Source organism: Dendrobates tinctorius, unplaced genomic scaffold (genome assembly GCF_039654945.1).
Source record: "Dendrobates tinctorius isolate UK_male_01 unplaced genomic scaffold, ASM3965494v1 ptg000015l, whole genome shotgun sequence".
Classification (NCBI taxonomy): domain Eukaryota; kingdom Metazoa; phylum Chordata; class Amphibia; order Anura; family Dendrobatidae; genus Dendrobates; species Dendrobates tinctorius.
In genome coordinates, this window is record NW_027361683.1 from 18750347 (window position 1) to 18894525 (window position 144179).

Below are 144179 nucleotides of genomic sequence, written 5' to 3' on the forward strand. Positions count from 1 at the left end.
TGCTGGGTGCGCTTTTCACCGGTGCAGCGTCTGCGCATTTCACAGGTGCTGGGCGCATATTTCACAGGTGCAGCGCCTGCGCATTTCACAGGTGCTGGGCGCGCTTTTCACCGGTCCAGCGTCTGCGCATTTCACAGGTGCAGCGTCTGCGCATTTCACAGGTGCTGGGCGCATATTTCACCGGTGCAGCGTCTGCACATTTTACAGGTGCAGCATCTGCGCATTTCACAGGTGCTGGGTGCGCTTTTTACCAGTGCAGCATCTGCGCATTTCACAAGTGCTGGGCGCACTTTTCACTGGTGCAGCGTGTGCGCATTTCACAGGTGCAGCGTCTGCGCATTTCACAGGTGCTGGGAGCGCTTTTCACAGGTGCAGCGTCTGCGCATTTCACAGGTGCTGGGTGCGCTTTTCACCGGTGTAGCGTCTGCGCATTTCACAGGTGCTGGGTGCGCTTTTCACCGATGTAGCGTATGCGCATTTCATAGGTGCTGGGCACGCTTTTCACAGATGCAGCGTCTGCGCTTTTCACAGGTGCAGCGTCTGCGCATTTCACAGGTGCTGGGTGCGCTTTTCACCGATGTAGCGTATGCGCATTTCACAGGTGCTGGGCACGCTTTTCACAGGTGCAGCGTCTGCACATTTCACAGGTGCTGGGCGCGCTTTTCACAGGTGCAGCGTCTGCGCATTTCACAGGTGCTGGGTGCGCTTTTCACCGATGTAGCGTCTGCGCATTTCACAGGTGCTGGGCGCGCTTTTCACCGGTGCAGCGTCTGCGCATTTCACAGGTGCTGGGCGCGCTTTTCACCGGTGCAGCGTCTGCGCATTTCACAGGTGCTGGGTGCGCTTTTCACAGGTGCAGCGTCTGCGCATTTCCCAGGTGCTGGGTGCGCTTTTCACCGGTGCAGCGTCTGCGCATTTCACAGGTGCTGGGCGCATATTTCACAGGTGCAGCGTCTGCGCATTTCACAGGTGCTGGGCGCGCTTTTCACAGGTGCAGCGTCTGCGCATTTCACAGGTGCAGCGTCTGCGCATTTCACAGGTGCTGGGCGCATATTTCACAGGTGCAGCGTCTGCGCATTTTACAGGTGCAGCGTCTGCGCATTTCACAGGTGCTGGGTGCGCTTTTTACCAGTGCAGCATCTGCGCATTTCACAAGTGCTGGGTGCACTTTTCACTGGTGCAGCGTGTGCGCATTTCACAGGTGCAGCGTCTGCGCATTTCACAGGTGCTGGGCGCATATTTCACAGGTGCAGCGTCTGCGCATTTCACAGGTGCTGGGCGCGCTTTTCACCGGTGCAGCGTCTGCGCATTTCACAGGTGCAGCTTCTGCGCATTTCACAGGTGCTGGGCGCATATTTCACCGGTGCAGCGTCTGCGCATTTTACAGGTGCAGCGTCTGCGCATTTCACAGGTGCTGGGTGCGCTTTTCACCGATGTAGCGTCTGCGCCTTTCACAGGTGCTGGGCGCGCTTTTCACCGGTGCAGCGTCTGCGCATTTCACAGGTGCTGGGCGCACTTTTCACCGGTGCAGCGTCTGCGCATTTCACAGTTGCTGGGCGCGCTTTTCACAGGTGCAGCGTCTGCGCATTTCCCAGGTGCTGGGTGCGCTTTTCACTGGTGCAGCGTCTGCGCATTTCACAGGTGCTGGGCGCATATTTCACAGGTGCAGCGCCTGCGCATTTCACAGGTGCTGGGCGCGCTTTTCACCGGTGCAGCGTCTGCGCATTTCACAGGTGCAGCGTCTGCGCATTTCACAGGTGCTGGGCGCATATTTCACCGGTGCAGCGTCTGCGCATTTTACAGGTGCAGCGTCTGCGCATTTCACAGGTGCTGGGTGCGCTTTTTACCAGTGCAGCATCTGCGCATTTCACAAGTGCTGGGCGCATTTTTCACTGGTGCAGCGTGTGCGCATTTCACAGGTGCAGCGTCTGCGCATTTCACAGGTGCTGGGCGCACTTTTCACAGGTGCAGCGTCTGCGCATTTCCCAGGTGCTGGGTGCGCTTTTCACCGGTGCAGCGTCTGCGCATTTCACAGGTGCTGGGCGCATATTTCACAGGTGCAGCGTCTGCGCATTTCACAGGTGCTGGGTGCGCTTTTCACCGGTGTAGCGTATGCGCATTTCATAGGTGCTGGGCACGCTTTTCACAGGTGCAGCATCTGCGCATTTCACAGGTGCTGGGTGCGCTTTTCACCGATGTAGCGTATTCGCATTTCACAGGTGCTGGGCACGCTTTTCACAGGTGCAGCGTTTGCACATTTCACAGGTGCTGGGCGCGCTTTTCACCGGTGCAGCGTCTGCGCATTTCACAGGTGCTGGGCGCATATTTCACAGGTGCAGCGCCTGCGCATTTCACAGGTGCTGGGCGCGCTTTTCACCGGTGCAGCGTCTGCGCATTTCACAGGTGCAGCGTCTGCGCATTTCACAGGTGCTGGGCGCATATTTCACCGGTGCAGCGTCTGCGCATTTTACAGGTGCAGCGTCTGCGCATTTCACAGGTGCTGGGTGCGCTTTTTACCAGTGCAGCATCTGCGCATTTCACAAGTGCTGGGCGCACTTTTCACTGGTGCAGCGTGTGCGCATTTCACAGGTGCAGCGTCTGCGCATTTCACAGGTGCTGGGCGCATATTTCACAGGTGCAGCGTCTGCGCATTTCACAGGTGCTGGGCGCGCTTTTCACCGGTGCAGCGTCTGCGCATTTCACAGGTGCAGCTTCTGCGCATTTCACAGGTGCTGGGCGCATATTTCACCGGTGCAGCGTCTGCGCATTTTACAGGTGCAGCGTCTGCGCATTTCACAGGTGCTGGGTGCGCTTTTCACCGATGTAGCGTCTGCGCCTTTCACAGGTGCTGGGCGCGCTTTTCACCGGTGCAGCGTCTGCGCATTTCACAGGTGCTGGGCGCACTTTTCACCGGTGCAGCGTCTGCGCATTTCACAGTTGCTGGGCGCGCTTTTCACAGGTGCAGCGTCTGCGCATTTCCCAGGTGCTGGGTGCGCTTTTCACTGGTGCAGCGTCTGCGCATTTCACAGGTGCTGGGCGCATATTTCACAGGTGCTGGGTGCGCTTTTTACCAGTGCAGCATCTGCGCATTTCACAAGTGCTGGGCGCACTTTTCACTGGTGCAGCGTGTGCGCATTTCACAGGTGCAGCGTCTGCGCATTTCACAGGTGCTGGGCGCGCTTTTCACAGGTGCAGCGTCTGCGCATTTCACAGGTGCTGGGTGCGCTTTTCACCGGTGTAGCGTCTGCGTATTTCACAGGTGCTGGGTGCGCTTTTCACCGATGTAGCGTATGCGCATTTCATAGGTGCTGGGCACGCTTTTCACAGATGCAGCGTCTGCGCTTTTCACAGGTGCAGCGTCTGCGCATTTCACAGGTGCTGGGTGCGCTTTTCACCGATGTAGCGTACGCGCATTTCACAGGTGCTGGGCACGCTTTTCACAGGTGCAGCGTCTGCGCATTTCACAGGTGCTGGGCGCGCTTTTCACAGGTGCAGCGTCTGCGCATTTCACAGGTGCTGGGTGCGCTTTTCACCGATGTAGCGTCTGCGCATTTCACAGGTGCTGGGCGCGCTTTTCACCGGTGCAGTGTCTGCGCATTTCACAGGTGCTGGGCGCACTTTTCACCGGTGCAGCGTCTGCGCATTTCACAGGTGCTGGGCGCGCTTTTCACAGGTGCAGCGTCTGCGCATTTCCCAGGTGCTGGGTGCGCTTTTCACCGGTGCAGCGTCTGCGCATTTCACAGGTGCTGGGCGCATATTTCACAGGTGCAGCGCCTGCGCATTTCACAGGTGCTGGGCGCGCTTTTCACCGGTCCAGCGTCTGCGCATTTCACAGGTGCAGCGTCTGCGCATTTCACAGGTGCTGGGCGCATATTTCACCGGTGCAGCGTCTGCACATTTTACAGGTGCAGCATCTGCGCATTTCACAGGTGCTGGGTGCGCTTTTTACCAGTGCAGCATCTGCGCATTTCACAAGTGCTGGGCGCACTTTTCACTGGTGCAGCGTGTGCGCATTTCACAGGTGCAGCGTCTGCGCATTTCACAGGTGCTGGGCGCGCTTTTCACAGGTGCAGCGTCTGCGCATTTCACAGGTGCTGGGTGCGCTTTTCACCGGTGTAGCGTCTGCGCATTTCACAGGTGCTGGGTGCGCTTTTCACCGATGTAGCGTATGCGCATTTCATAGGTGCTGGGCACGCTTTTCACAGATGCAGCGTCTGCGCTTTTCACAGGTGCAGCGTCTGCGCATTTCACAGGTGCTGGGTGCGCTTTTCACCGATGTAGCGTATGCGCATTTCACAGGTGCTGGGCACGCTTTTCACAGGTGCAGCGTCTGCACATTTCACAGGTGCTGGGCGCGCTTTTCACAGGTGCAGCGTCTGCGCATTTCACAGGTGCTGGGTGCGCTTTTCACCGATGTAGCGTCTGCGCATTTCACAGGTGCTGGGCGCGCTTTTCACCGGTGCAGCGTCTGCGCATTTCACAGGTGCTGGGCGCGCTTTTCACCGGTGCAGCGTCTGCGCATTTCACAGGTGCTGGGTGCGCTTTTCACAGGTGCAGCGTCTGCGCATTTCCCAGGTGCTGGGTGCGCTTTTCACCGGTGCAGCGTCTGCGCATTTCACAGGTGCTGGGCGCATATTTCACAGGTGCAGCGTCTGCGCATTTCACAGGTGCTGGGCGCGCTTTTCACAGGTGCAGCGTCTGCGCATTTCACAGGTGCAGCGTCTGCGCATTTCACAGGTGCTGGGCGCATATTTCACAGGTGCAGCGTCTGCGCATTTTACAGGTGCAGCGTCTGCGCATTTCACAGGTGCTGGGTGCGCTTTTTACCAGTGCAGCATCTGCGCATTTCACAAGTGCTGGGTGCACTTTTCACTGGTGCAGCGTGTGCGCATTTCACAGGTGCAGCGTCTGCGCATTTCACAGGTGCTGGGCGCATATTTCACAGGTGCAGCGTCTGCGCATTTCACAGGTGCTGGGCGCGCTTTTCACCGGTGCAGCGTCTGCGCATTTCACAGGTGCAGCTTCTGCGCATTTCACAGGTGCTGGGCGCATATTTCACCGGTGCAGCGTCTGCGCATTTTACAGGTGCAGCGTCTGCGCATTTCACAGGTGCTGGGTGCGCTTTTCACCGATGTAGCGTCTGCGCCTTTCACAGGTGCTGGGCGCGCTTTTCACCGGTGCAGCGTCTGCGCATTTCACAGGTGCTGGGCGCACTTTTCACCGGTGCAGCGTCTGCGCATTTCACAGTTGCTGGGCGCGCTTTTCACAGGTGCAGCGTCTGCGCATTTCCCAGGTGCTGGGTGCGCTTTTCACTGGTGCAGCGTCTGCGCATTTCACAGGTGCTGGGCGCATATTTCACAGGTGCAGCGCCTGCGCATTTCACAGGTGCTGGGCGCGCTTTTCACCGGTGCAGCGTCTGCGCATTTCACAGGTGCAGCGTCTGCGCATTTCACAGGTGCTGGGCGCATATTTCACCGGTGCAGCGTCTGCGCATTTTACAGGTGCATTGTCTGCGCATTTCACAGGTGCTGGGTGCGCTTTTTACCAGTGCAGCATCTGCGCATTTCACAAGTGCTGGGCGCACTTTTCACTGGTGCAGCGTGTGCGCATTTCACAGGTGCAGCGTCTGCGCATTTCACAGGTGCTGGGCGCACTTTTCACAGGTGCAGCGTCTGCGCATTTCCCAGGTGCTGGGTGCGCTTTTCACCGGTGCAGCGTCTGTGCATTTCACAGGTGCTGGGCGCGCTTTTCACAGGTGCAGCGTCTGTGCATTTCACAGGTGCTGGGCGCGCTTTTCACGGGTGAAGCGTCTGCATTTCACAGGTGCTGGGCGCGCTTTTCACAGGTGCAGTGTCTGCATTTCACAGGTGCTGGGCGCGCTTTTCACAGGTGCAGCGTCTGTGCATTTCACAGGTGCTGGGCGCGCTTTTCACAGGTGCAGCGTCTTCGCATTTCACAGGTGCTGGGCGCGCTTTTCACAGGTGCAGCGTCTGCATTTCACAGGTGCTGGGCGCGCTTTTCACAGGTGCAGCATCTGCGCATTTCACAGGTGCTGGGCGCGCTTTTCACAGGTGCAGCGTCTGCGCATTTCACAGGTGCTGGGCGCGCTTTTCACAGGTGCAGCGTCTGCGCATTTCACAGGTGCTGGGTGCGCTTTTCACAGGTGCAGCGTCTGCGCATTTCACAGGTTCTGGGCGCGCTTTTCACAGGTGCAGCGTCTGCATTTCACAGGTGCTGGGCGCGCTTTTCACAGGTGCAGCGTCTGCATTTCACAGGTGCTGGGCGCGCTTTTCACAGGTGCTGCGTCTGCGCATTTCACAGGTGCTGGGCGCGCTTTTCACAGGTGCAGCATCTGCGCATTTCACAGGTGCTGGGCGTGCTTTTCACAGGTGCAGCGTCTGCATTTCACAGGTTCTGGGCGCGCTTTTCATAGGTGCAGCGTCTGCGCATTTCACAGGTGCTGGGCGCGCTTTTTACAGGTGCAGCGTCTGCGCATTTCACAGGTGCTGGGCGTGCTTTTCACAGGTGCAGCGTCTGCGCATTTCACAGGTGCTGGGCGCGCATTTCACAGGTGCTGGGCGCGCTTTTCACAGGTGCAGCGTCTGCGCATTTCACAGGTGCTGGGCGCGCTTTTCACAGGTGCAGTGTCTGCGCATTTCACAGGTGCTGGGCGCGCTTTTCACAGGTGCTGCGTCTGCGCATTTCACAGGTGCTGGGCGCGCTTTTCACAGGTGCAGCGTCTGCATTTCACAGGTTCTGGGCGCGCTTTTCACAGGTGCAGCGTCTGCGCATTTCACAGGTGCTGGGCGCGCTTTTTACAGGTGCAGCGTCTGCGCATTTCACAGGTGCTGGGCGCGCTTTTCACAGGTGCAGCGTCTGCGCATTTCACAGGTGCTGGGCGCGCATTTCACAGGTGCTGGGCGCGCTTTTCACAGGTGCAGCGTCTGCGCATTTCACAGGTGCTGGGAGCGCTTTTCACAGGTGCAGCGTCTGCGCATTTCACAGGTGCTGGGTGCGCTTTTCACAGGTGCAGCGTCTGCGCATTTCACAGGTTCTGGGCGCGCTTTTCACAGGTGCAGCGTCTGCGCATTTCACAGGTGCTGGGCGCGCTTTTCACAGGTGCAGCGTCTGCGCATTTCACAGGTGCTGGGCGCGCTTTTCACGGGTGCAGCGTCTGCGCATTTCACAGGTGCTGGGAGCGCTTTTCACAGGTGCAGCGTCTGCGCATTTCCCAGGTGCTGGGTGCGCTTTTCACCGGTGCAGCGTCTGCGCATTTCACAGGTGCTGGGCGCATATTTCACAGGTGCAGCGTCTGCGCATTTCACAGGTGCTGGGCGCGCTTTTCACAGGTGCAGCGTTTGCGCATTTCACAGGTTCTGGGCGCGCTTTTCACAGGTGCAGCGTCTGCATTTCACAGGTGCTGGGCGCGCTTTTCACAGGTGCAGCGTCTGCATTTCACAGGTGCTGGGCGCGCTTTTCACAGGTGCTGCGTCTGCGCATTTCACAGGTGCTGGGCGCGCTTTTCACAGGTGCAGCGTCTGCGCACTTCACAGGTGCTGGGCGCGCTTTTCACAGGTGCAGCGTCTGCATTTCACAGGTTCTGGGCGCGCTTTTCACAGGTGCAGCGTCTGCGCATTTCACAGGTGCTGGGTGCGCTTTTTACAGGTGCAGCGTCTGCGCATTTCACAGGTGCTGGGCGCGCTTTTCAAAGGTGCAGCGTCTGCGCATTTCACAGGTGCTGGGCGCGCATTTCACAGGTGCTGGGCGCGCTTTTCACAGGTGCAGCGTCTGCGCATTTCACAGGTGCTGGGCGCGCTTTTCACAGGTGCAGCGTCTGCGCATTTCACAGGTGCTGGGCGTGCTTTTCACAGGTGCAGCGTCTGTGCATTTCACAGGTGCTGGGCGCGCTTTTCACAGGTGCAGCGTCTGCGCATTTCACAGGTGCTGGGCGCGCTTTTCACAGGTGCAGCGTCTGCATTTCACAGGTGCTGGGCGCGCTTTTCACAGGTGCAGCGTCTGCGCATTTCACAGGTGCTGGGCGCGCTTTTCACCGGTGCAGCGTCTGCGCATTTCACAGGTGCTGGGCGCGCTTTTCACAGGTGCAGCGTCTGCATTTCACAGGTGCTGGGCGCGCTTTTCACGGGTGCAGCGTCTGCGCATTTCACAGGTGCTGGGCGCGCTTTTCACGGGTGCAGCGTCTGCGCATTTCACAGGTGCTGGGCGCGCTTTTCACAGGTGCAGCGTCTGCGTATTTCCCAGGTGCTGGGTGCGCTTTTCACCGGTGCAGCGTCTGCGCATTTCACAGGTGCAGCGTCTGCGCATTTCACAGGTGCTGGGCGCATATTTCACAGGTGCAGCGTCTGCGCATTTTACAGGTGCAGCGTCTGCGCATTTCACAGGTGCTGGGTGCGCTTTTTACCAGTGCAGCATCTGCGCATTTCACAAGTGCTGGGCGCACTTTTCACTGGTGCAGCGTGTGCGCATTTCACAGGTGCAGCGTCTACGCATTTCACAGGTGCTGGGCGCATATTTCACAGGTGCAGCGTCTGCGCATTTCACAGGTGCTGGGCGCGCTTTTCACCGGTGCAGCGTCTGCGCATTTCACAGGTGCAGCTTCTGCGCATTTCACAGGTGCTGGGCGCATATTTCACCGGTGCAGCGTCAGCGCATTTTACAGGTGCAGCGTCTGCGCATTTCACAGGTGCTGGGTGCGCTTTTTACCAGTGCAGCATCTGCGCATTTCACAAGTGCTGGGCGCACTTTTCACTGGTGCAGCGTCTGCGCATTTCACAGGTGCAGCGTCTGCGCATTTCACAGGTGCTGGGCGCGCTTTTCACAGGTGCAGCGTCTGCACATTTCACAGGTGCTGGGTGCGCTTTTCACCGGTGTAGCGTCTGCGCATTTCACAGGTGCTGGGTGCGCTTTTCACCGATGTAGCGTATGCGCATTTCATAGGTGCTGGGCACGCTTTTCACAGGTGCAGCGTCTGCGCATTTCACAGGTGCTGGGTGCGCTTTTCACCGATGTAGCGTACGCGCATTTCACAGGTGCTGGGCACGCTTTTCACAGGTGCAGCGTCTGCATTTCACAGGTTCTGGGCGCGCTTTTCACAGGTGCAGCGTCTGCGCATTTCACAGGTTCTGGGCGCGCTTTTCACAGGTGCAGCGTCTGCGCATTTCACAGGTTCTGGGCTCGCTTTTCACAGGTGCAGCGTCTGCATTTCACAGGTGCTGGGCGCACTTTTCACAGGTGCTGCATCTGCGCATTTCACAGGTGCTGGGCGCGCTTTTCACAGGTGCAGCGTCTGCACATTTCACAGGTGCTGGGCGCGCTTTTCACAGGTGCAGCGTCTGCATTTCACAGGTTCTGGGCGCGCTTTTCACAGGTGCAGCGTCTGCGCATTTCACAGGTGCTGGGCGCGCTTTTTACAGGTGCAGCGTCTGCGCATTTCACAGGTGCTGGGCGCACTTTTCACAGGTGCAGCGTCTGCGCATTTCACAGGTGCTGGGCGCGCTTTTCACAGGTGCAGCGTCTGCGCATTTCACAGGTGCTGGGCGCGCTTTTCACAGGTGCAGCGTCTGCGCATTTCACAGGTGCTGGGCGCGCTTTTCACAGGTGCAGCGTCTGCGCATTTCACAGGTTCTGGGCGCGCTTTTCACAGGTGCAGCGTCTGCATTTCACAGGTGCTGGGCGCGCTTTTCACGGGTGCAGCGTCTGCGCATTTCACAGGTGCTGGGCGCGCTTTTCACAGGTGCAGCGTCTGCGCATTTCCCAGGTGCTGGGTGCGCTTTTCACCGGTGCAGCGTCTGCGCATTTCACAGGTGCAGCGTCTGCGCATTTCACAGGTGCTGGGTGCATATTTCACAGGTGCAGCGTCTGCGCATTTTACAGGTGCAGCGTCTGCGCATTTCACAGGTGCTGGGTGCGCTTTTCACAGGTGCAGCGTCTGCGCATTTCACAGGTGCTGGGTGCGCTTTTCACCGGTGTAGCGTCTGCGCATTTCACAGGTGCTGGGTGCGCTTTTCACCGATGTAGCGTATGCGCATTTCATAGGTGCTGGGCACGCTTTTCACAGATGCAGCGTCTGCGCTTTTCACAGGTGCAGCGTCTGCGCATTTCACAGGTGCTGGGTGCGCTTTTCACCGATGTAGCGTACGCGCATTTCACAGGTGCTGGGCACGCTTTTCACAGGTGCAGCGTCTGCGCATTTCACAGGTGCTGGGCGCGCTTTTCACAGGTGCAGCGTCTGCGCATTTCACAGGTGCTGGGTGCGCTTTTCACCGATGTAGCGTCTGCGCATTTCACAGGTGCTGGGCGCGCTTTTCACCGGTGCAGTGTCTGCGCATTTCACAGGTGCTGGGCGCACTTTTCACCGGTGCAGCGTCTGCGCATTTCACAGGTGCTGGGCGCGCTTTTCACAGGTGCAGCGTCTGCGCATTTCCCAGGTGCTGGGTGCGCTTTTCACCGGTGCAGCGTCTGCGCATTTCACAGGTGCTGGGCGCATATTTCACAGGTGCAGCGCCTGCGCATTTCACAGGTGCTGGGCGCGCTTTTCACCGGTCCAGCGTCTGCGCATTTCACAGGTGCAGCGTCTGCGCATTTCACAGGTGCTGGGCGCATATTTCACCGGTGCAGCGTCTGCACATTTTACAGGTGCAGCATCTGCGCATTTCACAGGTGCTGGGTGCGCTTTTTACCAGTGCAGCATCTGCGCATTTCACAAGTGCTGGGCGCACTTTTCACTGGTGCAGCGTGTGCGCATTTCACAGGTGCAGCGTCTGCGCATTTCACAGGTGCTGGGCGCGCTTTTCACAGGTGCAGCGTCTGCGCATTTCACAGGTGCTGGGTGCGCTTTTCACCGGTGTAGCGTCTGCGCATTTCACAGGTGCTGGGTGCGCTTTTCACCGATGTAGCGTATGCGCATTTCATAGGTGCTGGGCACGCTTTTCACAGATGCAGCGTCTGCGCTTTTCACAGGTGCAGCGTCTGCGCATTTCACAGGTGCTGGGTGCGCTTTTCACCGATGTAGCGTATGCGCATTTCACAGGTGCTGGGCACGCTTTTCACAGGTGCAGCGTCTGCACATTTCACAGGTGCTGGGCGCGCTTTTCACAGGTGCAGCGTCTGCGCATTTCACAGGTGCTGGGTGCGCTTTTCACCGATGTAGCGTCTGCGCATTTCACAGGTGCTGGGCGCGCTTTTCACCGGTGCAGCGTCTGCGCATTTCACAGGTGCTGGGCGCGCTTTTCACCGGTGCAGCGTCTGCGCATTTCACAGGTGCTGGGTGCGCTTTTCACAGGTGCAGCGTCTGCGCATTTCCCAGGTGCTGGGTGCGCTTTTCACCGATGCAGCGTCTGCGCATTTCACAGGTGCTGGGCGCATATTTCACAGGTGCAGCGTCTGCGCATTTCACAGGTGCTGGGCGCGCTTTTCACAGGTGCAGCGTCTGCGCATTTCACAGGTGCAGCGTCTGCGCATTTCACAGGTGCTGGGCGCATATTTCACAGGTGCAGCGTCTGCGCATTTTACAGGTGCAGCGTCTGCGCATTTCACAGGTGCTGGGTGCGCTTTTTACCAGTGCAGCATCTGCGCATTTCACAAGTGCTGGGTGCGCTTTTCACCGATGTAGCGTATGCGCATTTCACAGGTGCTGGGCACGCTTTTCACAGGTGCAGCGTCTGCACATTTCACAGGTGCTGGGCGCGCTTTTCACAGGTGCAGCGTCTGCGCATTTCACAGGTGCTGGGTGCGCTTTTCACCGATGTAGCGTCTGCGCATTTCACAGGTGCTGGGCGCGCTTTTCACCGGTGCAGCGTCTGCGCATTTCACAGGTGCTGGGCGCGCTTTTCACCGGTGCAGCGTCTGCGCATTTCACAGGTGCTGGGTGCGCTTTTCACAGGTGCAGCGTCTGCGCATTTCCCAGGTGCTGGGTGCGCTTTTCACCGATGCAGCGTCTGCGCATTTCACAGGTGCTGGGCGCATATTTCACAGGTGCAGCGTCTGCGCATTTCACAGGTGCTGGGCGCGCTTTTCACAGGTGCAGCGTCTGCGCATTTCACAGGTGCAGCGTCTGCGCATTTCACAGGTGCTGGGCGCATATTTCACAGGTGCAGCGTCTGCGCATTTTACAGGTGCAGCGTCTGCGCATTTCACAGGTGCTGGGTGCGCTTTTTACCAGTGCAGCATCTGCGCATTTCACAAGTGCTGGGTGCGCTTTTCACCGATGTAGCGTCTGCGCATTTCACAGGTGCTGGGCGCGCTTTTCACCGGTGCAGCGTCTGCGCATTTCACAGGTGCTGGGCGCGCTTTTCACAGGTGCAGCGTCTGCGCATTTCACAGGTTCTGGGCGCGCTTTTCACAGGTGCAGCGTCTGCATTTCACAGGTGCTGGGCGCGCTTTTCACGGGTGCAGCGTCTGCGCATTTCACAGGTGCTGGGCGCGCTTTTCACAGGTGCAGCGTCTGCGTATTTCCCAGGTGCTGGGTGCGCTTTTCACCGGTGCAGCGTCTGCGCATTTCACAGGTGCAGCGTCTGCGCATTTCACAGGTGCTGGGCGCATATTTCACAGGTGCAGCGTCTGCGCATTTTACAGGTGCAGCGTCTGCGCATTTCACAGGTGCTGGGTGCGCTTTTTACCAGTGCAGCATCTGCGCATTTCACAAGTGCTGGGCGCACTTTTCACTGGTGCAGCGTGTGCGCATTTCACAGGTGCAGCGTCTACGCATTTCACAGGTGCTGGGCGCATATTTCACAGGTGCAGCGTCTGCGCATTTCACAGGTGCTGGGCGCGCTTTTCACCGGTGCAGCGTCTGCGCATTTCACAGGTGCAGCTTCTGCGCATTTCACAGGTGCTGGGCGCATATTTCACCGGTGCAGCGTCAGCGCATTTTACAGGTGCAGCGTCTGCGCATTTCACAGGTGCTGGGTGCGCTTTTTACCAGTGCAGCATCTGCGCATTTCACAAGTGCTGGGCGCACTTTTCACTGGTGCAGCGTGTGCGCATTTCACAGGTGCAGAGTCTGCGCATTTCACAGGTGCTGGGCGCGCTTTTCACAGGTGCAGCGTCTGCACATTTCACAGGTGCTGGGTGCGCTTTTCACCGGTGTAGCGTCTGCGCATTTCACAGGTGCTGGGTGCGCTTTTCACCGATGTAGCGTATGCGCATTTCATAGGTGCTGGGCACGCTTTTCACAGATGCAGCGTCTGCGCTTTTCACAGGTGCAGCGTCTGCGCATTTCACAGGTGCTGGGTGCGCTTTTCACCGATGTAGCGTACGCGCATTTCACAGGTGCTGGGCACGCTTTTCACAGGTGCAGCGTCTGCATTTCACAGGTTCTGGGCGCGCTTTTCACAGGTGCAGCGTCTGCGCATTTCACAGGTTCTGGGCGCGCTTTTCACAGGTGCAGCGTCTGCGCATTTCACAGGTTCTGGGCGCGCTTTTCACAGGTGCAGCGTCTGCATTTCACAGGTGCTGGGCGCGCTTTTCACAGGTGCTGCATCTGCGCATTTCACAGGTGCTGGGCGCGCTTTTCACAGGTGCAGCGTCTGCACATTTCACAGGTGCTGGGCGCGCTTTTCACAGGTGCAGCGTCTGCATTTCACAGGTTCTGGGCGCGCTTTTCACAGGTGCAGCGTCTGCGCATTTCACAGGTGCTGGGCGCGCTTTTTACAGGTGCAGCGTCTGCGCATTTCACAGGTGCTGGGCGCGCTTTTCACAGGTGCAGCGTCTGCACATTTCACAGGTGCTGGGCGCGCTTTTCACAGGTGCAGCGTCTGCGCATTTCACAGGTGCTGGGCGCGCTTTTCACAGGTGCAGCGTCTGCGCATTTCACAGGTGCTGGGCGCGCTTTTCACAGGTGCAGCGTCTGCGCATTTCACAGGTTCTGGGCGCGCTTTTCACAGGTGCAGCGTCTGCATTTCACAGGTGCTGGGCGCGCTTTTCACGGGTGCAGCGTCTGCGCATTTCACAGGTGCTGGGCGCGCTTTTCACAGGTGCAGCGTCTGCGCATTTCCCAGGTGCTGGGTGCGCTTTTCACCGGTGCAGCGTCTGCGCATTTCACAGGTGCAGCGTCTGCGCATTTCACAGGTGCTGGGTGCATATTTCACAGGTGCAGCGTCTGCGCATTTTACAGGTGCAGCGTCTGCGCATTTCACAGGTGCTGGGTGCGCTTTTTACCAGTGCAGCATCTGCGCATTTCACAAGTGCTGGGCGCACTTTTCACTGGTGCAGCGTCTGCGCATTTCACAGGTGCTGGGCGCGCTTTTCACAGGTGCAGCGTCTGCGCATTTCACAGGTGCTGGGTGCGCTTTTCACCGGTGTAGCGTCTGCGCATTTCACAGGTGCTGGGTGCGCTTTTCACCGATGTAGCGTATGCGCATTTCATAGGTGCTGGGCACGCTTTTCACAGATGCAGCGTCTGCGCTTTTCACAGGTGCAGCGTCTGCGCATTTCACAGGTGCTGGGTGCGCTTTTCACCGATGTAGCGTATGCGCATTTCACAGGTGCTGGGCACGCTTTTCACAGGTGCAGCGTCTGCGCATTTCACAGGTGCTGGGCGCGCTTTTCACAGGTGCAGCGTCTGCGCATTTCACAGGTGCTGGGTGCGCTTTTCACCGATGTAGCGTCTGCGCATTTCACAGGTGCTGGGCGCGCTTTTCACCGGTGCAGTGTCTGCGCATTTCACAGGTGCTGGGCGCACTTTTCACCGGTGCAGCGTCTGCGCATTTCACAGGTGCTGGGCGCGCTTTTCACAGGTGCAGCGTCTGCGCATTTCCCAGGTGCTGGGTGCGCTTTTCACCGGTGCAGCGTCTGCGCATTTCACAGGTGCTGGGCGCATATTTCACAGGTGCAGCGCCTGCGCATTTCACAGGTGCTGGGCGCGCTTTTCACCGGTCCAGCGTCTGCGCATTTCACAGGTGCAGCGTCTGCGCATTTCACAGGTGCTGGGCGCATATTTCACCGGTGCAGCGTCTGCACATTTTACAGGTGCAGCATCTGCGCATTTCACAGGTGCTGGGTGCGCTTTTTACCAGTGCAGCATCTGCGCATTTCACAAGTGCTGGGCGCACTTTTCACTGATGCAGCGTGTGCGCATTTCACAGGTGCAGCGTCTGCGCATTTCACAGGTGCTGGGCGCGCTTTTCACAGGTGCAGCGTCTGCGCATTTCACAGGTGCTGGGTGCGCTTTTCACCGGTGTAGCGTCTGCGCATTTCACAGGTGCTGGGTGCGCTTTTCACCGATGTAGCGTATGCGCATTTCATAGGTGCTGGGCACGCTTTTCACAGATGCAGCGTCTGCGCTTTTCACAGGTGCAGCGTCTGCGCATTTCACAGGTGCTGGGTGCGCTTTTCACCGATGTAGCGTATGCGCATTTCACAGGTGCTGGGCACGCTTTTCACAGGTGCAGCGTCTGCACATTTCACAGGTGCTGGGCGCGCTTTTCACAGGTGCAGCGTCTGCGCATTTCACAGGTGCTGGGTGCGCTTTTCACCGATGTAGCGTCTGCGCATTTCACAGGTGCTGGGCGCGCTTTTCACCGGTGCAGCGTCTGCGCATTTCACAGGTGCTGGGCGCGCTTTTCACCGGTGCAGCGTCTGCGCATTTCACAGGTGCTGGGTGCGCTTTTCACAGGTGCAGCGTCTGCGCATTTCCCAGGTGCTGGGTGCGCTTTTCACCGGTGCAGCGTCTGCGCATTTCACAGGTGCTGGGCGCATATTTCACAGGTGCAGCGTCTGCGCATTTCACAGGTGCTGGGCGCGCTTTTCACAGGTGCAGCGTCTGCGCATTTCACAGGTGCAGCGTCTGCGCATTTCACAGGTGCTGGGCGCATATTTCACAGGTGCAGCGTCTGCGCATTTTACAGGTGCAGCGTCTGCGCATTTCACAGGTGCTGGGTGCGCTTTTTACCAGTGCAGCATCTGCGCATTTCACAAGTGCTGGGTGCGCTTTTCACCGATGTAGCGTCTGCGCATTTCACAGGTGCTGGGCGCGCTTTTCACCGGTGCAGTGTCTGCGCATTTCACAGGTGCTGGGCGCACTTTTCACCGGTGCAGCGTCTGTGCATTTCACAGGTGCTGGGCGCGCTTTTCACAGGTGCAGCGTCTGCGCATTTCCCAGGTGCTGGGTGCGCTTTTCACCGGTGCAGCGTCTGCGCATTTCACAGGTGCTGGGCGCATATTTCACAGGTGCAGCGCCTGCGCATTTCACAGGTGCTGGGCGCGCTTTTCACCGGTCCAGCGTCTGCGCATTTCACAGGTGCAGCGTCTGCGCATTTCACAGGTGCTGGGCGCATATTTCACCGGTGCAGCGTCTGCACATTTTACAGGTGCAGCATCTGCGCATTTCACAGGTGCTGGGTGCGCTTTTTACCAGTGCAGCATCTGCGCATTTCACAAGTGCTGGGCGCACTTTTCACTGGTGCAGCGTGTGCGCATTTCACAGGTGCAGCGTCTGCGCATTTCACAGGTGCTGGGCGCGCTTTTCACAGGTGCAGCGTCTGCGCATTTCACAGGTGCTGGGTGCGCTTTTCACCGGTGTAGCGTCTGCGCATTTCACAGGTGCTGGGTGCGCTTTTCACCGATGTAGCGTATGCGCATTTCATAGGTGCTGGGCACGCTTTTCACAGATGCAGCGTCTGCGCTTTTCACAGGTGCAGCGTCTGCGCATTTCACAGGTGCTGGGTGCGCTTTTCACCGATGTAGCGTATGCGCATTTCACAGGTGCTGGGCACGCTTTTCACAGGTGCAGCGTCTGCACATTTCACAGGTGCTGGGCGCGCTTTTCACAGGTGCAGCGTCTGCGCATTTCACAGGTGCTGGGTGCGCTTTTCACCGATGTAGCGTCTGCGCATTTCACAGGTGCTGGGCGCGCTTTTCACCGGTGCAGCGTCTGCGCATTTCACAGGTGCTGGGTGCGCTTTTCACAGGTGCAGCGTCTGCGCATTTCCCAGGTGCTGGGTGCGCTTTTCACCGGTGCAGCGTCTGCGCATTTCACAGGTGCTGGGCGCATATTTCACAGGTGCAGCGTCTGCGCATTTCACAGGTGCTGGGCGCGCTTTTCACAGGTGCAGCGTCTGCGCATTTCACAGGTGCAGCGTCTGCGCATTTCACAGGTGCTGGGCGCATATTTCACAGGTGCAGCGTCTGCGCATTTTACAGGTGCAGCGTCTGCGCATTTCACAGGTGCTGGGTGCGCTTTTTACCAGTGCAGCATCTGCGCATTTCACAAGTGCTGGGCGCACTTTTCACTGGTGCAGCGTGTGCGCATTTCACAGGTGCAGCGTCTACGCATTTCACAGGTGCTGGGCGCATATTTCACAGGTGCAGCGTCTGCGCATTTCACAGGTGCTGGGCGCGCTTTTCACCGGTGCAGCGTCTGCGCATTTCACAGGTGCAGCTTCTGCGCATTTCACAGGTGCTGGGCGCATATTTCACCGGTGCAGCGTCAGCGCATTTTACAGGTGCAGCGTCTGCGCATTTCACAGGTGCTGGGTGCGCTTTTTACCAGTGCAGCATCTGCGCATTTCACAAGTGCTGGGCGCACTTTTCACTGGTGCAGCGTGTGCGCTTTTCACAGGTGCAGCGTCTGCGCATTTCACAGGTGCTGGGCGCGCTTTTCACAGGTGCAGCGTCTGCGCATTTCACAGGTGCTGGGTGCGCTTTTCACCGGTGTAGCGTCTGCGCATTTCACAGGTGCTGGGTGCGCTTTTCACCGATGTAGCGTATGCGCATTTCATAGGTGCTGGGCACGCTTTTCACAGATGCAGCGTCTGCGCTTTTCACAGGTGCAGCGTCTGCGCATTTCACAGGTGCTGGGTGCGCTTTTCACCGATGTAGCGTATGCGCATTTCACAGGTGCTGGGCACGCTTTTCACAGGTGCAGCGTCTGCGCATTTCACAGGTGCTGGGCGCGCTTTTCACAGGTGCAGCGTCTGCGCATTTCACAGGTGCTGGGTGCGCTTTTCACCGATGTAGCGTCTGCGCATTTCACAGGTGCTGGGCGCGCTTTTCACCGGTGCAGCGTCTGCGCATTTCACAGGTGCTGGGCGCGCTTTTCACCGGTGCAGCGTCTGCGCATTTCACAGGTGCTGGGTGCGCTTTTCACAGGTGCAGCGTCTGCGCATTTCCCAGGTGCTGGGTGCGCTTTTCACCGGTGCAGCGTCTGCGCATTTCACAGGTGCTGGGCGCATATTTCACAGGTGCAGCGTCTGCGCATTTCACAGGTGCTGGGCGCGCTTTTCACAGGTGCAGCGTCTGCGCATTTCACAGGTGCAGCGTCTGCGCATTTCACAGGTGCTGGGCGCATATTTCACAGGTGCAGCGTCTGCGCATTTTACAGGTGCAGCGTCTGCGCATTTCACAGGTGCTGGGTGCGCTTTTTACCAGTGCAGCATCTGCGCATTTCACAAGTGCTGGGTGCGCTTTTCACCGATGTAGCGTCTGCGCATTTCACAGGTGCTGGGCGCGCTTTTCACCGGTGCAGTGTCTGCGCATTTCACAGGTGCTGGGCGCACTTTTCACCGGTGCAGCGTCTGTGCATTTCACAGGTGCTGGGCGCGCTTTTCACAGGTGCAGCGTCTGCGCATTTCCCAGGTGCTGGGTGCGCTTTTCACCGGTGCAGCGTCTGCGCATTTCACAGGTGCTGGGCGCATATTTCACAGGTGCAGCGCCTGCGCATTTCACAGGTGCTGGGCGCGCTTTTCACCGGTCCAGCGTCTGCGCATTTCACAGGTGCAGCGTCTGCGCATTTCACAGGTGCTGGGCGCATATTTCACCGGTGCAGCGTCTGCACATTTTACAGGTGCAGCATCTGCGCATTTCACAGGTGCTGGGTGCGCTTTTTACCAGTGCAGCATCTGCGCATTTCACAAGTGCTGGGCGCACTTTTCACTGGTGCAGCGTGTGCGCATTTCACAGGTGCAGCGTCTGCGCATTTCACAGGTGCTGGGCGCGCTTTTCACAGGTGCAGCGTCTGCGCATTTCACAGGTGCTGGGTGCGCTTTTCACCGGTGTAGCGTCTGCGCATTTCACAGGTGCTGGGTGCGCTTTTCACCGATGTAGCGTATGCGCATTTCATAGGTGCTGGGCACGCTTTTCACAGATGCAGCGTCTGCGCTTTTCACAGGTGCAGCGTCTGCGCATTTCACAGGTGCTGGGTGCGCTTTTCACCGATGTAGCGTATGCGCATTTCACAGGTGCTGGGCACGCTTTTCACAGGTGCAGCGTCTGCACATTTCACAGGTGCTGGGCGCGCTTTTCACAGGTGCAGCGTCTGCGCATTTCACAGGTGCTGGGTGCGCTTTTCACCGATGTAGCGTCTGCGCATTTCACAGGTGCTGGGCGCGCTTTTCACCGGTGCAGCGTCTGCGCATTTCACAGGTGCTGGGCGCGCTTTTCACCGGTGCAGCGTCTGCGCATTTCACAGGTGCTGGGTGCGCTTTTCACAGGTGCAGCGTCTGCGCATTTCCCAGGTGCTGGGTGCGCTTTTCACCGGTGCAGCGTCTGCGCATTTCACAGGTGCTGGGCGCATATTTCACAGGTGCAGCGTCTGCGCATTTCACAGGTGCTGGGCGCGCTTTTCACAGGTGCAGCGTCTGCGCATTTCACAGGTGCAGCGTCTGCGCATTTCACAGGTGCTGGGCGCATATTTCACAGGTGCAGCGTCTGCGCATTTTACAGGTGCAGCGTCTGCGCATTTCACAGGTGCTGGGTGCGCTTTTTACCAGTGCAGCATCTGCGCATTTCACAAGTGCTGGGTGCACTTTTCACTGGTGCAGCGTGTGCGCATTTCACAGGTGCAGCGTCTGCGCATTTCACAGGTGCTGGGCGCATATTTCACAGGTGCAGCGTCTGCGCATTTCACAGGTGCTGGGCGCGCTTTTCACCGGTGCAGCGTCTGCGCATTTCACAGGTGCAGCTTCTGCGCATTTCACAGGTGCTGGGCGCATATTTCACCGGTGCAGCGTCTGCGCATTTTACAGGTGCAGCGTCTGCGCATTTCACAGGTGCTGGGTGCGCTTTTCACCGATGTAGCGTCTGCGCCTTTCACAGGTGCTGGGCGCGCTTTTCACCGGTGCAGCGTCTGCGCATTTCACAGGTGCTGGGCGCACTTTTCACCGGTGCAGCGTCTGCGCATTTCACAGTTGCTGGGCGCGCTTTTCACAGGTGCAGCGTCTGCGCATTTCCCAGGTGCTGGGTGCGCTTTTCACTGGTGCAGCGTCTGCGCATTTCACAGGTGCTGGGCGCATATTTCACAGGTGCAGCGCCTGCGCATTTCACAGGTGCTGGGCGCGCTTTTCACCGGTGCAGCGTCTGCGCATTTCACAGGTGCAGCGTCTGCGCATTTCACAGGTGCTGGGCGCATATTTCACCGGTGCAGCGTCTGCGCATTTTACAGGTGCAGCGTCTGCGCATTTCACAGGTGCTGGGTGCGCTTTTTTACCAGTGCAGCATCTGCGCATTTCACAAGTGCTGGGCGCACTTTTCACTGGTGCAGCGTGTGCGCATTTCACAGGTGCAGCGTCTGCGCATTTCACAGGTGCTGGGCGCACTTTTCACAGGTGCAGCGTCTGCGCATTTCCCAGGTGCTGGGTGCGCTTTTCACCGGTGCAGCGTCTGCGCATTTCACAGGTGCTGGGCGCATATTTCACAGGTGCAGCGTCTGCGCATTTCACAGGTGCTGGGTGCGCTTTTCACCGGTGTAGCGTATGCGCATTTCATAGGTGCTGGGCACGCTTTTCACAGGTGCAGCATCTGCGCATTTCACAGGTGCTGGGTGCGCTTTTCACCGATGTAGCGTATTCGCATTTCACAGGTGCTGGGCACGCTTTTCACAGGTGCAGCGTTTGCACATTTCACAGGTGCTGGGCGCGCTTTTCACCGGTGCAGCGTCTGCGCATTTCACAGGTGCTGGGCGCATATTTCACAGGTGCAGCGCCTGCGCATTTCACAGGTGCTGGGCGCGCTTTTCACCGGTGCAGCGTCTGCGCATTTCACAGGTGCAGCGTCTGCGCATTTCACAGGTGCTGGGCGCATATTTCACCGGTGCAGCGTCTGCGCATTTTACAGGTGCAGCGTCTGCGCATTTCACAGGTGCTGGGTGCGCTTTTTACCAGTGCAGCATCTGCGCATTTCACAAGTGCTGGGCGCACTTTTCACTGGTGCAGCGTGTGCGCATTTCACAGGTGCAGCGTCTGCGCATTTCACAGGTGCTGGGTGCACTTTTCACATGTGCAGCGTCTGCGCATTTCACAGGTGCTGGGTGCGCTTTTCACAGGTGCTGGGCGCGCTTTTCACCGGTGCAGCGTCTGCGCATTTCACAGGTGCAGCGTCTGCGCATTTCACAGGTGCTGGGCGCATATTTCACCGGTGCAGCGTCTGCGCATTTTACAGGTGCAGCGTCTGCGCATTTCACAGGTGCTGGGTGCGCTTTTTACCAGTGCAGCATCTGCGCATTTCACAAGTGCTGGGTGCACTTTTCACTGGTGCAGCGTGTGCGCATTTCACAGGTGCAGCGTCTGCGCATTTCACAGGTGCTGGGCGCATATTTCACAGGTGCAGCGTCTGCGCATTTCACAGGTGCTGGGCGCGCTTTTCACCGGTGCAGCGTCTGCGCATTTCACAGGTGCAGCTTCTGCGCATTTCACAGGTGCTGGGCGCATATTTCACCGGTGCAGCGTCTGCGCATTTTACAGGTGCAGCGTCTGCGCATTTCACAGGTGCTGGGTGCGCTTTTCACCGATGTAGCGTCTGCGCCTTTCACAGGTGCTGGGCGCGCTTTTCACCGGTGCAGCGTCTGCGCATTTCACAGGTGCTGGGCGCACTTTTCACCGGTGCAGCGTCTGCGCATTTCACAGTTGCTGGGCGCGCTTTTCACAGGTGCAGCGTCTGCGCATTTCCCAGGTGCTGGGTGCGCTTTTCACTGGTGCAGCGTCTGCGCATTTCACAGGTGCTGGGCGCATATTTCACAGGTGCAGCGCCTGCGCATTTCACAGGTGCTGGGCGCGCTTTTCACCGGTGCAGCGTCTGCGCATTTCACAGGTGCAGCGTCTGCGCATTTCACAGGTGCTGGGCGCATATTTCACCGGTGCAGCGTCTGCGCATTTTACAGGTGCAGCGTCTGCGCATTTCACAGGTGCTGGGTGCGCTTTTTTACCAGTGCAGCATCTGCGCATTTCACAAGTGCTGGGCGCACTTTTCACTGGTGCAGCGTGTGCGCATTTCACAGGTGCAGCGTCTGCGCATTTCACAGGTGCTGGGCGCACTTTTCACAGGTGCAGCGTCTGCGCATTTCCCAGGTGCTGGGTGCGCTTTTCACCGGTGCAGCGTCTGCGCATTTCACAGGTGCTGGGCGCATATTTCACAGGTGCAGCGTCTGCGCATTTCACAGGTGCTGGGTGCGCTTTTCACCGGTGTAGCGTATGCGCATTTCATAGGTGCTGGGCACGCTTTTCACAGGTGCAGCATCTGCGCATTTCACAGGTGCTGGGTGCGCTTTTCACCGATGTAGCGTATTCGCATTTCACAGGTGCTGGGCACGCTTTTCACAGGTGCAGCGTTTGCACATTTCACAGGTGCTGGGCGCGCTTTTCACCGGTGCAGCGTCTGCGCATTTCACAGGTGCTGGGCGCATATTTCACAGGTGCAGCGCCTGCGCATTTCACAGGTGCTGGGCGCGCTTTTCACCGGTGCAGCGTCTGCGCATTTCACAGGTGCAGCGTCTGCGCATTTCACAGGTGCTGGGCGCATATTTCACCGGTGCAGCGTCTGCGCATTTTACAGGTGCAGCGTCTGCGCATTTCACAGGTGCTGGGTGCGCTTTTTACCAGTGCAGCATCTGCGCATTTCACAAGTGCTGGGCGCACTTTTCACTGGTGCAGCGTGTGCGCATTTCACAGGTGCAGCGTCTGCGCATTTCACAGGTGCTGGGTGCACTTTTCACATGTGCAGCGTCTGCGCATTTCACAGGTGCTGGGTGCGCTTTTCACAGGTGCTGGGTGCGCTTTTCACCGATGTAGCGTATTCGCATTTCACAGGTGCTGGGCACGCTTTTCACAGGTGCAGCGTCTGCGCATTTCACAGGTGCTGGGCGCGCTTTTCACAGGTGCAGCGTCTGCACATTTCACAGGTGCAGCGCCTGCGCATTTCACAGGTGCTGGGCGCGCATTTCACCGGTGCAGCGTCTGCGCATTTCACAGGTGCAGCGTCTGCGCATTTCACAGGTGCTGGGCGCATATTTCACAGGTGCAGCGTCTGCGCATTTCATAGGTGCTGGGCGCGCATTTCACAGGTGCAGCATCTGCGCATTTCACAGGTGCAGCGTCTGCGCATTTCACAGGTGCTGGGCGTGCTTTTCACTGGTGCAGCGTCTGCGCATTTCACAGGTGCAGCGTCTGCGCATTTCACAGGTGCTGGGTGCGCTTTTCACCGGTGTAGCATCTGCGCATTTCACAGGTGCTTGGCGCGCTTTTAACAGGTGCAGCGTCTGCGGTTTTCACAGGTGCTGGGTGCGCTTTTCACCGGTGTAGCGTCTGCGCATTTCACAGGTGCTGGGCGCGCTTTTCACAGGTGCAGCGTCTGCGCATTTCACAGGTTCTGGGTGCGCTTTTCACAGGTGCAGCGTCAGCGCATTTCACAGGTGATGGGTGCGCATTTCACAGGTGCTGGGCACGCTTTTCACAGGTGCAGCATCTGCGCATTTCACAGGTGCTGGGCGCGCTTTTCACAGGTGCAGCGTCTGCGCATTTCACAGGTGCAGCGTCTGCGCATTTCACAGGTGCTGGGTGCGCTTTTCACCGGTGTAGCGTCTGCGCATTTCACAGGTGCAGCGTCTGCGCATTTCACAGGTGCTGGGCGCATATTTCACAGGTGCAGCGTCTGCGCATTTCACAGGTGCTGGGCGCGCTTTTCACCGGTGCAGCGTCTGCGCATTTCACAGGTGCGTCTGCGCATTTCACAGGTGCTGGGTGCGCTTTTTACCAGTGCAGCATCTGCGCATTTCACAAGTGCTGGGCGCACTTTTCACTGGTGCAGCGTGTGCGCATTTCACAGGTGCAGCGTCTGCGCATTTCACAGGTGCTGGGTGCGCTTTTCACCGATGTAGCGTATGCGCATTTCACAGGTGCTGGGCACGCTTTTCACCGGTGCAGCGTCTGCGCATTTCACAGGTGCAGCGTCTGCGCATTTCACAGGTGCTGGGCGCGCTTTTCACCGGTGCAGCGTCTGCGCATTTCACAGGTGCGTCTGCGCATTTCACAGGACCTGGGTGCGCTTTTTACCAGTGCAGCATCTGCGCATTTCACAAGTGCTGGGCGCACTTTTCACTGGTGCAGCGTGTGCGCATTTCACAGGTGCAGCGTCTGCGCATTTCACAGGTGCTGGGCGCGCTTTTCACAGGTTCAGCGTCTGCGCATTTCACAGGTGCTGGGTGCGCTTTTCACCGGTGTAGCGTCTGCGCATTTCACAGGTGCTGGGTGCGCTTTTCACCGATGTAGCGTATGCGCATTTCACAGTTGCTGGGCACGCTTTTCACAGGTGCAGCGTCTGCGCATTTCACAGGTGCAGCGTCTGCGCATTTCACAGGTGCTGGGTGCGCTTTTCACCGGTGTAGCGTCTGCGCATTTCATAGGTGCTGGGCGCGCTTTTCACAGGTGCAGCGTCTGCGCATTTCACAGGTTCTGGGCGCGGTTTTCACAGGTGCAGCGTGTGCGCATTTCACAGGTGCTGGGCGCGCTTTTCACAGGTGCAGCGTCTGCGTATTTCTCAGGTGCTGGGCACGCTTTTCACAGGTGCAGCATCGGCGCATTTCACAGGTGCTGGGCGCGCTGTTCACAGGTGCAGCGTCTGTGCATTTCACTGGTGCTGGGCGCGCTTTTCACCGGTGCAGCGTCTGCGCATTTCACAGGTGCTGGGCGCGCTTTTCACAGGTGCAGCGTCTGTGCATTTCACAGGTGCTGGGCGCGCTTTTCACAGGTGCAGCGTCTGCGCATTTCCCAGGTGCTGGGTGCGCTTTTCACCGGTGCAGCGTCTGCGCATTTCACAGGTGCTGGGCGCATATTTCACAGGTGCAGCGTCTGCGCATTTCACAGGTGCTGGGCGTGCTTTTCACCGGTGCAGCGTCTGCGCATTTCACAGGTGCAGCGTCTGCGCATTTCACAGGTGCTGGGCGCATATTTCACAGGTGCAGCGTCTGCTCATTTCACAGGTGCTGGGCGCGCTTTTCACCGGTGCAGCGTCTGCGCATTTCACAGGTGCTGGGTGCGCTTTTTACCAGTGCAGCATCTGCGCATTTCACAAGTGCTGGGCGCACTTTTCACTGGTGCAGCGTGTGTGCATTTCACAGGTGCAGCGTCTGCGCATTTCACAGGTGCTGGGCGCGCTTTTCACAGGTGCAGCGTCTGCGCATTTCACAGGTGCTGGGTGCGCTTTTCACCGGTGTAGCGTCTGCGCATTTCACAGGTGCTGGGTGCGCTTTTCACCGATGTAGCGTATGCGCATTTCACAGGTGCTGGGCACGCTTTTCACAGGTGCAGCGTCTGCGCATTTCACAGGTGCTGGGCGCGCTTTTCACAGGTGCAGCGTCTGCGCATTTCACAGGTGCTGGGTGCGCTTTTCACCGGTGTAGCGTCTGCGCATTTCATAGGTGCTGGGCGCGCTTTTCACAGGTGCAGCGTCTGCGCATTTCACAGGTTCTGGGCGCGGTTTTCACAGGTGCAGCGTGTGCGCATTTCACAGGTGCTGGGCGCGCTTTTCACAGGTGCAGCGTCTGCGTATTTCTCAGGTGCTGGGCACGCTTTTCACAGGTGCAGCGTCTGCGCATTTCACAGGTGCTGGGCGCGCTTTTCACAGGTGCAGCGTCTGCGCATTTCACAGGTGCTGGGCGCGCTTTTCACCGGTGCAGCGTCTGCGCATTTCACAGGTGCTGGGCGCGCTTTTCACCGGTGCAGCGTCTGCGCATTTCACTGGTGCTGGGCGCGCTTTTCACCGGTGCAGCGTCTGCGCATTTCACTGGTGCTGGGCGCGCTGTTCACAGGTGCAGCGTCTGTGCATTTCACTGGTGCTGGGCGCGCTTTTCACAGGTGCAGCGTCTGCGCATTTCACAGGTGCTGGGCGCGCTTTTCACAGGTGCAGCGTCTGCGCATTTCACAGGTGAAGCGTCATCTCTACGTTAGGCCTCCCCCGCCCCCAGCGGTCAGAATATCGGCCCTGATCTTTGGCCCCCCAGTTACAGTCTGTCTTCGTCATCACTGTTTAGTCACCACACTCCTTTCTCTCACTGACCGGCTCTCCCGGTTGGTGCGGTCATAAGTCTTAATCGAGCCTACTGTCTGGCCTGAGTCTGACCCATTCGGCGTCTCACAGGAACTAAGGTCTCTGTGTCGTACGGCCCATCGAACTGCCACTTGCTGATATTCTTCGGCCACCTACCATGTCACTACTTGGAGAAACCCTTCGGGTCCTTGCATCTTGGGTTGAAGGCGGCCGCCACCTGGTGTTCCGTACCTCTTTGTTGATCTGCCGACGGTCCAGCCTCAACTGCTTAATCTCTTGCAGGTACCCCTCTCGATACTCCAAGAGCATCCGAAAGTTTCTCAGGCTTTCCACGGAGCCAACCACCAATTGTAAGGTAGCGCTGTCATTCAAGGTTGGGGACACTCGCTTGGCAGCCAAATAATCACGTCCGGCACGGATTTTCCATAAAGCCATAACAGTCCATGCGGTTTATTCAGGCATCATAAACCCACAGCAGCAACATAAAGTTCATATCCATAGCATAACGTTCATGACAGAGCTTCCCTCCGTTTATCCCTGTGGTCACACAGGTTACGCAATGTCCAGTACTCAGGCTCTTCAGCCTCACAGGTATCTCACCCCGTCAGGGTTACCTCATGGTTGCTTCAGACTCCAGACGTTCATTCCCTCCCCTGGGAACTCTCAGGTACTGGCAGCCATTACACACAGCCACTTCACGTGCTGTCAGGCAGGAAGCCCCATCTCCCAGCGGGACCTTCCACAACGGACCAACCGGGTCCAATCATTCACTCATGTGACCTACCCTGGCCACCTTATATGGTCCGTAGCCACGCCCACCGGGTCACATGGCTATGACCTCATCACAGGTCCTTCACACTCACATAGTCTTTTACTACCAGCATTTTTAGACACACCCCTGGGTGGATTTGTAGGTAGCTAGTCCACCCGTCTCTCCAGCTACCTGAAGACTTTGCAAAGACATTGACACGGAACCTCAGCAGTATCACTGCTGATCAACACATACACAAGTCTTCATCTCAAGGCCACCCACCTTGAGATACATTACGATCATTCAGCATCCTACTCCTATCAGGACACTGGAAATGCTTATATGCCTGTCCTGGACCACCCACACAGCGCCCCCTAGCAGACAAAGTGGTCACTACACCATGGACCCCTACAGCTCGTAATGCTGTGGTCCATCCCACCTGATGTGCTATGACATTATTAGACCAGAATACCTCTGAGGTATTACTACTAATTGCATAAAATTCCCTTAGGGCCACAATACAGCAATGGGAGTTTCAGACGTTGCTTCCTGGGGTTGTTTGTGTAAATGTAACCTCACATTTTCCATTATATGTGTAGGAGAAAGCTGTAAAAATGAATTACAGAAGGAAGATGTAAGACAGTCATACAATGAGAATACCATACCATTACATACATGCCTTCTGTAAAACACCGTGCTCCCTCAAGGTAGAATATTCAGAGACCACCACTAAATACGCTATCATTTCTCGTGGATTTTAATATTTTTTAAAACCCATACAGTGTATCTTAAGGAACAAACCATTTGGGTATTTATTGTGTATCAATTCAGTAAAACATCAAATTCATGTACACATACGTTTTTGATGTCAGATGCAATCCGCAAATGGCGGAAAACGGATCCGTCACTGTTCACACATCAACGTGTGCCACCGGATTGTTGTTTTGACGGTTCCGGCGAAGGATGAAATTTAAAGGGAGAGAGAGAGCGAGAGAGATTTTAGCGGCTCTCGGAAAGGCATTTATGGGTTAAAATTCTTCCCGGAGTAAAGATTTCGGGCATGCACGGTTCAAAAGAGCTGACCGTCAAAGACAAAAAACGTTGCAGGACCCGTCTCATCCGCCCGGGAGCCACTAAAATCTTGGCGGATCCGTAAAAAAACGGGTGGGACGGACGACCGTCAGTCAAGATCCGCCAATAATGTAAGTCTATGGGGAAAAAAAATGGATCCGCCCCTTTTTTGGTGGATCCGTTTTTTTAAAAAATGGCGGATTTTGACTGAAGGGAAAAAACGGGAGTGTGAAACAGGCCTATGCTAGTTTATCTGGACAACACCCATTAAAACACATACCAATGACATAAATGAGGGTCTTGGATCATCACAAACTTCCTGTAAAGATGACCTTTCACAGGATTTTTCAATTTAAACTGAGTACCTCATCTAATTGGAGCTGTGCCACTGATTCTGGAACAGTTTTGTATTATTTTCTGTGCCTCTTGTTTCCAAAGTTATGCCACATGGAAATAAAGAGACTCCAATATGCACATTTTCTTTTTAAATAACTACCTCCTAATTTCTCTGTGGGAGTTTGCTTTTTTTTTCCCGCCTCTATGACCCTGGCCAATTTAAAGACATCTATATGGCCATGTAATAGAGGGGAAAAAGTAATCGCCCACAGAAAAGGTCACAATTGCAGCCTGGATCAACGTTTTCATCCAAGACCAGATTTGTCTCCCGTGACCACTCGGAGATCTTCACAGCTCCCACATCCCTCCCTGCTATTGGAACACAGAAGAGCTACAGTTTTTCCCCCTCTATGACGTGGCCACGTTTTGACTGGCTAGTGTCATAGAGGATAAAAAGAAAACGTGGACAAAGAAGTTCTGTGGTTAACACCCAAAAGGTTGAAAAGAAAGTTTTCTTAATTTGGAGGTCTTACTACCGGGTGACGCAGAATTTTGGAACAAAGAGGCACAGAATAAAAATAAAAACTGTTCCATAATCAGTGGAGCAGCACCAATTGGAGGAGGTACCCTGTTTATATTAAAAAAAAATCCAGTGAAATGTAATCTTTAAAGGAACTTTGTGATGGTCCTCTTTCAATAACAAGATACTATCGATTGTGATCATCCTTTGATTTGGGATTCCCATTGCTCACAATAAACACAATTGGGCCATGTCTATATATACAGAAAACAGATCCTTTAGTCACCCATACTTATACAGTATTTATTAATCTATTTCATAAAACATTCAGTCAAAGGCTGCCATCAGACTGTACATTAACAATAGAAATATATCTGCAAATTCTATCAGTCTCACTCACCCGGGGGTTGGTCTGGTCCGGCGCCTCCCATGTTCTTGCAATGCCGCCCTCCTTCTTGCTTCATGGCTCCCCGACATTGTGCTCCTGCGCAGGTGTACTGATCTGCCCTGTTGAGGATAGAGTAATGTACTGCAGTGCATAGGTGCTGGGCCTCTCTGATCTTTCCCAGCGCCTGCGCACTGCAGTACTGTGCTCTGCCCTCAACAGGGCAGATAAGTACGTCTGCGCAGGAGCACAATGTCGGGGAGCCACAAAGCAAGCAGGAGAGCGGCGATCATAAGAAGATGGGAGGCGCCGGACCTGTGACACCCATCGGACTCGACCACCCTCCCGGATAAGTATAATAAAAGTTATTTCTCTTATCTTGCAGGTCGGATCAGGGGCTTAGCTACAGCATTATAGAATGCTGTAGATAAGCCCTGAAAGGCAGTGGCCACATCTTGTAGCGGCAAAAACGGCTGACAGGTTCGCTTTACAAGGTCAACACCCTCACTAGGACTTATGACTGTAATAGCCAGGGGTTCCCATAATCAGTAACGCCCCAATTTGAGAGTGCAGGAAGCCGCTTTTTCACTGGCCTCCAAATGACTGCAAGGAACGCTAGGGTATGTTCCTATTTTGTTTAATTCTTCACTAAGTGCTACCCAATGGTTTTAACAGCTGATCAGTGGGAAGGAAAAACGAACAACCCTCATGATCAGCCAGACACGAAGGGCCTGCTTAATGAACAACCATGTTCCAAAGAACATTGAAGGCCAAAACTGGATGAAAGCTACTTTTTTCTAACTTACAGTGACTTTCCCATCATATAAGTTCCTTAAATGTAGACCAAAAGAAATATCGAGATCATAGTGTTACTTTTCTTTGGTTGATGAAAACTCCTCCCGGCTTTTGTAGTCCTAACAGCACACATACAACAAATATTACTCCACATTATATACTTTAACCTCCTTATTCCTATTTTACTGAAAACCAGTAACACTGCAAAATCATAACGAAAATCCAATATAAAGCGTGGAGGGTATAGTCTGGCATGTATGCAGGTTTCAATATTTCTTCCTTGGAAATATTGAACATATTACACATAAGACTAGCCTAAAAGAAGTCAATTCTATCCTCTCTATACATATGACTCAAGAACACGTAAAGACGTCTGTGCAGGTCTCGCAATGGTAAATCGTAAGAAAGGACAAGCATCCTGCATCTAGACAGACTATATTCAGACATTCATATATACACATCAATATTACAAAAATGGACTACAAGTGACCTGCCACTTGTCCAAGCTGCTCGCCTGGTTCAGTACAAGTTACATGTGTCAGCAGGTACACAGAGGCAAACCACCATCTCAGCCCGACTGCAGATCTAGACGAAAGAGATGACACGTATTGTCACAGTCCATCCATTAGCGCTAGAAGATCCTCTCCTTTGCTAGTATTGCTAGTACTCTGCACATGGGTCTCTTCTGATTGAAACTCGCCCATTATTCGAGAAAGCTCCTTATTTCTATCCCGGTCCTGAAAAATAGATTAGAAATGAAAAAAGAAAACTTTTTAGTTTATCACTGCAGTTGTACAGTAGCTACATCAATCACTGTCCGAAAACCGGGATGCAGCTTTTACCTACATACAATAGAATTTATACATGAATTATAAGCCATTTTTTTAAACATTAATAAATCTTTAGACCTGATCAGAATGGTATACTTACTTTGAAACTCCAATCTCCACCCATGACGCCTCAATGACATCTCATCAGTGTCCCTCTAAATTCCACCTTGCTCACTACAAGCTGCAGTTGTCATTCAGGCTGGGTGGGAAGAGATGGAATACACTCGGACTCATGAGCTTTCACACTGTTTAGCTGGGCTTTTGTATTTTAATATCAGGTTATAGAGCCATTTTTACATAGAGTTTCATAGCAAGTACACCAACCTCATCAAGTACTTGAAATAAAGTTATGAATGTATGCCAAGATCAGTATAAAAAATGTTGCAGTTTTGACACTCACTACTAAACTTAGTAATCAACTGTTCTGTAGCGATCACTACTCAGCAATTCTCTCATTATCATCTGTAAGGTAGCGCTGTCATTCAAGGTTGGGGACACTCGCTTGGCAGCCAAATAATCAGATCCGGCATCAGTTTTCCATAAAACAAGAACAGTCCATGCGGTTTAGTCATGCATCAAAACCATCAAAGCAATAGAAAACAGCATAGCGTCCATGACAGAGCTTCCCTCTGTTAAGCCTCTGGTCACACAGGTTATGCAATGTTCAATACGCAGGCTCTTCAGCCTCCCAGTTATATCCCCTCTCTAGGTTTACCTCATGGCTGCTTCACCATGCTGCAGATGTCCATTCCCTCCAGGGAACTATCAGGCACGTTCAGCCATTAAACACAGCGTTCACTTGCTGTCAGGAAGACAGCCCCATCTCTCTCAGACGGGACCTTCCAAAACGGACCAACCGGGTCCCTGCATTCACTCCATGTGACCTACCCTGGCCACCTTATATGGTCTGTAGCCACACCCACCGGGTCACATGGCTATGACCTCATCACAGGTCCTTCAACCACTCATACACACTTTACAATACAAACCCTGGGTTTGTAGGTAACTGGTTCCGCCCGTCTCACCAGCTACCTGAAGACTTCTCCCTGACACATTGGAACGAAAGATCAGTTCTGCTGATCAGCACATAAGCAAGCCTCCATCCCAAGGCCACCCACCTTGAGATACATAACGATCCTTTAGCACCCTGCTTCTGTTACCACTCTGGACAAGGCTATCTGTTCGTCCTGGGACACCCACACAGCGCCCCCTAGCGGATACAGTGGTCACTACACCACATAACTCCCCCCTCTGTTCAAACTTGTGGGGTTGAACACACAACATTACACCAGGATCTCGAGACCGGGCACTCATTACACCTTGCCCCACAGGTCGAGAGAACCGTCTCCATCTGTCATATGGCCTCATCCCTACGTTAAGCCTCCCCCGCCCCCAGCGGTCAGAATATGGGTCGTTGTCTTTGACCCTCCAGTCACAGTCTGTCTGCGTCGTCAGACACTGTTTAGTCACCATCCTTTCTCCATCTAAGCGTCTTGTAACAAATGGTACCCCACCACATCTAAATTTGCTTTTTAGTGCATTAACCTAACGGTTCATTGCATTGGCTGTCTCTGTAACATCCTCTAGTTCACACTGTAATCTACGGTGCAACATATTGGCACGTTGAGCCTCTTTCTCTGCTTCCACCTGGCGTTTCAGCTGTTTCAGACGCACATTATTTCCCTCCGCCAGGTCTTTGTACTGCTCAGAACTACGCCTTTCATCATCTATTTGCCTTAGTACAACCTTCAGATTTTTCTCCGTATGACGTACTTGTTTGCTTGCAGATTGTAGCACCTTCATTTCCGCATCAAGCTGTTCCTCCAGTAGTGCAACCTTTGCTTCTAACTCCTTATTCTGGCGAACTAATTGCTGAAGGGCACTCTCATTCTTCTGAGCATTACAACGTTCTGTCTTCAGATCAGCATTCATCTGGTCAACCTGAAGTGTGGCCTTTCTCAGCCTGTCATTGGCTAATTCAAAGTTGCCTTGTTCTTCCTCCACTTCTTCTACCAGCTGAACAATGCGAGACTCTAACTGCCTCTTTTCTTCCAAAGCCAGAGCATCTTTACCACTGTTGTTGGCAATCACAGCCAGTTCATCTCTTTCCTGCTGTGCTTGCCTTTTAGCATGCTCTGCAGCAGCAAGCTTCTCTTGCATATGGATCATCTCTGCTTCCATACTCTCCAGTTTCTTCTTGTCTTCACTCAGGCCTGGCCGCTGTAAGTCTTCGTCCCATTTCTTCTCCCGCAGAAGACATCTTAAAGTTTCTGTGAGTACTCCTACCTCTTCTCTGAGGGACTTATTCAGACCTTGCCACGATGCCAGGTGACCTTTGGGCTCGAAGACTTCTTTCTCTAGCTCATCTAGTCTGTGCTCCCTCTCTCTTTCAGAGCCACAGTCACCCCTAGAGTCTGAGTCACGCCGATCATCCAAGACAACCCTCCAGTTACCCTCTGACCGTGTGTCTACTCTAGTCGTCTCATCTCCCAGCCCACCATCCGTCATGTCATGAGACGTCAGGTCCGTAAGTTGGGCAGACGTACCCCTTCTTCCGGTCACTTCTACAACTGACCTGTCCGGGTTAGCAGGCGTCACCGTCACCATGTCTGCTAACCCAACAGTAGGAACGTCTCCATCCTCCTGCCATATATCATCAAACAAGACAAAGTCCCGACCCTTCTCAAAGGGATGCATTACGTTTGGTGGCATACTACCACCTTGACAGGTAACTCCCTGTGACGAGCGTCAGCTTACGCTGAGTCGTTTTCCTTTCGAATGAGTGGACCCTCTGGGCCGTGGCACCCACCCACCTAGGGCGAGCTGACCTAGTGAGAATCCACCCCCTATACAGGGAGTGTCAGGGGCAAGACCAAGGGGGTAAGCCACCACAGCAGCTGGACCAGACGGCCGGCTCAGGGAAACAAGACAAGGCGAGACAAGACGTTAGTTCAAGGAAACTTCATTAAGGAACACTTTTGGGTACAACAGGCAGGGCCGGATTATAGGCAGGGCAGGCGGGGCTTCAGCCCCGGGGCCCCCACCACAAGAGCTTCTAAGGGGGCCCCCACCACATTCCTGCTGGCTGCTGCAATGGCACTCCATCTTCTCCCCACCTAAAAGTGAGTGACCGTGGGGGCGGCATTATGTGCTCTGCTACCAGCAGCATCTACAAGTAGCGTGAACGCTGATGCTGCTGGTAGCGTGCAAAGGCTTGTGATGGGATCACAGGAGGTAAGGTATCAGGGCCCCCGATCATGTGACCCCTGTCTCCTCCCCTCCTGTGACCTCATCACAGGTCCTGTGCGCACAGCACAGAGCACTGAGAGCAGCCATGTATGTGGAGTGCGGCTCTGCGGGTGGAGGTCGGTGCTGGAGGCTCCATTATTCTCTATGTGGAGTGTGGCTCTGCGGGTGGAGGTCGGTGCTGGAGGCCCCATTATTCTCTATGTGGAGTGCGGCTCTGTGGGTGGAGGTCGGTACCGGAGGCTCCATTATTCTCTATGTGGAGTGTGGCTCTGCGGGTGGAGGTCGGTACCGGAGGCTCCATTATTCTCTATGTGGAGTGCGGCTCTGCGGGTGGAGGTCGGTGCTGGAGGCTCCATTATTCTCTATGTGGAGTGGGGCTCTGCGGGTGGAGGTCGGTGCTGGAGGCTCCATTATTCTCTATGTGGAGTGGAGGTCGGTGCTGGAGGCTCCATTATTCTCTATGTGGAGTGGGGCTCTGCGGGTGGAGGTCGGTGCTGGAGGCTCCATTATTCTCTATGTGGAGTGCGGCTTTGCGGGTGGAGGTCGGTGCTGGAGGCCCCATTATTCTCTATGTGGAGTGCGGCTCTGCGGGTGGAGGTCGGTACCGGAGGCTCCATTATTCTCTATGTGGAGTGCGGCTCTGCGGGTGGAGGTCGGTGCTGGAGGCTCCATTATTCTCTATGTGGAGTGCGGCTCTGCGGGTGGAGGTCGGTACCGGAGGCTCCATTATTCTCTATGTGGAGTGTGGCTCTGCGGGTGGAGGTCGGTGCTGGAGGCCCCATTATTCTCTATGTGGAGTGTGGCTCTGCGGGTGGAGGTCGGTACCGGAGGCTCCATTATTCTCTATGTGGAGTGCGGCTCTGCGGGTGGAGGTCGGTACCGGAGGCTCCATTATTCTCTATGTGGAGTGCGGCTCTGCGGGTGGAGGTCGGTACCGGAGGCTCCATTATTCTCTATGTGGAGTGCGGCTCTGCGGGTGGAGGTCGGTGCTGGAGGCTCCATTATTCTCTATGTGGAGTGTGGCTCTGCGGGTGGAGGTCGGTGCTGGAGGCCCCATTATTCTCTATGTGGAGTGCGGCTCTGCGGGTGGAGGGGCGGTGCCGGAGGCTCCATTATTCTCGATGTGGAGTGTGGCTCTGCGGGTGGAGGTCGGTGCTGGAGGCTCCATTATTCTCTATGTGGAGTGCGGCTCTGCGGGTGGAGGTTGGTGCTGGTGGCTCCATTATTCTCTATGTGGAGTGCGGCTCTGCATGTGGAGGTAGGTGCTGGAGATTACTGGGCAGAGGGGGCAGTAACCTTTTCAGAGCTGAGACTATCTTGGTGCTTTTTTGTTGTCACTTTCTAAGAATCATAGCATTTTGTTCCTTGTACATGTGACCCAAGTATGGAAAACAGGAAGTAACAAAACACATATTGCAATGTCCCTTTCCTGTCCCCACATACAGTATAATTTTCCCACAGTATCACGTCCCCACATACAGTTTAATGTTCCCACAGTATCACCATCCCCCCACATACAGTATAATGTTCCCCACTACCGTCACCCCCACACAGTATAATATTCACACAGTATAATATTCCCACAGTACTGCCATCCCCCACACAGTATAATGTTCCCCCAGTACCGCCATCCCCCCATACACAGTATAATGTTCCCCCAGTACCCAGTATCAGCCCTTGGTTTATGCAGGACTCTGCTGTCTGTGCTGGTTCTCATCGTCCTGGATGAGGTGAAGTTTGTGTGGGGTCAGGGAGGGTTTACAGGGTGGATATAGCAGAGATGTGTGTGTACAAGGTGTACGGAGCGGAGCCGTGTGTGTGTATGAGGTGTACGGAGCAGAGCCGCGAGTGTGTGAGGTGTACTGAGCGGAGCCGCACGTGTACGGAGCTGAGCCCCACGTGTGTGTATGGAGCGGAGCTGCGTGTGTGCAAGGTGTGTGGAGCGGAACCGCATGTGTACCAGGTTTGCGGATTGGAGCCATGTGTGTACTGAGTTGAGCAGTGTGTGTGTGCAAGGTGTACAGAACGGAGCCGTGTGTATGAGGCATAAAAAGCGGAACCGTGTGTGTATGATGTATGCGGTGCCATACGTGTACAAGGTGTATGGTGGGGAGCATTCATACCTCCCAGCGAGACAGTCCCGATTTTGAGAGATACTGCCCCGGCTGGGAGCTTACTTTTCGTGCGGACACAGGAGTACACGGCGGAGCCCCGAGGAGCACTTTAAAATTCGCATGTGACGTTCCACCGGAAGTGACGTGCTAGAAGCTGACCGGAAATTAGGTAATTTCGGGAGGAGATTGTGACGGAACCATGGAGGCACTTTAGGGAATGCTTAAGATCCATCACCATGTCCTCCTCCAACAGCGCGGACAGCAGGATCGCCTTGAACTTGGGGATGTCGGCCGTGTGAGCGGATCGTTATATTTCCTGCATCGGGAGGCTCAGGTGGGCACTACAGTGGGAGCCGGGCTGCTATAGTATCTTTATAGAATCTTTCTATCTCTGTTTCTTTATCTCTCTAATCTTTTTTTTTTTCTCTCTCTCTCTCTCTGTTCTTTCTTCTTTCTTTTCTTTCTTTCTCTGTTCTTTCTTTCCATTCTTTCTCTCTCTCTGTTCTTTCTTTCTCTGTTTTCTTTTTTCTCTGTTCTTTCTTTCTGTCACGCCTCCTCTCCTGTCACGCCTCCTGTCCTGTGGATCTCCTCTGCCTGCTCGCCGCGTTCACGAGCATCGTGCGCCCGCCGCCTGCTGTGTACCCGCCAATCAACTCTGCAGCGCCACGGTGATTAACCCCCTTGCCTCCAGGCTCCAGCTAGCTATATATTGATCGGGGGAGCTGTATGCGCGAGAGGGGAGCTATACATTTGGGCCTGTATACCTGGAGGAGGGAACTGTATAAAGACGAAACATTGGAGAACTGTATAACCTTGGGGGGGGGGGGGGGGACAGCTGCCTGTATACCCTTGTAGGGGGCAAGAGCTGTATACCCGTTGGGGGAGTTGTATTCCCAGGGGGGGGAAAGCTGCCTGTATACCCTTGTAGGGGGCAAGAGCTGTATACCCTTGCGTGGGGGGGGGGAAGCTGTACTCCGGAGATAATACAATAGAGAACATATTGTTATACAGTAGTTAGCAACAATTGCTGCCGGTGAAAACTTTCCCTTTCTGCATTTTTATTATTCCTTGGCTGTCTTAACATTGGGTTCAATAAAAAAAATGTGAGTAACTCTTTCTGTCTATAATTGGACTGCTTTGAGTTATCCTGGACTGTATCTCTATTGTAGTACTGTAAATCTGAATGTGGTAGAACAAGAGGATAAGATTAGATTGTACATCTGAGTGCTACAGTTCGCGCTCTACTGTTATGGCTAAAATGTTAATGATATGGGGGCCCCCACCAGATTTTCTGCCCAGGGGCCCCCACCAACCTTAATCCGGCCCTGACAACAGGTGCAAAACGTGAACACACAAAGTACATAAAGCAAGATGCGTGCAAGGGCATGCCGAGGTCTAAGGCATGAGGAACACTTCAGGGTATAACAGGTGCAAAACGTGAACACACAGAGTACATAGAGCAAGGTGCGTGCAAGAGCACGCCGAGGTCCAAAGCATGGTACGTGCAGATGGTAGACAGGCACGAGGACATCGGACTCTGGACAGCAGGCAACGATCAACCGGGACATCAGGTTCTGTAGCTCTGAAGGTGATCGGCAGGTTCCGGACATCCGGTAAGCAAACCCGGGTTCCATGCAAGGAGACAAGACAAAGTTAGAAACGATGCGTGTCAACGAACACGCCCGGGTCAGGTTCACAGGACGGAGGCCTGCGCATGCCAAGGGGCATGCCAGGTACAGGGACGGTGGCCTGCGCATGCGAAGAGACACGCCAGGGAGAGATACAGGACGGAGGCCTGCGCGTGCAGAGGACACGCCAGGGACCAAGATAGGGTACGGTGGCATCGGAATCCGGGGTGCTGGCATCGACCGACAGGGTCCAGGAATCAGACTGCGGAAATCAGCTCCGGACATCAGGCTGCAGTCATCTAGGTCCGGACCTCTGGCAGCAATTGGCAGGTTATGGAATTCGGCAGGCAAGACAGGGTTCAGAGCAGAGCAAAGTAAGCAAAAGACTTTGTGCAAGAGTAGCATGAAAAGGCACAGTGCGAAAACCAGCGTGCGTGCAAGGGAGCACGGAAACCACAGCTGGGGCACCGGCAGGCGGTACCGATGGAGGCATAAGCAGGCGGGCACGACTTAGAGGCGGCACAGCTGCGGCTCACACAGCCGGTAACCACTATAGCACTGGATGGCGGGCACGGCTGAGGCACACAGGCGAGCACGACTAGAGGCGGCACGGCTGAGGCACAACAGGCAGGCACAGGGCGACCAGGCGCGTGCACGAGGGCACGGAGCCACAAGGCAGAGCTAGGCAAAGGTACAGGGCAGAGACGCGTGCGAAACAGCACGGCAAAGCCTAGTACGAAAAGTGCAAGGGTGCACGAAATATCAGAGACAAGGCATAGGGTAAGAGACAGAGTCCTGCGCATGCAGAGGGCATGCCAGGGGCAAAGTACAAGACGAGGCCTGCGCGTGTGGAGAGACACGCCAGGGACAAAGTCTAGCAGCGGAGCGTAGGCCGAAGCCCAGAGCCGGGACAAAGGAGAGCCTTGGGACTAGACAGAGTACAGAGCGGAGGCCTGTACGTGTAGAGGCACGCCAGGGACGGTACAGAGCGGAGACCTGCACGTGTAGAGAGACACATCAGGGACAGGGTACAGAACGGAGGCCTGCACTTGTAGAGAGACACGTCAGGGACAGGGTACAGAACATAGCATAACAAGGAAGGACTCCACCCCCTTTCGAGATTTCACCATGTCCGTTTTACTGGTCTCCTTAGACCGCAGTTCACACAACACAGTTTAAGTCTTTTACGATACCACACAAGTCCTTGCTGGCACCACCACAGCTCCTGCTGTCACTGATCTCCGACACCATCGGCTGCCGTTCACACACAGCTGCTGGTGTCACCTTCGTAACCCCTCCGAGTTACAGGAAGCCGCTTGTCCCCTTCGTAACCCCGCCGAGTTACAGCAAGCCGCTTGTCCCCTTCGTAACCATGCCGAGTTACAGCAAGCCGCTTGTCACCTTCTTAACTCCCACTGAGCCACCACAGGCTGAGTTGAAAAAAGAAAAAAAAAAAAAACACCACACAAAACTCACGTGTCCTGTCTGTGTGCTATTCAGGACGTTCCGTCTCCGCCTGAGACCGTACAACACACAGGGGGCACTGGGTGCTATTCAGGGAGCCGACCCTCCCAGGGTTTCCCAACACACCAGCCTCACCAGGTCCAGGGGCTCAGCGGGTGCTCTTCAGGACATCCATCTCCTCCTGAGACTGCCCAACACTCACACCTCACCAGGTCCAAGGTCATACCACGTGCTCCAGGGATCCGATTCTTCTCCCAGAACCTCCCAACACTGACCCTCCAGGACCTTGCTCACTGAACCCTCCAGGTACACAGTCTTTCTCACTGACCCAGGTCAGTACAACACAAACACCTGTCCGTTACCTGTGTCGGCCACACAGGTCCTCGGGTACCTCATATCCACAAAGGCACCCTATAGCAATCCACAGTCTCTTTCTCTGACCCCGATCAGTACAACACGGCTTTCACGACCGTCACCTGCTGGCCGCGCAGGTTCTCGGACCCCTCTTCTGCAGAGGTGTCCTATAAGTCTCTTTCACTGACCTGCTGTAAGTATATCACACGGGTTTCACAACCGTCAGCACTCCTGGCTCAGCGTTGCCAGCACTGCACCATGTGCGCTGGAAACCGTTGCCCCTAGCAACCGAATTTTGCAGTCCTCTTCCGTTGCTCCTAGCAACAAGGCTACAACATTGCCCATAGCATTCTCCACCAATTCTAAGGTAGCGCTGTAATTCAAGGTTGGGGACACTCGCTCGGCAGCCAAATAATCAGATCCGGCACGGGTTTTCCATAAAACAAGAACAGTCCATGCGGTTTATTCATGCATCAAAACCATCAAAGCAATAGAAAACAGCATAGCGTCCATGACAGAGCTTCCCTCTGTTAAGCCTGTGGTCACACAGGTTATGCAATGTTCCATACGCAGCCTTCCAGTTATATTCCCTCTCTGGGTTTACCTCATGGCTGCTTCACCACGCTGCAGACGTCCATTCCCCCAGGGAACTATCAGGCACGTTCAGCCATTAAACACAGCATTCACTTGCTGTCAGGAAGACAGCCCCATCTCTCTCAGACGGGACCTACCAAAACGGACCAACCGGGTCCCTGCATTCACTCCATGTGACCTACCCTGGCCACCTTATATGGTCTGCCGCCACGCCCACTGGGTCACATGACTAAGACCTCATCACAGGTCCTTCAACCACTCATACACACTTTACAATATCATTCTTAAACACACCCCCTGGGTGGGTTTGTAGGTAACTGGTTCAGCCCGTCTAACGAGCTACCTGGAGTCTTCTCCCTGACACACTGGAACGAAAGATCAGCTCTGCTGATCAGCACATAAGCAAGCCTCCATCCCAAGGCCACCCACCTTGAGATACATAACGATCCTTTAGCACCCTGCTCCTGTTACTACTCTGGACAAGGCTATCTGTTCGTCCTGGGACACCCACACAGCGCCCCCTAGCGGACAAAGTGGTCACTACACAACACATCCTAGACAGCACTAACACTTATACAGTCATGGCAAAAAGTGTTGGCACCCTTGAAATTGATCCAGAAAATGAAGTATTTCTCCCAGACAAATAATTGCAATTACACGTGTTTTGATATTCATGTTTACTTATGTACTGGAGCAACACAAAAAAAATGCAATTTGAACATAATTTCACACAACACCCCCAAAATGGGCAGGACACATATGGTGGCACCCTCAATTTAATATTTGTTTGCACACCCTTTGGAATAAATAACTTCAATCAATCACTTCCTATAACCATCAACAAGCTCCTTACACTTCTCAACTGGAATTTTGGACGACTCTTCTTTTGCAAATTGCTCCAGGTCTCTCATATTTGAAGGGTGCCTTCTCCCAACAGCAATTTTAAGATCTCTCCATAGGTGTTCAATGGGATTTTGATCCGGACTTATTGCTGGCCACTTCAGAACTCTCTAGTGCTTTGTTTCCATACATTTCTGGGTGTTTCTTGAAGTATGTTTGGGTTCATTGTCCTACTGCAATACCCATGACCTAGGACACAAGCCCAGCTCTCTGAGGCTGATCACTACATTGCGACCCAAAATCCTTTGGCAATCTTCAGATTTCATGATTCCTTGCACACAGTCAAGGCACCCAGTGCGCAAAAGGCAGCAAAGCATCTTTGAACCCCCACCATATTTGAGCGTAGGTAATGTGTTCTTTTCTTTGTAGCCCTCATTCCGTTTTCAGTAAACAGTAGAATGATGTGCTTTACCAAAAAGCTCTATCTTGGTCTCCTCTGTCCTCAAGATGCTTTACCAGAAGAATTAAGGCATACTCACGTGCATTTTGACAAACTGAACTGTAGCTTTTTATGTCTCTGTGTCAGTAGTGTGGTCCTCCTGGGTCTCCTCCCATAGCATTTCATTTTATTCAAATGTTGATGGATAGTTTGCGCTAGAACTGATGCACCCTGAGCCTGCTGGTCAGCTTGAATTTCTTTGGAACTTGATTGGGACTGCTTATCTACTATCTGGAGTATCCTGCGTTTTATCAATTTTTCTCTGCTGTCCACGTCCAGGAAGACTAGCTACATACAGTGTCATGGGTTGTAAACTTCTTGATTATGTTGCACACAATGAACAAAGGAACATCAAGCTCTCCGGAGATGGACTTGTAACCTTGAGGTTGTTGCTATTGTTCAACAGTTTGGTTCTCAAATCCTCAGATAGTTCTCTTCTCCTCTTTGTGTTTTTCATGCATAGTGTGGCACACACAGACAGACATTGCAGAGATTGAGTCAACTTCTCCCCTTTTATCTGGTTTCAGGTGTGATTTTCATATTATTATTATGGTGCGATTTATTCCATGATGCTTTATATGTGAAAAGGGGTAAACATAATAAAAAAACAAGTAAAATGATCATGAACAGTACAAGTCACCGATTGGTACAGGAGGAGAGAGGACCCTGCAGGTAAGGGCTCACAGTCTACATCGGTTGGGTGAGGATATAATAGATGACCGGAGAGCTGGTTGTGCAGTGGTTTAGTGAAGCAAGGGTTACTGCAAGTTGTAAGCTTGTCGGAAGAGGTGGGTCTTCACGTTCGTTTTGAAGGTTTCCACGGTAGGTGAGAGTCTGATATGTTGAGGTAGAGAGTTCCAGAGTAGGGAAGAGGCACCAGAGAAATCTTGTATGCGATTGTGGGAAGAGGAGTAGAGAAGGAGATCTTGTAAGAATTAGAGGTTGCGTGCAGGTAAGTATTGGGAGACTAGGTCACAAATATATGGAGGAGACAGGTTGTTGATTGCTTTGTATGCTATGGTTAGGGATTTGAACTAGAGTCTCTGGGCAATGGGGAGCCAGTGAAGGGATTGACAGAGAGGAGAGGTCAGGGAATAGCGGGGGGATAGGTGGATTAGTTGGGCAGCAGAGTTTAGGATAGATTGGAAGGGTGCGATATAGTTAGAAGGGATGGCACAGAGCCTGAGGTTGCAGTAGTCAAGGCGGGAAATGATGAGGGGATGTACTAAGGTTTTTCCACATTCTTGGTAAAGGAATGTACAGGTCTGGTAAATATTTCTGAGGTTTGAAGGGGAGATCAAAGTCAAGGGTTACCCTCAGGTAGCGAGCTGACTGGGGAGAGTGAGCAACCATTGAATTTGATGGATAGCTCTGCTGGAGTGGTTGAGTGAGATGAAGGAAAGGTAACAAGTTCTGTTTTGTCCATGTTAAGTTTTAGAAATCGAGCACAGAAGAAGGATGAAATAGTCACTAGAGATGGTAGGTGTCACGGGGTGACTATGACGGTGTGACACGACCCAACGGGTGGTCGGTCATTGGATGGCACAACTCACAAACAACGGGGATGGAATAAAGGGGGAGGAAGGCCCTACCAATAGGGAAAGAGGGATGGTCACCACCTGAGCAAAAATCTGAGCCTGTCCCTGCACTTCACTTACGCCCTATGCGGGTCTTTCCCCCCCGCCGCCGTCAGGATACCTCATCCCTAGTTGTCACCTATAACTGCCCTGGCTAGGGCACTGGCCGGCAAGGAGAACTAGCCTCACCTCTGTAGGTAATAAACACAGGGGGAAGTGACAGACACCAAAGGGACAAGGTAACAAAAATACAACACAGCACCGCACAGCAGGATAAAAGTACCAGATAAGAAAATCCAGCAGAAGCACCACTGCACCCAGAGAGCTCCTTACTCCAGCTTGGTCACTGCTGATTGCTCTAACACCGACAGTCAGCTGACGCATCAGGTGACCTTTTAAAGGATGGTGGGAGTGGTCACAGCCCACATCAGCTGACCCAGCAGCAATGCAATTAGACCAGCTTGCAGCGGGGAAAAACTGACATTTAACCCGCTGGCCTGAAAGGAAAAATGTTTTAACTTAGTGGAGCCAGATCTGCCACAAATCCAAAAATCGATCGTGACAGTGGGATTCTGGGTAGTGAAGAGGTCATACTGCCCACACCTGTTACTTGCCACAGGCGAGTTTGAACGAGCATCACATGCTTGAAACAGTTGTTTACCCACAATTTTGTAAAAGGGCCAACAATTTTGTCAGGCCCATTTTTGGGGTTGTGTGTGAAATGATGTCCAATAGCAAAACATGTGTAACTGCAATAATTTTCTGATAGAAATACTTCAGTTTACAGGATCAATTTGAAAGGTGCCAACAGTTTTGGCCATGACTGCATAGATAACATAGGATTCATCATCCCAAATAGTTGACGTACACAACCCTCCTTCCCCCTCTATGCACAATGACCTTGCACAGGTTACATAGCATGCCTAATAAACATCTACAGCAGTGAATAAACATTTCAAGATTACTGTCTTTTAGGCCCATGTGACTGCAGCAAAGTAGATAACTAAAAGCAGCTCAGGCAAGATGGCTGCCAATATTCACATACAGAAAATAGAATAAAAAAAACTGCAAGAAAATATAGAACATACAAATAGCTTAAAGTAAAAGGAATACCGTATATATCAGTATCTGGTTGTACTGACTGAAAAATAAAAGTAAGTGACATATTCCCTTTAAGATGAGCTACTTGCTTGGCTGCAAACTGTAATGCAAGTCTGAGCTTGCCAAAGGCTGACATTTCTTCTTTGTCCCTCCGCATTCTTACATTACAATATCGCCTTAGAGAAGTCATTTACACTAGTGGTGACTGTCCTGAGTGACCATCCTTTTCCGATCATTGCCTGACATTTCTGTTATCCCCTTGTGCAAACAGGGACGTGCTAATAAAACAGTATTGGGATGAATATAGTTCGTCCGCACATCCCACTGATGATGGGAAGCAAACTAGCCCCATATGATATACTATGTGCTCAAGCAGATTATTGGCCACCACACATTTAATGCCACCCAAGCCCAGTTTATAACCCTTTAACTTTGGTGGTCTTGCAGGAAAGTAAACGATCTAGGTTTATATGGCAACACTATCTGTCCCACTGATTTCTCGCAGCATCCTTAGCCCTGCATGCTATGTGCTATCCCTGCTACCAACCTTCCTTTAGAGGTTTTCATATTCTCTGATTACTACATTGATGTCTATCAGATTTTCACTTTATGGCCTTTCTGATATTTGAATGTTGTAATAATAAGAATATTGTCTGTAAACATTTGGGATATACAAAATGCGGCTTCTGCGGGCGATGCCGCTCGCTGTGTAGGAAAAAGCAGATGCCATGTGGGGGTCCGCCATCAGGGCAATACACCTGGTTCTCCAGAGCCTAACACATTACATTGCAGGATGGGAAATTAACACTTTACTTACTTCACTGGCTTTAATGTTGATAACTTTATAAGAAAGCTCTTCTGGCCTTGTAAGCGCCGCTTGTCTTATGAAAGGAAAAAAAAATGCATTATGTATTGGCAATGATAAAATCTAAACATAACATTTAATAACAGTGTACAAATTGAATATGTCCTAGCTTGGTGTGCTGATATTCTATTCTTACAGGGAACAGGGATTTTGCTACCCCATCTGAGAGGAGCATGATGTAGAGAAAGAGACCCAGGCTTCAGCAACGTGTCACTTACAGGGCGGCGGCTTTGATAAAATCCCTGTTTCTTTCAGCTGCAGATCTAGCGGTTCTCTGAATGCTGAGCTCTGTATAACCCCACCCACACCACTGATTGTTAGCTTTCTGCCTATGCACAGTGCAGCCAGAAAGCTGCCAATCAGTGGTGTGGGCGGGGTTATACAGCGCTCATGAATATGGAGGACTAAAAGGGAGCAGGATTACAAGTCCTCTAATGCTAATCTCCTGCTGATAAAACACTGATATTATCACAACTATTCCGGGCATCAAGCATCACCAGAATGGGGGTCTCTGTCTCTACTTTATGTCGCTTTCAGGTTAAATGGTAAAAACCTGATGACAGATTTTCTTGAAAGGTTATTCCAGTTATCTTACATTAAAATTGAAAAAAGTGCTTCCAAAAACAAGCAACATGGCAATCAATAACATTTGGCCATGTTCTTCAGATATCTTTTCTTTTTTCGTTTGTTTACTGCTGGTTGTCAATGGGGACTGGCCTCCACTGCTGTCCAGTAGCAGTAGCCAAACCCGCACAGTGCTTACAAGCTCTTTGGTGCCGAGCTCGTAAGCAGTATTCTGAGGCTGGCCGAGATTGCTGGAGCATGCTTGTGATCCGACCCAGCTTCTGATGCTGCATAACATCACAGACATATAGCACATACAGTTGAGGTCAGCAGTGCGACAATGCTGCTGGCCTGAGATATCAATCAAGCAGGCATGTCCACACTTCAACGATCAGAAAGTTGAAAGGCTGGGAAACAGTGTGCTGCTGAAGAATGAAACAACCCATTTAACCCCTTAAGGACCTCCCATACGCCTTTTAACGGCAGCAGTTAAGGGTACTTATGTCTCACGGCGCTGAGAAATAAGTGTATAGTGCCCCCCGGTGTCGGAACTTCTCTGGGGTCTCGGCTACCAGGGGTAGCTGAGACCCTAGAGAACATGATTCGGGTTGGTTTTTACCAACCCCAGCGTTGCGATCGCCGTCATTAACGGAAAATGGCGGGCGCATGCGCAGTGTGCCCACCGAGATCTGCCAGCCGGCACCCGGCAACAATAGGAAATTTCTCCTGTTGGTTCATTTTGATCACAGTGATAGACCCTAAAACAGTGATCGAAATAAAAAAAATAGTAAATCAAACTCCCCTTTATCACACTCTTAGTTAGGTAAAAATAATAAAATAAAAAAGTATCTATTTCCATTTTTCCATTAGGGTTAGGGTTGGGCTAAAGTTAGGGTTGGGCTAAAGTTAGGTGTTATGATTAGGTAACCGAGGAGGAGTTGAATAGGCTAGGTAACCAGATAACCAGAGAGGTTGGTAGCTTAGCGGATTACAGACCCCTAAACTGACGACACAACTAGAATTAGCCGTGGGACGTAACTGCGATGCCATAGATGCCTCGGCACAGCCAAAGAATTAACTAAGCCTAAAGAGAGAAATGGGAAAGCTAAACTGCCCCGGAGTAGAACCTCAAAGGAATAGATAGCTCCCAAACATATATTGCCGGTGAGACAAGATGAGGCACAAAACACAGGCAGAAAATAGAGTAAGCAAATGATGGGGCCCAAACTGTCTAGATAGAACAGGACAGAAAAGGATACTGTCTGCAATCACGCAAAAACCCTAAGAAAAATCCAACACGTCTGATATGCAAAAATACTGAGGCCACACGACCTCTCCCCCACTAAATCAGAACTCTGGTGTGAACTGGATGCAAAACAAAGATACTGATATAACAGGGGATTAGAGATACAGAAAAGATGGACACAAGCTGTGGCATATGAAACAGAGTCTAGCACAGGTCCCAACAGGGAACCCGGCTGAACTCACACCAGCAGAGCAAAAATCAGAAAACAGCAACAATGAATCAAAATGCAAAAAAGATTCAAGCAGACAAATAACTTATCTGAAAATGCAGGAGGCAAGCAGACTTCCAAAATGCTCAGGAAGTAAACCAAATCACCGGCAACAACTGAGGGAAGGTTGCTCACTTAAATCTCTCCAGTCTGTGACACCTGACCTCCAATCATCATCCTCAGGTGATTGACTTCTGTCAGCCAGACCAGCTCCATTACCAGCAGCAACCACCAGAGGAGCCCACACTCAGAAGCCAGGTCAAAGGTATTCACAACAGTTAGGGTTGTGGTTGGGATTACGGTTAGGGTTGGGATTAGGGTTGTGTTGGGGTTAGGGTTGGTATTAGGGTTAGGGATGTGTTGGGGTTAGGATTGGAGTTAGAATTGGGAGGGTTCAACTACTTAGGTACACATCAGGGGGTCTCCAAATGCGACATGTCGTCACCATTGATTCCAGCCAATTTTGCGCTCAAAAAGTAAAACGGTGCTCCCTCCCTTCTGAGCCCTGCCATGTGTCCAAACAGTGGATTTCCCACACATATGGGGTATTGGCATACTTAGGAGAAATTGCACATCAAATTTTGTGGTCCATTTTCTCCTTATACCCTTGTGAAAATAAAAAATTTGGTTTCAAATAAATTTTTTGTGAAAAAAGTAAAATGTTCATTTTTTCCTTCCACATTGCTTTAGTTCTCGTGAAGCACCTGAAGGGTTAATAAACTTCTTGAATGTGGTTTTTGAGCACCTTGAGGCGTGCAGTTTTTAGAATGGTGTCACTTTTGGGTATTTTCTGTTAAATTGACCCCCCCAAACTCATTTAAAATGTGAGGTGGTCCCTAAGAAATAGGGATTTTTGTGTACTCACCGTAAAATCATTTTCTCCGAGCCAATCATTGGGGGACACAGAGACAGTGGGTGTTATGCTGCTGGCCACTAGGAGGACACTAAGTAAACCAGAAGAAAAGTTAGCTCCTCCCCTGCAGTATACACCCTCTCGCTGGCTGAGATTTCTCCAGTTCGGTGAAAAAAGCAGTAGGAGCATAAACAGTCAACAATAACCATAACTATGTCAAAAAAAGAATGCTACAGTGAGCCAATAGGCTAAACAGGGTGGATGCTGTGTCCCCCAATGATTGGCTCGGAGAAAGGGATTTTACGGTGAGTACACAAAAATCCCTATTTCTCCTACGCCTCATTGGGGGACACAGAGACAGTGGGACGTCCTAAAGCAGTCCCTGGGTGGGGAGCATACATCTGCTAATACCCCATGTACCACTAAGTCAACACTGAGGTACTGCCGATTGCAGGCTGCGTCTGCTGAGAGCTGCATCCGTAGAGGCCTGAGAATGAATTAGGCAATGTTTGTAAAGGTATGCAGGCTGGACCAAGTCACAGCCTTGCGGACAGGCCTGAGAAAGAATTTGGTAATGTTTTGTTGTAAAAGTATGCAGACTGTACCAAGTCGCAGCCTTGCAGACCTGTTCTGCCGAGGCCTGGTGCCGAATGGCCCAAGAGGCGCCCACTGACCGGGTAGAGTGCACCTTAATCCCCGCTGGGACAGGCGCATTCCTGACACAGTAGGATTCCTGAATCGCCAAGCGAATCCACCTGGCTAGCATTGCTTTTGATGCGGCTAGACCCTTCCTATGCCCCTCTGGAAGCATGAACAGGGCATCTGCCGTCCGCGAGATGTACCGTCTCAGCGCCCTAACCATATCCAGGATGTGGATGGCCTTCTCAATGCGATGGACTGGCACCGGACAAAAGGAAGGCAAAACAATTTCCTCGTTGAGATGGAAAGAGGAGACGACCTTGGGCAGGAAGGACGGGGACATTCTGAGAACTAGCTTGTCCTGATGAAAATTCAGGAACGGAGAACAGCAGGACAGGTCTGCCAATTCCGAAACTCGTCTGATTGACGTAATTGCCACTAGAAAGACCACCTTCCAAGAGAGGATGGTCAGTGACACGTCCTGCAGCGGTTCGAAAGGAGCCTCCTGTAAGACCCCGAGAACCAGGTTAAGGGCCCATGATTCCAATGGCCTTCTATAAGGAGGCGCCACATGGGAAACTCCCTGAATGAACGTCTTGACCTGAAGTTTGGTGGCAATTTTGCGTTGGAAAAGCACTGACGAGGCCGAAATTTGGCCCTTGAGCGAGCTAAGCGCGAGGCCTGATTTTAATCCGGATTGAAGGAATTCCAAAATGGCCAGAATGGAAAACACCAGAGGTGATCGACCATGATCCTTGCATCACGAAAAGAAGGTTTTCCAGGTGCGGTGATAGATGCGCATGGACACAGGCTTCCTAGCACTAATCATGGTGGAAATCACGTCGTGAGAGAACCCAGCCTGTGCTAAAATCCAGGATTCAACGGCCGTGCCGTCAAAGACAGGGCCCCGGAGTTATGGTGGTAAATCGGGCCCTGCGAGAGTAGCTCCATGCGATCTGGAAGTCGCCAGGGGACGTCGGTGACTAGTTGTATTAGTTCTGCATACCATGCTCGGCGCGGCCAATCTGGCGCGACTAGGATCACTGGTACTCCCTCCGCTCTGATCTTCTTGATGACCCTCGGAAGCAACAGAAGAGGGAGGAAGATGTACGGGAGCCGGAACCGGTGCCATGGCAGAACTAGGGCGTCCGCTCCGATGGACAACCTTGTTGTTTAGTCTTGAGGCCATGAGATCCACATGCGGAGTCCCCCAACGATGACAAATCTGCTGAGACTTCCAGATGAAGAGACCACTCTCCCGTGGCAATGCCTTGGTGACTGAGGAAATCTGCCGCCCAATTTTCTACGCCCGGGATGTGGATTGCTGAGATGGGCGAATGTTTGGTCTCGGCCCAATGGAGGATGTGACTCACTTCGTGAATGGCCATCCTGCTCCGGGTACCTCCCTGGCGGTTGATATACGCTACAGCCGTGGCGTTGTCGGATTGGATCCTGATGGGGTGACCTGCAAGGAGATGGTGGAAACTCCGTAGAGCTAATCTGATCGCTCGTATCTCCAAAATGTTGATGGGGAGACGCAAATCTCGGGTTGACCAACGACCCTGTGCCGTGTGGTGATGAAAGACCGCACCCCAGCCGAGAAGACTTGCGTCGGTGGTTACTACCAACCATCTTACTGGGAGAAAAGACCTCCCTTGATTCAGGAAGGACCTCAATGTCCACCACCTGAAGGCTTGCCTGACCCGCAGGGACAGAAGGATCCGTCGGTCCAGGGAGAACGGGTTCTTGTCCCAAGCTAACAGCAACGCATGTTGTAAGGGACGGAGGTGGAACTGTGCAAATGGAACTGCTTCCATCACTGCCACCATCTTTCCAAGAAATTTCATGCTGAAACGAATGGAGTGAGAAAGCGGTCGGGAAAGAGTCCGCACTGCCTGTTGTAAGGCTTGGGTCTTTTCTGGAGGGAGAATGACCAACCCGCAGGAAGTGTCCAAGATCATTCCTAAAAAGGAAATCTGCTGAGCTGGTTTTGGGAAAGACTTTTCGAAGTTTATCTTCCACCCCAGGCGAGAAAGTGTATTTACTGTTATATCCATGGATTCCTCGCAGGCTGGAAGGGACGGTCCCTTGATGAGCAGGTCGTCCAGATACGGTAACACCACCACACCCCGAGAAGAGAATGGCCATGACAGCCGCCATGACCTTGGTAAAGACCCTGGGGGTGGTAGCGAGTCCGAAGGGCAAGGCAACAAACTGGAAGTGTTCCTCGTGAATTGCAAAACGCAGGAACTGCTGGTGGAAGCGACAACTGATCGGAGAGATTCTATTTGGAATCGCCGTACCTTGACAAACTGATTTAACAGTCTGAGATCCAGAATAGGTCGCATCGTCCCGTCCTTGGAACCACAAAAAGGTTTGAATAAAATCCCCTGAACCTCTTGTGATGAGGGACCGGAATGATAACCCTGTCCCTTAGCAGAGCCTGAACAGCCCGAAGGAAGGCTCTTGTCTTTTTCTTGGGGTGGAGAGGAAAGGAAAAAACCGAGTTGGAGGGGGAGAAGAAAATTCTATCTTGTATCCAGAGGACACCAGCTCCCTGACCCACTTGTCGTGGATGACCGCGAGCCAGGTGTGGCTGAAAGAAAGTAGGTGACCGCCAACTTTGTCGGTGTCCGCCGGATACCGCAACAAGTCATTGGGTAGATCTATGAGATCTGGCTCCCCTAGATCCAGAAGCCCTAGGCCTGGGTTTCCAAGAGAGGTTAGGTCTGTATGAGACCTGGGAGTCTTCGTCTCCACGCAGGGATCGACCTGATCCGGAAGAGAAGGACCAACCGGAATTGTTGCGAAAAGATCGAAAACGTGTCTGCTGTTGGTTGCGAAACGGCAGAACAGTCTTTTGTTGAGGAAGGAGTTTACTTTTTCCCCTGGTAGTATCAGAAAAGAACTGGTCCAGTTTCTTTGAAAAAAGACGACCCGTTTGAAAGGGGAGAGAAGTGAACGATCTTTTAGATGTGGCATCCGCCCGCCAGCCGCGGAGCCATAGGGCTCTTCTAATGGAGATTGCATTAGCGGCAGTTTGAGTTGCGCAATTGGCGGCATCAAAAGAAGCGTCTACTACAAAGTCCGCTGCGTGAATTATCTGCCTGGCAACAGTGGTTGCACCCGGAGGAAGATTGGTGCCCTGGAAGGAAGTAATCAAGACTTCTGCCCAAGCGGCCATTGCCTTAGTGACCCAAATTGCCGCGAAAGATGGAAAAAGCGCTGCCCCTGAAGCTTCAAAAAACTGAACGGAGGGGTTTCTGACTGAGGAACCCTCAGAAACAGATAGGAGCGTTTTAGAAGCAAGACGCGATACAGGAGGGTCCCAATTTCCTTAAACACCGGATGGCTGGTAAATAACCTGCCCACACACTTGATTTTCTTAAATGAGATATCGATGCTGGAGCGGGAATATTTTCCTCATCCACTTCAGAAGCCTGTTGACTGATTCTGTAAGAGAATCAAGTGACTCTTGATCAGTTGGGGGATTCTGAGGGGCTGACGTGTCACATTCGAATTCAGAGTCGTGCTCACTGTGAACCTCAGGAGAGGGAGAGCGAGAGACAGGAGTCGCCGATGCTGAGGAGCGAACGTGACTAGGGGACGCGTCATGGGTCTGCTTTCTAGAGACCTGACCATCCCTTGAACTAGTATGGCCCCTGCAGGTAGACGGTTCCCGGCGGACGCCAGAGCCCTCCTCGGGAGGTAAGGACGCTTTCTGACTTAAAGAGTCCTCCCAGAGGGAGAATATAGCCTGGGTCAGAGACTTCACTGACCGTGACAGGGACGCAGCCCACTCAGGGGCACTAAACACAGGAGGCCCGTCAGCAGCGGCGGCGAGGGGCGTAGGAGCGCAGGCCGGGGCGCAGTCCGTGCATAACGGATCAGTCTGTGCACTGGGTAAGACAGACTTGCAAGTGGTACACACGGTAAAAAACGCAGTGTGCTTTTTAGCAGCCCGTTTAGCCTCCTTAGATTGAGACATAGCGCTCCTGAAAGGTTTAACGGCAGAGTCTGTCTGCAGCTGCAGGGAATGTGCCGGGAAGAGGTTAAGCTTTAATCCGAGGGCAGATGCAGCTTACCCACGGTGCTGTGCTGTGTCCCCCGGGAGGAAAGCGGTGGCCCTGTGGTGTCACCCGGTATCCAGCTGTCCAGAGCAGGCATAGCACTCCTGAAAGGCTTAACGGCAGCTGAGGTAAAAGACATGGCCCCCGAGATTAGAATTGCGCGTCTCGTAAGGAATGAGAGGCGCCAAGAGGAGGGGGCTGCGACGTTAGCGGCCTAGCAGGCCGGAAAAGCCGGGGACTAAATTTTTGGCCTACCTGAGCGCTGAGAGCGGGCGGGGGCCACGAAGGGGCGCCGGTGCACCGCCGCTGACGCTGAGTCAGCTCTTCTCCCGGAGGCCAGGACCCAACCCCATACCTCCACTCCAGTGCTCAGTAGGCCGCGCTGTCCGGGGCCATCCATGCAGGTCTTCTCATCCTGGATGATCAACTGGAGAAATCTCGCCAGCGAGAGGGTGTATACTGCAGGGGAGGAGCTAACTTTTTTCTGGTTTACTTAGTGTCCTCCTAGTGGCCAGAAGCATAACACCCACTGTCTCTGTGTCCCCCAATGAGGCGTAGGAGAAAAATGGTTTTGTAAATTTTGTTGGAAAAATAAGAAATCGCTGGTCAACTTTTAACCCTTATAACGTCTTACCAAAAAAAATTATGTTTCCAAAATTGTGCTAATCTAAAGTAGACATGTGGGAAATGTTATTTATTAACCATTTGGTGTGACACCACTCTCTGATTTAAGGGCACAAAAATGAAAAGTTTGAAAACTGCAAAATTTTCTAAATTTTTGCCAAATTTCCATTTTTTTCATAAATAAACAAGTCATGTCGAAGAAATTTTACCACTAGCATGAATTACAATATGTCATGAAAAAAAACAATCTCAGACTCAGTGGGATCTGTTGAAGCGTTCCAGAGCTATAACTTCATAAAGTAACAGTGGTCAGAATTGTAAAAATTGGCCTGGTCATTAAGTACCAAATTGGCTCCGTCAGTAAGGGGTTAACATTCTGTCATGGGTTGAAGTTTTTTGCTGCATACAAATGTCAACTTACAAAAAAAAAAATCAAATATACCCAGAAACCTTAAAAATCCAGTAACTAACAAAAAGTCAAGATGATGTTGTGAACGTGTAGGAGCAACAATGATAGCTCTTGCATACTGATCCTTGCCAGGATGGCAGGTACGGCAAACCTGTCAGGGGGTTTGACTATTGAAAGACTGTATACATTATCTGTGTAGTTAAATATGTAGACCGGCTCTCGTCAAACTCCAACTTCCGCCTCAACATCTGACCTACTTGTATAATTCATCGCTATGGAGTACAAATATGGACTGCCGCTTTCCCCACATTACTGCTGTACAATATAGTAAAAAGTTGGCAATGCCACTTACTCTTCTTCCTCGTCATTCATGAATAGGTTAAGTCGGAAGCTGTGGTCGGAATTAGGGGGCTTCTTTAGCTCCAAACCACCTAGGAGCTGGGCAAGGAGATTGAGTTCTTCTTTAGCCAGAGGATTTGGTGCTACATTCTCCTAATGGAGACCAAATTAAGATATTACATGCAAATAGAGATCTGACATTGCTGCCCTTTTGTAGCTTCTGAGATGATTTTGTTTTCCTCTTATAAAGATTAAAATGACTATTTAGTTTTGCATGATTTAGGGCACGGGTGCACAACCAGCAGCCCGCGGTACCCTTCTGTGTGGCCCTAAGCCAACTGCATAGTGTCAGGTGGCATGTATAATCCAGGTCATGGAGAAGACCAGTCACACAGAAAGAATGGATAATTATGAATAGTGCTGTGTGGTCATTTCTGGGCCAGTCATACGTTGGCAGGATGGTGTATATGAGGTGAAAAGTGGTCACGCATGAGTGCTGCTATATTCTTTGTGAACATACTACCCAAAAATCATCTCTCAAGACTAGAGAGAGAGCAACACTCCACAGTAGTGAAAATCATAATGATCCTATGGCAATTTAGGCATATAGGGATCAAGAAGCGTTCAAACAACATTATTGATAAAACCAATACTTTATTGACTTTACATATTAGAAACCATACATGAATATTCTATCAAGGTGCTTCAAACCAAAACAAAAGGGGTATACAGCTCAATAATGGATATCACAGTACATATAGTAAAACAATGCTATAATAGGCAATAAATCAATTTGTAAATGCTGTTATTCATTAATATACTGTAAATATACAGTTACAGCATATGGGTGCCTCTATCTATGTATAAAAGTAGTGTAGCTACCAGGGAGCAGAGGGTGCGGTCGCCCCGGGCCCACCACTCACAAGGGCCCACCCGGAGCTACACTACCCTTAATTATATCAGCATGCACAGCCCGCCGATATAGTTAAGCTCCGTGGTAGAGCAGGGAGACATAATATCCCTGAAGGCCTGAACTACCACTGGCATATAGCCCCCTCCCCGGGACGCTTTGTGCCGGCACTGTAGCTGTATGGTGCCTCCAGTGTACAGCAGACATGCCCACATTGCACGCTGAGTGAGCGTGTCTGCTGCAGAGCGCACAGTGCTGCTTCTTCCTTCCAGAGATGAGCAAGACAGGACACAGTGGTGCTGTGCTGCAAGTAACAGCTCAGACTTCTGCCGTACCAGCCGGAGGTGTCTGCACTGTGCAGTGAGGAGGTGGCAGGATTCAGCTCCCCTCCTGATAAGCAGGGCTGTGGAGTCGGTAAGCCAAACCTCCGACTCCAACTCCTCAATTTCCATGACTCCGACTCCCTCATACCAGGGCTGTGGAGTCGGTAAGCCAAACCTCCGACTCCAACTCCTCAATTTCCATGACTCCGACTCCCTCATACCAGGGCTGTGGAGTCGGTAAGCCAAACCTCCGACTGACTCCAACTCCTCAATTTCCATGACTCCAACTCCACGATTCCCTCATACCAGGGCTGTGGAGTCGGTAAGCCAAACCACTGACTCTGACTGCAACTCCTCAATTTCCATGATTCCAACTCCACGACTCCCTCATACCAGGGCTGTAGAGTCGGTAAGCCAAACCTCCGACTCTGACTCCAACTCCTCAATTTCCAGGACACCGACTTCGACTCCAACTCTGACTCCACGACTCCGACTCCACAGCCCAGCTGAAAAGACCCCGCTGGATTCTTGTGCTGTGTCTGCAGTCTCTAGCTGAGGCACGGTAGAGTTATGGCGACTGCTTGAACTTTTAAACAGATCAGTGTCACTGCGAGTCACCCGAGCATCACCTGCCCAAGCATCACCCGATATGTAAAAGACTTCACAGCAGCTGCCATAAATGTCATTGTGCCTCAGATAGAGACTGACGACTGGTCAGTAATGTGCAATGGTAGACGTGACCCTGGCTGCAGGACCCCACATAATGTGAGATATATATATAGTGATGCAGTGCTATAGCCGGGTCAGGGTCCTATCGGTTCAATGTCTGTATGATCTCTTATCAGTAAATCCAAGGTGGTAAACACAAAAAAACCACCATTATAAAATCTTTTATTAAAAAAAAAAAAAGTTGAGGATGAATATATTAGATAAATAGCCAGACAGAAGAAAATAGAAACAGCAAATCAGTTTGTATAGAAAATCACATATAGGTGCAGGCCCCTGAACATTTATTCAGTCTAGACAACAACACCTCAAAGAGGGAGAAGGAAAAAGAGAGAAACTTGTTGGCTGGGTGAACTGGGGCATGTCTTTGTGTGGTGCATTTATATAGTGCTTGAGAGCCCGCCTGCTAATACTATGGGCCTCATCATTAAGCTGTTAGCCAGACACTTTGCATCACACGTACCTGTGTGACTGGTGTGCTACTCAAGCCCTATTTGTGTGCAATTTTTCTACTGGGCAGCCAACCCCTCCATAATTTTCTAGGTGTGTGGGTGGCTGTTTCTATCAGAAGATTGCACCTGTGCTGCCCCTGCCTTTACCAGTGGGGGCCTGCTGCATCCTGCTAGTGCATCTGTTATCGGACAGGTTTTGAGAAAGCTGTATCCTTATGGTATGTGTAATGTTCTACCTTCCTTTCTTTCTTCTGGATCCCTCATTTACGTTTCCCTCTTTGGCATCTTGTCCAGACAAGAGTATTCCTTTTAGGGTCTCCTGGGTACATTCAGGGAGCTATACCCATATGCTGGCCTCTATATGCACCCACTGGCTGTTTCTATTTTCTTTAATTTAGCTCTTTGTCATGTATATCAGAGCAGTGCAAGTAGCAGCCCACAGAAAGGGACGGACAGAAACCAGAACCCAAGACGTGGGAGCTATTACGGGGTCTCTTATACAATGTGGGAGCTAATGCGGGGGCCATCATACAATGTAGGGCCTATATACAGTGTGGGAGCTACTGTGAAGGCCTGTAAAGAGTTTGGGGCTACTGTGAGGGCACAAAGGAGACAATTTACTGTGTAAGGGCACAGTGGTGGCATAACTATGTGAAGAAGTATGAGGAGCGCTGCTTTTGTACCACACAGCAGGTGCAGTAATAGGGACATATATGGCAGCAGCGGCTCAGCATTGGGGTATCAGCAGGATAAGGAGTTCGTGCAGGTTGTGAATAGATGTGAACAGTGCTGGAAATGTGAGAAGTCATATATGTGTTTGATGTAATCTCTGCAGACGAGTCCTGGCTGGAGAAGGAGACATGTCGGTCTGGGCCAGATGGAAAAGACGGGAAAAGTGAACGATTCCATCAGAAAGAACGCCAGCGGGAAGTCATTATCTGTAACTGTGCTGTGATCACTTGGATGCTTTGTAGGATTGGTATCTACCACTATATGGCTGTATGGTCACAATATGGTGGTAATATAAGTGCTGTTCTTTGTGGAGATGTGTGCCACCGTAGTCATAATCAGGGGTTGGGGGCCCACTCAGATGTCTCGCCCCACCTGAGCTGAACCTCTAGCTACGCTATATATATATATATATATATATATATATATATATATATAAATCCAACAATGTAGACCAGCTCACTCCTGTGAACCACCTGGATCCTCAGCTGACCTGGTTAACTCCGTTGTGCCCGGATCTGGATGTAGGAGTGCATCCATACAAATGTGAACAACGACAAAGCAAAGTCCAGCAATAACGTGAGCAATCCAGGATGCTGTTAAAAAATGTTTTCTTTTTATTCATAAATCCATTAAAATGCAATGGTCCAAGCAGTTCAAAACAGCAATAACGCAGGAAAGTCGTGCAGATAGGACTACGTGTTTCAGCGGTAGAACCCGCCTTCTTCACGGTCCAGAATCTTTGTCGTTGTTCATAAATATATAAATATATATATATACATACACATGTACCATATATACTCGTGTATAAGCCGAGATTTTCAGCCCATTTTTTGGGCTAAAAGTCTGCCTCTCAGCTTATACACGAGTCATATACCTGGGGGTCAGCGGGGGAGGGGGGGCGGGGGTGTCACAGATCATACTCACCCGTCCTGGCACTCTCTGCAGCCCCCTCGCTTCTCCAGTGTCTCCCTTCCTGCCTTCAGCGGTCACGTGGTACCGCTCATTAAACTCATGAATATGCGCATATTCATGAGTGGTAATGAGCGGTATCACGTGACCCCTGAAGGCAGGAAGGGAGACAGTGGAGAAGCGAGGGGGCTGCAGAGAGTGCCAGGACGGGTGAGTATAGCAATATTCACCTGTCCTCGTTCCCACGCTGCTCACCGCCGTCTGCTGCTTCTTGTGTCTGTGATGTGAAGCCAGCAGGGGGCGCGGTGACGTGGTTAGTGCGCGCCATGCCCTCTGATGGCTGAACAGTCACTGACAGAGGACGCGCAGACAGTGGTGAGCAGCGATGGACCCCGGACAGGTGAATATCACAGTTGCCGGGTCCTGAGCAGGAGAGGTGAGTATGGCATTTTTTTTTTTTTTTTGCAGCAGCAGCATATGGAGCATATTCTATGGAGCAGCATATGGGGGCATATTCTATGGAGCAGCATATGGGGGCATAATCTATGGAGCAGCATATGGGGGCATATTCCATGGAGCAGCATATGGGGGCATATTCTATGGAGCAGCATATGGGGGCATATTCTATGGGGCAGCATATGGGGTATATTCTATGGGGCAGCATATGGGGGCATATTCTATGGGGCAGCATATGGGGGCATAATCTATGGGGCAGCACATGGGGGCATAATCTATGGAGCATTTTATGGGGGCATATTCTATGGGGCATTTTATGGGGGCATAATCTATGGAGCATCTTATGGGGACATAATCTATGGAGCATCTTATGGGGCCATAACCTTTATGGAGCATTATATGGGGCATATTATTCTATGGAGCATCTTATGGGGCCATTATTAACCTTTGTATAGCATTACATGGGGTGTATTTTGTATGGAGCATTATATGGGGCTCCTGATGGATATTCAAAAACATTTAACCTACTGAAGTCTCAATTAATTTTACTTTTAAAGGTATCTATTTTTATTTTTGAAATTTACCAGTAGCTGCTGCATTTTCCACCCTAGGCTTACATACGAGTCAATAAGTTTTCCCATTTTTTTTTGGCAAAATTAGGGGGATCGGCTTATACACGAGTATATACGATATATATATATATATATATATATATATATATATATATGTATATATATATATATATCACTCATAATATTAGTGTGCGCTTGGAACACTCAGAAAGAAGTGGGAGATCTAAATTTGGTGGTTATAGAAAAAAAAAAACTCTTATAAGTGCTCTTTATGTAGCTGGATAATAGCGAGAAAATAGCAATTAGAAATAGACAATTGTAAAACCTCACAATAAGTGCTTAAGGGAAAAAAAATATATATATATAGATGCTGGTGGCAATCTTAGTTCAAACCTGAACAATCATTAAAAACTAAAAAGGCATGAGTGAGGGTAAAAACCTGAAATCACTGAACAGGTCAGCACATGACCATGTTGGGATCCCTGAGGAAGAAGACAGTTAGTCTTTGAAACAAGTTGGAAAGTCCATTGGTCCCCGCCGCAACCACCAGCAAGTGAAACCGACGTGGTCATCTGCTGACTCACATCATGAAGGTCCTGTATACCTGGAGCAGCTCACAGATGCCGGGAGCACGAGAGGCCACTCACGTCTGCTCCACAGCTGGAGGTACACTGACAGGAGGCTGCCACCGGCCGGGGCAGCCCCTGTAACTCATCTATACCCCTGTGTACAAAACCCCCCTCTTTTTCCAAGCGCTGGAGCAAAAAGCGCTATTTTAACCTGCACCGCTTACTGGAGTGAGGACTTCGCATCGCATTATCTTTACAGGTACCACTCTCTGACTTGTGCATTTACTATTGCGGCTACTCTGCACAGCCGTTCACAGGCTGCAATTTGACTTTGACTTTTTTTTAAGCTGCTATCAGGGAGAAGTACCCTGCAGTATATAACCTGTTCAGTGATTTCAGGTTTTTACCCTCACTCATGCCTTTTTAGTTTTTAATGATTGTTCAGGTTGGAACTAAGATTGCCACCAGCATCTATATATATATATATATATTTTTTTTTTTTTCCCTTAAGCACGTCTTCTGAGGTCTTACAATTGTCTATTTCTAATTGCTATTTTCTCGCTATTATCCAGCTACATAAAGAGCACTTATAAGAGGTGTTTTTTTTTTTCTATAACCACCTAATTTAGATTTCCCTCTTCTTTATGAGTGTTCCAAGCGCACACTAATATTATGAGTTATTTTACCTTATTTCTTTGACACCCTTGTGACAGGTGTCTTAGTGTTTGCTGCTGGAATTACACTCATACACAAGCGCCACTGAATCTCTCTCTCTCTCTCTCTCTCTATATATATATATATATATATATATATATATATATATATATAATTTATAACGCTACACATGAGACCAGGGCCGGTTTTAGGCAAAGTGGGGCCCTAGGCAAAGATTAAAGTGGGGCCACAAATGCTAACATATTGCACATCACACAGAGGCATTTCAGTTGTAGTTACATGCGCTGAGTTCAGGCCGCTAAATGAGTGTGATCGACAATATTGAAGTCGTTCAACACTTGTTTCCCGGCCTCTTTCCACCGTCTGAAAAAGAATGATGGGGACAGAACAATCACTAATGGATCACTAACAGATCACCATACAGTATCATGTTATCAGCAGCACATCTACAGTTTACACCCAGTCCACCATATAATATAAGATGCCCCATAGTCCTCCATATAGTATAATACACTCCTCAGTCCTCCATATAGTATAATTCACTCCCCATAGTACTCCATATAGTATAATACACTCCTCATAGTGCTCCATATAGTATAATGCACCGCCATAGTCATCCATGTAGTACAATTCACTTCCCATAGTATAATGCACCCCATAGTTCTTCATATAATGAATTCCCCATAGTCCTCGATACAGTATAATACAGCCCACATATAGTATAATGTAGCCACCCCTTAGAGCATAATGCAGCTACCCCACAGAGTATAATGCAGCCACTCCACAGAATATAATGTAACCCCTCCACAAGAATATAATGCAGCCCCCCTCATATAGAATAATGCAGCCCGTCCATATAATATATGACAACCCCCTCATAGAGTATATTGCAGCCCCCCATAGAATATAATGCAGCCCCTTATAAAGTATAATTTAGCCCCTCCATAGAATACAATGTAGCCCTCCTCATATAGTATAATGCAGCCCCCTTAGAATATAATGTAGTCCCATCATAAAGTATAATGAAGCCCCCATACAATATAATCTAGCCCCCCACAGAATATAATGCAGCCTCCCATAGAATACAATGTAGCCACCTCATATAGTATAATGTAGCCCCCTCAGAGTATGATGCAATTACCCCCCATAGAATATAATAAATATAAAAAAGCCCCCCATAGAATATAATGTAGCCCCAAATAGAATATAATACAGCTCACCTCCCCATAGAATATAATGTAGCTCCCCATATTATGTACCACAGCCTCCCCCATAGAATATAATATAAAATGTACCCCCCATGGTATATAACACAGCCACATAGTATATAGCCCAGCCCCACCATGGTATATAGCCCAGCCTCACATGGTATACAGCCCAGCACCACATGGTATACAGCCCAGCAACACATGGTATATAGCCCAGCCACACATGGTATACAGCCCAGCACCACATGGTATATATAGCCCAGCCCCACATGGTATATATAGCCCAGCCCCACATGGTATATACAGCCCAGCCCCACATGGTATATACAGCCCAGCCCCACATGGTATATACAGCCCAGCCCCACATGGTATATACAGCCCAGCCCCACGTGGTATATACAGCCCAGCCGCACATGGTATATATAGCCCAGCCCCACATGGTATATACAGCCCAGCCCCACATGGTATATACAGCCCAGCCCCACATGGTATATACAGCCCAGCCCCACATGGTATATACAGCCCAGCCGCTAGCTGATGTGCCGCTAGCTGGGGGCCCCTGGGGGAGTGGGGGCCCTAGGCAGCTGCCTGGTCTGCCTGCCCTTAACGCCAGCCCTGCATGAAATCCATCAATAATGCCTGGCTAATCAGTTCATGCAATCAAATCTCGAATATCAAAACAAATGACCCTACCCAGATTCAAAATTTCTCTCTCAGTGGATTCAGTAAATGCACCTTTATATTTCACAGCCAAAACTACCAAGTATTGTATAAGGGACCAGCCAGACCACAAAATTAATTTGGTGTGAACATATTATCTGTTCATGCAAAGGAGCTGGCTAAGTAAAGGATTGACTCCATACTGCCTCCCACTCACCCGACGCACATTTTGCCTTGCTTTTTCCCTTTTGTTTTAGTTTGAGGCACCTTTTCACAAAATTCATGTATGGTTATAACATGTACAGTCAATAAAGTATTGGTTTTATCCATAATGTTGTTTAAACACTTCTTGATCCTGATATGACCAAATAGTCATAGAAGCATTATGATTTTCTGCTATATTCATTGTAGTTTGTGGGAGAAGGAAACGCTCAACTGTTTCAGCATCTGCCTACAATGTAGAGAAGAGTACATGATATGTAGGAGCTCTAGAAATGGAACCAGCACCTATTAGATATTTATGGCACATACTTTCAATACGCAGCAAATGTCTCAGAAGGAAATCCTTTGGTAATTATCCATCCCATGGGGTTGGTTCTACCTGACAATGTGGCCCTCAAAACCAAAAACCCTGATTTAGGGCATATACTGTATATTGATCAAATATAGGTCATGTTGTGTTGAAGCTTCACTACATGATTTTACCTTGGTGTGGGACGCCGAGCTTTTTAAGGTTCCTGACATGTGAGTCTCCACAGAGCGACATACACTGTACCTGTCAACACATACAAGATTAAACTTGATTTAACACAACTTGTATTTAATACTTTCTTTCACATTATTGTTTCTTATATTCTACCAATTACACTAAAATTAAAGCGGCTATGCAAGTAGATACTCACATATTTGTACCTAGCTTGAGAACTCGGTCACCGAAAAGATCATAAGACCCTTCCCGCAGTGGACTGACATAATTTCCACCATTCTGAAATTCTGCTCTCTTCACCTCTTCGCCTTTAAAGCTGAATATCCTAGAGTTGACAAAACAACAGATAAATGAAAGATGGAAGTAATGCTGGGGACTTCCATACATCGGAAGAACAGGAGTCCCATGTCCCCATGTGAATTAAACTAATCAGTATGTGTGACATTGACAATTACTCAACTTATTTCTATGGAAGCAGTAATGCATGTGTCACGACAAGTCCCATAGGCTGAATGCAGAAGTGGTCACACGGGACCTCTGTTCTTAGGCTCAGTAGGGTTCCCAACGGTCCCTCAATGATCACACATTTATTATCAACTATCCTTTGAATTGGAGATAAATTATGCTTGTGGGACAACTATTTTATTGCTCAACTTTTCATATATGCTATGTCTTGCAACAAAAACCTCTATCCAGCAGCCCATCTAAACCATATGGACATCGTAGTGGGTGTCACCTCCACTCTTGATTGGCAGAAAAAGCCCCGTTCACTGATATTGTGGTAAAACATACATTCGGGGCCACCACAAGGAAACGAAATGGGCAGATGCAACTGTTCTTGACAATAATAACCAAAGAAAAAACTATGGAAAATATGAGTTGTGCTCACCTGATGAGTCCGGGTACCTCAGTGCCCCAAGGAACAGGACCAGATGTTGGAAGGACAAAACGTCCATTAGAGTTTTGGACTTTGTCTTTTAAGAAAATAGAAACCTACAACATAAATCACAATGAAATATAAAAAACAAAATGGTAAAATACACAAACCACAACATACAAAATTACCTTTTGATCTAGTGCCATTGTATAAAAACAACCTGTAAGGTTTGTGTGACACGTTATGATGGTAACCATTACATATGGCTTTCTTCATATTAGTGTTAGAGGTCTCTGTAACAGATCTGTCCAAAACTAATAGAAAAAACAGCAAAGGATGCTGTGCTATTTTTTCATGTAAAATAACATAGTGAAAACTCAATGGACCCCATTACAGTCCATCAGATGCATAGTTATCAGTTATGAAATGGAACTGGCACTTCTGTTAATTTTGTTGTCCTGTTCCGAAAACTGAGCAGAACAATGGGATTGGAGAACAGATGTGAACAGAGACATATACAGTATAAACAAATCTAGAATTATATTGCTGTGCCTAAGACTAATTGACAGTAGAAATAACCATCAAAGCCCACATCAAAGGCCCAACATGTATACTTACCCTGATATGCATGTCCTGGAAGAAGATCAGCAAGGTTTGCCGAATCAGCTGAAACTCACCAGCAGGAAGGCAGTTATACATCTGGACAGAAAACAACAAATATGGGAGTATAGACTTTACATAACCAAATGTAAAACTATGGAGCCTACAAAATAGCACCATAAGATGATGCTTTACATGCAGGAGTTAATTTATTATCTTGTCCTAACGTCCACCATACATACATCATGGAGCTGCATGTTTATGGAATAGGCATGCATACTGGGTGACGGCTGTGTCAAACTGCTCGTATTCGCCCTAACAGCAGTGATTAGTGGTAATCTAGATTGTGAGCCCCAATGTGGACCATTCCAATAATGTCTGTAAAGTGCTGTGGAATTGATGGCGCTGTGAGTAAAATAAATAAAAAATAACTTCATTCAATGCCATTTACCCTCTTAGATGGTGCTGTCAATCACTGGCTGCAGCACTGATGTTCAAACTTAGGAAAGAATTAAATTGATACCGGGGTGCTGCTGTTGTTTCTAAGGTCATTTCCCATATATGCATTCCTAAAGGGCTACTGCAGACCTCTGCGGATCTTGGTCCAATCACAGACCGCAATGCATGGACTGGCGACAGGTCTCCCAACTGGAGCATGACAGCTTCATATATTTCTAAAAGGTTCTCATGCTCAGGTCAAGAGACTCACAGCCAGTCCGGCCATTGTAGTCCATGATTGGACAGAGATCTATGGACATCTGTATGAGTCCTGACAAATCCGGTGGCTGGGGTTCATAGGTCAGTAATTTGACAATAAATATGAACATAAGGATGAGTGACCTCATGGAGATCAACATCCAACACTGCGGAGACACCATCACATGTTTCTCAACGCAGTGATCTAGAGCAATGCCCCCATCCCTTATGGGAAATATGCAAAAGCATGTAAATCAACAGCCGCGGAGACACCATCACATGTTTCTCAACGCAAGCAATGACTAGCCAGGTCTTTCCCCGGGAAGGAACAACCACGGGAAGGGCAGTCTCCAATGAAGGAAACCACCTATGCCAAAACATGGTATCCATCCACAGACAGCTGTTTCGGGGTATTGCCCCTCATCAGTGTGGAGTAGGAAACTGGCTAGTAGGAGCAATGCCTAGTGAAAGGCTATGAACATAAGGATGAGTGACCTCATGGAGATCAACATCCAACACTGCGGAGACACCATCACATGTTTCTCAATGCAGTGATCTAGAGCAATGCCCCCATCCCTTATGGGAAATATGCAAAAGCATGTAAATCAACAGCCGCGGAGACACCATCACATGTTTCTCAACGCAAGCAATGACTAGCCAGGTCTTTCCCCGGGAAGGAACAACCACGGGAAGGGCAGTCTCCAATGAAGGAAACCACCTATGCCAAAACATGGTATCCATCCACAGACAGCTGTTTCGGGGTATTGCCCCTCATCAGTGTGGAGTAGGAAACTGGCTAGTAGGAGCAATGCCTAGTGAAAGGCTATGAACATAAGGATGAGTGACCTCATGGAGATCAACATCCAACACTGCGGAGACACCATCACATGTTTCTCAACGCAGTGATCTAGAGCAATGCCCCCATCCCTTATGGGAAATATGCAAAAGCATGTAAATCAACAGCCGCGGAGACACCATCACATGTTTCTCAACGCAAGCAATGACTAGCCAGGTCTTTCCCCGGGAAGGAACAACCACGGGAAGGGCAGTCTCCAATGAAGGAAACCACCTATGCCAAAACATGGTATCCATCCACAGACAGCTGTTTCGGGGTATTGCCCCTCATCAGTGTGGAGTAGGAAACTGGCTAGTAGGAGCAATGCCTAGTGAAAGGCTATGAACATAAGGATGAGTGACCTCATGGAGATCAACATCCAACACTGCGGAGACACCATCACATGTTTCTCAACGCAGTGATCTAGAGCAATGCCCCCATCCCTTATGGGAAATATGCAAAAGCATGTAAATCAACAGCCGCGGAGACACCATCACATGTTTCTCAACGCAAGCAATGACTAGCCAGGTCTTTCCCCGGGAAGGAACAACCACGGGAAGGGCAGTCTCCAATGAAGGAAACCACCTATGCCAAAACATGGTATCCATCCACAGACAGCTGTTTCGGGGTATTGCCCCTCATCAGTGTGGAGTAGGAAACTGGCTAGTAGGAGCAATGCCTAGTGAAAGGCTATGAACATAAGGATGAGTGACCTCATGGAGATCAACATCCAACACTGCGGAGACACCATCACATGTTTCTCAACGCAGTGATCTAGAGCAATGCCCCCATCCCTTATGGGAAATATGCAAAAGCATGTAAATCAACAGCCGCGGAGACACCATCACATGTTTCTCAACGCAAGCAATGACTAGCCAGGTCTTTCCCCGGGAAGGAACAACCACGGGAAGGGCAGTCTCCAATGAAGGAAACCACCTATGCCAAAACATGGTATCCATCCACAGACAGCTGTTTCGGGGTATTGCCCCTCATCAGTGTGGAGTAGGAAACTGGCTAGTAGGAGCAATGCCTAGTGAAAGGCTATGAACATAAGGATGAGTGACCTCATGGAGATCAACATCCAACACTGCGGAGACACCATCACATGTTTCTCAACGCAGTGATCTAGAGCAATGCCCCCATCCCTTATGGGAAATATGCAAAAGCATGTAAATCAACAGCCGCGGAGACACCATCACATGTTTCTCAACGCAAGCAATGACTAGCCAGGTCTTTCCCCGGGAAGGAACAACCACGGGAAGGGCAGTCTCCAATGAAGGAAACCACCTATGCCAAAACATGGTATCCATCCACAGACAGCTGTTTCGGGGTATTGCCCCTCATCAGTGTGGAGTAGGAAACTGGCTAGTAGGAGCAATGCCTAGTGAAAGGCTATGAACATAAGGATGAGTGACCTCATGGAGATCAACATCCAACACTGCGGAGACACCATCACATGTTTCTCAACGCAGTGATCTAGAGCAATGCCCCCATCCCTTATGGGAAATATGCAAAAGCATGTAAATCAACAGCCGCGGAGACACCATCACATGTTTCTCAACGCAAGCAATGACTAGCCAGGTCTTTCCCCGGGAAGGAACAACCACGGGAAGGGCAGTCTCCAATGAAGGAAACCACCTATGCCAAAACATGGTATCCATCCACAGACAGCTGTTTCGGGGTATTGCCCCTCATCAGTGTGGAGTAGGAAACTGGCTAGTAGGAGCAATGCCTAGTGAAAGGCTATGAACATAAGGATGAGTGACCTCATGGAGATCAACATCCAACACTGCGGAGACACCATCACATGTTTCTCAACGCAGTGATCTAGAGCAATGCCCCCATCCCTTATGGGAAATATGCAAAAGCATGTAAATCAACAGCCGCGGAGACACCATCACATGTTTCTCAACGCAAGCAATGACTAGCCAGGTCTTTCCCCGGGAAGGAACAACCACGGGAAGGGCAGTCTCCAATGAAGGAAACCACCTATGCCAAAACATGGTATCCATCCACAGACAGCTGTTTCGGGGTATTGCCCCTCATCAGTGTGGAGTAGGAAACTGGCTAGTAGGAGCAATGCCTAGTGAAAGGCTATGAACATAAGGATGAGTGACCTCATGGAGATCAACATCCAACACTGCGGAGACACCATCACATGTTTCTCAACGCAGTGATCTAGAGCAATGCCCCCATCCCTTATGGGAAATATGCAAAAGCATGTAAATCAACAGCCGCGGAGACACCATCACATGTTTCTCAACGCAAGCAATGACTAGCCAGGTCTTTCCCCGGGAAGGAACAACCACGGGAAGGGCAGTCTCCAATGAAGGAAACCACCTATGCCAAAACATGGTATCCATCCACAGACAGCTGGACCATTCCAATAATGTCTGTAAAGTGCTGTGGAATTGATGGCGCTGTGAGTAAAATAAATAAAAAATAACTTCATTCAATGCCATTTACCCTCTTAGATGGTGCTGTCAATCACTGGCTGCAGCACTGATGTTCAAACTTAGGAAAGAATTAAATTGATACCGGGGTGCTGCTGTTGTTTCTAAGGTCATTTCCCATATATGCATTCCTAAAGGGCTACTGCAGACCTCTGCGGATCTTGGTCCAATCACAGACCGCAATGCATGGACTGGCGACAGGTCTCCCAACTGGAGCATGACAGCTTCATATATTTCTAAAAGGTTCTCATGCTCAGGTCAAGAGACTCACAGCCAGTCCGGCCATTGTAGTCCATGATTGGACAGAGATCTATGGACATCTGTATGAGTCCTGACAAATCCGGTGGCTGGGGTTCATAGGTCAGTAATTTGACAATAAGCTGCAATACTAAAGTGTTGTCATATTTGCTATTACACTTCTGTAAAAGTAAGAGCTTTAAAGCAAAAAACTATTAAACCCATACAGACCTCAAAATGTTCCAGGAAAAACTACAAGTCACTCTGTGAGAAAACAAGCCCTCATACTGCAAAAATCTTCAAACAAATAGGGACCTCACAAACCACATTTTTTTCAAAAAAAGTTCTGACATTACTCCTTACTGATCGAACCTGCTGATAAACCGAATACCTATTTTCAAACCCAATGGGAGGGAGATTTGGGTCTCTCTGTCGAAGGATGAGTGGAGGCGTATCTTCACCTTAACACATAAAGCATCCATCTGCTCTTGCTTTCACGAGGCCGGCTATAAATTGCTCTCTCGGTGGTCTAGGGTCCTGACTTGCCTCCATTCTATCTTCCCAGGAGCCAGTCCCATGTTTTGGAGATATGGGGAGGAGAAGGGCGATCAGTTACATATTTTTTGGTCCTGCGGGCTTCTCTCCACTTTTTAGGAAAAAGTACAACTAGTGATATGTAAAATCACAGATCTCATTTGTGACTTAAATTTGTCTCTCGTCCTTCTCATCACTGTGACATCGTCTAAAAAATTTACAGGCATTCGATATTGAAACACTTAATCGTGACTGAAAGAGCGTGCATCCCTCAGCTCTGGAAAAGAGCGCTCAGACAATCTCCCTCTAGTTTTCTAAAATCAATTAGGTGATGTTAATGGAAGAACTCACCTCTACGATCAATAATTCCTATGAACGTTTCTACAAAGCCTGGTTTCATTGGCTACAATTTAGATCCTCTGCTGACTATCTGGCCCTTATCGGGCAAAAACCGAGCCCGTAATTCATAGAATCATAGAATGGTAGAGTTGGAAGGGATCTCCGGAGTCATGGTGTCCAATCCCCTGCTCAATGCAGGATTCACTAAACCATCCCAGACTGATATCTGTCCAGCCTCTAAAGACCTCCATTGAAGGAGAACTCACCACCTCTCGTGGCAGCCTGTTCCACTCACTGATCATCCCCACTGTCAAAATTATTGGGCCTCATATTTGAACACTCTTCCCCATATCCTCTCCTACCTTTTTTTTTACATGCTTCTTCTGTTTTTTTTATTTTTACCTTCTAAGTTTACTCCTTTGACTGTTTAATTCTACTCAGTCTGTGCGATTATGGTTATGGAATGTCACATCCTGTTTCCGAACCTACAATTTTGTGTCATTACCTTGTACTGCTTTTAGGCTCCGAGTAATAATAATGTTATTGTTACTGCTTTTCTCTCTGATTCTTTTTCTACCTCGGCATGGCTACTGTCTTGTGATTGATTGTATTGCTCTACTCTTTTATATTTCTAATAAATAAAGATAAATGAAAAAAAAAAATCAAATAAAAGTTGTGTCATTTTTAAAAGCAGTAAAATATGGAAAAAAAATGCTAGATAAATTTGGCATTGCCGTAATCACAATTACAATCATAATTTTCTTAATCAAGTAAAGTGAATTTGATTTTTTTTTCCATTTTGCAGTATATTATATGTTAACGTGAATGATGTGATTCAAAACTACAACTCGACCTGCTAAGAAGAAGCCCGCATATGCTATGTGGAAGAAAAAATGAAAATGGTTTCACTCTTGGAAGGGGGGGGGGCAAAAAAACCACATTGTGGATAAATTACCTGGTTTTCTTATGTTTAGATTTGCAGTTTTCCAGTGCCATCTGCATTTATCGACATTGGCTAACGCTGGCAGCACACGTGAATTTGAGAGCTAGAAGTGTCTCAGACCGCCAAAGCACTGTGAGCATAGAGTAGACTGAAAAGATGGCGGCCATTGTAGATAAATGCAACGGAGAGAATCAGCTAATCCACGAAAGAAGTAAAAAGGAGAGAAGTAGGTACTTTAACTATGTATCCTTATGATATGTTACATTTTTAAAGAGAAGCAGTCTGTTCACGTTTTAAGGAAACCTGTCATCTGGCCAGGTCACTACGTCCATTTTCTTCTGAAAGGGCACTATTTGTTTCAAATGACCAGTCCGACTTCGGCCCCCGACAGTTTCTCATCAATGTTTTTGATCAGATTTTCATTAGAATTAATTCAGTGTTTCATTATTTTTTCTCTAAATTAAAAAAAAAATAAAAATCTCCACCTTCTATCAGTCCATGAATAACAGACAGCACTTGGATGGTGTTTTCTCTGATTTATTTTTACAGTCTCAGTGACTTTCATTGTTGAGTTTAATCTGATCTGACACTCGTATCAATATTGGATATGTCTCTGCAATTTTGCGTGGACCACTCAATCCCCTGTGAGGCAGTGACTGGAGTCATATGTGAGGGTCTCTATGTGTCCCCCAGGATGCGCTCAGAAGCGTAATAGATCCGCTGGAGTGCCTTGTGCTCACAGCAGGGTGCCTGTGAGTCACAAGGCAGAATAAAAGTGAGTGTGAACCTGGTCAAGTTATGTGACCAAGGAATTGTTCAGGAAAACCCGGTATGGGCTTTTATTTTTGAAACGGACTACAGGAGGTAGTGGGGCCGGTCCGTTTCCTCCAGCCCAGATCTTATAAGTGGCCCATGGCCACAAAGTCTGGGGGAAAGGAAAAAAAAAGCCATACAAGAGGGTTTTGGGTGTGTCAGTTTGGGTCCTGCAAGCAGACAGAGCAGTTGGTCTGCAGAGCGTTACCTGTGTGAGGCAACACAGGGTCAAGCGGAGCCAAAGGGTCTGGCACCCCCTGTGTACACGGTAGTGCGGTTGCTCACGGCAACCTGTCCCGGACTGTTTTGTTTTCCCGGCTGCGATCCAGAGGATACAGCGTGCTGTGCACTGTGTGAGCTTTGGACATTAAACACGTTTTGTTTTGAACTTGCTTGGGTCACTGCCTCATCATTGCACAGCGAGGACACTGCTGCATTACACCCCCCCAAAAAAAAAAAAAAATCACATATGTGAGCTGCCCCATAGACCCTCACAGATACGAGTGCTATCCGTGGAAAACACTCATGAGATGGCACTAATACGTGAAAAACTGACGGATGGGTGAGCTGCACATGTGTAGAGATCAGCATGAATATGTTGGCAGGTTCCTTTTTACCATTGCGTATTTTGTATGGTCCAGGAGGACTCCCAGTGCATATGCCAAACTTATCCAAAGGCCAACATTTAGCCCACCGAGGTCAAAAGATTATCTCTGCTATGTGTCAGTATGTCTTTTTTTAAAACTGCAATTTTTTGTTTACAATCTGCTGTATTTTCTTATACATTGGACTAATGAAAAAAAAAAAAAACCAAAAATATTGTGAGATTTACCTTTAGCATTAGTGCCTATGAGGGAATAGATGTTACTGTATGACAATGCACTAGGTTTGGCATATATCAGGAGATTTCCCAAGTGCATACATACCTACAGGGAAAATGAAATGTGAACAGAGCCTACGCTGGAACAACTAACAGGACCAATTTTAATTAAGCTCTACAGTGGTTTTCCCACCATAAGTGATGGCACTCTGTTGGTGTTCCATGCACAGCAAAGTCCAAAAGCAGCTAGGGTCCAAGTGGTGTGGTGAAACATCCTACAATGTAAATATGGAATATCCAACCTGTACCCAACTGTACCCATCTTACGTCAATAAGCTGCCGGAAAGTCTCATCAACTTGGTTCAAAATGCTTGGAGAATCCCGGATGAAGTCTTTGATAGCATCCATGTGGTTAAAAGTAACTAACAAGATATCTTTGGGGCGAGGGCACAAGAGGACTTGGTACTTGAAGGCCATAGTCATCAGATCATAAAGCTGCGTGAATAAAAGCAGAAGACAGCACATTAGACTTGTACAGCACATGATCACAACATTTTCTGCTCGTTCTATATGCAGCCATTCCAGTGCATTTTTTTAGGTAAGGTTAGCTGAGATTTCCACATGGCTCAGAGAATAAGGGACTCCCACCCCCAGATCTTATCTCTCCCTACCTTGTCCATACTTGCTTGGTTTAGCCTCATGATGGAAGCATGGGCTAGGCGGTCGAATACTGTCCTAAGAGCCTTTTTGGAGTACAGCTCTTGAGGCTTAAATAGCTCTTCCATAAACTTTTTGTTAAACATGGTGGTGATGATATCATTCATAACTGTAACACAAACAATAAGAATAAAGTGTTTCCAATAATATGTGCTAATATTGCTGCGTTTTCTATCTATATTATCATAAAAAACATGTTTCTCGAAACATGCAAACCAGTAACAAATTAGCAAAAAAGTACACAAATGTCGGTAGCTCCCTCCTCATAGTTACTATACGTGCACACAATTTGGACTCATTAGCAGTAATTTAAAGAGGGAACCTGTCAGCATCATGTAGGCCCTCGAATGGCCATCAATCTGTTGTCCAGGATAGTTAAAGATTCTCAACCAGGGCTGAGGAGTCAGAGCCCATTTTGGTGGAGTTGGAATCGGTGTCATGGAAATTGAGGAGTTTGAGTCAGAGGTTTGACTTACCGACTCCACAGCCCTGGCATGAGGGAGTCGGAGTCATGGAAATTGAGGAGTCGGAATCGGAGGTTTGGCTTACCGACTCCACAGCCCTGTTCTCAACCATGATATTTTGACATATTCGGCATAACAGAAGACAATAATTTTATGCTTTTTCTCAAAAGGCAGTAAGATGTCAACAGCGTGAAGCCACTATGTAGAAGAGTCAAGTTACTCATTGGGGCTTCATTGGCATCCCATATACCAAGTACGTGTTAGGCGTCGCGTTTTCCCCACTCCACAAGGGGAATCTCGAGCCATGCTCTCTGCGGTCTCACATTCCTCTGCAGCCGCAGAGGTTCCTGCTCAGCAGGGTTGCCGCTCCAGTCGACTTGCCCAGGCTGATGCTAGGCATCTGGTTGCTCCTTCTGGCTCTGCTATAACCCCATGCCTGAGTCAGCAGCAAGTAGACGCTTCTGGGACTAAGTCCTATCTTTTCGGTACTGGGCATGCCCGTGGGACGACCTCTCATTGGAGGTCAGAGGTCACATGCGCAGATCCCGCTCCTGCTCGGATTGGTCCACCACAGGGAAGGTCCCGGAAGGACACCACTATAAAAGAGTCGCATGACCGCTCGGCCATGCGCTAGTATAGACTCTTATGCTTATTTGTGTGTATGATGAAGGATGCATGTGACTGACTCATTAAGACTCCCCTCCCTTTGATACGCATGTTGGTTAGGGATTCAGAGTGAGAATCAGCGCCAATGGGTGGCTATGCTCAAGCCAATGTGCTCCCAGTAGTCTACGCACACTAGCGTTCGACTGTGCCTCCCTGCTACGGGCACTGTCGTACCGCACCAGGAAGCTGTGACCGCCGTGTGACGCCGTGCGCACCTCTAGCGCTTTTCTCCCCGTCCTGGGTGGTTAGTGGCGTCTGCCGAAGCGGCACTGTGTGCACTTGGTGCAATTAAATATATTATTACCTTTTGCTGGCACCGCAGCGCCAAGCGCTGATAGTCTAGAGGAGCTCTAGTCCAGTGTCTCTAGGACAGAGCTCTGTCACCCTAATTAGCGCTCACTCAGCCGAGCTCTGTGAGTTCAACAGGCTCCGGCGTTTGTTTCAGTGGCTCTGTGGAGTAACAGAGTTCGCCTCTATTCACACTGGGTGAAGTTAACCCACATGTATGTAAGCAAGCGTTTAGCCACTATCTTGTTACGCCATTACTCAGCAGCAGGTTCCATCTCTGCACGGTGGACCCCGGGCTGCGAACGCACCTCATATCTCCTTTCATATTATTTGGTGCGTTCCGCAGTCCCTAACAATACGTCATTACAAGTCACAATGAATAGCATCTTACGCATACGCAGTGAGCATTTACAGGAGGTGGCTTGTAGATCAGTCACGCTAGGAGGGAAACTGGCCAGCCTGACCAGGAAAAGAACTCCGCCCCTATGACTTTTTACTGCCAGATGAATACAGCTTTCATAGTGACATCTCCCCCCCATTTTCCTGAATCTGCCAAAGACAGAAGATCTGAATAACAGTTTGTTGATGGCTTGGGGGCCTAAATCATGCTGAATGGTTTAATGTAAAAAAGCCATAGCCAATGGAAGGACCACAGGTCCCATTAACAGCTTCTACTGCCTGTCTGCACATTGATGAAGAATAGCTAGATCACAAACAGAAGTAGCATTGATGATGACAGAAGACAACTAGTCTAAGTATACCCCCTTACAATGCCTTACAATTAGTCAATAGTGACCCTCTGTAAATAGTCAAGCACATGGTCAGAGCATATTTACAGCTTTACAGCTGCTTGCAAAAGTATTCACCTCAATTGACTTTTTACTTTTCTGTTACATCACAACCTGGGTTTAAATATTGTTGTAATCCAATCTGTGTGTGATGCATCAGCACTAAACAGTCTAAGATGGTGAAGTGAGAAAAATATAGGCATAAATTAAATTTATGGGATCAAATAACTAAAAATTGGCATGTGCATATATATTCACCCCTTTTGCAATGAAGCCCCTAACAATTTCTGGTGCAAAATTACATTCATAAGTCACATTCTTAGAGAGATGAAGTCCACCTGTTTGCAATCTAAAGGGTACTTCACACATAGCGAGATGGCTGAAACGTCACAGGTTTTGTGACGCAACAGCGACCTCGCCAGCGATCTCGCTACATGTGACACATAGCGGCGACCGCCCCCCCCCCGATATCGCTGATCGTGCACGAATGTCCTAGGCCATTTTTTGATCGTTGGTGTCCTGCTGGCCAGCATGCATCGCTGTGTTTGACGCCATAACAACGACGAGCGACCTCGTTGGCGACTCAGAACTCAGGGACGCAGGCGTGATTTTGCTTTGTCTTTTCAACGCCCCCTCAGCTCCGATTGGTAGTCTCAAATTAGGATCTTTGTAGCGTTTCCTTTTATAGGTCAGCTATCAATTATATGCAATCTTAACATTAAACATGTACAGGTATAACAATTGCGTGTCCCCGTGTCAGTGACTGTGGATCCATGAATAAATAGCGCACTAGCGTAGTGATAGCGCAGTAGTGGCCACCAATCAGAGCAGAGGGGCATGGAAAAGGCAACACTGAAGCACGCCTATCGAGGTCTGAGTCGTCAGAATGGCTGTGTGTCAAGGTCCCAATGACCGCCGAGGTCGTTATACGGATCGCCGTATCGTTGCTGCGTTTTTCAGTAGATCTGCCTGTTTGACAGCTTACTAGCGACCATGTATCAACGTACCAGCGATCCTTACCGGGTCGTATCGTCAGGATCGCTGGAGCGTCGGTATGTGTAACGGGACCCTAAGTGTCACATGGTCTGTCACTATATACACACCTTTTCTGAAAGCCACCGAGGCTGCAATACCATTAAACAAGAGGCACCACTAACCAAACACCATGAAGACCAAGGAGATCTCCAAACAAATCAGGGAGAATGATGTTGAGAAGTACAAGTAAGGGCTGGGTTATAAAAAATATCCCAACCTCTGATGATCCCTTGGAGCACCATCATATCTATTATCAACAAATTGAAAGAACATGGTATCACAACAAACCATTAAGCAAGAAGCACCACTAACCAAACACCATGAAGACCAAGGAGAAAGATGTTGAGAAGTACAAGTAAGGGCTGGGTTATAAAGAATATCCCAACATCTGATGATCCCTTGGAGCACCATCAAATCTATTATCAACAAATGGAAAGAACATGGTGCCACAACAAACCTGCCAAGAGAGGGCCACCAACCAAACTCTCAGCCCAGGTAAGGAGGGCATTAATCAGAGAGGCAGCACAGAGACCAAAGCTAACCCTGAAGGAGCTGCAGAGTTCACAAACAGACTGGAATATCTGTCCATATGACCACAATAAGCCCCTCAGTAGAAGTGGAGTTTATGGAAGAGTGGGCAGAAAAACTGTACTTACACACAAAAATTGCAAGGTTCGTTTTGAGTTTGGCAAAATACATGTGGTGGACTCCCCAAATGTATGGAGGAAGGTGTTGTGGTCAGATGAGTCCTAAACTGAACTTTTTGGCCACAAAGGTAATGTGTGTCACCAAACCAACAAAGCTCATCAACCCAACAATACCATCCCCAAAATGAAACATGGTGGCGGAAGCATTATAATATGGGGATGCTTTTCAGTAGTAGGCACAGCGAAAATGGTCTTCGTCAAGGGTAAGATGGATGGCTCGAAATACAGTGATATTCTTGAGCAAAACCTCTTTGTCACCTGTTAATGATTTAAGACTGGGACGGAGGTTCACCTTTCAACATGATAATGGCCCGAATTATACTGCTAAAGCAACACTCGAGTGGTTTAAGGGGAAATGTTTAAATGTTTTGGAGTGGAGTGGCCTAGTCAAAACCCAGACCTTAATCCAATTGAGTATCTGTGGTCAGACTTGAAGATGGCTGTTTACCAGAGGAAACCATATAAGGTCTTCTTCACACGTCTGTTTTTATGTCCGTATGGATCCGTTTTTTTTATTTAATGGTGGTGCGCACATGTCAGGACATGACCTTTTTTTTTAAACGCAGCAGGGACAAAAGGCATGCTGCACACTGATGACACATGAATGACATCTGTGTGTGTCATCAGTGTGACACATACCGGCGGCTGGGAAAAGCAGTAGTTATTGCTGTTCCCAGGTGCCGGCTGATGAATCTAACTCATCATTGTCGCCTGATCTCCCTGAGATCAGCAGGACCAGGCGACAATACTGAGTTGGAGTCGGCACCGTAGCATGCATAGTAAATGAATAAATTAATAGAAAAAACTGTTTGAGGTCCCCTGTCATTTTCAAAAGCAGGTGAGGGAAAGCTGACTGCAGAAGGCTGGCTGTTAACATTCTGGGAAGGGGACAATAGCCATAAAAGGTTTCCAGGCTATTAATAACAGCTCACAGCTGTTTGATTAGCCTTTACTGGTTATTATAGGGGAGACACCCCCCCAAAAAAAGAAAATGGTGTGGGGTCCCCCTATATTTACTAACCAGCAAAGGCTTTGCAGACAGCTGCGAGCTGATATTAATAACCTAGGAAGGGGCCAAAGATATTGGCCCCCTCCCAGACAAAGAACATCAGCTCTCAGCTGCCCCAGAAATAGCACATCCATAAGATGTGCCAATTCTGGTGCTTAGTCTCCGCTCTTCTCACTTGCCCTGGTGCGGTGGCACGTGGGGTAATATTTGTAGGATTGATGTTAGCTGTATCATGGCCGCTGGCATCAAGCCCAAGGGTCAGTAATGAAAAGACAACCCCATTACTAACCCCTTAGTCAAATGTAATAAAGACAGTTGCAGAGAAATGTCCTATATTTTAAATAAAAACTCTCTGACCCTCCCTTACCCATTTAATAACCAAAATTAAAAAAGGAAACTTATACTCACCTGTCCGCCGATAATTCAATAAATGTTCATGTCCCACGTCTATCCGGATGGTTTGGTGAGTGGTCAGATCAGTAATGCAACCTCTCACCACGCCAACCGGAACACACTGAGCTGAGCGTGAGAACCGATGCCTGTGACCGACGGTAACCTCAATAACGTCACCGCTGGCCACACACAGCCACGTTCTCACGCTCAGCTCAGTGTATTATTGGCGAACAGGCGAGTCAGGAGTTTTTACTTTAAATAACTACCAACAGGTGGCGCTATAGAGTCCTCCTTCTCTCTCTGAAGAGGCAATTTGCAAACTTTAAATAAAGGACTTTTCTCTGCGTCTGTCTTTATTACATTTGACTATGAGGTTAGTAATGAGGGTGTCTTATAGATGCCTCTCCATTACTAACCCCTGGGCTTGACATCAACACCACAAAAATTACCTCACTTGTCACCGCACTAGGGAAAGTGGGAAAAGCAAGGCTAAGCACCAGAACTGAGGCAGCTGAGAGCTTATGTTCTTAGTCTGGGAGGGTTCCAATATTCACGGCCTCTTCCTGGGCTATTATCAGACCCCAGCTGTTTAGTAAATAAAGAGGAGACCCCACTTAATTTTTTTTTTTTTTTGGGGGGGGGATGTCTCTACTATAATAACCAGTAAAGGTTAAGCAAAGTGCTATGAGCTCATACTAGTAGCCTGACACCTTTATGGCTATTGGCCCCTTCCCAGAATATTGTATTAATAATAATAACCTTTATTTTTATATAGCGCTAACATATTCTGCAGCGCTTTACAGTTTGCACACATTACCATCACTGTCCCTAATGGGGCTCACAATTTAAATTCCCTATCAGTATGTCTTGAGAATGTGGGAGGAAACCCACACAAACACAGGGAGAACATACAAACTCCTTGCAGATGTTGTCCTTGGTGGGATTCAAACCCAGGACCCCAGTGCTGCAAGGCTGCAGCGCTAACCACTGAGCCACCGTGCCGCCCATTATTAACATCATACCACCCGGCCGTTGGCTTTCCCTCAGTTAGTTTTGAAAATTATGGGGGACCCTCATGCAGTTTTTTATATATGTTTACTATGGAGGCTAAGTTGCTGACTACAATTCTCAGCATTGTTGCCTGGTCGGGGTGATCTCAGGGAGACCAGCCGATAATGCTGAAAGTCGGACTCAGCACCCGGGAACATGGCTATCTGTACTGCTTTTCTGAAATGCCGTTAAGTGTCACATGGACAGCACACTGACAGAACACGAACAGCACACAGATGTTGCATATGTACACATGGAATATTTCTGTTATGAAGAGGCAAAATAGAAAAAAAATGTTTTATTCCGCTCTGCAGCCACTATTACATCATGTTTTAGTCATGCGGTGCGCTTTTAAAAATGAATATTAAACTCTGATTGGTTGATGCCAGAAAAAAAATGACACGTTTTCTAGGATCATAGTTTAATACATAGCGCTCTATGTGCTATAAAAGGGAGCCTGTCATCAGATGTCAACACAGCATTAACTCCGTCCCATGTTGTAAATATCAATGTTCAACTGTCAAATGCTGTAGCAACTTACAGAAATCATAGATTAAAAAAAGCCATAGAGAAAGGAATCCAAGCACAGATAAAAGTAGCAGCTGGGCAGCTCCTCAGGCAGTGACAGCTGCCTGAGTATTCAGGAGGTAGAGCACACTGCCAGGACGTGCGTTTCCAGGAGGTAGTTCATATTCCACTTGACTCTGTTCCACTCGGGAGCCTAAATGTCTTCCCAGCTACTCCTGACTGCAATCCTGCTACTACTTCTTTCTTAGTCCTCGTAATCCTGGTGCTACAGCACTCTCAGCTCTACTGGGTCATATTATTTATCACCTCATCTCAGCTATCTTCATAGCAGATTGTCAACTCTTCTCGGGTTCTCCTGACTGAAATCCAGCAAACAGCTATTCTATTAGGCTCAGTCCAGCTACTTATTGCTCCATTGGTCTCTTAGCTCTGCTGTGTCAAGTTCCATGTTTAGTTTCTACTATATAGGTACCTGATATGGTAATTTATTTCAATTCTGCTATCCTGGAGCCATTTTACTTACAACTTTGCTGTTCTTGTGTGTACCCCGCACTTCTGCTAGCAAGATACCAGTTTGCCCATACATCCCTACTATTCCTGTGTTTACCGCTCTCCTACAGCAAAGTACCAGTTAACTACAAATCTCTGTTGTTGCTTTAGTATCCACACATCAGGCTCAGCTATATCTAGTGCTTCCAGCTCCGCTTGTCCTTCTGCCATCTGGCAATCCCAGCTCCCCTGCATCTTCACTTCCAGTTAGTACTGCACAACCTGATCTACGGCTCACAGAATCCACCGTAACCCCCGGTAATGTGGTTTACCTGTTATCAGGGAGAAAATAAATGGGAGGTGGTTGAGAAAAAGCTGAAAGGAAGCCACCTGGAGCCTACTTCTCCCCATACACAACTCATTTTCTCTCAAATACAGCAGCAATTTAACCAATAGTCATTAGTGATGTGGAACCTTTCCAAAATTTCATGCTGCCCATGGATTGGGCAGAGTGAAAATGATGACATGTTCACTTTCGGCTGCTGCGACACTTTAGACAGCGTTCTGCCGATAGCTAATCCTTCTGACTTATAAATCACATGGCGTAAGCAGGTCTTTTTGTTTTCAATGACAGAGGGTATTAGTATACAGCACTATGGCACTGCCTTGTCTCCTAAAGGTATAAAAGATCATGCAAAGAGAGGAGGGAGAGATGGGGCAGTAGGGGGCACCTTTAGGTGGCCGATACTACAGATGCCAGCTGGTTCCCAAAGACTTGTCTAAAATACCAGATTAAAAGGGGAGAGACCTGTCAAAGACCTACAATGGCGCCAGAAGCCAGCGGTGCTGGGCTAGTGTCATCTTTGGATGTGGTCCCCAGCCGGATCTTCAAACTATATTTTGTCTTAAACACCAGAGTGTACCTGGCTGAAATTGAAGAGCCAGGCTCTGATTTCTGCTGCCCTTTAGTGAATCCCATTAATTTTGTACTGTATAAGGAAATAATCCCTATAGAAAGTAAAATGTTGTTGTCAAGTTACATTCACAGAAATCTACAGACACTGACAAACTGTTAATAGGATAGGTACCTGTGATCGTGTCTATTAGGGAGCTCCAATACTGTGGCCTGGAGATAAGCTATATGAATTACTGTGAAGGAATCTCCAGGTCACAGCAGCAGCTCACCATTCAGAAACACAGGGTAGATATTATTGTGAGCAGCTTCTTCTTACCTTGGCAGCCCAGATATCTCCAGTATTAGATCCGAAACACAGGAAGGACACCGGTTCGAATGGCCTCTTACCTTAGCACCACTGTATCTCCAGAATTAGATCAGAAAGACAAGGGTGGACAGCAGAGTGAGCAGTGTCTTCTTACCTCTGCACTCCTAGTATTTCCAGTATTAGATAAGAATTACATAGTGGATAGCAGCGAGAGCGGCCTCTTTTTACTTCAGCTCTCCCGGTATCTCCAATATTACATCAGAAAAACAGGGTGGAAACCAATACGAGAAGCCTCTTCTTAAATAAGCACTCCTCATATCTCTTGTATTATGTCAGAAAGACTGGGAGTACAGCAGTTTGAACAGCCACTTCTTACCTCAGCACCCCTGGTATCTCCAGGATTAGATAACATACACAATGGTTTACAGCAGTGTAAGCAGCCTCTTCTTACCTCAACACTCCTCATATCTCCAGTAGTATATCAGAAAGACTGGGTGCACAGTGGTGTGAGAGGTCTCTTCTTACCTCAAAACCCGTGGTATCTCCAGTATTAAACCAGAATGACAGGGTGGACAGAAGTATGAGCAGCCTCATCCAACCTCCTGGTATCTCCAGTATATCAGAAAAACAGCATGGACAGCAGAGTTAGCAGCCTCTTTTTACCTCAGCAATCCTGGATTCTCCAGTATTACAGCAGATAGACAGAGTGGCAGCAGTGTGAGTGGCCTCTTACCTCAGCATCCCTGATATGTCCAGCATTAGATCAGAAAGGCAGGGTGGACAGCAATGTGAGCAGCCTCTTTTTACCTCGGCATTCCTGGTATCTCCAGTATATCAGAAAGACAGACTGGACAGCAGAATGAGCAGCCTCTTTTAACCTCGGCATTCCTGGTATCTCCAGCATTAGATAAGGCCTGTTTCACACTTCCGTTTTTTCAAATCCGTCAAAATCCGTTGTTTTCCGTAAAAAAACGGATCCGCCATTTTTTGCAGGATCCGTTTTTTTGTCCCATAGACTTCCATTACGGTTACCGCGGATCCGTCAAAAAAACGGATCCGTTTTTAAAAAAACGGATCCGTTTGCATCAGTTTCCGTCAAAAAAACGGAAACGGATCCGTTTGGCGGACACAAAAACGGAAGTGTGAAACAGGCCTAAGATAGACAGGATATACAGCAGTGTGAGTGGCCTCTTCTTACCTCAGCATCCCTGATATCTCCAGCATTAGATGATAATATTCACTGGGAGCACGTCTTAATTCACAAAAAGGGAGGGGCGGAGCTTCTATTGCACATGCTCACAGGTACCAGAGCTAATAACGTTCTAGGACAGGTTTCTGTCAGTGTAAGAAGGCAAGGGCCATTGTGATGTACCATAGTTACGAGTTCCCTAAACAAAATAAATGTGATTTGCTAATGAAACATATTTAGGAATTTATTAATAATGAGATTTTCTTTCTTTACATGGTCCGATTCCTGGAGAACACCTTTACGTAATACAAACACCAGTTTTATCACAAACTTAATCTCGCCACCCTTTTATTGCCTAAGGCCGGATGCACACGTTGTCATCCTGATGCAGAGCTTCCGCGCCATATCCATAGTGTATTTGCAGCATTTCCGCATTACAATCTGAGTGCATTACATGCTGGTTTTTTTGAGGATTTCACCCGAGGCGGTGCAAGATTGGAGACTGCAATGCATCTCACAAAAAATTGACTTTCTAATGTCTCCAAGGCAGGTCAATTTATGTTCTGGTAATCTTTTCGATGTACTTAGCTGGTACTACTGTGTTTTTTCCGCATGTAAATCCGCACCAGATGCACAGTCTGCATTTACCATAAACTGTTGCCAAATGCCAACAGAGGCTCAATGCCATCACTTTAGTTTGGACATGGTGCCATCTGAGTAGGAAAAGTTCACATTGGAGACAGACTAGCAAAAGGCTTAATTACCCCGTAAGGGGCAAAGCTTGGGGGGGGGGGTCACAACACTATTCAGCCTTCCTAGTCCCAAGTCCCCACTGATCAGAAATAAATGGCACACCCAAAAGACAAGAGATCAATGATAGGTAACCCTTCAAAGCTCTAACACTGCGCTGAATCCACAGGCCCAGAAAGGGGGACCATCTAACTGTACAATACTTACCAATACAAAAGCTAATTTTTATTAGAAGACGATTTGCAAGCGTTCAAAGGAAAACACAACAAGGCGCAACAGGCAGAAGCGATAGGCCAATGGCGGGCAATAGAAGAGGAGCCATCTTGTCTACAGCACCCCGTACCTCGTTGTCTTTCCTCATCTGTCCAGTCGTCTATGTGGAGGTAGGTCAGAGAAAAGAAAATGGCAGATCAAAATATGAAGACAGCAGACTTTACAAATCTATACTCATCTGTGAATAAAGACACATAGGTTATCAACCTTGTCAGTAAAAGACTAATCAAGTTTCCGCCTAAGAGGGTTGATGCTTGTATCAATTGGTTAGGTAAAATTAGCATTTATGGTATTTCTTTGCCAAAAAGGGGAATAGGCTAAAACTCTACCACAACACATCTGAGGGTCTTCTCACATTGTGGTTTGCATCCATCGCCCATAGGCTGACATCTCTGATATCTCAGTAATTGAAGAATGGACCGGCCATGTAAAGGTACTCCTGGACTTGTCTTTGCAAGAGTTTCAGACACATATGAACAGTTTGGGGATGAATTCCTGCTGACAGATTCCCTTAAAAGCAGGGGTGCACAACCTGCGGCCCACATGTGGCCTGCACTGCCCCTAGTTGTGGCCTGCGCAGTACTGACCAGAAACAGTGGCCTGCAATGGGCAATGTCTAACCAATCAGAACTTTACTTCACTGCAGAGGAGAGCACTCATTGGTTACTCCTGGCTCCAATGTAACAGGAATCTGCATTAACCAATGAGAGTTCTCCAGGACTGTTAACACAAAGCGCTGATTGGTTACTGAGAGGCGCCTATCACAGTCATATCCCTGCACTCATAGTCCCGTCCACTGCAGGAAGGCTCAGCTGCTGTAGAAGAAGGACCATGTTCTTCCTCAACTTGTATAATGTGCTGTTCATCTTCATTTTAAGCACAATGAAAGTGTTTCTTATTTGCCCCTACTCCCAGCCTTTGTAAGGGGGCAGAGATTAGCGGGTGGTGGGCGGAAACTAACACATGGTGGGGGTGGGCTGAATGATCCTGTGTGGACCTGCCACTACACAAGGTAATCTTTATGTGCTTGACCTGCAAGAGAAGGCAGGTATTATACCGTGACTGAGGGCCCATTCATACCGGCAACTGCTGCTGATAATCCACTGCCAATCGACTACACGAAAACCGATCGGCTTTTATTTATTGGTCTGTTTAACCCCCATCCCGACATAGAAATTTTCTGTTTTTGATATCCTGATTTTGCTGATACCAAACATGCATAGTTTTTTTTATTATTATTATTTAAATGGAGAGAAAAAAATGGAAATTTGTAAAAAAAAAAAAAAAAAATTTTTGCTTGTGTCATCATTTTCCGAGACCCATAGCATTTCATTTTTCAGGACCTGGAGATGGGTGAGGGGTGATTTTTTTTCTGCGCCGAGCTGATGCTTTTACTGATACCATTTTGGGAAAGATAATAATAATAATCTTTATTTTTATATAGCGCTAACATATTCCGCAGCACTTTACAGTTTGCACACATTATCAATGTTACAATGTTTTGATCGCCAGTTATTGAATTTTATTGTGAAGTTGTGGTGGCCAAAAAAAAAAAAACGTAATTCCGGTGTTTCTATTTTATTTTTCTCGTTACGCCGTTTCTGGATCGGATTCATTTACTTTATATTTTAATAGATCAGACATTTGTGAAAGCAGCAATACCAAATATGTGTAATTTTTTTAATGGCTTTATTTTTGAACTTTTAATTTTTTCTTTTTTTTACACTTTCTACTGTATTTGTTAGTCCTCTTAGAGGACTTGAAGCTGCGATCGCTTGTAATAAACACAGCACCACTACATAAAGAGAAAATCACGGTCTCCTATGAACGCCAGCTACAGGCTGGCTTTCACAGAAGTACCGTAATGGCAGGCACGGGAATCGTCAGCAGACCCCCGGTTGTTATGGCAAACCATCGGCACTCCACGATCATGTCACAGGCATGCTGACGGGCACATAGAAGATGCGCCTCTCTTCCAGTGCGCATTTAATGTCGCTGTGAGAGATTGACAGCGGCACTTCACAGGTCAACAGCTGCGGGCTCCGCTCCACCCACAGCTGTTAGAGACAGATGATGGCGGAAAAATTCAGCCATCATTTGCCGGGAAAGATGCAGGCTTGGCTTGTTAGCCAGCCTCAAAGTCAGGAACATGACATATGATGCAACTGTACGTCATATGTCAAGAAAGGGTTAATAGGGGAAAAGGGATGATTCAAACTTTTTATTTTTATCATGTTTTCAAAAACTTTTTTTTTTACTTTTCACTGTATTTTGTAGTCTCATTACGGGACTTGAACTTTCCCTTGGCCAATTGTCTGTACTATTCAAAGCAATACCGCATTATTGCTGTGTATAGCAAAAATCATGTTCCCCAATACATGCCAGTCATGAGTTGGCTTTCATAGGACCACCCTTTATAATGTGCACGGAGAACATCACCAGATCCGCAGCTGTCATGGCAACCCATTGATTGAGTTGCAAGTGGGCCAATGGGCGGTTATAGCAATCCATGACACTTAACAGGCTAAGGCCGGGTTCACATTAGTGTTTGAGTCCGCAGTGTGGTGCTGTGAACTTTTTTCCTTAAGCTCCGCCTACGTCCTGCGTACCGATCTTTAACATTATGTACGCAGGGACATGCGTCGTATGTGAGCGGTCTGTGTGCTGCATGCCCCTGATACACATGTGGTCAAAATTGTTGGTACCCTCTTCTAATGACAGAAAAACCCACAATGGTCACAGAAATATCTTGAATAATAATAATAAAAAATCTATGAAAATGAACAAATGAAAGTCAGACATTGCTTTTCAACCATGCTTCAACAGAATTTAAAAAAAAATAAAACTCATGAGATAGGCCTGGACAGAAATGATGGTACCCTTATCTTAGTATTTTGTTGCACAACCTTTTGAGGCAATCACTGCAATCAAACGATTCTTGTAACTGTCAATGAGACTTCAGCACCTCTCGATTTAGAGCCTGTAAATCACTAAGTTTGCGGGCTGACGTCAGGGCCACTAGTATCATTGCTTTTAGTGTTAGTATGTTATCTGACACTTCATTTAGGGGCTCGAGGGGCGAGCTTGTTAAGGCTTCCAGGATTGATTTAAGTCCCACGGAGGCATCTTTGGGGCTGGCACAGGTCTAGCCACTCTCTTATCCTCCGCCAGGTTATAGTTGTATAGGGTCGCTAAGGCGGATACCTGCATCTTAAGGGTGCTGGTGGCTAGACCTATCTCCATACCCCTCTGAAGGAACTCTAATATAGCTCTGATTGGGATCCTACCCCCAAAAGACTGCCCCAAAAAAGCTATAAACTTAACCCATATCCTGCCGTATATCCTAGTTGTCATAGGCTTTCTACTCTGCATCAGGGTAGCGACTAAGGCCGGTGAGAACCCTTTTTTGTGCCCTCTCAAAATCCAGGCCGTCAAATGTAGACCTGATTTCTGAGGATGTAACACTGCGTACTGCCTGAGGAGACCCGGAACCTCAGGGAGAATTCAGGGATCCAACAAGGTCATCCTCCTCATCCGTGAGAACCATGGTCTCTTGGGCCAGCAATGAGGATGACATCCGCTCCTTCCTCCCGAATTTTCCTCAGATCTGCCGGAATCAACATTAACGGGGGAAATGCATAAGCCAGTTGGAAATCCCAAGGAATCTGTAGTGTGTCCACTGCATATGGTTTTTCTCTTGGGTTTAGAGAGCAGAAGATTTTTGTCTTCCTGTTCTTCATGTTGGCAAACAAGTCTCTATCTGGCTGCCCCCATAGATCCACAATCTGCTGAAAAATTGACGGATCGAGTTCCCATTCCCCCTGTTTTAAGGTTGTCCGGCTGAGGACATCTCCTCCCTCGTTTTCCTTTCCCTTTATGTGTTAGGCCTATAGTTGTAGCTGATGTTCCTAGATAACCTGGAGAATCTCTCGAGCTGACCGCCGTGACTTTGTGTCCCCCTGGTGACTGATATAGGCAACTGAAGTTTGGTTGTCCGACATTATTCAAACATGCTTTCCTTCTAGATGGGGAAGCCGCTGCCTGCTACCTCTTTTATCACGTAAATATAACTCATCATTCTCCTCTGCTCGAGCCAATCGCCGGCAGAGCAGGGGAGAATGATGAGAGCCGTGTTCAGCACCCGGTGCCAGGGAACAGGGTTTACTGTAATGCTTCTTCCCTGGCGCCCGTCCTTGTGGTACTGATGCAGCACATGCATGCCACACGTGTGCCGCAAGTATTACACACATGGACACTGACATCTCCGGTACCGGAAATATTAGGACATGTGAAAGAGGCGTTAAATCGGGTTTTTATGTTTGGCAGCTGTCACACACTAAGAGACGCTTTTTATTGCGAAAAATTAGTTTTTTCATCACCACATTTTGAGAGCTATAACTTTTACATATTTTGGCCCACAGAGTCATGTGAGGCCTTGTTTTTTGCGGGACGAGCTGACGTTTTTATTAGTACTATTTTCAGGCACTTGATATTTTTTGATCGCTTTCTATTCCAATTTTTTGAAGGCAGAATGAATATTTCTTTTGGGAGGGTTTATGCAGTTCCGTGTCTGGTAAAATTGATAAGGCAGCTTTATTCTTTGGGTCAGTATGATTACAGCTATACCTCATTTATTTTTTTTTATGTTTTGACGCTTTTATACAATAAAAACTATTTTATAGAAAAAAATAATTATTTTTGCATCGCTTTATTTTGAGAGCTAAAACTTTTATATTTTTCCGCTGATGGAGCTCTATTGCGGCTTGTTTTTTTCACACTGATCACTACAGTGGAGTTTGCTTCCACCCATACACCTCTTTTTCAGTGACATTTGTACCCAGTGCATTGCCATTTATTACACATTTTTTGACCTTCCATTCATCTATATTAAACCTCACATGACAGGTTTGCACACAAACCTCAGTTGATGTCCCCCGCCAGGACAATATCTGTCTGGCTCCGTACACTTTTCACTTTGGGCACATGTTTAAAATCGAACATTTCCAATCCCTAATGACAGATTTTGGGGACGAATACAAAAATACATAAAAACAACAACGGCTTATTCTACTGAAACTGGTGCCTCTTGCATATACTATGGTAATGTTCAACGACACTTAATTGCCTTTGGTTTTAGATCTAAACCATATATGTCTGATGATTGCACATTTACTGATATCTATGGAAGTTCTTACTGGTAGCCGCTTGAAAAAAAATCATATTGGCTCGGGTATTGGTCCTACTGGCTCCAAATATCTACAGTATACTGCCCACCCCGACCAGGTGCTAGTGAAATGGAAGCACAGGGTTTCTTTGTTAGGCCAGGTTCACAGGTTCAGTATTTGGTCAGTATTTTACCTCAGTATTGGTAAGCCAAAACCAGGAGTGGGTGATAAGTGTATGTCAAGTTTACAGCGCAGGTCACGTTAGGGTACGTTCTCACGGTCAGTAATCGCTTACATCCGCAGCGTCCAACCCGCAACATCCAGATGTTACAGCATAGCGGAGGGGATTTCATGAAATCCCATGCACATTACACGTTTAGAGACGCCTCCGGCTTCCCTGCGTAACCGGACATGCGGCGCGTCTTTCCATACTGCAGCATGTCTATTTACATTGTCTAGACACTCCATCCCCGCTGCATAAATTACCCATACACTATCATTAGATGCGGTAAAACCGCATTATCGTTATAGTCAGATGCGTAGTATGTGCGGGAATGCAGCATGTGTACTAATTTAATACTAATTTAAATAATGTCTTACCTTGTGCCACAGCCGGAACTTCGTGTCTCGCGATGAGCTGAGTTGACCGCAAGAACTGCCGTGCATGTGACCGCCGGGGACTGGGTTATCTCCGGTCACTAGCCAAGTTCTCACGATCAGCTGATTGCGAGAACTGCAATGCACGTGACCGCCGGAGACCAAATTATCTTCGGTGATCATCTACAAGCTCCACTGTGTCTGGATGTCAGGCTGGATGGTGGCATAATGACACTGTTCAGCCTGACATCCAGATGTAGCAGAGCTGGACTCGTTGTGGGGCAGTACGTATATCTTCTCAGCGGACAGGTATGGTATATTGTTGCTTTTTTATTTTATTTCTCTTACAGGAGATCGAGGGCGTCTGTGGAATTAGGCGATGCAGTAAGTACGGTTTAATTAAGATCTATTAAAGGAATCGGTGTCGTTATTTCAATTAACCCCTTCATGACCCAGCCTATTTTGACCTTAATGACCTGGCCATTTTTTGCAATTCTGACCAGTGTCCCTTTATGAGGTAATAACTCAGGAACAGGAACGCTTCAACGCATCCTAGCGATTCTGAGATTGTTTTTTCGTGACATATTGGGCTTCATGTTAGTGGTAAATTTAGGTCGATAATTTTTGCGTTTATTTGTGAAAAAAACGGAAATTTGGCGAAAATTTTGAAAATTTAGCTATGTTCAAATTTTGAATTTTTGTTCTGTTAAACCAGAGAGTTATGTGACACAAAATAGTTAATAAATAACATTTCCCACATGTCTACTTTAAATCAGCACAATTTTGGAAACAAAATTTTTTTTTGTTAGGAAGTTATAAGGGTTAAAAGTTGACCAGCGATTACTCATTTTTACAACAAAATTTACAAAACCATTTTTTTAGGGACCACCTCACATTTGAAGTCACTTTGAAGGGTCTATATGGCAGAAAATACCCAAAAGTGACACCATTCTAAAAACTGCACCCCTCAAGCTACTCAAAACTACATTTAAGAAGATTATTAACCCTTCAGATGCTTCACAGTAACTAAAGAAACGTGGAAAGAAAAAACTGACATTTTAATTTTTCCAACAAAAATTTTATTTTAGCATCAACTTTTCATTTTCACCTGGGTAACTGGATAAAATGGATCCTAAAATTTGTTGGGCAATTTATCCTGAGTACACCGATACCTCATATGTGGTCATAAACCACTGTTTGGGCACACGACAGGGCTAAGAATGGAAGGAGCGCCATTTGACTTTTTGAATGGAAAATATGCTGGAATATTTAGAGGTTGCCATGTAGGGTTTGGAGAGTCCCTGTGTGCCTAAACATTGGAGCTCCCCCACAAGTGACCCCATTTTGGAAACTAGACCCTCCAAGGAACTTATCTAGATGCATAGTGAGCACTTTGAACCCCCAGCTGCTTCACAAATTGATCCGTAAAAGAAAAAAGGACTTTTTTTTCACAAAAATTTTCTTTTAGCCTCATTTTTTTCATTTTCACATGGGCAACAGGATAAAATGGATCCTAAAATTTGTTGGGCAATTTCTCCTGAGTACACCAATACCTCATATGTGGTCATAAACCACTGTTTGGGCGCACGGCAGGGCCTGAAAGGGAAGGAGCACCATTTGACTTTTTGAATGGAAAATTAGCTCCAGTCGTTAGCGGACACCATGTCGCGTTTGGAGAGCCCCTGTGTACCTAAACATTGGAGCTCCCCTACAAGTGACCCCATTTTGGAAACTAGACCCCCCAAGGAACTTATCTAGATGTGTGGTGAGCACTTTGAACCCCCAAGTGCTTCACAGAAGATTATAAAGCAGAGCAGTGAAAATAAAAAATCATTTTTTTCCTCAAAAATGATTTTTTAGCCCACTTTTTTTATTTTCACAATGGTAACAGGAGAAATTGGACCCCAAAAGTTGTTGTACAGTTTGTCCTGAGTACGCTGGTAGCCCATATGTGGGGGGGAACCACTGTTTGGGCACACGTCGGGGCTCGGAAGGGAAGTAGTGATGTTTTGAAATACCGACTTGATGGAATGGTCTGCGGGCGTCATGTTACGCTTGCAGAGCCTCTGATGTACCTAAACAGTGGAAACCCCCCACAAGTGACCCCATTTTGGAAAATAGACACCCCAAGGAACTTATCTAGATGTGTGGTAAGCACTTTGAACCAAGTGCTTCACAGAAGTTTATAACGCAAAGCTGTGAAAATAAAAAATCATTTTTTTTTTCTAAAAAAATTATTTTTAGCCCACAATTTTTTATTTTTACAAGGGTAACAGGAGAAATTAGACCCCCAAAGTTGTTGAGCAATTTTTCCTGAGTACGCTGATACCCCATATGTGGGGGTAAACCACTGCTTGGGCACATGTCGGGGCTCGGAATGGAGGGAACACTGTTTGACTTTTTGAACGCAAAATTGGCTGGAATAAATGGTGGCGCCATGTCGCGTTTGGAGACCCTGTGATGTGCCTAAACAGTGGAAACCCCTCAATTCTAACTCCAACTCTAACCCCAACACACCCCTAACCCTAATCCCAACCCTAATCATAACCCTAACCACAACCCTAACCCCAACACAACTGTAACCCTAACCACAAGCCTAACCCTAATCTCAACCCCAACCCACCCCTAACCCTAATCTTAACCCTAATTACAACCCTAACCCTAATCCCAACCCTAATTCCACCCCTAACCCTATTTCCAACCCTAACCCTAATCCCAACCCTAATTCCACCCCTAACCCTATTTCCAACCCTAACCCTATCTCTAACCCTAATTCCAACCCTAACCCTAATTCTAACCTTAATTCCAACCCTAACCCTATTTCTAACCCCAACCCACCCCTAACCCTAATCTTAACCCTAATTCCAACCCTAACCCTAATTACAACCCTAAGGGCCCCGTAACACATAGCAATCTCGCTAGTGAGATCGCTGCTGAGTCACAAGTTTTGTGACACAACAGCGATCTCACCAGCGAGATCGCTGTGTGTGACAGCGATCGGCCCCCATGCCAGTATCGCTGATCGCTGCAGGAAAGCCCAGGATATTTCTTTCGTCGCTGATCTCCCGCTGGCCAGCTCGCATCGCTGCGTGTGACAGATGGGAGACCAGCGATCAGCTGGTAACTAATGTACACATCGGGCATCTAAGGGACGTGCGTCCCTTAGATACCCGATGTGTACCTTAGTTACCAGCGAGTTACAGGTGCCGCCGCCGCCACACGCTCGGGACCAGGAGGCAGCAGGACGCCGCCCGTGGAGAGGTCGGGGATACAGGCGCGCCCTCTGCTGGTGGAGGCCTGGAACAGCAGGCGCCTGTATCAGTGGAGCAGTGGGGAGATTCTCCCAGTGCCCTGCGCCAGTCACTCATCCTGATTCCGGCTGCACGTCAGCTCCCGCAGCTGCATCAGCGCGCTGGTAAGTAACGAATATAGCGACGCCACGCGCTCGGCATCGCTGGTCCTGATCGCTGGTGAAGCTGTCTGTTTGACAGCTCACCAGCGATCATGTAGCAATTCACCAGCGATCCTGACACGTTGATATCGTTGTCAGGATCGCTGGTGAGTCGCAATGTGTGACGGGGCCTTTACCTTAATCCCAACCCTAATTCCACCCCTAACCCTAATTCCAACCCTAACGCTATTTCTAACCCTAATGGAAAAATATATATTTTTTATTTTATTATTTGTCCCTACCTATGGGGGTTATAAAGGGGGGGGTGTATTTACTTTTTTTTATTTTGATCACTGTGAGAGTTTATCACAGTGATCAAAATGAAAAAATGAATCTGCAGCCGGCAAATTCCGGCGGGTGCACTGTGCATGCGCCCGCCATTTTCCAAGATGGCAGCGCCAATGATCCGGGACGGCGGGACACCGGGGTGGCCAGAGGGACTTTGTAGGTACCGTGGGGGGTGAGGGGGGGGATCGGAAGGTGGGGGGGAGGGAAGGGGGAGGGGAGCTGATGTTAACGGCGGCGGCAGATAGCTGCCGTCCGTCGGTGGCCGATCGACCCCGCTAGTCGGTGTGGGGGGGGTCGGGTCTCGGTCTCCAGCCATGGCCAATGCTATTGCAGCATCGGCCATGGCTGGAATGTAATATTTCACCAAATTTCATTGGTGAAATATTACAAATCGCTCTGATTGGCTGTTAAAAGTGAAACAGCCAATCAGAGTGATCGTAGGCATGTGGGGGCTAAGCCACGCCCCCTGGGGTTAACTATAAAGGGTCCTCTGTGTGCGGGTCGGGTGACCTTTCAGTGACCCCGGTCACCCGACCTGCAGGGGGGCTATCGATTCATGACGCCATATAGGCGTCATGGGTCGGATTGACACAACTTTTCATGACGCCTATGTGGCGTCAAAGGTCGGCAAGGGGTTAAAGGACTTTACTCTGGCTGTGTCTTTATTTACCATGTAACTGTAGGATTAGTAATGGACGGGTGTCTTATAGATGCTTCTCCATTACTAAGCTGTGGGATTGATGTCACCTGACAATATAAAGGTGACATCAACCCCACAAATATTACCCCACTTGCCACCGCTACAGGACAAGAGGGAGGAGCCGGGTAAAGAGCCACAATTGGCACATCTATGGATGCGCCAATTGTTGGGAGGCAGTGGGCTGCTATTTTTAGGCTGGTGAGGGCCAAAATCCATGATCACAGCTGTTTTTTCCTTGGCTGGTAAACAAATATAGTGGGACCCCACAATAATTATATTGGGAGGGGATCCCACTATTTTTGCTAACCATCTGAGATAATACCAGGCCGCAGCAGTCTGCTTATCAGGCTGATAAGGTTCATGGATATTGGATCCTTATCAGCCTTAAATACCAGTCCCAGTAGTCTACTTTACTCTGGCTGGTTAACAAATATAGGGGGGATCCCACACCATATTTTTTTTTTAATTATTATTTATTTATTAAAGGGAATCTGTCACCCATTTTTAGTGATATCATGTAAAAATATCACCCAATTGTGCGTCTGATTAGGATTCTATTAGGAGTTTTGATTCCCCCCGACCCCGCACCTTTGATGCATAAATACCTTTTTTATCTTGGTGGAGATGTATGGAAATCGCCGCGGTCCGGTCCGATGGGCGTGGCTTATTCGCCTTCTTCCCCCCCACCTCCTCGGCTTGATGAACGCAATCTTCATCTGTGAATATCACAGATGAAGTAGTTTTCCGCGCCTGCGCATTGAAAAGGCCTTCGGCGCTTGCGCAGTATGCTTTGCCCAACTGTGGGCAAAGCATATAATCGGTACAGCACATGCGCCGGTATTTTTCAGCGCGGTCTATGCCCCGGAAGTGTGTCCTGCTTGTGAAGACTTCTGGGGCATAGACCGCGCTGAAAAATACTGGCGCATGCGCAGTACCGATTATGTGCTTTTCACAGTTGGGCAAAGCATACTGCACAAGCGCCGGAGACCTTTTCAATGCGCATCTGTGATATTCACAGATGAAGATTACGTTCAGCAAGCCGAGGGGGGAGGGGAGAAGAATAAGACCCGCCCATCGGACCGGACCGCGGCGATTTCCATACATCTCCACCAAGATAAAAAAGGTATTTATGCATCAAAGGTGCGGGGTCGGGGGGAATTAAAAGTCCTAATAGAATCCTTATGGGACGCACAATTGGGTGATATCTTTACATGATATCACTAAAAATGGGTGACAGAGTCCCTTTAAAGAGGGGGCCTCTGTGCTTTCCTCCACTTCTGTGTCATGTACGTCCGGGTGTGTCACAAGATTAACCATTATTTAAATGGTACACATGCATAGTAAGCTGCGTTCCCACACTTAATACACATGTGACTAGGAAGATAATGCGGTTTTACCGCATCTAATGAAAGTGAATGGGTAATTTACGCAGCTACATAAATTGATATTCTGCGGTCTGGAAAGACGTGCGGCATGTCCATCTCTGTGGGTGAGCCGCGGGCATCGGTGCAAGCATAGTGGGCATGGGATTTCTTGAAATTCCATCCACTATGTATGCTGTAACATCTAGACCAGTGGTTCCCAAACTCCAGTCCTCACGGACCCCAACATGTCATGTTTTCAGGATTTCCTTAGTATTTTACAGGTGATAGAAGTATCATCAAGCCATCAGGAATTCTCTCACATGTGTATCACTATGGAAATCCTGAAAACATGACCTGTTGGGGTCCGTGAGGACTGGAGTTTGGGAACCACTGATCTAGACGCTGCAGGCTGGACATTGCGGATGTATGCAGCGTCCAACCTGCAGGGTTTACTGACCATGGGAACTTACCCCAATATATCTGCAAACAGGAAATCACTTTTTTTTTCCATCCCAGAAGCCAACTTTCAATTAGCTTTATCTCAAGTGACAAAAAAACACATGCAATGAATAAACGCATTTTATATATATACTAGCTGAAGAGCCCGACGCTGCCCGGGCATAGTAACTAACTGTGGTGAGTTATAACAAACTATAATTATCCTCCATCCCGTAGTCCCGTGCCCATATACCCATCATACATATCCACCATCCCATAGGCCCGTGCCCTTACATCCATCACACATCCTCCATCCCATAGTCCAGTGCCCATATACCCATCATACATATCCACCATCCCATAGTCCCGTGCCCATATACCCATCATACATATCCTCCATCCCATAGTCCAGTGCCCATATACTCATCACACATCCTCCATCCCATAGTCCCGTGCCCATATACCCATCATACATATCCACCATCCCATAGTCCCGTGCTCATATACCCATCATACATATCCTCTATCCCATAGTCCCGTGCCCATATACCCATCATACATATCCGCCATCCCATAGTCCAGTGCCCATATACCCATCACACATCCTCCATCCCATAGTCAACCATTATGACATCATAATGAGCGGCGGGGCTTGCAACCTATGATGACATCAGCGTCACCATGGCAACCATGGTGACATCATAATGAGGGGCGGGGCTTGATACGTGCACACTGTTTCCCCATTATGCAAATAGGGGCATTATGACATCATAATGAGGGGCGGGGCTTGACGTGCACACACTTTTTCCCCAGTATGTAGATAGGGGCAAAATTGTTTGGTAAATTGGAACGCACCGGGTTAAAATTTCGGCTCACAACATAGCTTAGGATGCTCTCGGGGTCCAGACGTGCGACTGTGCCAAATTTTGTGGCTGTAGCTGCAACGGTGCGGATGCCTATCCCGGACATACACACACATATACACACACACACACACACACACATACATACACACACACACACACATACATACATACACACTTTGAGCTTTATATATTAGATATATATATATATATATATATATATATATATATATATATATATATATATATATATATATATATATATAAATGTGTGTGTGTATCACCAACCAATCACGAAGCATCTGTCATGATCTCAGTGCGGGTTTGACTCGCACACGTGGGGTTAATGTCTGGAACTAGTGTTGATGACTGGCATTTCTGGGGTTAAAGGTTGTGATCCCAGTGCAGGCTTACCTGCACACCTGGGGCTATGATTGTGGCCTCTCCCTGGTTCTGGGAGAGGCTTCTTATAGCCTCAGGACGCTCCCATCCCTGTCAGTTATACTCTTGCCCTTGGCATAGTGTGGTGACCCCTGAGTGTGTTTGTGCTGTGTTCTGGTTGCTTGATTCTCTGTGTATGACTCGGTCTGTTCTCTGGATATTGCTTTGGATTCTGCTTGGTACCTTCTATGTCTGTTTGGTTTTGACTGCTGCTTGGCCCTGACTATCCGCTCTGTCTCATCCTTGGTACGTTACGGCTATCTCTGTGTATGAACCCCATTTTGCCTGACTCTGAGTATTTCTGTATAGTGTCCTGCCATCTCTGAAAGCAGGACGCTTGACGCATGACTGTAGGTCCTGTGACTGCATGCTAAACTTCAGCGTCCACAGGTCCTGTGTATCTGTACTTTCCGGCTGTACCTGACCCCGGTACCCCTACAGTGTGGGTGAGTCCCTGCTCAGCGGAGGCTGCACGCTGGCGCTGACAGGATCCTGACACTCAGGACACGCGCACTGGCTCAGTGAGCAAGTACAGTGCAGTGTTCCTGACATTATAACTGACCATTAAGTTTTTTTTTTTTCTCTGCTGAGAAATATGGATCCCATACAATCTCTTGCTGAGCAAATGAAAAATCTGAGTCAGATGTTTCAGGGTTTATCTCTGGATCAGCAAGCTCTGGCTCGTTCTCAGCAGCAGGTTTCTGAGACAGTGCGGGGGGCTTTAGCTGCTGGGTCTCTGGGGGCTGGGGCGAGTGATGTTGTTTTGGTGTCCCCAGAACCACCTGTTAAACTGCCTGATTTTTTTTCTGGGAACAAAAAGGAGTTCAGGGTCTTCATGGAGGGGTGCAAACTCCTCTTTAGTTTGAGGCCACGTTCCTCTGGGGACGAAAGTCAGAAGGTTGGGGTCATTATGTCTCTGTTAAGAGGGTCCCCACAAGTTTGGGCTTTCTCCCTTCCTCCCACTGCCCCTGAGAGAGTGTCTGTGAATGCGTTTTTTGAGGCCCTCGGGCACATATATGATGAGCCGGACCGAGTGCGATTGGCAGAGGACATGGTGATGAGTGTCTGTCAGGGGAAACACTCGGCTGAGTGGTTTTGCACAGAATTCCACCGCTGGGCCGCAGAGGTCTCTTGGGACGATGCCGCACTCCGAGGACTCTTTCGCAGAGGCTTGTCCGAGCGGTTACAGGATGCCTTGGCATTACATCCCCCACCTAACTCACTCGAGGACGCCATGACCCAGGCCGTCCAGATGGACCGCAAGCTGCAGGCCAGGGGGTGATGCAGGCGGAGACTCCATTGTTCCCTAGTGGAAAAGAGACTGTTTCTGTACCCATGGATGCAGGGGCTCTCTCCCTGAAAGAAAAGGAGAGACAACGCCGGAGAGAAAAGCAGTTATGCTTCTACTGTGGTAAAACGGGACATTGGAAAAGGGAGTGTCCTGATTGTCCATCCTCAACCCGGTCGACGGGAAACGACTAGGTCTGGGTTGTCAGCGGGGAGACGACTCAGACCCTCAGGTACCCTTTTCCTCGTTTTCTAAGGTGTTGCTTCATGTGGAACTGTTAGTGGACGATTGTTGTTTTCCCTCTACAGCTTTCGTGGACTGCGGATCATCCATCAATCTCATTAACTCCCAATTGGTCACACGCTGTAAGATAGGGACAGTTAGACTTAAGGTTCCGATCAAATTGGTGGCCACTGACTCCTCCCCCCTCACTAAAGAGGGAATTCTCTTTATGTCTGACTTGTTTTCGCTCAAAGTGGGCGCTACCCATGTGGAAAAATTAAGTTGTTTGGTTCTGGACAATCTACCAGCAGGATTGGTGTTGGGCATGCCCTGGTTACAACGCCATAACCCAGTCATTAACTGGAAAACGGGGGAGATTTTTCAGTGGGGGTTTAATGATTCGATGTTGTGATAAGTCTGCACTATTGGTTGAACCTGTTAAATCCTTATCTGTGTCCTCTGTCGAGCTGGAAGGTATTCCGGAGTACCTGAAAGAATTCGAAGATGTGTTCTCTGAAAGCGAGACCGAGACGTTGCCGCCACATAGACCCTTTGACTGCGCTATCGAGTTAGTCCCGGGGGCTAAATTGCCTAAAGCCTGTCTGTTTAATTTATCTGGCCCTGAGCGCTTGGCCATGAAAGATTACATTGCTGAGAGTCTTCGCAAAGGACACATACGCCCCTCAGTCTCACCTGTGGCGGCAGGGGTTTTTTTTGTTAAGAAAAAAGATCGTGGTTTACGTCCCTGCCTCGATTTTCGTGAGCTGAACAAGATTACTGTACGAAATACGTACCACCTTCCGTTGATTCCCAATTTGTGCAACCAACTTTCAGGGGCAAAATGGTTCTCCAAACTGGATCTTCGGGGGGCATATAATTTGATAAGGGTCCGGGAGGGGGATGAATGGAAAACCGCGTTTCTCACGACCGAGGGACTGTTTGAAAATTTAGTCATGCCATTTTGTCTTACCAATGCCCCAGCCATATTTCAGAATTTCAACAACGTGATATGCTCGGATCTCACTGGTCGTTTTGTTGTCATTTACTTAGACGATATTCTGATATACTCACACGACAGTCAATCTCATCTGAATCATGTACGAACCGTTCTCCAAAGACTGAGGGAAAATCATCTGTATGCCAAATTGGAGAAATGTGTGTTTTTTGTTCAAGAATTGTCTTTTTTGGGATTAATTGTGTCCTGTGAGGGTTTTCGCATGGACCCCAAGAAGGTGCAGGCCATTGCGGATTGGGTGCAACCCCGAGACCTTAAGGGTCTTCAGCGTTTCTTGGGGTTCGCCAATTATTACCGTAAATTTATTTGGGGGTTTTCACAGGTGGTCAAACCACTCACAGATCTTACTTGTAAAGGTGCGGATGTGAGAAACTGGTCCTCGCTCGCAAAAGAGGCCTTTGCGACCCTGAAAAGAAGCTTTATGTCTGCTCCTGTGTTACTACAGCCAGATCCGTCCAAACCATTCGTCGTGGAAGTGGACGCCTCTGAGGTGGGGGTGGGGGCTGTGTTGTCCCAAGGGCCTGCCACTCTATCCAACCTCAGGCCATGTGCTTTCTTTTCCAAGAAGTTCTCTGCTGTGGAAAGAAATTACGACGTAGGCAATAGAGAGCTTCTTGCGGACAAATTGGCGTTTGAAGAATGGAGGCACTTTTTGGAGGGGGCCAGTCACCCGGTTACGGTGATCACGGATCACAAAAATTTGTCATCCATTGAGTCTGCTAAAAGACTAACGCCCAGACAGGCCCGTTGGTCACTTTTTTTTCCCGTTTTCAGTTTACGATTACATTTCGTCCAGGGTCTAAGAATGTCAAGGCTGACGCCTTATCGCGCAGTTTTCAGCCGGAGTCCCCCCTGAGCCGCCGTCCTCCATTCTTCACCCTGGGGTTGTGATAGCAGAGGTCTCATCTGAATTGGAATAGGAGATTAAGGGGGCCCAATCGCGGGCCCCGGCGGCCAAGCCGGAGGGGAAGTTGTTTGTCCCAGAGCAACTTCGCCTGAAACTCTTGCAGGAGTTCCATGAATCCAAGCTGAGTGCTCACCCTGGTATTTCAGCCACACGTCTGGTGGTGGCTAGGATCTTTTGGTGGCCTACCCTTGGTTCGGACATAAAAAAATTCATTGCTGGTTGTGGGGTCTGCGCTCGTTCTAAAAGCTCTCATAGCCGGCCGGCAGGGGAGCTGATGCCCTTGGCAGTGCCCGAAAGACCATGGACTCACTTATCCATGGATTTTGTTACCAATCTCCCTCCATCTAAGGGTAATACAGTGGTATGGGTAGTGGTGGACAGGTTTTCTAAGCAGGCTCATTTTGTACCCCTGTCCGCACTACCGTCAGCTGAGACGTTGTCCAGGTTGTTTGTGCAGCATGTGATCCGGTTGCATGGGGTACCCCTGAATGTGGTGTCTGATCGTGGTGTGCAGTTTGTGGCTAAGTTTTGGCGTGATTTCTGCAAAAAATTAGGGATGTCTCTGTCCTTTTCGTCTGCATACCATCCTGAGAGCAATGGTCAGACGGAGCGCACTAACCAGTCCCTGGAACAGATCCTCAGGTGTCTAACCTCTGCTAGACAGAATGACTGGTGCGATGTACTGCCGTTTGCTGAATTTGCCTTCAATAGTCGGGTGAGTCAATCCACGGGTATGACACCTTTTTTGATCATTTATGGGTTCAGTCCTCATTTTGGTGAGTTTTCTCGTCTGGACTCGGGGTGTCCCGGCGCTGAGGGCTCTGTTCAGCGATTACAGAATACGTGGGCAGAAGTTCAGCAGAGTATATCTAGGTCTCAGGGCAGGTATAAGTTTTTCGCGGACAGGAAACGAACACCAGGGCCCACGTTTCAGGTTGGAGACAAGGTTTGGCTCTCCACTCGAAACATTAAGTTAAAGGTTCCTTCAGCCAAGTTGGGGCCCAAATTCATTGGCCCATACAAGATTGTGGAACAAATCAATCCAGTGGCGTATAGGCTGTGCCTTCCACCCTCTTTCAAGATCCCTAACCTCTTCCACAAATCTCTTCTGAAACCTTTTGAAGCAGTCCGGAGAGACTCCGAGTCTGCTGCTTCTCCTGTTTTGGTCGAGGGGCAGGTGGAGTACGAGGTTGGTCATATCGTAGATTCCAGGTTAGTACGGCGGTCGGTACAGTACCTGGTTCATTGGAAGGGGTATGGACCGGAAGACAGGTCCTGGGTACCGGCCCGGTTGATGCATGCTGATCGCCTGGTGCGGGCTTTCCATGCTAACTACCCGGGCAAACCTGGGGGTCCAGAGGCCCCCCGTTGAGAAGGGGATACTGTCATGATCTCAGTGCGTGTTTGACTCGCACACGTGGGGTTAATGTCTGGAACCAGTGCTGATGACTGGCATTGCTGGGGTTAAAGGTTGTGATCCCGGTGCAGGCTTACCTGCACACCTGGGGCTATGATTGTGGCCTCTCCCTGGTTCTGGGAGAGGCTTCTTATAGCCTCAGGACACTCCCATCCCTGTCAGTTATACTCTTGCCCTTGGCATAGTGTGGTGACCCCTGAGTGTGTTGGTGCTGTGTTCTGGTTGCTTGATAATCTGTGTATGACTCGGTCTGTTCTCTGGATATTGCTTTGGATTCTGCTTGGTACCTTCTATGTCTGTTTGGTTTGTTTTGACTGCTGCTTGGCCCTGACTATCCGCTCTGTCTCATCCTTGGTACGTTACGGCTATCTCTGTGTATGAACCCCATTTTGCCTGACTCTGAGTAATTCTGTATAGTGTCTTTCCATCTCACTAAGCGGGACGCTAAGCCCCGCCCCCTTGCAGTCACATGACCGTAGGTCCTGTATCTGCTTGCTAAACTTCAGCATCCACAGGTCCTGTGCATCGGTACTTTCTGGCTGTACCTGACCCCAATACCCCTACAGTGCGGGTGAGTCCCTGCTCAGCGGAGGCTGCACGCCGGCGCTGACAGGATCCTGACACTCAGGACACACGCACTGGCTCAGTGAGCAAGTAGAGTGCGGTGTTCTTGACAGCATCTTTCATTTCACCTGAGCTGTTCAAAAGAAGCTGAGCTGTGATTGGTTGCTATGAGCAACAGTTTTCCTTGCAAACAAACACTAAGCATCTCTCATTTCACCAGAGCTGGTTAAAAGTAGCTGAGCTGTGATTGGTTGCTATGACCAACAGTTTTCCCACTTGACAACACCTCAGCAGACAGTGACATGGTGGGAGAAATATAGCATCCCTGGGAACATAAGCTCCCAGCCATTGTCTGCCCCCCAAAAAGGAGCAGAGAGCACATGACAGAAATGAATCCCCCCTCCCATGCCCATATACCCATCACTCATCCTCCATCCCGTAGCCACATCTTCCCTCTTAAAGGAATCATTGGTATGGAAGTCAGAGCAAATCCATCCAGCGCTTTGGTTTTGACCCCAGGCCTCTCTTAAAGGGATCCCCGGTATGGAAGTTAGGACAGTTCTACTCAGCTCTGTGGTTCTGACCCCAGGGTCTCTTAAAGGGATCATTGGTATGGAATTTAGGGCAAATCCACTCTGCGCTTTGGTACTGACCCCAGGCCATTCTTAAAGGGATCTCAGGTATGAAAGTCAGGGCAAATCCATCCAGCGATTTAATTCTGACCCCAGGTCTCTCTTAAAGGGATCTCAGGTATGGAAGTCAGGGCAAATCCATCCAGCGATTTAATTCTGACCTCAGGCTCTCATAAAGGGATCTCCTGTATGGAAGTTAGGGCAAATCCCTCAGCGCTCTGATTCTGACCCCAGGGTTCTATTAAAGGGATCTCCTGTATGCAAGTCAGGGCAAATCCACTCAGCGCTCTGGTTCTGATCCCAGGCTCTCTTAAAGGGATCCCCGGTATGGAAGTTAGGGCAAATCCACTCAGCGCTCTGGTTCTGACCCAAGTCCCCTCTTAACGGGATCCTCGGTACGGAAGTGAGAGAAAATCCACTCTGCGCTTTGGTACTGACCCCAGGCCTCTCTTAAAGGGATCTCCGGTATGGAAGTTAGGGTAAATCCCTCAGTTCTCTGATTCTGACCCCAGGGTTCTATTAAAGGGATCATTGGTATGGAAGTCAGGGCAAATCCAATCAGTGCTCTGGTTCTGACGCCAGGCCTCTCTTAAAGGGATCCCTAGTATGGAAGTTAGGACCGTTCCACTCAGCGCTCTGGTTCTGACTCCAGGCTGACGGGATGATGTGGGATATTAGTGGTAGTTGTCCGGTGGCTCTGGATGACAGGATGATGTGGGATATTAGGAGTAGTATTCCAGTGGCTCTGGCTGATGGGATGATGTGGGATATTAGGGGGAGTAGTCCAGTGGCTCTAGCTGATGGGACGATGTGGGATATTAGGGGTAGTAGTCCAGTGGCTCTGGCTGACGGGATGATGTGGGATATTAGGGGTAGTAGTCCGGTGGCTCTAGCTGATGGGACGATGTGGGATATTAGGGGTAGTAGTCCAGTGGCTCTGGATGACGGGATGATGTGGGATATTAGGAGTAGTAGTCCAGTGGCTCTGGATGATGGGATGATGTGGGATATTAGGGGTAGCAGTCCGGTGGCTCTGGATGACGGGATGATGTGGGATATTAGGGGTAGTAGTCCAGTGGCTCTGGATGACGGGATGATGTGGGATATTAGGGGTAGTAGTCCAGTGGCTCTGGATGATGGGATGATGTGGGATATTAGGGGTAGCAGTCCGGTGGCTCTGGCTGACGGGATGATGTGGGATATTAGGGGGAGTAGTCCAGTGGCTCTAGCTGATGGGACGATGTGGTATATTAGTGGTAGTAGTCCAGTGGCTCTGGCTGACGGGATGATGTGGGATATTAGGGGTAGTAGTGCGGTGGCTCTAGCTGATGGGACGATGTGGGATATTAGGGGTAGTAGTCCAGTGGCTCTGGCTGATGGGATGATGTGGGATATTAGGGGGAGTAGTACAGTGGCTCTAGCTGATGGGACGATGTGGTATATTAGTGGTAGTAGTCCAGTGGCTCTGGCTGACGGGATGATGTGGGATATTAGGGGTAGTAGTCCGGTGGCTCTGGCTGACGGGATGATGTGGGATATTAGGGGTAGTAGTCCGGTGGCTCTGGCTGACGGGATGATGTGGGATATTAGGAGTAGTAGTCCAGTGGCTCTGGCTGACGGGATGATGTGGGATATTAGGGGTAGTAGTCCAGTAGCTCTGGCTGACGGGATGATGTGGGATATTATAGTGAATGTGGCTATGCGGAATGGGCGAGGCTCTACACTCAGCTTTATATATATATATATATATATATATATATATATATATATATATATATATATATATAAATATAGATAGATAGATATAATCATTATAATTTGTTATAACTAACCGTAGCTAGTTACTATGCCCGGGCAGCGCCGGGCTCTTCAGCTAGTGTATATATATATATATATATTTTACAGTGCCCGACAGGATAGGAAACATGGTTTACATATAATAATAATAATACATTTTTTATTTCTATAGCGCCGATACATTCCGCAGCACTTTACATTTCAGAGGGGACTTGTACAGACGATAGACATTACAGCATAACAATAATCACATAGATCATAACAGATACCAAGAGGAATGAGGGCCCTGCTCGCAAGCTTATATAGTAAACAATTGCATATCAGTTAGATTTATATATGTTAGTCACTAATAATGTTAGTAGTGTATGTGTAAAATTTGGAGCTGTACGTGTTTAATAAAAAGAATGTATTCAAGGGACAAACTGGCGTGGGCTCCGATGCAATTTTCTCCGCCAGAGAGGGAAAGCCAGTGACTGAGGGCAGATATTAATAGCCTAGAAAGGGATCATTGCTTTTCGCCCCCCACTGGATAAAAACATCTGCCCCCAGCCACCATGGAGTAATAAGGGGTTAATGTCACCTTTGTATTATAAGGTGACATTAAGCCCGGTTAATAATGGAGAGGTGTCAATAAGACACCTATTATTAATCCAATAGTATGAAAGGGTTAAAAAAAAGCACACCGGGAGCGGTGCTAATGCGACCGGCCGGCTGTAAAACAGTGTGGAATGACTGCGCAGGCAGCTTCTCAGTCATTCCACAGTGTTTTAGCTTTTTACAGGAGAACGAGGGCTTTGATTGGATTGGGAGTGTAATAAAGATGGAAAACCTGTGTGTTTAATTATTTCATTAAAAGACTTTATTCTTAATGTGTGCTTTTTTTAACCCTTTCAAACTATTGGATTAATAATGGATAGGTGTCTTATTGACACCTCTCCATTATTAAACGGGCTTAATGTCACATTACAATACATAGGTGACATTAACCCCTTATTACCCCATATGCCACCCGCTACAGGGCAATGGGAATAGAGGGGCTAAGTGCCAGAATTGGTGCATCTTACAGATGCGCCGTTTCTGAGGTGGCTGGGGGCAGATGTTTTTAGCCAGGGGGGGCCAAAAAACAATGGTCCCTTTCTAGACTATTAATATTTGCCCTCAGTCATTGGCTTTCCCTCTCTGGTGTAGAAAATTGCTTGGGAGCCCACGCCAGTTTGTCCCGTGAATACATTCTTTTATTAAATACCTACAGCTACAAAATTTTACACACATACAACTAACATTATTAGTGAGTGACATATATAAATATAACTGATATGCAATGGTTTATTGTATGTAAACCATGTCTCATATCCTGTCGGGTTCTGCAATGATTTTACAGAAGCCGACAAATGAATTAACGGCTATTCTGCTATCTACCTCTGTATGAAATATGAAGATATACATATATACTGTATATATGTTTTCACGAATATTTGAGGCCATCGATCAGTTAAATGTCCATTTTGCAAGGCCGTGAGAAAATCTCGCCATATGGATGTCACACGGATGCTTTGATGCAAGAAAATTGCATCCTCGCATTGCACATGGATGACATTCGGATCTCTGTTCAGGGAACACTGACCGATTTTTTTATATGTTATGTGTGACGCCAGCCTTACAGATTGTCTCCACAGTGTGGGCTAATTACCTCTGCAGAGAGGAAGAGGACTAGAACTCTAGCGCCACCTATTGGAAGTAGCAATCCTAGAAGTCAATGTCAACCCTTTAACAAGACTTGTCATCTTGCAGTCACTGTGTTTCGGGGTACTGCCCCTCATCAGTGCAAAGTGTGAGATCTGGTTTGGCTAGGGGAGAGGTGCCTGACTGGGATCCAAGAGGTAATGCTCCTCCTTCAAAAAGGAAGAGAACTAGAAATCTAGTGACATCTACAGGAAGTAGCAGTCCTAGAAGGCTCGTTAGAGAGTTGATATTGACTTTTAGGATAGGTCGCACTAGAGTTCTAGGTCTCTTCCTTGCTGAAGAGACAATCTGCATTATTCCCAGAGGAGCAGTGTGGCTTAAGGGTGTGTGCACACGTTGCAGAATCTGCTGCGGAATTTTGCACGCAGATTTGTCTAAATCCGCAGGTCAAAAGACCTGCGGTTTATCTGCGGTTTGACATCTGTAATGGAGTAGGTGCCAAACCGCTGCGGAATCCGCACAAAGAAGTGACATGCTGCGGATTGAAAACTGCAGCAAATCCGTGCGGACAATTCCGCACCGTGGGCACTGCGGATTTCATTTTGCATTGCCTTTAATGGTACTGTACACCGCAGCAGAATCCACAACGTGTGCACAGACCCTAAGTCTCCTCACCTCGGCATGTCCGGCATGACATATCACTCTCCACAAGAAGAAACGTCACCTCTGCAGTACGGGAATGCCATCTTAGGAAATCCCGCCCACCACGTGCTACTTCTGTAGATTTTCTGTATTTGTTGTGCAGCCATACACTGGCAGTGAACCCTTACTAAAACAAGACGCCATCCAAGTGCTCTGACACGCCCCCAGTGCACTTAGTGGCTGATTTGCATATAGCTTCTCAGATCTCTACTTTTGGTGGCCAAGCGACTACACGGCCATCCCACTCCTGCCACGGGTCACAAAGAGGGCCAGGTTCCCTGTAGCCCCCTGATGCTGGGAACCCAACCTATAAGTCCAGGCCATCTGGAGGCCACTGGCAATTACTGGCCCGGACGGGCCCATCTGGGAGCCACCGTGGGTGCTCCCCACTGGTGACCGTGCTACAAGCTTCCTTCTGTAGCGGTGCCAGTGCTGGCCGATGATGGGGGCTACATGCTTCCCACAGGACGGACCAGACACTACCGACCCCACAGCGGGATGGCAGCATACAACGGCGGGCTCTCCAGGGGCGGCAGTACTGCTACCCCCAGCATGCCCTGGCAGGTAGCCACAGCTGGAGGGGATGCTCACAAGCTAAGGCTTTGGCCACTTCTGGCAGCTGCGACCCCCACAAGGATGAGCCCCCCTGTCATCCCCTCACTCCCATGGACAGCAGTGCAGGCAGTAATCCGTGTGGGTTGTGGATTTGATGCAGATTTCGGACAGTAGTACCCGAATCCGTGACACACGGCTGCTCCCCCTACTGACCCCGGTCCTGTACTGCAGCTGTGAGGACACACTGTAACTTGTGGCCCTGGGACCCACAATGGTGGCGACGTCCCCACAGCAGCCACTACCCACAGTCGCCGGCAGGCGGCACTCACCCTTCTTGGCCTTATCCGGAGGGATGTTCTGGGCCCGGAGCCGCTGGTCCAGGATGTACAACATCTCGCCCCCGAGGTTGATGAAGAGCAGCGGCAGTGTGCGGAGAGACATGGCGGGGCAGGGGGCCTCACAGGGGTGTCACACACGGGGAGAACCGGCCCCACAATCCCGCTCCCCTCCGACCTCAGATGTCAGCTCTCTCGGAGTCCCGGGAGCTCAGGCCTCGGACGCCGCCACTCGGTTGCTAGGGTTCCCGCTCAACCAATCACAGGACGCCTTGCTAAATCTGCGACTCTTAAAGGGGTTTCCTTCCCTTCGCCGATGTAAAGTCCGGTGATGGCGGTGTGTGTGGCCTGTACCCCCACTGCTGAGCGGCCCCCGGGTCAGGGCTGTGCCATGTGGCTGTGTGCACACGTTCAGTGTTCTGAGGGTTGGAAGGGAAGTCACTGTGTAGTTTGAGGCTTATTCATCTGAAAAGCCGTGACCAGCTGGAGATTACACCTCATCCATTATGAGGTGTAAAACCGCAGGGCAGAACCGCAGATAAACCGCAGCACTTTGTCCTGCGGATTTCCTGCGGTTTTCTCTACAAAATCCGCAGAGACTGAGGCTGTGTGCACACGCTGCGGATTATGTGCGGATTCATCCGCGCGGATTTTGTAAAATCCGCAGGTGAAACCGCAGGTCAAAAGACCTGCGGTTTTACCTGCGGATTGCTCTGCGGTTTTGCCCTGCGGTTTTTCATCTCCTCAATGGAGGAGATGGCAAACCGCAGGAGAATCCGCAGAAAGAATTGACATGTCAATTCTTTCTGCGGATTGAAAACCGCAGATAATCCGCGCGGAAAATTCCGCACCGTCTGCACTGCGGTTTTTGATTCCCATAGGGAATCATGGTACTGTACACCGCAGCAAAATCCGCAGCGTGTGCACACAGCCTAAAAACTACGTGGGAACATACCCTGATGGTTAGGGTATGTGCACACGTAGTTTTTTGGGTGTGCGGATTTTGTAGTGAGAACCGCAGATAAATCCACAGGACAAAAGTCCTGCGGTTTATCTGCGGTTCTGCCCTGCGGTACACCTCATAATGGATGAGGTGTTAAACTGCAGCGTTTCTGCACTAAAGAATTGACATGCTGCAGATTGTAAACCGCAGCAAAACCGCACGGAAAAAAACGCAGCATGTGCACAGCTTTTTTTATTTCCATAGGAAATAAAGGTACTGTACAACGCAGCAGAATCCGCACCGTCTGCACATAGCCTTAGGCTGTGTGCACACACATGGAGTCGCACGGATTTTTCCGCATAAAAAACGCAGTTCTTGGCAGAAAATGCAGATGCGGTTTTGCCTGCGCTTTTGTAAGCCAAATAAAAATATGTTTAACAAAAAAAAAGATTTGTGATGTCATTTCTGTCCAACCTCCTCTTTTACATTTGTCCAACCCACACTCCATTACACACAGATAGATATGGGATAGATAGATATATGGATAGATATAGCTATCCATAGATATTTCCATAGATATATCTAAAGATATATAGCCATATATATTTTTTTTAAAAAAGTGGCATGGGCTCCTGCGCAATTTTCTGCGCCAGAGGGGGGAAGCCGACAGACGGGGGCCAATATTTGTAGCCTGGGAAGGGGTTAATACCCATGGATCTTCCCAGGCTATGAATATCAGCCCGCAGCTGTCTGCATAGCCTTTACCGCACAGACCCCCGACAACCAGATGAGCCCTGCACAGACCTCCAACAACCCCGCACAGACCCCCCGACAGCCAGATGAGCCCTGCACAGACCCCCGACAGCCAGATGAGCCCTGCACAGACCTCCAACAACCCCGCACAGACCCCCGACAGCCAGATGAGCCCTGCACAGACCCCCGACAGCCAGATGAGCCCTGCACAGACCTCCAACAACCCCGCACAGACCATCGACAGCCAGATGAGCCCCGCACATCTCCGACAGCCCCGCACAGACCCCTGATAGCCAGATGAGCCCTGCACAGACCTCCGACAGCCCCGCACAGACCCGATAGCCAGATGAGCACCGCACAGACCTGACAGCCGAATGACCATCGCACAGGCCCCGCACAGACCTCCGACAGCCCGATGACCATCGCACAGGCCCCGCACAGACCTCTGACAGCCCAATGACCATCGCACAGACCCCCGACAGCCCCACACAGACCCCTGATAGTCAGATTAGCACCGCACAGACCTCCGACAGCCCCGCACAGACCCCCCGATAGCCCGATGACCCCCGCACAGACCCCCGACAGCCCGATGACCATCGCACAGGTCCCGGACAGCCCCACACAGACCGACGACCATCGCACAGGCCCCGCTCAGACCCCCCGATAGCCCGATGACCCCCACACAGACCCCCGACAGCCTGATGACCATCGCACAGGTCCCGGACAGCCCGATGAGCCCTGCACACACATACACGCCCAGTCACCGCCCACACACATGCACACACACACACATTCACCGCCCACATTCTTCCCCCCTCCCGATCTGCAGCGTTTTCATCCGCAGCAAAGCCGCAAATCTTTTTGAGACCTGCGGTTTTGCTTCGGATGAATGCAAGTCAATGGATGCAGAAACGCAGATCCGCCCAAAGAATTGACATGCTGCGGAAATGAACCCGCAGCGTTTCCGTGCGGATTTTTCCGCAGCATTTGCACAGTGTCAAATTCCATTGACTTTAATGGTACTGTACAACGCAGCAGAATCTGCTGCGGATCCGCGGTAGAATCCGCAACATGTGCACATAGCCTAAAAATGTGCACGGGGAAATAATCCGCGTGTGTGTGAGATTTCGGAGCTCTCCTGTACGTGTCGGTGGGTGTGGGACAATGGGGATCTACAAGCCCCCTCCACTCGGCCTTTATCCGTCATGCCTGTCATCCATACTGGAGGCTGTATGCGATCCTGTGTAATGCATGACGTATAACAGTGGACCCAATAAGCTGCATGCCAGGGTAGTGGTGTGTCAATATGTTCTCTGCTCATGTGAATTCAGCCTAAGCGATGGCCTGTGGATATGTAAGAAATAGGGAAACACAACAGCACCAGGCTGGCTGAGAAATTGCTAAAGTGGATTTATTACCGCACAGGGCGCTGTGACGGGAACTATGGATGGGTCCTATATGTATAAAGTGGGAATAACCCGAGACCCGCTCACGTTGCATGCTCTGTACGCGTGACGGGGTAATAACAGGCGGTGTAACATCCTGACAGCACTGGTCTCAGCGTGGGCTCCAGATGTGTGCACGGAAATACATCACAGAACTACCACCCTCAGCATCCTGCACACTGCCCTGCTTCCTCCATTGAGGTGTGACTTCTAGTGAAGAGGGAACGTGCTGGGATAAGGTGTTATCTGAGAATGCTCGGGTGCTAACCGTGTGCTTGAATAATATGTCTGAGTCCGCGCGCCTCCATGTCTCTGCTGTTCGACAGCCGTAACACATGCAGGGATTGCCTCACAAACAGGCCTGACATCGTACCCACATGTGATGAGACTGTCTTACAGCAGAGACATGCAGCCGCGGGGGACTCGGACATATTATTAGAGAGCGCTGAAGTCTCTCCGCACCCGAGCATGGTCGCATAACTCCTCAGCACCGCTAAATGCATGTCATCCATAGGCCGCACTGCGCGGTGTGTTGGGGTCCCATTCCGGTCCTTTCTTAAGCCCCCTGTATCTCGTCTCTTTGTTATTCAGTAAAATCTTTCTGACGCCCAGTCATTTATCACCATCTTTATTACAGCATTTTTCATCTGCACATAATATCGCTGCGGTAGGTTTTCTGATCCGAAATTACCCCACGGTGTGTTTTTCAGTCTTCTATTACCAGCATTAATGGTAATTTTGCATAGTGTTATATAGTGATCACTTTGCATATGAAACAAGGAAATGACAGCACAAATAAATGACATTGTCATTAACAACAGGACAGCTCTCAGTAATGACACTTTACAGGTTGGTGAAGATTTGGCAGGATACTCTCTGATGTCATCTGATGTAGCAGCAACCTATGGAAAATGCACAAAAGTAAGAGGGGCTGCATGACATTCTGCACAGATACCGAACCTGCCCTAACATGTAGGTTACAGACATCAGCTATCATGTATACCCCCACTCTACACTTCAAGACCGCTGGATCAATGGTGGAAACTCTGAGCACTGACCACCAGGGCATCCGATGGCAGCAGTCACGTGGGAAATGATTACCATATTTTCCAGATTATAAGACGCACCCCAAGTTTTGAGGAGGAAAAGAAGAAAAAAAACCTTTTTTTTAGTAAAATGGTGTTTCTTATAATCCATGCGTCTTATTGCTTACCGGGGGTGGCGGCTGCAGTGAAGTGGGGTCCCAGGGTCGCTGCTGGAGGAGGCAAGAGTGGCGCGTTGCTACAGGCCGCAGGCTGGGATGAGAGGGTGTGCGGTGCGGCGCGCCGCAGCGGGGGCTCTGCCGACATCTTGAGAAAGCCCAGAGCTCCCACAGTTACATGGTTTCCTATGTGGTGGACTGGACTCCGGGAAAATGGCTGCCAGCTGGGGGTTTAGCATGCACAGATGGAGATCTCGGCACCAAGATCTCGGGAGATGAAATCTCAGCACTGAGAGCTCATCTCCCAAGCTCTCCATCTGTGCATGCGCTGCCCCCTGCTGGCAGCCATTTTCTGCAAAGCCATCCAGGCAATACCAAACCTCAACTGTTCAAAATGGTGGAGGCAGCACTTCAAAGTCCAGTTTTCAGTGGTTTATTGGCCCATGGTAACATGGCAACGTTTCGTTCTAAGTGTAGGACTTTATCAAGGCTTAAGAAAGTTCCACACTAATGAATCTTTGCCTTGTCACCATGGGCCAATAGACCACTGAAAATTGGACTTTGGAGTGCTGCCTCCACCATTTTAAACATAGGTAGTTAGATGTGGGATAGATATGAGATAGATAAAAAAATCTACATTTTCATCTTTTACATTTTAAAAATTATAATAAGTCAAATGGGTTGATGCAAAGGTTTGGGCACCCTGCATGGGTAGTACCTAGTAGTACTCCCTTTTGAAAGTATCATAGCTTGTAATGGCTTTTTGTAGCCAGCCAAGAGTCTTTGAAGTCTTGTTATTTATACTCCCGGCCAGTGGGCGCAGACTTGCGTCCAAACACTTGTATGGAGCTAGGCCGCTCCCTCTAGTCAGCCATGCCCACTGGACGGCCGCGCCACTAGACGGGCCCTGGTTGGGAGTATGAATAACACATACATATCCTCCGGTTCCAGGTCAGAAACCATCGACTCCCCGCAGTGAATAGTGCTTGCGCTGGGGGGATTCATAAGTTTGCAGTTACACAGAGCGACCCCAGACGATTTGGACCGGACAAGCCCTAATGACCACTATTCTCTAATTAGGAAACCTATTTTCACAATATTAGAACATAGAAGTCAAGAAACGGATCCATGTTTTAGCTTCTATTTTCATGAAGAAGTGAACTGCATTTCTTTTAAAGGAATATGTGTTCTATATAAGTTCATACCGTCACCCACACACCTATGAGGTGGTGCTTACAACCCATTTGAGGCACATTTTTTAGGTAGAAAATCACTTTGCACAGAGACATTCAGATTCACTTGTCAGAAATAAAAAAAATAAGCAGAGATTGTCGCCTACCTGGCAGCTCAACTCTGCAACCGTTTGACTTCGCGGGCCATTCTGCATGTCTCACACCATCCACAGAAACACATCAAGAGGCTGTCATTGCATACCGTACCCTGAAAGGCAACAGTAATGCTTCTTATAGCCAGTTACTGGGCCATGCCGTTGTGGCCTATGTACTAGTGCAGATGAGCGATTTTCTGCATGGACCACAGGTCACTACAGAAAAAGTCACAGCAGTCACTAGTCTAGTCCGTTTTACAGCCCAGATCCAAGCATGTGATGGCAAGCAGCTACTGTGCAGACAACATAGTCACATCCACAGTTTATGGATGTGGCTGCTCCCACAATAGGCGTGCTTATCTGAACTTGGCCGAAGCTATATCATGGCCGGCGCCACTTTTATATATAGGAGAAGTCAGGGCCAAAGTGCTGCAATGTAACAGTGGCTCAGTAGTTATCTTTCATCGCTGGTGTCTTGGGTTTCATTCAGACAATGGTTGTTTTCCCCATGTTTGTATGAGTTTCCTCCCACACTAAATATTATTTGCTTCTTATGAAATTGAGCCTAAAGCCACATGCACCCCATCAGTATTTGGTGAGTGTTTTTACCTCAGTATGTGTAAGCCAAAACCCGGAGTGGGTGATAGATACAGAAGTGGTGACGGGTTTCTATTATATTTTTCCTCTGATTGTTCCTCTCCTGGTTTTGGATTACAAATACTGAGGTAAAAAAATCACCAAATACTGAATGTGTGCACGTGGCCTTAATGTGTAGACTATCAGGATAAGGCCACGGTCACACATTCAGTATTTGGTGAGTGTTTTTACCTCAGTATGTGTAAGCCAAAACCCGGAGTGGGTGATAGATACAGAAGTGGTGACGGGTTTCTATTATATTTTTCCTCTGATTGTTCCTCTCCTGGTTTTGGATTACAAATACTGAGGTAAAAAAATCACCAAATACTGAATGTGTGCACGTGGCCTTAATGTGTAGACTATCAGGATAAGGCCATGGTCACACATTCAGTATATGGTGAGTTTTTTACCTCAGTATGTGTAAGCCAAAACCCGGAGTGGGTGATAGATACAGAAGTGGTGACGGGTTTCTATTATACTTTTCCTCTGATTGTTCCACTCCTGGTTTTGGATTACAAATACTGAGGTAAAAAAATCACCAAATACCGAATGTGTGCACGTGGCCTAATGTGTCTAGTACAGGGAAAAAGCAGGGACTGATGGTGACAACTACTGCACGGAGAAGAATATATTGGTGCTAAAAAAGGAAGAGTACATAAATAATCATATTAATAAAAAAATAAATAGAATTAATCTGAGGAGAGGCTCAGCACAGTCATTTATGAAGATGAAATGGCTGCGGAGCTATGCAGCAGTGCCCGACTTCTGCAGTAGATTAATCTTCAATGGGGACAAAGGACAATATCAAACAATCCTGATCAATATTTTTCCTGATATTTCTTGGCAAAGGAGAATCTGGTGACCCTCATACACACTAAAGGGTCAGCCGAGCCATAGATCATTTTGTGGTTGTGTGTGTAAAGTAGGTTTTACACTTACCGCATTTTTTGCGGCCCCATTGTTTTTCAATGGGGGCCGTGTCCGTACGCCGTATAAAAGATCGAGCAAGTGCGATCTTTTATCACGGACGCAAAAACGACCCTATGGCACATGGCGCACCGTGTAATTTTTGCGGGTCGATTTTGCAGCCCCATAGGAGTCTATTGGGGCAGCAAAATCAGCCCACAATACCCGCTAAGTGTAAAAGCAGCCTAATGATGTCCAATTTGCCTTTTTTTCCTCTGCTTTTTTGTGTTATTCCAATATACACAAAGCAAATAAAAACGTGTAAAATTGCAGTAATTTTCTGGAACAATTTCCAGGGTGCCAACAGTTTTGGCCATGACTGTATATATATATACATACACACTAATGAAGATTGTGCGCACAAACTCCAATAACAGACTGAATACTTACTCTGATGCCATAAGTCAGTCGCATATGTGTGCGCATTGCAGTCATCCCTCCTGGAACACAGGGCAAAAGGCAGTTTTCCCCATATTTGTTAGCTACATAGCACCCGAAGCATGCTGGAAAGCACAGCCCACAGAGACCTGGAATTGCAGGAACAGATAACTGCCTAAAATATTCTGTTCTTGTCACTCCCACAAAGACGGTCACATCTCAGCAATGAACTACAGGAGTGGTGCACATTAATTTCTATGGGGCATTTCCGCTACGGACTTGCTTACATATCACACTGTGGCGATTTTATAGTGAAAATAGTGCAGTAAGGCTGGTTTCACATTTGCGCTTGTGTGCGCAGCGCATCGTGCGCACCCGTGCCCCTATGTTTAACATGACGTGCGCATGGTTTTGCGCACACGTGCGTTTTCGTGCGCATGCGTTTTTTTGTCTTTCGCGCCAGGCGCAACATGTTGCATTTTTTGGTGCGCCCTGTCTCTGCAAAAAAACGCATGCGCACGCTTGCGCACGGAATGCGCAAAAACAACACATTGAAGTCTATGGGAATGTATGCGTGCGCATGGTCTTGCGCACGGTTGCGTTTTTTTGCGCATGCGTTTTTGAGTTAAACAAGTCTAGAATGTTCTCTAGACAATGGAAAAAATGTCACACCTAAAAACGCATGTGCATAAAAAAACGCAAACACATGCAAAAACGCATGTAAAACGCAAGCAACGCTGTGTTTTTTTGACGCATCAGCGTGCGCATGACGTTAAAAAAACGCGCGTTTGTTTTGCGTTTTTCTTTGCGTTTTTTATGCGCCCGATGCGCTGCGCAAAAAAACGCTAATGTGAAACTAGCCTAACATCTGCAGCACAAATGTCACAGAGAGGAGCCAGAAGACTGCAGTATCTGATTTCTCCTACACCTGCATGGATTAGAAGCACTTCACCTTCATATTACATGGTAATGACACACCGGAAGCTGCCAGTCAGGGGTGTGAGCCGGGTTATACACAGAGCAGAAATCGTACTTCTGCTACATCTAGAAAGAGGGATTGTATCAGAACTGTACCAAGCAATCCAGTAGGTGATACATTGCTGGAATCAGTCTCTCTGCCCCTATATCATGCTGATGTCAGATTGTATAGCAAAACCTGCTGACATATGCCATTTAAGCGTTCCAATCCTTTTTTGGAGGTTTTACTGTACGTTGTGAGGATTTCTAAGTGCATCTCTATCAGCCATTAGTGGCACGTGTTGTCAATTAATTAAATTTGGGTAAAAAAGGTCCCTCATATGAAAGTGTCTGCTGTGCCTTTCTACTGTATAGCCTAGAAAAAAGGTATATTAGTGCCTACAACTCTGACAGGGGACTAAAGAACACTTTTTCTATAGAAAATGACCCCAAAATGTTCACTTACAGATGCCACAGTCCTCACAGCAGTCACACAGGTTGGTGCTCCACTCTCCGGTGGGAGACATGTACTCCGGGGGGTAATATCCCGGCTGGGCGGTCACTGGCATGGTACCTGCCGGAAACCAGCAATTGTTATTCCCAGAACATGTTTATGGCGCAGAAGATGGAGGCTGCTCTTACCTTCTCTCCACGACTTGTAGCTCCAAGTGGCATCTCCAGACAGGAATATCAAGTCTACACAAGGAGAAGTCAGTTTGGTTACAAAAGAAGATGAGATAACGAATGTCCATCTGCAATACTTGTGCTTGCTCAATGTGCAACAATCCAGCTCTTGGCCAATTCTTACTTCATTTCAACAGCTCCATCGTCCTGAAACCTAGCAGTTGTAGTCAGATATTACACCGGTCCTATGGGGCCTGTAGCGTCTCGGCCTCTCATGTGGTTAGGGTGTTGTATTCAAGGATCTCATGGGTTTCATCTGCTGGTAATTTGATAAATTCATCTTTAACCTCTACATCTAAAGTTCTTGATGGTCATATTCCTTGAAATCAAGTTTTTCTGTGGCTTTCTTTGAAATGACAAATTTTAATTTTTTTCCCTTAGCTTATTTTAAATTGGCAACACACGGGAAAAAGGTAACAAAAAGCTTAGGGGCCGATTCATCAAGACTGGCTTAGCACACACTCACACTATGCCAATCTGACTGGAGTATACATGCTACTTAATGAATTTGGTGCATCTCCTCTGTGGCATTCACTGTGCCAGAAATGCTACTCCAGGCAGGGACTGAAATAACATTTCTGGCATCCAAAGCACTGTCATTTTCAATTAATTTGATGGGGAGCATGGCCAGAACCTATCCCATCCCACCCCGGCTCTGCCCATTTTGGCAGAGCTGATTTAAACTGGTGCAAAAATGTCAAAATGTGCAAAATCTTTGTACAAAAAAAGTGTGACTTTTCAAAGCTTTCACATCAGTTTTCTGCATAAAAGCTTAGATGAACCTTTTGAGTTTTTACACCCCACCTCCCGAAAACTCATACATCTCTATATTACTGAGCAGAAATTTTTTGGAAATGTTAATTGAAGCCAATGATCTTATTAGCTCTTGGGAGATAGGCAATAAAGGAGCCCGCACCCTATGAATGACAGGGTGAAGCCGCGGTGTATTCCCACAGCTGATGCTGCACTATCCTGCTCCTTTACTAGGAGCTATTGGACATAAAGGGCTCATATATTGTTCTTGCCCAGAGGCCCTATTCTGTCTGTATAAGCTGGCTGTTACCAAAGCCATTTTTTGGATAAGCCTATCCTGATTGTACATAATGAGAGCTTGTCCAATTCTTGGTAAAGCATGTCACACATATAGCCTCAGTTACGTGCCGTGGAAGATTATGACAGAAGAAATTAATCTTCTCATTAGCTGCCTATAGAATTTTTATCCCTAGCCTCAGTCATTCATGCTCAGTCAGCCGAGGGGATTTATTTCTTCTGTTACACATGGCCCATAGAGGTATGTGGGCTTACGATACTGTTCTTCTGTCACTGAGACCCTGGTCTCGGCAGCTGCGTTTCTTCAGACTGTGGCCCGCCCTGACATATGACTAGGATGGTCTGCAGTTTTAATTATGAAATGGGTGAAATTTTATTATATATATATTTTTTTTTTTACTCAAATAGATTTTTATTAAGAAGAGTACAGCAATATACTTATTACAGAGATATAATCACTTTGTTTTTAACGAAATAAAACAAACCCCAACATAACAAGGAAAGCCCCCTCCCCTAGACAGCTTGTATTATCTCAACAGCATGATCTGTACAAATATATAAAATTTGAGACATACAGATCTACCCAAGAGAGCAGTATGGACAAGCATTCCCACACATGAATATTCCAGAGATCGTTCCCCATACATCCTTCTCTTAACCTAATTTCAGCCATGGCATCCACAGTTTGTCATACATCACCAGTTTTCCCCTCTTCTTATAGACCCTTCTCCAGATTAATGACATACTTCACATAATGAAGGAATTCTCCTCTCGAAGGTGGATCTTCCTTTATCCAATTCCTCGCTATCACCTTCCTAGCCATATATAGCAGTCTGGCAATTGCGACTATGAGGGAGTTATCCACTTTTATTTCCTCCACATATCCCAACAGACAAACTACCGATTCCCTTGGGACCATGCATCTATAAGCCCCTTCTATCCGACTCAAAACCACCAACCAGAAAGTAGCCAACCTTGGACACATCCACAACATATGAAGCATTCCAGCATTTTCATTCTTACATCGAGGGCATTCAGAGGTAGCTCGTAGTCCGGCCTTATACATGACCTCCGGAAATCTGTACACTATGTAAATATAAAGTTGAGACAACCTCTACGGTTCACTCAATGACAACTTTGGTATCCACTCCAGAACAAACTCCCATGTTTCATCCTCCAAGCAACCCAGCTCTTTTTCCCACTTAGCCCTCGCATTGATCGGGAATCTCAGTAGATGAGTATGTAATATGTCTCTATACAAGGAGGAGATAACCCCCCTCGTAGTCCCATCCCCACAAACATACTCCAGCACTAGGTCCCCCTGGATGTTGAGGCATCCACCGCTGCTCGGAGCCCCATGCGCATGCTTCATCCTCGCATATTGAAATCCTCTGGAAGCCTTAAGACCAAACTCCGCTTGCAGCTGAGAAAAGGGCTTCAGCTCGCGCTGATCCAGTATCTGGAAGACATAACGTATCCCCTTAGCCTGCCATTCCGGCAAACATCCCAGCGCCACAAACTCCGGCAAATTATTGTACCATAACGGAGAAAATCTAGTTAGGCCGGTGACCCCCTGAATTTGTTTAATCCTCTCCCACAGTTTATAGATCAGAAATAATGTTAGATAAGTTTTCCCAAGTACCCCCAGGGAACCGTCCTCCAAACTCTGTACCACAGGACATCTTTTCGTCACCCCTTCCATTAGTCGCTGTATTACGCTAGAAGTCACCTCGTGCGCCCAAATTTTATTACATTCTTAGAAAACCAAAAGTAACTCTCATAATTGTTGAAGCCATTAGAATCATAGAATGTAAGAGTTGATAGGGACCTCCAGGGTCATCATGTCCAATCCCCTGCTCAATGCAGGACTCACTAAACCATCTCAGACAGATCTCTATCCACAGTCTCTGTTTGAAGACCTCCAATGATTGAGAACTCACCACCTCTCGTGGCAGCCTGTTCAACTCATTTATCACCCTCACTGTTAAACTGTTTTTTCTAATATCTAATCTGCATCTTCTCCCTTCAGTTTCATCCCATTGCTTCTAGTATTTCCATGTGCAAATGAGAATAAGGCCAGGGTCACACTTGCGTGTGCAATGCGAGTCTCTTGCATCAATATCTGGCACTGCCGCCGGCACTCGGGACCAGAGTATGTGGCTGCATAGAAATACATGCAGCCGCACACTCCGTTCCAAGTGCCGGCAGAAGTGCTGGGTATTGATGCAAGAGACTCGCATTGCACACGCAAGTGTGACCCCGGCGTAAGGATGATCCCTCTACAGTGACATCCCTTCAGTTATTTGTAGACAGCTATTAAGTCTCCTCTTAGCCATTTTTGCAAGCTAAACATTCCCAGATTCTTTAACCGTTCCTAGTAGGACATACTTTGCAGTCTGCTCACCATCCCGGTCGCTCTGCTCTGAACTTCCTCCAGTTTTTCAATGTCTTTTTTACAATGTGGTGGCCAGAACTGGACACCGTATTCTAGATGAGGCCTTACCAAGGAGGAGAATGGCTATTTCTCAAGTTTGAAAGTTAGCACTTGTTCTTAAAATAGGGAAGATCTTTCAGATTGTTGGGACCCACACTGATCCCCATGTAAACAGAGCGGTGGTCGACCATATGCATTACCACGGCATTCATTCTTATTGGAGTATTGAAGACGAGCCAAGCTCAGTGATGGGTTATGTCCAGCACTCCCATTAAGAACGAATGGAGTGGCAGTGTGTATGATCGACTCTGCTGTAGTCACAAAGGGCTCTCTAAGGGCAGAGACAGACTGCCGTATTTCTCCTGTGAGAATCACATTGTAAGACTCGCACTGGCTGTCATCTCTCCTGACCTGAGCTTGGCAGCTTCATAGTAATTCATCACGCTGTCATGCTCAGGTCAGGAGAGATGCCGGCCAGTCCGTGCAGAGCGAGGTGCCGGCCAGTCCGTGCAGAGCGATGAGAAATACGGCAGTGTGACTCCAGCCTATTTTTTTTTTGCTTTATAATTAAAGATGATTCACTTTAAAGGCTGGTGGGGGAGGACTTAAAACAAGAGATTATATAGCAATTTACAGGTTAAGCACCAAGTTTAAAGAGGTATTCCCGTCTCCAAGATCCTATCCCAATATGTAGCAGGTGTAATAATAATATTAACAAATACCTCCAATTAGAAACACCAAGGCACCCATGATGGCACACATGAGAGAGGGGATCCGCCCAGTCAGGACAGGAACCCTACTGAAGATAAAAGGGCGGTACCTCTCCCTCGCTTCAGTTGGTTTACAGAGCATGAGAGGCCCCCCGGGTTAGTACACATGGTAAAACTATCACCACATTATATCTAACTAAAAAACACCCAAACTAAAGTGCACACCAAAGGAGTGAAAAGGGGGGGAATATACAGGTGCCGTCATGGGCTCCGGAAAAACCGGCTACCGGTAAGTAACCTTTTCCCGTCTCCCATGACGGCACACATGAGAGACTTTTGTAGAATAAGACACCTTAGGGAGGGACCACCGCTTGCAGCACCCTTCTACCAAAGGTTAGGTCAGTACAGGAAGACAGATCAAGTCGGTAGTGTTTAAAAAAAGGTGGAAGGTGAGGACCAAGTAGCGGCTTTACAAATTTGCTCAATCGATACCTCAGCCTTCTCTGCCCAGGAGGTAGCCACGGCTCTGGTGGAGTGAGCCTTGATGCCTTCTGGAACCGGAGCGCCACTTGCGGAGTAGGATAACATAATGGCCTCCCTGATCCATCTGGCAATGGTACTTTTAGCTACCCCGTGCCCCTTTCTACTACCCTGAAAGGCTACAAAAAGGGACTGATCTTTCCTCCACTGACTAGTTATTGACATATATTGTATTATGGCTCTTCTTACATCTAATGTATGGAACTTTTGCTCCCCCGGGTTTCTGGGATTGTTACAGAACGACGGCAAGGAGATCTCCTGAGTCCTATGAAACTTTTGGACTACCTTGGGGAGATAGGCCGGGTCTGGTCTTAGAACCACTCGGTCATCCAAGATCTGTGTATAAGGAGGACATATAGACAGAGCTTGTAGGTCGCTGACTCTTCGGGCTGACGTTAAGGCTACCAGTAAGACCGTTTTAAGTGTAAGTAGCTTTGGTGACAGCTCTAGTAGTGGTTCGAAGGGATCTTTGGTTAAAGCCTCCAAATCTAGGTTCAGGTCCCAGGGTGGTATCTTTGGGATAATGACCGGCCTTGACCTGCCACAGGACTTAATGAACCGGGACACCCACCTATTGGCTGCTAAATTGCAGTTATATAGGGCCCCCAAAGCTGAGACTTGAACTTTGAGTGTGTTAGTGGCTAACCCCAGTTGCAGCCCCGACTGTAAGAACTCTAGGATAGGTCCCACTGGAGCTGCATCCCCTAAAGGTTCCCCCAGGAAGTCTAGGAACTTTTTCCACGTTCTACCGTAGATTTGGGATGTTATTGGTTTCCTACTTTTCAACAGGGTGGAGACTAACCCTGGAGAGAATCCCTGGCGACTCAGTAGCGCCCTTTCATATTCCAGGCTGCTAGATGGAAGCCCTTCACCTGAGAGTGGACCACTGGTCCCTGGGAAAGCAGGTCTGGAATCTCTGGTAGTATCCATGGATCTGTCACTGACATGAGCCTCAGAAGGGAGAACCAAGGCCTTCTCGGCCAAAAAGGAGCTATAAGAATTATTCTTGCCCGATCCACTCTGATTTTCCTTACTACTACTGGGATCATTGTTATCGGGGGAAATGCATAGGCCAGGATGAACTTCCAGGGTATTTGTAGGGCATCTACTGCGAAGGGGTTTTCCCTTGGATTTAGCGAGCAGAACTTCCTGACCTTCCGGTTGTGTGCGGTAGCGAACAGATCTATTTCTGGTCTGCCCCAGGCCTGAACTATTTTTTGGAAGACTCGGGAGTTTAGGGATCATTCCCCTTGTCTTAGATGCCTGCGACTCAGGAAGTCTGCTTGTATATTTTCTGCCCCCTTTATGTGCAATGCTGTGATGGATAACAGATGTTGTTCTGCTAGCTGGAAGAGTAGATCTGATATTTGCATGAGGCCCCGAGATCTTGTTCCTCCCTGATGATTGATGTAGGCTACTACTGCCTGATTGTCCGTCATGACCCGGGTGTGGCGGCCCTGAAGTAAGGGAAGGAAATGTTTCACGGCTTTTTCCACTGCCCATAGTTCTTTTACATTTGAATTCTGATCGCTTTCTAGTGAGGACCAGGTCCCCTGTATTGTATGGGATCTCAGGTGTGCTCCCCACCCTGTGGCACTCGCGTCTGTCATAATGATGTCCTCGACTGGTTTTTGCCACGGGACACCAGCTGTTAGATTCTTTTCTACAGTCCACCAGAGCAGGGAATCTCTTACAGCCACTGAGAGACATAGTTTGCCTTCTAAATGCCCTTTTAATTGTTTCTGCGCTGACAGGACTTCCCACTGTAGTTGCCTTAAGTGGTACTGCGCCCATGTTACTGCGGGTATACATGATGTCAGTGAGCCTAAAAGGGACATTGCGTTCCTCAGTGTCATATTTGGCCTTTGTATTGCTGTGCGAGCTAGGCCTCTTATCTTGGTCACTTTCCTCTCTGGTAGGAGGCAGCGTTGTCGCTCGGAGTCCAATATCAACCCTAGGAAGGATTGCTCTTTTACTGGGGTTATCCTTGACTTGGGGATGTTTACTATCCATCCTAGTCCTACTAGAGTTGCTATTACTTCCTTCACTTGAAGTGTGCAGTGGGATTCCGACCTCCCTATTACCAGAAAGTCGTCTAAGTATGGGACGATCACTATGTCCCTGGATCGCAGAAAAGATATTACTTCGGCCATCACTTTGGTGAATACCCTGGGGGCTGTAGACAGGCCAAACGGAAGGGCTGCGTATTGGTAGTGTCTCACCTGCCCCTGGATATAGAGCGCTACTCTCAAATATCTCTGATACTCCCGATGGATTGGGATGTGATAGTAGGCATCTTTTAAGTCTATCACTGCCATGAGGCAATGCTGGAACAGGATCTTTGTGGCCGTGTTGATTGACTCCATTTTGAAGGAGCAATTGTCTATCCACTGATTGAGTCTCCTCAGGTTGACAATGGTTCTCCAAGAGCCGTCTGGTTTTTGTATTAAGAAGAGGGGGGAGTAGAACCCCCTTCCTTCTTCTTGCGCTGGGACTTCCTGTAGGACTTGTTTTTTCACTAGTCCCAAGACTTCCGTCTCCAGGGCCAGCTGTTGCTCTTGGGCTTTCCTTCTGGGTGTTATTATGAAGGTATGCCTGGGCGGACGGATGAATTTTATTTTTAAGCCGTCCTTGATTATATTTAGGACCCATGTACTGGGGGAGATATTTGCCCAGGCGGAAAGGAAGAGAGAAAGCCTTCCCCCTACCTCCGGCCCAATGTCATTGGGGAGATTTTTTGGAGGAAGTGGAGGGCCCTTTAAACATATAGCCCGATCCTCTTTTTTCTTTAAAGTCCCAGCTTTTTCTATCTCCCGGGGGACGACCCCTGTTAAATCTCCTCCTCCGAAAGGGCTGCTTCTTAGGTTCTCCCGGAAATCGGGGAAAGCTTTTCTTCCTATCCCCCGCATGCTCCAAAATCTCTTCTATTTTTTTCCCGAAGAGGAATTGGCCATCGCATGGAATGGAACATAACTTGTGCTTAGAGGGTAAATCTCTGGGACACCCTTTAAGCCACAGGGCTCGTCTTGCCGCATTTGACATGCTTGCTGCTCTAGCTGTCAATCTTGCGGAGTCTGCAGAGGAATCGGTCAGGAAAGCCGCTGCTCCGTGCACCATTGTTAGATTAGCAAGAATTTCGTCTCTAGGAACTCTATCCTTGATCTGGTCCTCTATTTGTTGCAGCCAGACCATGAGGGCACGAGCGGTACAGGTACCGGCTATTGCTGGCTTCAATCCCCCTGCTGAAGCTTCCCAGATGTGCTTCAGAAACCCATCTGCTTTCTTATCAAGCGGGTCTTTCAACACGCCAGAATCTTCTAATGGTAGGGATACCTTTTTTGAGGATCTGGCTACAGCCCCATCAATTTTTGGGACTTTTTCCCAGGTTTCTGAGTCCTTCTGGTCAAAGGGGTACCTCCTATTTGATGTGGAAGGTAAGCCCCCTGACCGCTCTGTCCTTTTCCATTCCCTGTCAATTAGCGCTTTTATTTTATCATTTACAGGGAAGGTACGCTTTCGCTTTTCCTCCAGTCCTCCAAACATTACATCCTCTAATGATTTGGGAGTTTTTTCTTCTTTAAGGCCCATTGTAGCTCTAATGGCCTTGACCAGTTTTTCTACGTCCTCCGTTGGGAAACATGGACGGCCGCCTATATCGCTGTCCGAGGAGGATTCTGAGGACTGCGTAGAGGAAGAGGAGGTGGAGGGGGACAAAGATCTATCCCGCCCCTTCTGCTTTGGCAAGGCCTCTGAATCGGAGCTCCTTCTACGGTTTCTTTTCTTTTTAAGGGCTGCCTTTAGGGAACCTTTCACCTCCTGATGTATTAACTCCTTCAGACTAGTCACCAAATCAGGGGTCTCCTCCTGTATAGTCCTGTTAATACAGTCAGCGCAGAGATCTTTCTGCCACTGATCTGCCAGCGGGTTTTTACATAGGGCGCAGTCTCTATTTTTGGTTTTGCTGCTGGCCTTCCTCGCCCCCTAGTGATCAAACAGAGAAAATGGAACCCCATTACCATAAGGGTGACATTCACGTAGATCACTCACCACCGCTGTCAATCAGGGGTACCGATCTCGGAGGCTCCTCAGATGCACTCGTGACGTTTCTCCTGGACGTCCCAGAGTCATGCCGATTGCGCTTATGACTGCCGCTCCCACCACTTGAGCGACTGCTCCTGGTATGTTGGTGGCTCGGCCTGGCATCTGGCGAGAGGTCTTGTTGCTGACGCTGCTCGTCTTGCCCCACTTCCATTCTGAAGCCTTGGGCATGAGTGCGTCTTCTGTGATCATCCCCCTTATGTAAGGGGGATCCACTGCACTCTCCGCCTCCTCCGGTTACCCTCACAGCCCCCCCCCCCCCCTGCCATACCGCCGGGATCTCTCTCCACCGATCGGCGTTCTTCACCATGGGCGCCGCCATCTTGAATTGTCGGCGCCGCCTCCGACGTCACGCGGGCACGCCCCTTCCCCAGCGTGCCCTGCGCGTGACGTCAGAGGAGCGCGACCCGGAAGCGGCCGCTCCCCCAACGCTCCTGAGCTGCTCCAGAGTAGGGAATCACCGGCAGAGGGGGAGAGGGCGGCGCTGCAGCCACGGCAGAGCCCCAGGACCCCCGCCGTGCTGTTCCTGCGCCCGCTCGGACGCTGAGCCCCGGAGGACCCGCGGACGGCGCTTCCTCCATCCCGACGCCCAGCGCTCAGGAGCCCAGCCTGATCTTCTACGCCGGCACGGGAGAGGGGCAGGTAAGTGTGACCTGCTGTCTTCAGCACGGGTCCCTGTCAGGACAGGAAACCCAACTGAAGCGAGGGAGAGGTACCGCCCTTTTATCTTCAGTAGGGTTCCTGTCCTGACTGGGCGGATCCCCTCTCTCATGTGTGCAGACATGGGAGACGGGAAAATGTAGTATAGCTTTCATATTTGTTATGTCTCTTTCCTCATGTGCAGGACCTTAGGTATCCATGGTTACGACCACTGATATAGTGACGGGTAGTTGCTAGTGGTCCTAACCATGGATACCTAAGGTCCTGCAATGCCTGCATATGAGGAACGAGACATAGCAAATATAAAAAACTATACTACATTTCTAATTGGAGGTATTTGCTAATATTCTTACACCTACTACATACTGGGATAGGATCTTGGAGATCAGAATACCCCTTTACTTAAGCACCAGTAATTCCATGGTGCTGTACATGTGAAAAGCATTTACATACATAAAATTCTTATATAAATTACAGTGCACTAGCCAACGGTGACAAACTGGTAATAGAGAGGGAGAGGACCTTGTGCTCAAAGACTTAAATATAACACTGTCAACCATATCATCTATGGTGATCAGATTACCTACTAATAAAGACATAGTACCGTCATGTGCATTATAGTTGTAGTTGGTATTGGCAAAAACTCACGATGTGCAGGTTTCACTCTGGCCAGCAGAATACTAACTAATGAAGATATAATACGGCCATGTGCTTTAAAGCTGTAGTAAGTGGTGACGTAACGCCAAGAACATGAAGACCACCACTATGGCGACCATGTCACTTACTAATAAAGACCTAATATGGCCATGTGCATTATAGCTTTAGTCATAGGTGACAAAAAGCCTTGAGGCTATGTGCCCACGTAGCGTTTAAATCCGGACACTGAAAACCGGACTCCTTCCCAGAAATCGCGCGTTTTTTCCGCGCGATTTCACCGCGATTTTCGCGTGCGATATTCAAGCACTTTCCAAGCGATTTGAAGCATCGCTTGGATAGTGATTGACAGGTTGGTCACACTCGTCAAAGTGTTTGACAAGTGTGACCAGCTTTTTACTATTGAGGCCACCTATGCGGCATCAATAGTAAAAGATAAAATGTTAAAAATGATAAAAAAATAAAAAATCGGGGTATATTTACCTTCCGACGTCCCGCGCTGCATTCCCGGCCTCAGCGTTCCCAGTAATGCCTTGCGAGACCTGTGATGACGTTGGTCTCACGTTGCTATAGCGATCTCACGAGACCGCTAGAGTCACGTGAGACTACGTCATCACCCGACCTTGCCGCAAGGCATTACTGGGAACGCTGAGGCCCGGGATGGCAGCGCGGGACGTCGGAAGGTAAATATACCCCGATTTTTTATTTTTAATTCTTTTTTTTACAGGGGTATGGTACCCAGGGCCTGGAGGACAGTCTCCTCTCCTCCACACAGTGGGTACCAACCGCACGAGACGCTTAACTTCCCGCACGGTGGGCATAGCCACATGCAGGAAGTAAGCGATTCTCATGCATTCCTATGGGTGCGGAATCGCGGCAATTCTTTGCGATTCCGCACAAAAGAATGAGCATGCTGCGATTTTTTCCGCGATGCGATTCCGCTGCGGAAAAAAGCGCAGCATTAGCACAGCATGTGCGGAATGCCATAGGAATGCATGGGATGCGTTCTGTACACGATTTTTAAACGTTTTCGCGCCGAAAATCGCGGCAAAAACGCTTAAAAAATCGCATCGTGGGCACACAGCCTGAGTGTGGAGATTCCACTATGGTGACCATGTATCCACCTAACAAATACACAATATAGTGGATAACAGCTATATAAAAAAAAAAAAAAAAAAAAGTGACATGCTGCAGATTTAAAAACGCCGCAGTTTTTCAATCCAGTTAGTGGAAAAAAAACAAAACAAAAAAAAACAAGCATATGCATGAGATTTCTGAAATATCATAGCTTTTTCTGTTACTGTAACAAAAAAAAAATAATCAGCTTTTTAATGCAAATTAATTCTTGGACAAATGCACGTGAACATAGCCTGAAATAAAAGTTTAAGGCTTCATTTAGAAAGGGGTCCTGATCACAAGTAGAAAACCTCCAGAGTTCGGCTAGGATCAGACAGGTAATTTCCATCAGTGTGTATGATGGATGACACACGGTCCAACGGAAGTCGCTGTGCTAGTTCAGATCAGGGATTCAGCCTACAAGACCATGCTAGTAGTAGCTGTGCCATATTGCACATAGCTTGATATGGACACGATTGGTCCATGAAGTAACAGTCGTCTCCACGTAGCTGAAGCCGCTCAAAGGAAAACACCCGCAGTGCAGAAATGATTCTCCATCACACACCTGATGCCCATGTAGAAGGAATCTGAGTAATGTGTCCATAAATCATATTAACTCTTGTTCACTTACACAAATTATCACCGGTTTGTGCTGATCCGGCCCGGTCTTACGCGTTTTCTGCCTACGATGACGGCTTTGAATATTGGGGTCACGTCCTTGCGTCAGAAAAGAAAAATAACTGCCTAATTTACAGATGCGTGTGATGACATTAGTTTGTTTTTTTACACACCCCAACATTACAGAAGCAAGAAATAAGCCTAGAATGTACTATTAAAAAAGAGCAGCTTGCAAATAAGTGTTCTACAGGTTGTGATTTTTTTTTCACATGGATAATTAAAACTGATCATTGCTGCTCCTTCGCAATAGACTACAAACTTTCTCTCAAGACAAAGAAAAGTGTAATAACTTCCAGTAAAAAGTAATGCGACAAACAATGGAGCAGCATGTAACAAAATGTAGATTTATTCTGGAGCTTTTCAAACAATACAACGATCGGTTCAGAAGGTAAAGCTCAAAGTTTACATTTAGCAGACGGCTTTCTTATCGGCCATCACTTAGGGTTAATATGGATAACATGCCAAACTCAATGTGTTGGTTGGGGGAAAACATACAGAGGCGGGTGGGCCTTGGGAACGAGTTTCTTCTTTTGAGAGAGTTCCTTTTCCTTCAGTTTCTTCGCTTCCTTATATACCTGTAAAGAAAACCCCACAAATTGGGAGAATTAAAAGGTGAAGGAGGCGGCTATAGCTTTTCTCCAACACCTCTTACATCAACTTTCCTAGTAGTTAAAGAAACGTTCTGCTATTTCTCCTGGAGTCAATGACTGTGCAGGGACAGATGTTACAAGATGGTTCTCAGGATAGATGGTAAGAGACTTACGGATATAATTCCCCATTATTGGCAATGCAATAAGACATTTTCCACATATTAAAGGCATGAAAATGTAACTCATTTTATTTTTATTACTCCACTGCATCAAACACACTGAAACAGAAGCAAGGCGGCAGATAAATTATAGCCTTTATTAAGAATCTTCTGTTTACTGCTGCTATGCAGCACTGTGTCTCTCAATGGTTACAGACTATAAAAGGGCTCTTCTGAAAAAAACACGACTGAGCTGTACTCACCCTGCTTGGGTCTAGCACCAATTCTCCACTGGTGCTCCCAGTGTCCGATATTGTTTTAGCTCTAATGTCCCATCGACAATGCGGCAGCCAGTCACTGAGTGGCTTGCCCTAGTGACAACCAGGGCTGCTGAGCTCACAGATTGGCTTAAGTGTTGTCGACGTGACATCAGCGCTACAGACAAACACCAGGAGCAACGGCGGAGACTCAGCACTGGACCCAGGGAGGGTAAACAAAGCATAATGTCTATTTTTCCTGGGACAGATATTCCAAACCAGAAATCCCCTTTGAATGAATCGGGAATTTGATTCAGCAATCATATTCACACATGCCCTTTATTCTTGCTGACATACATTCTGAAAGTTGCCAAGAAGTGCAGCAATACAGATGGAAGTGCAGCAATACAGATGGACTGTGTATGGTGTATGACTGCAGGATTAGAGGATCTGATAATGGTTTGCAAACATGGGAACACATAGCTCTACATAGGCGCTGTATACAGGGAATTGAATTAAATTTTATTTAATTTTTAGATGCACTGGAGTAAGAACAACAATTGGGTATAAAAGGTATACGAAGCCTTTATACTTAATAAGGAGAAGTATTTGTATATTACAGCTGCCCATCAGAAGTGTAAGGAAATGCAGACCTTCAAGCAGAAGGCTTTCTTTGCGATCCATCTTTTGGTTGCCCTTCTGTAGTATTCTGGAGGGAAGGTGTACTCAATACCAAGCTGAGTGCAGACATGTTCAAATGATTCATAGCGCGTGCGACGCAGAAACTTCAATAACTTCTTCCTCCGATCTATGGACATTAACATTCGCCTCTTGTTTGCTTTATCCTAGTACAAAGTATAGAGCAGCAGAAGTTTACACGTACGCTAGGAATCAGATACACGGAAAAAAAGCAGGGGTCACTTTCTATAAAAGTGCTAAAAAGATACTTTACTTTGCTCACAAATACCACTAAAGTGGGCAAGGGAGCGTATAGGGCACTTATCAGAAGAGTTGGAGACACGGTGGTGTTTGAGAGAAAACATTCATTTAAGAGCCAGCTGCTTGGGTGCCTGGGTCTATAGCGGCATTTCCTTGCCCTTCATCACTTTGACAGATTTTTCCCCACACACACGCACGTTGGGAAGAGACCTGTCGCGCAAGGGGAGCAGAGAAACTGCCCGGGACCAGCCTCTTAGACTAGTCACCGGATCAGCATAGTCCCCAGATGACTTTTAGATTTTGTTAGTGTCTCAGAGTAAAAAAAAATAATGGGGCTGACAAATTAAAGTCAGACTGATTCATGCCCCCCGTGGCTTTCTCTGAAAAACGGGCAGTATGAATGAGCCACCAGGTTGCCTTCAATGAATGACATTTGGTATAAGTGCACATGCTCCCTCTAGTGGTGACGTCAAGCATTATGTATTACAGTTATGTCTTTGGAAGGTAAACACAAGTTTTTAATCTTCATGGCTTTTTTTTTTTTTTTTTGGAGACACCAATAATGAGGTTTTCAAAATGCTGCATACTTTGGGAATGGTATTTTTTTACTGATTCTGAAGAAGCCCTGCAGAACAATTTGTGTGAAGGAGGTTTCATGGTGATTTTTAGGGGTAGACAATATGATGACTTGCCTTTGGGTGAATTTGAATATGTTCCTTAAAATTCTGGATTCTTGCTGTTAAAGCTGCAACTGTAAATATAAATGTGCATCAACAAATAAGGATGAAAAAAAGAATGTATTTAATGCATTTTTTTCCTAGAGGTCCCGGTTTAGACGCTATTGTTCTACCTGACACTTTGTTTCCTTGTGAAAGTCTAGACTTCTGCTAAAGTGGAAGTGTGTTGAAATCAGTCACTTTACACCATAAAGTGAGAAAAAAAGAAAAGGAAATGACATGTTTCCAGTTATCCACGCCAAACATTACTGTAAGAATATTACACAAGGCACATACACAATCGCCAGCCTAGTAGAGAATCGCTTTCCAATGGACCTCCTACTTCTTCGAACTCTTACACATACTTCAGATAGGAAAAGAAATGGTGACCTTGTATTTCAGAATTTAAGGTCAATACAGTAGCTTTAAGCCCCCGTTACACATAGCGATGTTGCTAGCAATATCGCTATAATGTCACTGGTTTTTGTGACGTAGCAGCGATATTGCTAGCGATATCGCTATGTCTGATACTTACCTCCGACCGGCTCCCCCGCTGGTTATCGCTGATCGCGCGAGAACGTCCTGGACCATTTCTCGTCGGGCGCTTCCTGTGGCGCCGACGAGCGACGCGTGGATGCGGGCGGGAGGACGTCAGGATCGCCGCGTCTGACAGGTAAGTAGCGACCCCCGACCCCTGCTATGTCGCTGGTGAGATCTGCCTGTGTGGCAGCTCACTAGCGACCACTTAGTGATGCACCAGAGATCCATATCGTTGTCGGGATCGCTGCTGCATCGCTACGTGTAACAGTACCCTTACTCACACTATGCAAAGGCTTAAACCCTTCTGGTATGTTAACAATAGCCATCAATGACAAATGGTCTCACAAGCTTCCTGTATGACCTCATTTAGCCGAGGGTAGGGGATCTGATGAAAGCGGTATTTCTCCAGCAACATAGGGCATTGAGCAGTCAGGATCTGGTTCATTACATAAACTGTGGCATTTATGTTTAGAAAAAAATAACGGGAAAAAAAAAATTATATTAACCCCTTACCGCCAGTTGATGGAATAGTATGTCAGCTGGCAGTATCCCCCGCTTTGAGGTGGGTTCCGGCGGTGAGCCCACCTCAAAGCGGCAACATGATGTCAGCTGTTTTAAACAGCTGACATGTGACCACAATAGGCGCGAGCAGAATCATGATCCGCCCGCGCCTATTAACTAGTTAAATTCCTCTGTCAAACACGGACAGCAGCATTTAACTAGAACTTCCGGCGTGGCCGGAAAAACGCACATTGCTGACCCCCGTCACGTGATCGGGGGTCAGCGATGCGTTGCCATAACAACCTGAGGTCTCCTTGAGGCCTCTATGGTTGTTGATGGCAGATTGCTATGAGCGCCACCCGATGGACGGCGCTCATAGCAATGCTATAATTCTGGCACATATATGCAATCTGCTCATCGCCTATACGTAGCAGAGGCGATCGCGCTTTGGCAGCTTCTAGCCTCCTATGGAGGCTATGAAGCATGCCAAAAGTAAACAAAAAAAAAGTGTTTAAATATGTAAAAAAAATATAAAAAACACATAAAAGTTTAAATCAACCACCTATCACTCCAATCAAAATAAAAAAAAAAAAAACATACAAAAATCAAACCTACACATTTGGTATCGCCGCGTTCAGAATTACCCGATCAATAAAAGAAGGATTAACCTGATCGCTAAATGGCGTAGCGAGAAAAAAAAAATCAAAACGATAGAATTACGTTTTTTGGTCACTGTGACATTGCATTAAAGTGCAATAACAAGAATGTATCTGCACAAAAGTGGCATCATTAAAAACGTCAGCCTGGCACGCAAAAAATAAGCCCCCACCAGACAAGAGATCACAAAAAATGGAGATGCTACGGGTCTTGGAAAAAGGCGCATTTTTATTTTTTTTTAGCAAACTTTGGAATTTCTTTTCACCACTTAGATAAAAGAGAAACTAGACATGTTTGGTGTCTATGAACTCGTAATGGCCTGGAGAATCATAATGGCAGGTCAGTTTTAGCATTTAGTGAACCTAGCAAAAAAGCCAAACAAAAAACAAGTGTGGCAATCACAAAATAGTAGAAAATGCCGAGCACCACCGAAAGCGCATAACAGCCAATGGCATCTGTGAAGCAGGAATTCCTTCAGGAGCACACCAAAGCCGGATGAATGATCCACATAAAATGAAAAAAAGTGGCATTCACCGGAATAAAGTCCAAATTTTATTAGTCTCCACACTTCTCAGCCCCCGCCTGCCTAGGATGTTTTAACATCTTTTGACTAATAAAATTTGGACTTTATTCCGGTGAGTGCCACTTTTTTCATTTTATTTAAAAAAACAAGTGTGGATTTACACTTTTTTGCAATTTCACCGCAACGTGGAATTTTTTTCCCCGTTTTCGAGTACAAGGCATGGTAAAACCAATGGTGTCATTTAAAAGTACAACTCGTCCCGCAAAAAATAAGCCCTCACATGGCCATATAGATGGAAAAATAAAAAAGTTATGGCCCTGGGAAAAAAGGGAGCGAAAAACAAAAAAAAGCTCTGGTCATGAAGGGGATAATATATTAATATATGAGGAATTAGCTCACGGATTGGATTAGCCGGCTTGGAGCGAAATCATTGCAACGTGACGCCAGGACAGCTAATAATAGGCAGCGGACCACTGAACCAATGACGTGGCCGATGAAAAGATACACAAGTATAAATGCGCACCCACTCTGCTGACCACCAATATCAGACTGTTCACACTTACCATAGACTTCTGTAGATGTAGTGTCATCAGGACTTCTCCTCACTTTTTCCACAAGCTGCTGGATTTTAATTTTCAGTTTATCAGACTGCAAATGTAAATAGCAAGAAACGTCAATTCCTCCAAAACTTATTCTCCCACTACATTCTTATTTTGGCCCCAAACACATTCTGATTACCCATCTGTGACATTTACATACTCCACACTGAATAATAATGGGCCTTTTCTATTTGTATGAAAGATATGTGCAATACAGTTCCAGAAAGTTAAAGTCTATGGGCATTTTATATTTATCAACCTAATGCATCTGACATAAAAGCATATAGACTTATGTGCCTCTAAGGTAAAAGACTACTAACAATGATTGCTCCTCTCCCTACATTAACCCCTTCATGACCCAGCCTATTTTGACCTTAATGACCTGGCCATTTTTTGCAATTCTGACCAGTGTCCCTTTATGAGGTAATAACTCAGGAACGCTTCAACGCATCTTAGCGATTCTGAGATTGTTTTTTCGTGACATATCGGGCTTCATGTTAGTGGTAAACTTAGGTCGATAATTTTTGCGTTTATTTGTGAAAAAAACAGAAATTTGGCAAAAATTTTGAAAATTTCGCAATTTTCAAATTTTGAATTTTTATTCTGTTAAACCAGAGAGTGATGTGACACAAAATAGTTACTAAATAACATTTCCCACATGTCTACTTTACATACATCAGCACAATTTTGGAAACAATTTTTTTTTTTGCTAGGAAGTTATAAGGGTTAAAAGTTGACCAGCGATTTCTCATTTTTACAATAATATTTACAAAACCATTTTTTTTTTTTAGGGACCACCTCACATTTGAAGTCACTTTGAGGGGTCTATATCGCAGAAAATACCCAAAAGTGACACCATTCTAAAAACTGCACCCCTCAAGCTACTCAAAACTACATTCTAGGAGATTATTAACCCTTCAGATGCTTCACAGGAACTAAAGCAACGTGGAAGGAAAAAATGGACATTTTATTTTTTGCAACACAAATTTTCTTGTATCATTAATTTTTTTCATTTTTACATGGGCTACAGGATAAAATGGATCCTAAAATTTGTTGGGCAATTTCTCCTGAGTACACCGATACCTCATATGTGGTCATAAACCACTGTTTGGGCGCACGGCAGGGCCCGAAAGGGAAGGAGCACCATTTGACTTTTTGAATGGAAAATTCGCTCCAATCGTTATCGGACACCATGTCGCGTTTGGAGAGCCCCTGTGTACCTAAACATTGGCGCTCCCCCACAAGTGACACCATTTTGGAAACTAGACCCCTTAAGGAACTTATCTAGATGTGTAGGGAGCACTTTGAACCCCCAAGTGCTTCACAAAAGTTTATAACGTAGAGCAGTGAAAATAAAAAATCATTTTTTTTCCTCAAAAATGATTTTTTAGCACGCTATTTTTTATTTTCACAAGGGTAACAGGAGAAATTGGACCACAAAAGTTGTTGTACAGTTTGTCCTGAGTACGCTGGTACCCCATATGTGGGGGGGAACCACTGTTTGGGCGCACGGCAGGGCTCAGAAGGGAAGGAGTGCCATTTGACTTTTTGAAATGAAAATTAGCTCCAATTGCTAGTGGACACCATGTCGTGTTTGGAGAGCCCCTGTGTGCCTAAACTTTGGAGCTCCCCCACAAATGACCCCATTATGGAAACTAGACCCCCTAAGGAACTTATCTATATGCATAGTGAGCACTTTGAACCCCGAGGTGCTTCACAGAAGTTTATAACGCAGAGCCGTGAAAATAAAAAAAAATTTTTTTTCTTAAAAAAAATATTTTAGTCCGCAATTTTTTTATTTTCACAGGGGTACCAGGATAAATTGGACCCCAAAAGTTGTTGTACAGTTTGTCCTGAGTACGCTGGTACCCCATATGTGGGGGGGAACCACTGTTTGGGCACACGTCAGGGCTCGGAAGGGAAGTAGTGACATTTTGAAATGCTGACTTTGATGGCATGGTCTGCGGGCGTCATGTTACATTTGCAGAGCCCTTGATGTACCTAAACTGTGGAAACCCCCCACAAGTGACCCCATTTTGGAAACTAGACCCTATAAGGAAGTTGCCTAGATGTGTGGTGAGCACATTGAACCCCCAAGTGCTTCACAGAAGATTATAACGCAGAGCCATGAAAATAAAAAATAATTTTTTTTTCCTCAAAAAATGATTTTTTAGCTCGCAATTTTTTATTTTCACAAGGGTAACAGGAGAAATTGGACCCCAAAAGTTGTTGTCCAGTTTGTCCTGAGTACGCTGGTACCCCATATGTGGGGGGGAACCATTGTTTGGGCACACGTCAGGGCTCGGAATGGAAGTAGTGACGTTCTGAAATGCAGACTTTGATGGAATAGTCTGCGGTAGTCATTACGTTTGCAGAGCCCCTGATGTGCCTAAACAGTGGAAACCCCCCACAAGTGACCCCATTTTGGAAACTAGACCTTCCAAGGAACTTATGTAAGATGTGTTGTGAGCACTTTGAACCCCCAAGTGCTTCACAGAAGTTTATAATGCAGAGACGTGAAAATGAAAAAATCATTTTTTTCCACAAAAATAATTTTTTAGCCCCCAATTTTTTATTTTCCCAAGGGTAACAGGAGAAATTAGTCCCCAAAAGTTGTTGTGCAATTTTTCCTGAGTACGCTGATACCCCATATGTTGGGGTAAACCACTGTTTGGGCACACGTCGGGGCTTGGAAGGCAGGGAGCACCGTTTGACTTTTTGAACGCAAAATTGGCTGGAATCAATGGTTGCACCATGTCGCGTTTGGAGACCCCCAGATGTGCCTAAACAGTGGAAACCCCTCAATTCTAACTCCAACCCTAACCCCAACACACCCCTAACCACAGCCCTAACCACAAGCCTAACCCTAATTCCAACGCTAACCCTAATTGCAACCCTAACCCTAATTCTAACCCTAATTCCAACCCTAACCCTAATTCCAACCCTAACCCTCTTTCCAACCCTAACCTTCTTTCCAACCCTAACCCTCTTTCCAACCCTAACCCTCTTTCCAACCCTAACCCTCTTTCCAACCCTAACCCTCTTTCCAACCCTAACCCTCTTTCCAACCCTAACCCTCTTTCCAACCCTAACCCTAACCCTCTTTTCAACCCTAACCCTAATGGAAAAATAAAAATATTTTCTTTACTTTATTAGTTGTGCCTACCTATGGGGGTGATAATCGGGGGGGTTCATTTACTTTTTCTTTCATTTTGATCACTGTGAGAGTGATCAAAATGAAAGAATGGAATCTGCAGCCGGCAGATTCGGGCGGGCGCACTGCGCATGCGCCCGCCATTTTCTAAGATGGCGGCGCCCATCATCCGGACCCGAGGGACACCAGGAGGGATGGGGGGACTCAGGAGGTACCGGGGGGGGGGGGGGTGAGGGGGGTATCGGAGGCTGGCGGGGAGCAGAGGGAATGGGAGGGGGGCAGATGATGACAGCGGCGGCAGATCGCCGCTGTCATTCAGTTGCGGGGGGGGGGGGCGATCGCCGGTGGGGGTGGGGGGGTGGAATCGGTGTCTCCAGCCATGTCCGATGCTACAGCAGCATCGGCCATGGATGGATTGTAATATTTCATCAATTTTCATTGATGAAATATTACTATCGCTCTGATTGGCTGTTTCACTTTTAACAGCCAATCAGAGCGATCGTAGCCACGTGGGGGCGAAGCCACGCCCCCTGTGGCAAAGAACAAAGCCCCCTGTATCTGCGGGTCGGGTGACCTTTCAGTGACCTGGGTCACCCGACCCGCAGGGGGGCTTTAAAGTCATGACGCCACATAGGTGTCATGGGTCGTTCTGGCACGACTTTTCATGACGCCTAAGTGGCGTCAAAGGTCGTGAAGGGGTTAAACAGATAGGAAATATTATCCCACGCACAATATGGTAGAACAGTGCGGCAAACTGTATGCAAAAGTTATGTGTTGTAGAGCATTTTTAAGGGTTATTCTCCACTTGTGCATTTAGCAGGACACTGCTGTACAGCGTTTCGCTTCCTTGTTCTGGGGTGGATGGGGATGGAGGTGGTGGAAACTCCATCTTGAGTGACAATTCTGGTTCGGTTGCTTTGTCCCATTGTTGACCTTAAGCTGCTGTGACCCACTAGGGTATGTCAGTGCTTGTTCTAAAATCCACACTATTATCATTATACTTACATACTGAGATAATAAAGCCTTTGAACAAACAGTTCAAGTGAGCAATTAATAAGAGAACTGCCCTAGAAACTTCCCATTAAGGGGATCGTGATTTTGCAGGACTGATAACAGATCAGGAGCTGATGGATCATTAGGGAAGTGAGCAGTTAACTGCTGAATAGAAATTAATGGGCTGGAGAGGTCTGACTGGTATCTCACGAGTTAACTCCTCAGCCTGGACTGTAACTACGAGTATATTCGCCAGGCGCTGGTAGCCAATTTCCTTGAAAATGTAAGCTAAAAGCTCTCATTGCAAGAGAATGACAGCAGATAGAAAAAGATGGTTATCTATATCAGTTTCATTATATGAGAATCAACTTTTTCATGACATATTACATAAACTTACATCATAAGTCGTGTCACTGCCTTATTCAGCCAACATCTGCCTCGAACAGATCTGTCAATCTCCGACAGTAGCATTTACCACCCATCGGCAGAGGCATCATTCCATGCCCCCATCGGCATGTCCGTGACATGATCACGGGGTACTGATGGATTGCCGGGGTCTGCTGAAGACCACCGTGCCTGTCATTACGATTCTCCTGTTATATCCAGCGTTCAGAAGTGACTGTGATTTTAGCTACACATAGCAGTACTGATGTTCACAGCTTCAAGTCCCCTAACAGGACAATACAGTAAAAAAAACTAATAGAAAATATAAAAGTTCAAATCACCCACCTTTTGCCCCATTAAAATTAAAAATACACATATTTGGTAGCGCTGCGTTAGAAAAAGGCCGATCAAAATATAAAATAAATTAATCCAATCAGTAAACGGCATAGAGAGAAAAAAGAAATCCAAACTCCAGAACTGTTTTTTTTGCCACTGCAACATTGCAATAAAATGCAATAAGAGCCAATGAAAACATTGCATCTACCCCAAAATGGTGTTAGTAAAAAGTGTCAGCTCGGGGTGCAAAAAAACAAGCCCTCACACAGCCCTATATGCCGAAAAATGAAAATGTTAGGTATCTGCGTACTCGTACCGACCTGGAGAATCATATCGCCATGTCAATTTTACCATTTAGTGAACACAGTAAATAAATTAAAAAAAAATACGATTTTGGAATGCCATTTTTTTTTTTCATTTTTACCGCACTTGTAAGATTTTTCCTGTTTCCATGACACTGTATAGTAAAACTAATGTTGTAATTCAAAAGTACAGGCCCTCATATGCTATTGCAAAAATGGGAGGAATAAACAAAAATGAAAAACACAAAATAGCCATTTCACGAAGAGGTTAAGCCTGCCTTGACATGTTTGAGAAGAGTATGGAAAAGGGGACATGACTAAGAGGAGTTAAAATTACCACATTTTTTTTAAAGCATTTGTACCAAGTTTTAGAGTCATCCTATTGCGATTCCCACCAATTCTGAGTGCAGTGCTCTTATCCCCAGAAGTCCCATAGACAAGGAATGGAGCAACTGTTTCATTCAAACAGGACTCTAAAGAGCCACCTTCTCGAGATCGATAGAGGTTCTAGCAGTGAGACCTCCAACGATGAACAGATTATCACTAGAACTGAGCAAAAAGATTGAGCGGACCCTGGTCCATAGTCCATGGCAATACTCCATTGCAGACTGATCAGGGTACTGGAAATGTCAGGCCTCTGGCATTTACAAGTTCCCTTACATTCATGATGTTGCAGCTCAATGGACATCATGACTAGGGACTAGACCTCTAGTGTCATGATAGCCCTTGTGAATGCCCGATGCACCCAGGATACCAGCATTAGAGGGCTATTCTAGGCAGCTGGCCGGACCTCGACCTGTCTCTCATGCTGTACCAATGTGGACTCTGGATCAAGGTCCTGCAAAACGTTTTGCTAATCTTTAGTTATCACTTAGGCTGGTTTCACATTAGCGTTTTTGTGCGCATCCATGCGCATGCGTCCCTATATTTAATATGGTGTACACATGGTCTTGCGTTTGCATGCGTTCGTCTACGTTTTCGTGCGCATGCGTTTTTCCAGGTGTGCGTCTAGACGTGCCGGACGCAACATGATGCATTTTTGGGTCCGCCCGAAGGCGTAAAAAGAAAACCGCATGTGTACGCTTGCGCACGGAATGCATCAAAACAACGCATTACAGTCTACGGGAACGCAGGCGTGCGCATGCGTTTGCATACGCATGCGTTTTAAGAGTAAACATGACTAGACACTGGTTTAAACCACCTCCTACACAAAGAAACATTGTTTGAAATGTGAGTACAAAAACTTAATGTCTGACTGTACATTTCTCTCCATTTATAACGCATGCACATAAAAAACGCAAATGCATGCAAAAACGCATGCACATTTTTACTTGCGCACGATGCACTGCGCACAAAGACGCAAATGTGAAACTAGCCTTAACCATAACTTCATAACTTAGGAACACAATTCTGAAAATAGTAAATAAGCCACTGACATCATGTGGGAATGTGTTCTGAAAGTTGCACAAATTGATCTTGCTTCTATTTTTACACATTTGGCATAATATGATCTATTTTCACCATCTTGTAAGGTGATGGATTTTACAGTAGAACACAAGGCTCCTACAATGAATTAACGTGTCTTATCGCATTTTACACTAAAAGGTTACAGGGGAAAGAAAAAAAAACTGACCTGACTTGCCATATCCAGAGACAATATTCGTTTTACAACATCATTAACCCTGGAGGGAAACACAGATCGCACTTTAACAGGCAATGACACCTAAAATATACATTTGGACTTTTTACTCAACTATCCCCATTTCAGCAGGAGGATGGCAATATATGAATCTTCCACTAGTACACTCAGTGATCAGATGAAAAACATTCAGGACTCCGTGCACTGGAATCACAGGCTTGACATTAATCAAGGCAACAGCAATTCGTCCTAACACATTCTGCGGCCTAGTGCCGCAGTTTTCTGGTCAATGGTTTCCAGTATCACAGAGTATAAGTGATGTATGAATGTTCCAAATACTGCAACCAACAATTAAAGCCAATATGTGCAGCCCTATTTATGAGGTTGGTGCAAGAGGAAAAGCTTTTACATTTGTTTTTTTTTTTAAGATTCCATCTCTGTTTTAGCTAGTAAAGGCGGCATCAAAAAACTGCACTGTATGAACAAGACCTATGAGATACTTTATTTACCCTTCTGTGCTTTTTAGTCCAAGATACTCCTTCTTAAACATTGTTGGTGGTAAGTCATCCAGTTGGCTCAGCCGTCCTGAGACAAAAGACAAATTTATAGAACCCATAAAACATAAATGTTACAGGTTTACTTGCTGCAAAATAGCACATACTCTACACAGCCCTCTGTTCTGAGACCAAAAAGCCCCTCACTTTATCAGACATTCAGATAAGGGAACAGTCACAGAAATTCCTGCAATAAATCGTAAATTTTAGATAAACCATACCCAACGGAGCTGTGACTGTGCCAACCGCAAGTATTGCGCAAGTATTCACCCTCCCATCCCCTTTGGCTTTTTTTTTTTTTTTTACCTATTTTGTAACATTACAACCTGTGTTTATATATTTTTGTAATCATATTTGTGTGTGATGTATCAGCACTAAATAGCTCTAAGTTGGTAGAGTGAAATGAGAAAATTATAGGCATAAATTACATTTATGGGATCAAATAACTAAAAATTGGCATATTGCATACATGTTCACCCCTTTGGCGATGAAGCCCCTAAAAATTTCTGGTGCAAGCAATTACCTTCACAACTCACATGCTTAATGACAGGAAGTCCACCTGTGTGCAATCTAAGCGTCACATGCCTGTCAGTATATACACACATTTTCTGAAAGGCCACAGAGGCTGCAACACCATTAAGCAAGAGGCACCGCTAACCAAACACAACCATGAAGACCAAGGAGGGCTCCAAACAAGTCAGGGACAAAGTTGTTGAGAAGTACAAGTAAGGGCTGGGTTTTAAAAAAAAATATCCCAATCTCTGATGATCCCCCAAAGCACCCTCAAATCCATTATCATAAAATGGAAACATTATGGTACCATAACAAACCTGCAAAGAGAGGGACACCCACCAAAACTCTCATCCAAAGAGAGCATTAATCAGAAAGGCAGCACAGCACCGAAAAGGTGACCCTTCCCAAGCCGAGACTTGAGCATCTGTCCATACGATCACAATAAGCTGCACACTCCATATAGGCGGCCTTTATGGAAGAATAGGCAGAAAAAAAAAAGCCTTTACCTAGATACAAAAAATGTAAGGCTCATTTTGAGTTTGCCAAAAGACATGTGGGAGACTCCCCAAATATATGGAGGAAGGTGCTGTGGTCAGATAAGACCAAAATTGAACTTTTTGGCCACAAAGGTAAACACTATGTCTGGCGCCAAACCAACACAGCTCACCACCACAAGAACACCATCCACACAGTGAAACATGGTGGGGAGTAGCATCATGCTGTGTTTTTTTTTTTTTTTGGAAGCAGGGACAGGTAACATGGACCGAGTCAAGGGGAAGATGGATGTGTCAAAATACAGGGATATTCTTGAGCAAAACTTGTTTCAAATTATCAGTCAGTGATTTGAGAATGGGACTGAGGTTTACCTTCCAACAAGACAATGACCCAAAGCCTTAAGGGGAAACCTTTAAATGTTTTGTAGTGGCCTAGTCAAAGTCCAGACTTGAAGATTGCTGTTCACCAGAGGAAAGCATCTAACATGAAGGAGCCGAAGCAGTTCTGCCTTGAGGAATGGGCAAAAATCACAGTGGCAAAGCGACTTACAGCTCTAATTGCCACAAAAGGAGGCTCTACGAAGTACTGACTTTAAGGGGGTGAATAGTTATGCACACTCAGTTATTTTGTCCTACTTGTTATTTGCTTCACAATAAAAAGAAAACTAAATATTCACAGATGTAGCCATGTTCTTTACATGAACTGATGGCAACCAAAAAAAAAAAAATAAACAGTGAAATTCCAGGTTGTGAGCCAGTTTCCTGTCCCATTTTAACTGCAACAGCTTTTAATGGATAGCTGTCACATG

At 48.3% G+C, this 144179-nt stretch overlaps 2 protein-coding genes and 1 long non-coding RNA gene across 4 annotated transcripts in view; all 3 read right to left on the minus strand.

Annotated features, from left to right (window-relative positions):
• Positions 1-30194: 30194 nt before the first annotated feature.
• On the minus strand, positions 30195-108679 carry OSCP1 (organic solute carrier partner 1). 2 transcript variants are annotated; one of them, XM_073562613.1, is made up of 11 exons: positions 108286-108679; positions 83938-83967; positions 72970-73124; positions 72626-72793; positions 64647-64727; positions 64041-64144; positions 63348-63476; positions 63151-63220; positions 54267-54406; positions 45194-45257; positions 30195-30863 (listed from the first exon to the last, which is right to left on the minus strand). In XM_073562613.1, exons 1-11 carry the CDS (start codon positions 108395-108397, stop codon positions 30738-30740), a joined length of 1179 nt encoding a protein of 392 aa, XP_073418714.1. In that variant the 5' UTR covers positions 108398-108679; the 3' UTR covers positions 30195-30737. The 2 variants fall into 2 exon arrangements, with proteins under 2 accessions (XP_073418714.1, XP_073418723.1); XM_073562622.1 differs by lacking the exon at positions 83938-83967 and having other exon boundaries at positions 108286-108665.
• A 3383-nt stretch (positions 108680-112062) lies between these two features.
• LOC141074667 (uncharacterized) lies at positions 112063-118089 on the minus strand. Its single transcript, XR_012227199.1, has 5 exons — positions 117540-118089; positions 117364-117471; positions 115953-116089; positions 113973-114073; positions 112063-112334 (listed from the first exon to the last, which is right to left on the minus strand). It is a non-coding gene; the product is annotated as an uncharacterized lncRNA (long non-coding RNA).
• Positions 118090-129844: 11755 nt separating this feature from the next.
• The window catches only part of MRPS15 (mitochondrial ribosomal protein S15), a 15891-nt gene continuing 1556 nt past the window's right edge, over positions 129845-144179 (minus strand). Inside the window, exons 3-8 of the mRNA XM_073562634.1 lie at positions 142319-142394; positions 141804-141852; positions 134966-135050; positions 132158-132216; positions 131180-131371; positions 129845-130096 (exon numbers count right to left, since the gene is read on the minus strand). Coding sequence (XP_073418735.1) covers positions 129989-130096; positions 131180-131371; positions 132158-132216; positions 134966-135050; positions 141804-141852; positions 142319-142394 — 569 coding nt within the window. The 3' untranslated portion in view covers positions 129845-129988. The remainder of the gene's footprint in view (positions 130097-131179; positions 131372-132157; positions 132217-134965; positions 135051-141803; positions 141853-142318; positions 142395-144179) is intronic.

Bases quoted from the DNA above. Each gene is read 5' to 3' on its own strand.
- OSCP1 (XM_073562613.1), bottom strand. From the start codon at position 108,397: ATGTCTCTCCGCACACTGCCGCTGCTCTTCATCAACCTCGGGGGCGAG. The intron at 83,968-108,285 runs GTGAGTGCCGCC...ACCTCCACATAG, and splicing joins TCCGGATAAGGCCAAGAAGG to ACGACTGGACAGATGAGGAA. The intron at 30,864-45,193 runs GTAAGTAAAGTG...TCTATTTTTCAG, and splicing joins TCAACATTAAAGCCAGTGAA to GACCGGGATAGAAATAAGGA.